General features: G+C 42.3%; 1 protein-coding gene across 2 annotated transcripts; it reads left to right on the forward strand.

The window, feature by feature from the left end:
- The first annotated feature begins 1,525 nt into the window (after nt 1–1,525).
- On the forward strand, nt 1,526–89,862 carry SLC25A42 (solute carrier family 25 member 42). 2 transcript variants are annotated; one of them, XM_075825476.1, is made up of 8 exons: nt 1,526–1,607; nt 12,039–12,162; nt 34,434–34,548; nt 53,209–53,234; nt 63,625–63,791; nt 76,690–76,806; nt 84,939–85,090; nt 85,620–89,862. In XM_075825476.1, the coding sequence occupies exons 2-8, from the start codon at nt 12,079–12,081 to the stop codon at nt 85,943–85,945; spliced, it is 987 nt and encodes a 328-aa protein (XP_075681591.1). In that variant the 5' UTR covers nt 1,526–1,607; nt 12,039–12,078; the 3' UTR covers nt 85,946–89,862. The 2 variants fall into 2 exon arrangements, with proteins under 2 accessions (XP_075681591.1, XP_075681592.1); XM_075825477.1 differs by lacking the exons at nt 1,526–1,607; nt 12,039–12,162 and adding an exon at nt 41,142–41,180 and having other exon boundaries at nt 34,462–34,548.
- Nucleotides 89,863–144,179: the final 54,317 nt, after the last annotated feature.

Genomic DNA, 144,179 nt, shown 5'->3' on the forward strand with positions numbered 1-144,179 from the left:
GCCCAGTCTTTCCTAGTTACGCCCCTGGTTCACACGGCTTATTTTCGGCCGTTTTTCGGCCCGAAAACGTCAGAACGCCTACAAACATCTGCCCATTGATTGCAATGGAAAAATGGCGTTCTGTTCCGACGGGCCGTTTTTTTACCCGGCCGTTTTGAAAAACAGCGGCATAAAGAAACCGCCGCGAAAAAGAAGCGCATGTCACTTCTTCAGCTAATTTTGGAGCCGTTTTTCCATAGACGCTATAGAAAAACAGCTCCAAAAACGCAGTGAAAAACGTGAGTGGCTTAAAAAAATTCTGTAAATCAGGAGCGGTTTTCCCTTGAAAACAGCTTCGTATTTTCAGACGTTTTTGAGTTTGTGTGTGAACATACCCTTACACATCAGCTAGCAGACAATCCACTGCAGAAATTCCACACCATTTCATGCGGTTTTTACTGCAGAATTAGGTGCAGATGTTCATTTTTAGGCTGAGTTCACACATGGCGGATACACTGCATAAAGTTACACTGCGCGTCTGCCTTGACGGCCGCAAGCTGTGGTTTCGTTTTTCGCCCGGAATGTCAACTGCAGAAAACGGCAGCATTTAGCCGTTTCGTCCCAGGAGATCGCTGCAACGGTGGTCACATGGGATGAAACGTCATCCCCGAAGGCCGGCCTGGAGGAAGAAACACAGACTTCTGGGTAAGTATACGAGTTTTTATTTTTTTTCCCCCGAGTTGTGTTTTTTACCTCCCTATTGTATTGAATGGGGAAGACTTGCAACAAATAAGCCATTTTTCCGCAAATACAATTGACGTGCTGCGGAATAAAATTTTGCATTCTGCTTGTGTATTCCAAGTTTTACAAATTAATTCAAAAAAAAGACTGCTAAAAGAAAACTAGGTTCATCCAGGTCTATGTATTGTGGATGTTCACCATATATAAGCAGGGAGATAACATAATGACAGGCTGGAGGGAGGGAATACTCATTCACAGACTAGTGAGGGTGATGGGAGAAACGTGGCTGACTGCAGCTGTCGTGTGAAACCAGCAACAAGTTGCAAAAAACTTTGCTGGTCTCCACCCAGTTCTGTCGAGTATCGCAATATGCAACCAAACGTTATTTTCCTTTATTTCATGACAAATTATGCAAATGAGAACAACGCGCTGAATCGTGGCTAAACGTCCGCTCTTTGCGACTACAACCCATACGATCTGTACATGTGCTCACATAACTCACATACGCCCCCTGCAGCGCTATAGCGTTTATCGCACCACCCACTTCTGTCACCTTTCACCCTGTTTCTTATACCCTCTGTTCACCCTTCTCCCATCCTCCCCCCCAATATCAGCCACATGGGATTAGTAACCCCGCCCCTATTTGGGAATTGGATTCTTTTTACGTCAATCACTTTTTTAATTTCAATCTTTTAGCCCCGCCACGCAGGGTCACGCCCCTTTAGTTTTGATTGGCGTACAGACACGTCACTCATTTTGTAAACCAATTGAGAAGTTTTGTCACCAGGCAACATTGTGAAGGGCGTATACCGGGCTACTCTGCCAGTGGTACGGTAGCCTGGAGTGAACGCTTTTAGAAGCAGGTATTTGAGGAGCAGTTTACAGAGGTGAGTGTGGCACCTGCTGGCGTGTGCATTTACTCCATTAACCCACTGAACGCTGCTCCTTTGGCTAGCGTCATTCCCTATGTGTGACCATTTAGGTCTGCCTGTGCCTGTGTACCACTTTTCTGTTGGCGCTATCAAGAATGTACCACCCTGCTCGTCATGACATTTCTCTCCTTCAACAGTTTACTTGCTGTTATGGAGAGTGGCACTCAATCCATGCCAGGGGAAAGTTATTGTATTTAGTAGCGCTCAATGTATAGGATTTTGGCTTCTATACCCAGTCTGTATGGGTGGGTCTGACAGTGGCATCACATTCTGCCTATTTCCAGATAAACAGGATTATAGGACAAATCCAGAATTATTAACCCCAGAAACTCCCTTGAAATCTTGTGAGATTAGGATTTGACCCATAAAACATAGATTAATGTTCCTGACTTTTTGGAATGCTGACCGTTCTGGATTACACCTAATAGTAGCCATAATAAAGGCAGTTTTATCGCATGTGGATTATGAGCATTATGGGGTAATTCCTCTGCTCCGGTTGTTTTCTGATCTTCCTTTATACGGAAATCCCCATTTATTCTCCTTTAACCCTTTATTGTCTTTCAGTTGGGGGGGGGGGGGGAATAACTCATTCCTGACAATCTAAAGGCTGCAGTGACTTGGAGATTTCCCAATCTCTTTAATCTCGTTGTTGCTTTTTCTATTGTCTCCACTTCGTCCCCCATAAAGAATAAAATCCCGTTTGCTTTCATGCACCATAGAAACGTGCAGCAGTTTATCATTTATCTTTTTGGTAGGAGTTTGATTCATGGACCGTTTCCACTAAAAAAGTATTTATACCGCGGTTATAACCTTATCGGTCATATAAACCATGCCTAAAGGTTTAACGTGCAAATTACTTTTAGCCTAGGCAGGTCTACCACTCGGTTGCCGGTGTGTGTGTGTGTGTATGTATATATATATATATATATATATATATATATATATATACGGGTACACGAACGCCTAGTGACGATGTATCACACCACTCGTTTCTCCCATTTTACGTGGAACAATCATTGAAATGTATGGGGACGAATGATAGTTGTCGTAATTGTTGACACCACATCCACTTTAAATGCCGGGAAATGTGTTGTAGACAAATCAGATTTTTAGGACCACATAGAGGATGTGATCAGCCAACAAACAAGGAATAGTAACAATAGTATTGACAATGCAAATAGTAACAGAGTTGTCAATGCATTCATAAATTTCCAGGAGGAATAACAGAGAAACTGCAAAAATGGCTGATATTTAGCTCGCAGATGATTGTGTAGACTGGATACAATTGTAGCAAACTCCCCGCTTCAATCAGGTCTGTATAGTTTTTAGCCTCTGGATCTAAGGCTTCGTTCACATCTGCGTCGGGACTCCGTTCACGGGTTCTGTCTGAGCTTTTCGTCAGGTGAACCCATGAACGGAACCCTGACTGAAACACACGGAAACCATAGGTTTCAATGGTTTCAGTTTGTCACCGTTGTGTAAGGGTTCCGTTGTTTTGACGGAATGAATACCGTAGTCGACTGCGCTATTCTGGCGTTTTTGTTTTTTTAACTTTTAATATATATATATTTTTTTGACATTAAAAAAACCTTTTATTTTATGGATTTTTACTTTTTTTATTAATTCCCCGTAGGGGACTTCAACCAGTGATCATTGGATCGCTTGCACTGTATACTGCAATACTAATGTATTGCAGTATATCGTCTTTCTGACAGGCTTCTATTAAGGAGCACAAAGATGGCTGACCTGGGGGCCTTCATTAGGCCCCCAGGTTGCCATAGCACTTGAACGCGATCCCGCTTGTTACTGTAAAGTGTAGGCTGTAACATACCGTGAGCCCGCTCCATACTTCCCCCTACCCGGCTATGATGTAGCCATACGTCAAATGTCGGGAAGGGGGTTAAAATAAACGGAAAGCACATGGACCTATGCAGTTCATTGGGGCTATTCACATGTCCGTGAGTTTCACGCAGCATGTGTCAGTTGCATGAAACTCACGTCGCCCATTGAAGTCATGTGTGCTGTCCGTGTTTTTCACGCACCAGTTGCTAAAGAAATTAGGAGGGAAAAAAACTAGGAACACTGATGCCACATGGAAAGCACACTATCACACGGATCTGAAATGCATGAAATACGCTCCGTTTGTTGTGGACGCAAAACTGACACGTTTGTTTGAATCCGGCCTAATATACTGCCTGTCAGTTTTACACTGCCAGGCAATAATGCGTCAGTGGGACAAAAAAAATAATGTGAAATAAAAATAATGTAATAAAACGATTGTTTTCCCATAAAAAGTGTAAAAAAATAAATAAAATACACATATTTGGTATCGCTGCAATCGTAACGACCCGCACAATAAAGTTAACACGTTATTTAAACCACATGGTTAACATCATTGGAAAAAAGACGCAAAAAACGCACAAGTATAGGACATGCAGTGAGTTTCACGCAGCGGACGCGCTGCGTGAAAAACACGGAATGTCTGAACGGCCCCATTGACTTACATAGGTCCGTGCGAAGTGCGTGATTCTCACGCACGTGAAATACGTTCGTGTAAATAAGGCCTTCGAATGCGACGATGCAAAAACAAATTAATTTCTTTTGAAAGTGTTTTTTTTTGTGCAAAAGTAGTAAAACATAAAAAAAAGTACGTATTTAAAACGTTATTTAGGCCGCACGGTGAACGACATAAATCTAAAATGCAAAAAATATTGGCGGAGTTGCTGTTATGTTTTTTTCCGTTCCCCCTAAAAAAATAAATAACTGTAAATCATTAAACTATATGGACCTCAAAAATGTGTCATTGAAAAATTCAACTCATCCTGCAAAAAATAAGTTCTCATACAGCTATGCTAACGGAAAAATACAAGTTTATGGCGACAATGAGAATACGGAAAAAATAGCTTTGTCATAAGGGTCAGAATAATCTGGTCATTAGAGGGTTAATGGAATGTGCATGGTCTTGTTTCCTCCGCTTTCTCAGCACAGTATTGTCAACCAAAAGAGCGGTTATTGGTGTTTCTTGTAGGGTAAGGGTATGTGCACGCACAAAATAAAAAATGGCTGAAAATACGGATCTGTTTTCAAGTCAAAACAGCTTCTGATTTTCAGCCGTTTTTGGAGCCATTTTTCTATAGAGTCAATGAAAAACGGCTCCAAAAACGGCTGAAGAAGTGACATGCACTTCTTTTTCACGGCCGTTTTTAAAACCGGCCGTGTAAAAAAACGACCCGTCGGAACAGTATGCTGTTTTTCCCATTGAAACCAATGGGCAGATGTTTGGAGGCGGTCTGATTCCGATTTTTCGGCCGTTTACGTTCCGAAAATATGCCGTGTGCACATACCCTAAGTATGCATTCCTCTAAAATGCCACATTGCCCTACCAACAGCGATCTGAATATCACCCTGCAGGATTGGTTTCATTCATGGTCTGGAGGAAAGGTAGAGAAATTATGCTGGAAAGGGTTCACATAGATTTAGAAAAGTGGTTTGCTTCTGAATTCTTACTAATCTATAGGTGATGTGTATGTTGTAGAGTTTGCAGGAATTTACAGTTTCCTGTTCTGTAGTCCAATTTCAAGAAAGTGTTCGCATTATTATCAGGACTAGTTGCCAAGTTCACAGACCGTAAGTAGTTATTTTTGAAGATCACAGTCCTAATATTAAAAATGTCTTATACCAGGTGACACCTGGCATAGGACAAGTTTGTAGGTTTCATTTAGAGACTTTAGTAATGTCACTGCAACCTCTTTTGGTCTAAAGACCAGTGGCAAACTGCCCATCATGTTGTGGCAAGGCCGACCAAATGGCATCATGTTCTTGCTGCGAGTTATAATTGTCCTTGTACAGGATGACTGCCAGTTTTGTGCTTTCTATTGATCACATCCACTTGGTAGATTGTGATAAGTTTTATTTGTTTGACTTAGGTCACCAAACGTCATCGCTTTCTCGTGCCTTGAGCACAAGTGCCAATGTATTGTTCTAGGTTGCCTATTTCATGGAGCAGGCACCATATCCTCAGATAAATGTGCTTTTAGGGTCAGTTCACACGTTGTGTAAATACTGCGGATTTCGCAGCATAATACAGTAGCAGCAAAGTGGATGAGAGACAACAAATCTCATCCACACGCTGCGTAAATACGGAGCGGAAAAACTCAGAAATCGACATGCGGTGAGGAATTTTATTCCGCAGCATGTCAATTGTATTTGCGTAAACGCTGCTTATTTGTTGCGGGTTTTCCCCATTGAATTCAATGGGGAGGTAAAACCCGCAACAAATAGCATGTGTTGCATTTAAAAAAAATCTTATACTTACCCGGAAGTCTGTTTCTTCCTCCAGGCCGGCCTTCTGGGATGACGTTTCATCCCATGTGACTGCTGCAGCCAATCACAGGCTGTAACGGCGGTCACATGGGATGAAACATTATACCAGGAGACCGAACTGGATGATGTCAGAGGGCTGGCCTCCTGGGATGATGTCTCATCCCATGTGACCGCCTCTGCAGCCAATCACAGGCTGCAGCGGTCTCCTGGGATAAAACGTCACAGCTAAATCTGCAGTTTTCCGCAGCGGACATTCCGGGCAAAAATCTGCAACACAGTTCGGTGCGTTTTTTCACCCAGAATTCCCTGCAGTGCACAGGGTGGATACGCGGCGTGCTTTTGCCCCGCCAGTATGAACTCAGCCTTATTGCTTATTCAGACGAACGGGATATACGTCCGTGCAACGCGCGTGATTTTCACACGCGTCGCACGGACCTATATTAGTCTATGGGGCCGTGCAGACATGTGCGTGATTTTTACTTACCGTGAGTCAGCTGAAAAAAAGGCACGACATGTCCGTTCTTTGGGCGTTTTTCGCGCATCACGCACCCATTGAAGTCAATGGGTGCGTGAAAACCACGCGCACCACACGGAAGCACTTCCGTGCGGCCAGCGTGATTCGCGCAAGAGCTGTGAAAAGGATGAATGAAAACAGAAAAGCACCACGTGAAAAGCAGGCAGCCGCGCATCATATGCTGAGGCCACACGGAGCTGTTAAGTGCATTTTGCGCACGCAAAACGCAGCGTTTTTTGCATGTGCAAAACGCACACGCTCGTGTGAATCCAGCCTTAAGGCGACAGTACTAAACATATTACCCCTGTCAGATGTATGGGGCTGAGTAATACAACCAGTCAGTTTTCTAACTCGTGGGTGGGCAGTCATACTGCAGCTGCCAAGTCTTTGGCCACATTCACACGAACGTGTTTTTCCGGCCGCAATTCCTCCGAAAATCCACGGGAGAATTGCGGCTCCATTAATTTCTATGGGGCCATGCACACGACCGTAGTTTTTGCAGTCTTTGCATGGCCCGGGAACCTGCACCGCAGAAAGAACGGGCATGTCCTGTTACGGCTGTCTTCTGCGGTCCGGGCTCATTGAAAACAATGACGATGGCCATGTGCATGTCCTACGATTTGCGGACGGCCCGCGGCTGACAGTCCGCAGCCGGCCGACCCGAAAATCACGGCCGTGAAAACGGCTACGGTCGTGTGCATGAGGCCTTTCTCTTTTCTTCGTGTTTACTTTAACAATTATGTTGGAATTGAATGAATCTACATGATACAGTAGGCATAAGCTTTTATTATGCTTTTAGGCCTCCTTCACACACCCTTTTTTTTCTGCCTTTTAAAATGTGTTTTTCAAGCATTTTTTACATGCCTGTTTGGCGTTTTTTTATTTAGTGTCATTTTGTACTTGCGTTCTTCCTGGCGTTTTCGAAGCCCTAGAGAAGCCTATGGGGGGAAAAAACACCACACCTAGAGCATGCTGTGTTTTGATTGAAACAACACTGACCCAAAAAAAGCTGCAAACCAAAATGTTGTGTATGTAGGCTTTCTCGTACTTTTCTATAGACTTTAACCCCTTAGCGCACCATGACACAACTGTACGTTGGGAACCTGTCACCAGCATTTCACCTATTGAACTTTACTTATCCCTCACTGGCCGCTGCTATAAAAAGTTCTTTGCCGTTATCCCCTCTACTAAACTCCTTCTCCGACTGTAAATAATGGTCTGAAAACATTTTGCGCATGTTATCGTAATAATCCAGGGTCCCTTTGTGCGCACACATCAGAAGGGGACATCCATGCACAAGCGCAACATTTTATCTGCAGGGGGAAGGCGAGGAGCTGTCAATCCAAAAGTAAGGAGGCGGGGTAAACTGGGAAAGACCTGAGGAATGAAGATGTGACTCTTTTATGCTCATTTGCATACGGTGCGGGAACACAAAAAAACAGAATACTAAAGCTACAGAGCCGACTAAGAAGACAATTATAGGTTATATAGAAATTATTTTTCACCCACTACCACCAGGTATTGCTGGTTTAATAGGTGAAATGCTGGTGACAGGTTCCCTTTAACCCCTTAGTGACCACCAATACGCCTTTTTACGTCGGTCACTAAGGGGCCTTAGGCTAGGCTGACGCCTTTTTACGTTCGCCTAGCCTAAGTCCTGCACGGGTCTCCCGTGCAGCTAGGAGCCGGGGCTCTGCTGTCTGATATCAGCTGAGCTCCTGCTCCAACGCCCGCGATCGAAGTTTACTTAGATCGCGGCCGTTTAACCCGTTAAATGCCGCCGTAAATAGCTACCGCGGCATTTAACTTTGTTTACAGAGGGAGTGAGCTCCCTCTGTCACCCATCGGCGGCCCGCGAATGCAATCGCGGGTCTCCGATGGGCTGTCATGGCAGCAGAGGTCTTGATAAAAGCCCCTAGGTCTGCCCTGAACATATGCCTGTTCGGACCCGCCGGAGGCACGTCCTAACAGATTGCCTGTCAGATTTACACTGACAGGCAATAATGCTCTGGTATACTAAGTATACCAAAGCATTATAGCAGCGATCGGATGATCGCACAGTAAAGTCCCCTAGTGGGACTAATAAAATAAGTCCTCAAAGTGAAATAAAGATTATTAATAAAAAGTACAGTAAAAAAAAAAAAAAAAAAAAAAAAGTGGTTTTATTTAGTAAAAGTGTAAAAAAAAAAAAAAAAAGTACACATATGTGGTATCGCCGCGACCGTAATGACTCCATTAATAAAGTTAATATGTAATTTAAACCGCAAGGTGAACACCGTAAAAAAAAAACGCAAAAAACAATGGCGAAATTGAAATTTTTTTCCATTGCCCCCCAAAAAAGTCAGAATAAAAATGAATCAATAAGTCCCATGCACCCCAAAACAGTACCATTCAAAACTACGTCTTGTCCCGCAGAAAACAAGCCCAAAAAATCACTACATTGATGGAAAAATAAAAAAATTACGGCTCTTGCAAAGCGATGATGCAAAAACAAGATTATTTTAAGCCACACCCGGTTCAGACCACACAATTCCGCTCCTAGAGGGAAGCCCTGATGTCACTGTCCATATATTGACCATGATTTCAGAGGATACTCCTTGAGCGGAATCCCCGTTGACGACTCTGGCCGGGGATTCCGCTCCAGGAGGAGCCCCTGACGTCAATGTCCATATATGGACAGTGACGTCAAGGGCCTCCCCATGCAGAGCACTTGACGTTGGTCTGTGCCCATGGAAGTACTCGGCGAGCGGAGGAGGTCTCTCTGTTCTGAACTAATTCTGAAGCAGGGAGCTGATGGCTCAACTGTGTCTGCGTCCTGATATATATATATATATATATATATATATATATATATATATATATATATATATAGATAGATAGATAGATAGATAGATACATATATTATTACTATTATATATTTTTGTTAAGGAGATATAATATTTTTTATTTTAAAGAGGCTCTGTCACCAGATTTTGCAGCCCCTATCTGCTATTGCAGCAGATCGGCGCTGCAATGTAGATTACAGTAACGTTTTTATTTTTAAAAAACGAGCATTTTTGGCCAAGTTATGACCATTTTCGTATTTATGCAAATGAGGCTTGCAAAAGTACAACTGGGCGTGTTGAAAAGTAAAAGTACAACTGGGCGTGTATTATGTGCGTACATCGGGGCGTGTTTACTACTTTTACTAGCTGGGCGTTCTGATGAGAAGTATCATCCACTTCTCTTCAGAACGCCCAGCTTCTGGCAGTGCAGATCTGTGACGTCACTCACAGGTCCTGCATCGTGTCGGCACCAGAGGCTACAGTTGATTCTGCAGCAGCATCAGCATTTGCAGGTAAGTAGCTACATCGACTTACCTGCAAACGCCGATGCTGCTGCAGAATCATCTGTAGCCTCTGGTGCCGACATGATACAGGACCTGTGAGTGACGTCACAGCGTGATCTCTGGAGAACACGCTCTGTGTCTGCACTGCCAGAAGCTGGGCGTTGTGAAGAGAAGTGGATGACACTTCTATACACAACGCCCAGCTAGTAAAAGTAGTAAACTCGCCCCGATGTACGCACATAATACACGCCCAGTTGTACTTTTACTTTTCAACACGCCCAGTTGTACTTTTGCAAGCCTCATTTGCATAAATACGAAAATGGTTATAACTTGGCCAAAAATGCTCGTTTTTTAAAAATAAAAACGTTACTGTAATCTACATTGCAGCGCCGATCTGCTGCAATAGCAGATAGGGGTTGCAAAATCTGGTGACAGAGCCTCTTTAAGTTTTTTTTTTATAATACGTCCCTAATTTCACTGTCTAGTTTGATAGAAATCTAATTGTGCTCCCACAATATGAGTAAATTATATAGTTCACTGAAGTAACAATAAAGTAAAAAATACCTTTTAATTAGTAACTAGTTAAAAACAGGGGTAACACACCACTGTGACATAAGCCCCACCGTGATTGTTAAAAAACGTATTAAACAAAAAACACTAAGTCATTGTGATACATCTAACTCGGTGTTTATAACAATATTATGTCTGGAAACAGCATATATCCAGGGCACATCAGTAGTACAATCCCAAAATAAAGCACAGGCGTCCGAATAGATCGGGTCTCCTAGTGCTGGGTGTAACACGATATGACTATCCCCAATGCAAACATTCCATAAACAGTACAACGACCCTACAGTTCAACGACATCAATACGTGCATCTTTGCCGTGACGCACAGCAGAATATCTGCTGTTAAAGGATTCTATCGCTGGTGTGAAGGCCAGAGTTACCATTATACGGACCCCTGAGGATGAGTACCTGAAACGCGTAGGGTCGTTGTACTGTTTATGGAATGTTTGCATTGGGGATAGTCATATCGTGTTACACCCAGCACTAGGAGACCCGATCTATTCGGACGCCTGTGCTTTATTTTGGGATTGTACTACTGATGTGCCCTGGATATATGCTGTTTCCAGACATAATATTGTTATAAACACCGAGTTAGATGTATCACAATGACTTAGTGTTTTTTGTTTAATACGTTTTTTAACAATCACGGTGGGGCTTATGTCACAGTGGTGTGTTACCCCTGTTTTTAACTAGTTACTAATTAAAAGGTATTTTTTACTTTATTGTTACTTCAGTGAACTATATAATACGTCCCTAACAAACATTCAACTAAAAAGAATATAATAATTATATAAAAAAATTCAAATAAAGAGACAGCACTCCAAGGAAATAGGTGAAAAAGGTAATGTGCTTTAATTACCCCACAGACCAATGTCCCAAGTATACAGCAATCGAAGAAATGCCCGTACAACGTTTCAGCTCCGTCCACTGGCTTGAGAAAGTCTCTAGTGGACGGAGTTGAAATGTTGCACGGGCAATAAAGTACCGATCTTTTTCACTTTGGAGTTGCTGCTCATTCTTTTTATTTATTTATATATATCACAGTAAACTGTTCTGTAATTGTGATCTAAGTGAACGTACCTATCTAAACGAATATCTAATCTGTTACAGTTAACTGTACTGTAACAGTTATATAATGTAACAATTTTTTTGATAGATTTTATATATTTGAAGAGCCGTAACGGTTTTATTTTTTCGCCGATGCAATTGTAGGAGAGCTTTTTTTTGCGGGAAGACTTGTAGTTTTTATCGGTACCATTTTGGAGTAGATTGCGACTTTTTGATCACTTTTTATCACATTTTTTTTAAGCCTGGATTAAATGAAAACAGCAATTTTTGCATGTTTTTTTAATTCTATTTTTCACGACGATCTTCCTCTTTTCATTTTTGCCAAACTTAAAGGCATGTTCCGGGTGTGGCTAAGGATTATTGCAAATTAAGGCTAAAATCCATAATTTTGTAATTAGAACATTTTTACTGCAGATTCATCCATTTCTTTCTTCTTTTTTAATGGTTTATATCCATGTTCCCTTAGTACATCTGCTACTACAATGTGGGATTTAGTAGATTCCAACAAGTTGACTGATTTCCTAGTTTACAATGACATTTATACCGTTTTTGTTTTATACAACTTGCTTTTTCTATTTTTGTAGGTGTGGATTAGTTTCAATTTATTTGAGGAACAATCGTGGTATGGAGAATGGTATTAAAGAAAGCCGAGTGGGTCTAAGCAAAAATGGGACACACGCTGTACTCCCTTCTGCTATGGTGTCAGAGGTAAGGAACCCAACAATATATACAGACCCTTTGCCACCTGTAGTTGTTGAGTAATAAGTTATATATCAGAATTAAAGTTATACTATTAGGGAGGATTTACACGAGCGTGTGCGTTTTGTGCGCGCAAAAGGCACTTAACAGCTCCGTATGTCATCACCATATGATGCGCGGCTGCGTGATTTTCGCGCAGCCGCCATTATTATGACACTCTGTTTGTATGTTTGTAAACAGAAAAGCACGTGGTGCTTTTCTGTTTTCAATCACTTCTTACTGCTGTTGCGCGAATCACGCGCGTCACACAGAAGTGCTTCCGTATGGTGCGCGTGATTTTCACGCACCCATTAACTTCAATGGATGCGTGATGCGCGAACAGCGCAGAAATATAGGACATGTCGTGCGTTTCACGCAGCGGACACACGCTGCGTGAAAATCACGGACTGTCTGCACGGCCCCATAGGCTAACATAGGTCCGTGCGACGCGCGTGAAAATCACGCGCGTTGCACGGACGTATTACACGTTCGTGTAAATCCGCCCTTAAAGTGACACTAACCGCATACCTTTAGAAAGGGTTTACAGGAGTGGTTTTGGGCACTGTACGGTTGCCTCGTAATTGTGTCACTTGAAAAATAGAGACACTTATCTTGTCATAGGTGTTCAACAAGCAATTTTTACCCCACAAACCTACATTTAAAGGGATTATATCATTAGAAAATAAGATAATTTTATTCAGGTTTTTATTATAAATATAGTTGTTGTTGTTACATAGTTACATAGTTAGTACGGCTGAAAAAAGACACATGTCCATCAAGTTCAACCAAGGGAAGGGAAAAGGGAAGGAAAAATTTCTACACATAGGAGCTAATATTTTTTTGTTCTAGGAAATTATCTAACCCTTTTTTAAAGCCATCTACTGTCCCTGCTGTGACCAGCTCCTGCGGTAGGCTATTCCATAGATTCACAGTTCTCACGGTAAAGAAGCCTTGTCGCCTCTGCAGGTTGAACCTTTTTTTCTCCAGACGGAGGGAGTGCCCCCTTGTTTTTTGAGGGGGTTTTACAAGGAACAGGATTTCACCATATTTTTTGTATGTGCCATTAATATATTTATATAAGTTTAATCATGTCCCCCCTTAGTCGTCTTTTCTCAAGGCTAAATAGGTTTAGTTCTTTTAATCTTTCCTCATAACTTAAATTCTCCATGCCCCTAATTTGCTTCGTTGCTCTTCTTTGTATTTTTTCCAACTCCAGGGCATCCTTTCTATGAACTGGAGCCCAGAACTGAACTGCATATTCTAGATGAGGCCTCACTAATGCTTTGTAAAGTGGTAATATTACATCCCTGTCCCGCGAGTCCATGCCTCTTTTAATACACGACAATATCCTGCTGGCCTTTAAAGCAGCTGATTGACACTGCATGCTGTTATTGAGTTTATGATTTACAAGTACACCCAGATCCTTCTCAACAAGTGAATCCGCCAGTGTAGCTCCCCCTAGGACATATGATGCATGCAGGTTGTTGGTACCCAGATGCATAACTTTACATTTATCTACATTAAACTTCATCTGCCAAGTGGACGCCCAAACACTTAGTTTGTTTAAATCTGCCTGTAATTCATGAACATCTTCCATAGTCTGAACTATATTACATAGCTTGGTGTCATCTGCAAAAATAGAAATAGTGCTATTAATCCCATCCTCTATATCATTAATAAATAAGTTGAATAATAGTGGTCCCAGCACTGAACCCTGGGGTACTCCACTTATAACCGGGGACCATTCAGAGTAGGAATCATTGACCACAACTCTCTGGATACGGTCCTTGAGCCAATTCTCAATCCAATTACAAACTATATTATCTAAACCTATAGTCCTTAATTTACCCATTAGGCGTCTATGGGGGACAGTGTCAAATGCCTTTGCAAAGTCCAAAAACACTAAAACCACAGCGGCCCCTCTGTCTAGACTTCTGCTCACCTCTTCTTCATAAAAACAGATTAGGTTAGTTTGACAACTTCTGTCCTTAGTAAAACCGTGCTGGCTGTCACTTATAATGCTATTTATTGTCACATAATCCTGTATATAGTCCCTCAATAGCCCCTCAAACATTTTCCCCACGATGGATGTTAAGCTTACTGGTCTATAATTACCTGGGGAAGACCTAGAGCCCTTTTTGAAAATAGGCACCACATTTGCGCTGCGCCAGTCCCTTGGCACTATACCAGTCACTAGAGATTCTCTGAATATTATGAAAAGGGGGACAGAAATAACTGAACTAAGCTCTTTAAGAACTCTAGGGTGTAACCCATCTGGTCCCGGGGCCTTGTGCACATTTATTTTATTTAATTTAGCTTGGACCATCTCTACATTCATCCAATTCAGTATATCAACTGATATATTAATAGCACTGGCAGCGGCTACATCAGCTGCTCTTTCTTCAGTTGTATATACAGAGCTAAAGAACCCATTTAGTAACTCTGCCTTCTCTTGATCCCCTGTGATCAACTCCCCATTACCATTATCTAGGGGTCCTACATGTTCAGACCTGGGCTTTTTTGCATTTATATACTTGAAGAATTTTTTGGGATTTGTTTTACTATCCTTGGCCACCTGCCTTTCATTTTGTATTTTTGCTAATTTTATTACATTTTTACAGATTTTATTAAGCTCTTTATATTTTACAAAGGCTACAGCTGTACCCTCAGATTTGTATTTTTTAAATGCCCTTTTTTTGTCATGTATTGTCCCTTTCACAGAAGGTGTAAGCCATGTGGGGTTTAATTTGAGTCGTTTATACTTGTTACCTGTAGGAATACATTTTGCACTATAATAACTCAAAGTAAATTTGAAAATCTCCCATTTATCATTTGTTCCATTATTTGACATTAGTTCTTCCCAGTCCATATCCTGAATTGCCGCCCTCATCCTGGGGAAATTGGCTTTCTTAAAATTAAATGTTTTTGCCCTCCCAGCCTGCGTTTGTTTTTTACAGTATAGGTAAAATGTAACTATATTATGATCACTGTTACCGAGGTTTTCACGAACATTGACGTTCCCAACAAGATCTGCATTATTAGAAATCACCAGATCCAACAGAGCTTCACCTCTAGTCGGGTCTTCCACAAACTGGCCCATAAAATTTTCCTGCAACAGGTTGAGGAAATGTCTCCCCTTTGCAGTTGAAGCCGAACCATGACACCAATTAATATCCTGGAAATTAAAATCTCCCATTATCACTACAGTACCCGCCTGTGCAGCCTGCTCCATCTGTTTATATAGCTGAACATCTATCTCCTCAGTTATATTGGGGGGTCTATAGATTACACCAAAAGTAATTTTTTCAGTGTTTACCTCCCTTTCTAGTTCCACCGACAAGGTTTCAACCTCCTCACAGTATTCACCCACTATTGTCTCTTTCACACTCGCCTTCATATCACTTCTCACATACAGACATACACCACCACCTTTCCTATTTGTCCTGTCTTTCCGAAAAAGTGTAAAACCCTGTAGATTTACAGCCCAGTCATGTGAAGAGTCCAGCCATGTTTCAGCAACACCAACTATATCTATATTTTCTTCCAGTATCAAGGCCTCCAGCTCCCCCATTTTGCTTGCTAGACTTGTTGTGTTTTTTTTTTGTTTTTTTTTTTTTAACCCCCTTAACCACTTCCCGCAAATTTACATTACTGTACGTCCTTTTTAGCGGGTCGTTCCCGCAAATGGGCGTACAGTTACGACCGGAGGATGAATCGGGCACAGGAGCTGTGCGCGCTTCATATTCTGCGGGTGTCAGCTGTAATATACAGCTGACATCCCGCTGCAGCGGCGGCGATCACAGTTCTCTCCGATCGTTGCCGTTTAACCCCTCAATTGCCGCTGTCAATAGCGACAGCTGCATTTAAGTGATTGACACAGAGGGAGGGGGCTCACTCTGTACCCCATTGGCCCCCCGCGAAAAATCGCGGGGTGCTGATGGTTGCAATGGCAACCAGGAAGCCTAGCAACGGCTTCGTGGCGGCCAGGTATGGGAACCTATTAGGTCCTGCCCGAGGCAGGACCTAATAGGCTCAACTGTCAGTTGTAAAATGACAGTTAGAATACACTGCACTACACAAGTACATACATAAGTAGTGCAGTGTATTGTACAGGGGATCAGAAGATCAGATCTTCCAGTCCCCGAGTATGTGTAAAATAAAAAGTGAAAAAAAAAGTTTTAGATAAATAAAAGTTTTACGTAATAAAAACAATAATCGCCTTTTTTTCCTGATCAAGCCCTAAATAATTAGAAAAAAAAGACAAAAACTAGACATAATAGGTATCGCCGCGTTCGTATCTGCCTGACCTATAAAAATATCATATTATTTATCCCGCACGGTGAACACCGTAGAAAAAATACAATAAACTGGCAGAATTTTTCCTTTTTTGGTCACGTTGTTTCCAAAAAAATGGAATAAAGTGTGATCAAAAAGTCCCACGTACCCCAACATGGTACCAATAAAAACTACGGTTTGTCACGCAAAAAACAAGCCCTAACACAGCTCCGTCAACATAAAAAAGTTATGGCTCTCAGGATATGGTGACACTAAAACACTTTATTTAGAAAAAAGTGTTTTTTATTGTGTAAAAGTAGTAAAACATATAAAAACTATTTAAATTTGGTATTGCCATAATAGTATCGAACCGCAGAATAAAGTAAACATGTTGTTTATATTGCACAGGGAACGCCGTTGAAAATTTATAAAAACAACATTGAGAGAATTTCTGTTTTTTGGTCTCCTCATCTCCCAAAAAATTGAATAAAAACTGATCAAATTATCACATGTAGCCGAAAATTATACTAATAAAAACTACAGCTCGTCCCATGGAAATCAAGCACTCGCACAGCTCGTCAACGGAAAAATAAAAAGTTATGACCCTTGGAACGCAATAATGCAAAACGACGGCCCAGACTAATTTATATGTGCAGTAGTTCTTCACCTAACACTCCAGGTCATCATTTGCCGCCCCCACTGGTAGACCCTGTAAATGCAGCGGAAACTATGACATTTTGGGGTCTGTGCTACATATGGGTCTAGTGAAGAAGTCAAAGATTAGACAATGCTGGAGTGCAGATATTTTGTACAATACCACGGACACCCTTTAGAAGTGCGACTCCTGCACCCAAAAATCCGGCCCGTGCATAAAGGATTGGTTCAAAGCGTACGTCACTATCCATGGATAATTAATTTAATTATTCATTTACTCTATTATTACATCATCCTATTATGACCTGATGCAATCCGCCCAGCTTACATATACCCTGATGTACTCCGCACAGTTTACATATACCCTGATGTACTCCACCCAGCTTACATATACCCTTATGTACTCCACATAGCTTACATATACCCGGATGTACTCCGCACAGCTTACATATACCCTGATACACTCCGCCCAGCTAACATATACCCTGATGTACTCCGCCCATCTTACATATACCCGGATGTACTCCGCCCATCTTACATATACCCGGATGTACTCCGCCCATCTTACATATACCCGAATGTACTCTGCACAGTTTACATATACCCGGATGTACTCTGCACAGTTTACATATACCCTGATGTACTCTGCACAGTTTACATATACCCTGATGTACTCTGCACAGTTTACATATACCCTGATGTACTCTGCACAGTTTACATATACCCTGATGTACTGCGCACAGCTTACATATACCCTGATGTACTCCGCACAGCTTACATATACCCGGATGTACTCCGCACAGCTTACATATACCCTGATGCACTCCGCCCAGATTACATATACCCTGATGTACGCCTCACAGTTTACATATACCCTGATGTACTCCGCCCAGTTTACATATACCCTGATGTACTCTGCACAGATTACATATGTCCCCACATTATAAACTGAAACACAAGTAAAACACTAAACAAAACTACTACCAAGCAAAATCTGTTCTCCAAAAGCCAAATGGCACTCCTTCTGGGCCTGGCAGTGTGCCCAAACAGCAGTTTATGACCACATATGGGGTATTACCGTACTCTGGAGAACCCTCTTAAGAATTTATGGGGTGTGTGTCTACGGTGGTACAAGCTGGGCCCAACACATTGGGCACTGAAATAGCATATCTGTGGAAAATGGCAATTTTCAATCTGCAACATCCACTGTGCACTTATTTCTGCAAAACCTTTGAGGTCAAAATGCTCACTACACTTCTAGATGAATTCCTTAAGGGGTGTAGTTTCCCAAATGGGGTCACTTCTCGGGGGGGGGGGGGGGTTTACTGTACTGGTACCTCAGCGCAATGCAACATGGAGCCAAAAACAAATTTTGTAAAATCTCTACTCCAAAAACGAAACTGCGCCTTTTCTCTTTAGACCCTTGCCGTGTGTCCAAATAGCAGTTTACAACCACATATGGGGTACTTCCCTACTCAGGAGAAATTGTGTAATACATTTTGGGGTGCCTTTTCTCCTGTATTCCTTGTGGAAATGAAAAATTATGAGCTAAATCTACAGGTTATTGGGAAAAAAATTTTTTTTTCATTTTCACGGCCCAATTCTAATAAAATCTATAAAACACCTTAGGGATCAAAATGCTCACTACACCTCTAATTTTAATTCTTTGAGGGTTATAGTCTCCAAAATGGGATCACACCTTGGGAATTTCTACTATACTGGTAGTTCAGGGGATCTGCAAATGCGACGTGGCCCCCAGAAACCAATTCAGCAAAATCTGAGCTGCAAAATCCAAATGGTGCTCCGTCCCTTCTGAGCCCTGCCGTGGGCCCAAACAGCAATTTATTACCATATATGTGGTATTGCCGTAATTAGGAGAAATTGCTTTACAGATTTTGCAGTGCTTTTTCTCCTTTTATTCCTTTAAATTTTATTCCAATAAATTCAGCAAAAAACCTGTGGGGTCAAAATGCTAACTATACCACTAGAAAAATTCCTTGAGGGGTATAGTTTCCAAAATGGGGGTCACTTTCAGGGGGTTTCCAATGTTTAGGTCCCTTCAGGGCGTTGCAAACGCGACACGGCACCGAAAACCAGAATCAGCGCTCCAAAATCCAAATGCCGCTCCTTCCCTTCTGAGCACTGCCGTGGGTCCAAACAGCAGTTTATTACCACATATGGGGTGTTTCCGTAATTGGGAGAAATTGTTTTACAAATTTTGGGGTTCTTTTTCTCCTTTTATTCCTTGCAAAAATTCGAAAATCCTAAGTATTTCCAGAAAAAAAGTAGATTTTCATTTTCACAGACTAATTCGAATAAATTTAGCAAAAAACCTGTGGGGTCAAAATTCTAACTATACCCCTAGGGGTGTAGTTTCAAAAATGGGGTCACTTTTGGGGGTTTCCACTGCTTTGGCACCACAAGACCTCTTCAAAACTGACATGGTGCCTAAAATATATTCTAAAAAAAGGAGGCCCCAAAATCCACTAGGTGCACCTTTGCTTCTGAGGCCTGTGCTTCAGTCCTTTAGCGCCACATGTGGGATCTTTCTAAAAACTGCAGAATCTGGGCAATAAATTTTAAGATGCGTTTCTCGGGTACAACCTTCTGGGTTACAGAAAAAAATGTATTACAAATGAATTTTGTAAAAAAAAAATGAAATTTGAAAATTTCACCTCTACTTTCCTTCAATTCCTGTAAAACGCCTAAAGGGTTGAAACGCTTTCTGAATGCTGTTTTGAATACTTTGATGGGTGCAGTTTTCAAAATGTGGTGTTTTATTGGGGTTTCTAATGTATAGGGCCACTTCAGAACTTAACTCGTCCCTGAAAAAAATAGCCTTTTGAAATTTTCTTAAAAATGTGAGAAATTGATGCTAAAGTTCTAAGCCTTGTAACGTCCTAGAAAAATAAAAGGATGTTCAAAAAACGATGCAAACATAAAGTAGACATATGGTAAATGTTAATTAGTAACTATTTTGTGTGGTATTACTATGTGTTTTACAAGCAGATACATTTAAAATGAGAAAAATCATAATTTCTTACAATTTTCTCAATTTTGGTGTTTTTCACAAATAAGCAATGAATTTATCGACCAAATTTTTTCACTAACATAAAGTACAATATGTCACGAGAAAACAATCACATAATCGATTTGGATAGGTAAAAGCATTCCGAAGTTATTAGCACATAAAGTGATAGATGTCAGATTTGAAAAAATGGGTCTGGTCCTGAAGGCCAAAATGAGCTCGGTCCTGAATGACAAGGATTATTTTTTATTTTCTTACGGTCGCATTCCAACAGTCGTAACTTTTTTTTTTATTCCGTTGACATAGCCGTAAAAGGGCTTGTTTTTTGCGGGGCGATTTGTATTCTGCAATTGCATTTTTGGGTGCATATAATGTATCGATTAAATTTATTTTAGGAGAGAATTGAAAATAAGCAGCTATTCCAGCATTGATTTTCACGTTATAAATTAAGTTTACTTGCCGTATACTATGCAGTGTAAATAACATATTACCTTTATTCTGTGGGTCGGCACGATTACGGGGATACCAAATATGTAAAAGTTTTATACGTTTTTCTAAGTTTGTACAATAAAAACCCTTTTTTTTAAAATTACTTGTTTTTGCACCGCCGCATTCCAAGAGCCGTAACTTTTTTTTTCCGTCAATGTGGCCGTATGTTGGCTTGATTTTTGTGAGGCAAGGTGTCGTTTTCATTAGTACTATTTTGAGGTACATGGGACTTATTGATTAACTTTTTTATGGGGGGGAATGGGAGAAAAAAAAAAATTTTGCCGTTGGTTTTTGCGTTTTTTGGACGCCGTTCATCCGGCAGTTTAATGTGTTCATTTTATTGTTCGAGTCGTTACTTGTTTTGACACTTTTACTAAATAAAACCACTTTTTTTTGGGGGGGGGGGGGGAAGTGGTTTTATTTTTACTGTAATTTTTATTTTATTTTTTCCATAAACTTTATTTACCTATTTTAACTTTTTTTTTTTTTTCCCCCACTAGGTGACTTCACTTTGCGTTCTTCTGATTGCTGATATAATGCTTTGGTATACTTAGTATAACAAAGCATTATTGCCTGTCAGTGTAAAGCTGACAGGTAATCAATTAGGCCCCCAGCTGCCATGGAAATCCAACAGCTCCACGCAATTTCTTTGCGGGGGCGCCAATGGTGTGACAGGAGGAGCTCCCTCCATCTGTCAAACACATTAGATGCCGCTGTCGCTATTGATGGCGGCATCTAATGGCTTAAACTGTCGGAATCTGAGAGCGCTTAGATTCTGGCAGTTGGGGCAGGAGCCAGGCTGTGTGTAACAGCCGTGCTCCTGCCGCTGATAGCGTGGGTACACTAGCAGTACCCACGCGATCAGAGGACGGATATGTCCACCTTATCCGGGAACTAGCCACTGCATAGGGGATATATCTGTCCTTCGTCTTTAAGGAGTTAATGTGACTATCTACATAAAAACGATCTTGAAATATTCCAGTTTTCACACTTGCCACTAGAGCAGTCACAGTCGGCTGACACTTCCAGTTTTCTTTTGCTCACTTTTCAGCTTTGCTGTATAGAGTAGGGTGGAATGAGGAGAGTCATCTCATTATCATTAGAGGGAAAGTGAGTTACTGACAGCTCTATTGTTCTGCCGGAAGACTAAGTAGGGCAGGATACCAACACTATACACTCTACACCCAGATAAGGTTCTCTATGCATCTCCCCTGTCACTTCCTGGTCTCTGTACTCCATCATTTCCTGGAGATAATTCTGTAATAATCTATGACATTTCTCTGTCAATTGACTCCCATTCATTTCAACTTCCATAAAGCACACACACCCTTCTATACTGTATATACACACAATACAGGAAGGAAGTGTGTGTCTTAAATATGGCCGGCCCCAGGTTTATTCAATTAAAATTTAAATAACTAGGACATTAAAAAAGAAGAAACACATGATCTAACTCATGAAAATAAAATGAAATACATGACTCAAGTCCTTAAACAAGAGCACTCTGCTTAGTTGTACATGCTGATTATTTGTATGATGGGAGGAAGAGTAAGTGGCTGCCATACTCTTTCGGTGCTGCTAGTTTCACAAATGCCAACATGACTGATCCTGTTTGTTTTTTTTCTTCCTGAGAATGAACGATCAACAGGGTTTGCTAATTCCTTTAGACGCAAGTTGTCGGCAGAAAAAGAGCAGGATTACGTTTAATGTCTAGCTTTATTATTATTGGTCCTTATTTATATAGCGTCAACATGTTACACAATGCTTTACATTTGATAGTAGAAGAGGGTGCAAATATAGACTCCAATACATACAGAGGCCTGGCCTACACAGTGTTGTCGGCACCCTCCCTCTAGGTCCACCAGCAGAATAACTAATATAGAATAGCCCGCATGCTAGTTATTCTTACAGGCAGTCCCATTAGTGTGTTCAGCATATTCACTGTGAGGCACCCATTTATTTGCTGGGTAATAGGCAATTTGTTGGCAATGAGCCACAGTGGATCCTCTATGATAAATTTGCATCCCTTTACACAGTACATCCTGTCATCTGGCGGCCCTTGGCTTGTTGTCGCAGTATACTAATTCTAATACATATATAATAAATATATATATATATATATATCTTATTTTATACTTATAATGCATTAGCGTACTCCTGTATGCTAATACATTACACTGCATCTCTATGACACAGGCTGCTGTTAGGGTAACCCATAATGTGCCCTAACAGCAGGCTTACAGATCAGACAGCCCTGGGGTCCTTTCTAGGTCATCAGGGCTGACTGCAAAGGGTCAGCCACCACGTTACCGGGTTTCCAGTGATGCGATCGAAGAAAAGAGTCCCTTTTGATCATACCGCGGTCACGGATCAAAGAGTTAAAGGGAATGTAACTAAAAAAAAAAATTTCTAGCGGCAAACAGTTAGTATATAAATGATTAGACATTGTTCTAATTTTTTCACAAGTCAGGAAATATTATAAATTAGATTCTAATTTATAACATTTCCATGTGCTGGTCACTAGAGGGAGCAATTCCCAAAATTGCAGCATTGGCGTGTGGTAAAGCAACCTCCTTGCTTTATGCTGCAAAATTGGAGAAGACACACTCGCTCTAGTGTGCTCAAACCATCCCCCCTCCTTTATCCTGGCTAGTACCAGGAGAAAGGAGGGGGTTGAATGTTCAAACCTCCTACACTGTGTGCCGCCATTTTTTGAGCGAATGCACAGTGTAGGAGGATTAGATACAGTGGTAATCACACAGTATAACACGAACATACACACACAAACATAACTTACCTGCTCCTGCCTCTGGCTCTGCTCCCTGTCCTTGCTTTTGAATATATGGACGCAAGCCGCAACCGGAAGTAGTCATCTTACTGTCCGGCCGCGGCTTCCGGTCCACATGAAAATCGTGCCGGATGTCGCTCTGCCGAAGACCTTCCTTTTGGACTGTGTGGGAGCGGTGCATGCGCCGTTCCCACACAGACGGCGTACGCCATAGTGAATGGAACGGCTCCCGTTCGCATTCTCTATGGGGATGTATGTGCCGTATTCCATCTCTGTATGTGTCGTTAATCGACACATACAGAGATGAAAAAAAAAATGGCAACCCCCATAGAGAAGTAAAAGAAAGAAAAAAGTAAAACATAAATAAAATTTATTTTAATGACATAATAAAAGCAATAACATACATATATATATATATATATATATATATAAAAAATATTTCGTGACCCCTTACCTTTTTAAACAGCTGGGTCTGATTTTTTTTTTTTTCTTAACCTAGCTACATTCAGCAGGCTGCTCTCTTCAGAAGCTGTTAGTTACAGCGCCTGCTTAGAGGATGAGTGCACACTGGAGCTCTAAGAAGCCTCTTCTACAGCGAAGCCAAAATACGTTCGTTGCTGTAGACTGGGGACCTGTACCGCCCGTCATCAAAAGTCAGCGGTCAGTCGCTAAGTTGTTAATGATTTCAATTGAATTTGGCCTAAAGGCCCCTTTACACCAGCCACTTATCTGGCAAACAAGTGTCCACAGAATGCGCGTTCCCGATAATTGCCCTGTGTAAACGGGGAACCATCAGCTGATGAACGAGCAAATGCATAGTTTTAAATGCAGAAAATATTATCGTTGTCGGCAGCGCATCTCCCTGTGTAAACAGGGAGACGCGCTGCCAACATGATAAAAATGTATGGGGACGAGTGATCAGAGTAACGAGCAAGGAGCAAACGAGCGCCGATCAACGAGCTGTCTCGCTGTTCTGCGATCATTTACATGCCCCACGTCGGGCGGTGTGATATCACCTTTAGGCTGGGTTCACACGACCATGTTACGTCCGTAATGTACGGAACGTATTTCGGCCGGAAGACCCGGACCGAACACACTGCAGGGGGCCGGGCTCCTAGCATCATAGTTATGTACGATGCTAGGAGTCCCTGCCTCGCTGCAGGACAACTGTCCCGTACTGTAATCATGTTTTCAGTACTGGACAGTAGTTCCACGCAGAGGCAGGGACTCCTAGCGTCGTACATAAGTATGATGCTAGGAGCCCGGCCCCCTGCAGTGTGTTCGGTCCGGGTCTTCCGGCCGAAATACGTTTCGTACATTACGGATGTAACATGGTCGTGTGAACCCAGCCTTAGAGTTTTACTTAAAGGGGTTTTCCCAAGGTAGTAAGTGACCGCAAATCATTAGGATATGCCATTACTTACTGATCGGTGCGGGTCCACCTGCCAGGACCCCCACCGATCCGCAAAATGGAGGAGCAAAAGTGTCTGCTGCTTCTTCACAAATTTTCCTTGCACAGTGCGCTCCCAGTTACCCGCTGTGCAGGGAACTACAACACAGCCAATCTTATTTAGCCCTGGTCCTTTTGTTCATGTAATCAGAGTGGGTCCCAGAGGTCTGACCTCCACCAATCAGAATTGCATGGTATATTCAAGTAATATGCCATAATAGCAAAATTTCCTGGTAGACGGCTGCGCTGACTCTGGACTTGATATAACGCAGTGGACCAACACTGTTGCTCAGTGGTCCAAAGTCCTTTGCATTTAATTTGGAAAACAAGGTCCTAGAGTCTGGAGGAAGAGTGGAGAGGCGTCAATCCAAGTTGCTTGTGGTCCAGTGTGAAGTTTCCACAGTCAGTGATGGTTTGGGGAGCCATGTCATCTGCTGGTGTTGGTCCACTGTGTTATATCAAGTCCAGAGTCAGCGCAGCCGTCTTCCAGGAAATTTTAGAGCACTTCATGCTTCCCTCTGCTGACAAGCTTTATGGAGATGCTGATTTCATTTTTCAGCAGGACTTGGCACTTGCCCACACTGCCAAAAGTACCAATACCTGGTTTAATAACCACAGTATCACTGCGCTTGATTGGCCAGCAAACTCGCCTGACCTAAACCTCATAGAGAATCTATAGGGTATTGTCAAGAGGAAGATGAGACACCAGACCCGACAATGCAGACGAGCTGAAGGCCGCTATCAAAGCAACCTGGGCTTCCATAACACTGCAGCAGCTGATCGCCTACATACTTCTCAGTAGGACAACATTTATGTATTAAAAAAATGTAAAATCATTTGTGAAATTGGGCTTATGTAATATTCGACATTTCTGAGACACCAAATTTTTGGTTTTCATTAAGGGTATGTTCACACTGCTTATTTTCGGATGTTTTTCGGGCCAAAAACGGCCGGTAAATCGGAAGCAGAACGCCTCCAAACATCTGCCCATTGATTGCAATGGGAAAAACGGCGTTCTGTTCCGACGTGCCGTTTGTTTATGCAGCCTTTTTGAAAGAAGTACTGGTCACTTCTTGGGATGTTTTTGGAGCCGTTTTTCATAGACTCTATTGAAAAAAGCTCCAAAAACGGCCGTGAAAAACGCGAGTGGCTTAAAAAAAGTCTAAAAATCAGGAGCTGTTTTCCCTTGAAAACAGCTCTGTATTTTCAGACGTTTTTGACTCCGCATGTGAACATACTCTAAGGCCCCATGCACACGAACGTGCTTTTCCCCCGAAAATCCAGAATTGCAGCCCCATTCATTCCTATGGGGCCATGCACACGACCGTGGTTTTCACGGCCCGTGCATGGCCCGGGAGCCTGGACCGCAGAAAGAATGGGCATGTCTTATTATGGCCGTGTTCTGCGGTCCAGGCTCATTAAAATAATGACATGTGCATGGCCCGCGACTTCTGCGCGACTGTCAGTCCTCTGCTGGCCGACCCGAAAATCACGGCCGTGCACATGGCTACGGTCGTGTGCATGAGGCCTTACTTTTAGCCATAATCATCAACATTAAAAGCAAAAAATGCTGGAAATAGATCACTCGGTGTGTAATGAATCTTTATAATATGAGTTTCACTTTTTGAATTACTGAAATAAACTTTTTGATGATATTGTAATTCATTGAGAAGGACTAGTAAGTCCCCTTGGGTATGGAGGGATATGCCTGCTGACAGTGAATTTTGAGTCTTCATGCAGATTTTTTTTTTTTTCCAGCAAGTATAAATTAATATATTTGTGCCAATTCCAGAACTGTATTTCTTCACGTGAGAATGAATCACCCAGGTATTCATGGGAGGAGATTCTAGATTCTCAGGGCAAAGGTGGGGAGAGATCTCCACATTTGATATGACTTGAACTATTACTCAACAACAGGAAAAATAAAAGCATATATCAGGGTTTTTTTCCCCTGTTTTTAATTTAAGTCTTTAAAGGTTTATTCACATCTTTAAAGAGGCTCTGTTACCAGATTATAAATTCCCTATATTGTACATGATGTGATCGGCACTGTAATGTAGATTAGAGCAGTGTTTTTTTTATTTAGACCTATATTAGCTTTATGCTAATTAGTTTCTCAATGGACAACTGGGCGTGTTTTATTTTTTGACCAAGTGGGCGTTGTACGGAGGAGTGTATGACGCTGACCAATCAGCGTCATACACTTCTCTCCATTCATTTACTCTGCACATAGCGATATATCTGTATCGCTATGTGCAGCCACATAAACACACTATAACGTTACTGCGGTGTCCGGACAATGAATATACATAACCTCCAGCCAGGACGGGATGTCTATTCAGAGAATCCTGACTATTTCTGGCCAAAAAGTAAAACACGCCCAGTTGTCCATTGAGAAACTCATTAGTCCGGGTGCGGGGGTGATGTGTGGAGCGCGCTCCATATACTGCGGGTGTCGGCTGTATTTTACAGCGGACACCCGGGCCTAACAGCCGAGAGCAGCGATCTCGCTGTTCCTGGCTGTTTAACCCCTCAAATGCTGCAGTTAATCGCGACCGCAGTAGCTCAGGCGTTGAAAAGAGGGGGGTAAGCCCCCTCTGACAGCTCATCTCCCCCCCCCCCCCCCCGCAGTGAGATCGGGGGGTGACGACGGTTGTTATGGCAGCCCGGGGAACGAATGACAGAAGCCTGTAAAAATTACGATGTACTGCAATACGTTAGTATTGCAGTATATTGTACCAGCGATCTAACGATCGCTGGTTCAAGTGCCCTAGGGGGGCTAATGAAATGTGTGGAAAAAAACCTAAAAGTATTAAAAGTTCAAAAAACGCCCCTTTTCCTATTTTCCCCCTAAAGTAATTAAAAAAAAAGCAAACAAAATTGGTATCGCTGCGTCCGTGTAAGTCTGAACTATTACAATATAGCGTACGGTGAACGCCGTAAAAAACGTAAACCGCCAAAATCGCTCTTTTTTTTTTGTCAACTTGGCTCTCAAAAAAATTTCACAAAAAGTTCTTCGTACCAAATTATGGTATCGATTAAAACTATAAACTACAGCTCGTCCCACAAAAAATAAGCCCTCACACCGCTCAATCGGTAAAAAAATAAAGTTATGGCTCTCAGAATGTGGAGACAAAAAACAATTATTTTTTTTTTAAACAAAATTTATTATCAATAAAATATAAAAAAAAAAAACTATATAAATTTGGTATCACCGTGATCGTATTGAGCCACAGCATAAACATAAGTTGACGTTTTTACCGCACGGTGAAAGCCGTAAAAACTAAACCCATAAAAACAATTGAGGAATCTGTTTCTTCTAACTTCAGCCCACAAATAATTTATTTTCAGTTTCCCAGTACATTATATGGATAATGGTACCAAAAGAAACTACAACTCCTGCCACAAAAAAGCCCTCACGCCACTTTATTGATGGAAAAATAAAAAAGTTATCCCTCTTGGAATGCGGGGAGTGAAAAACGAAAATGAAAAATCAAAAAATGACTTTGTCCCAAATGGGTTAAAGAGGCTCTGTCACCAGATTTTGCAACCCCTATCTGCTATTGCAGCAGATAGGCGCTGCAATGTAGATTACAGTAACGTTTTTATTTTTAAAAAACGAGCATTTTTGGCCAAGTTATGACCATTTTTGTAATTATGCAAATGAGGCTTGCAAAAGTCCAAGTGGGTGTGTTTAAAAGTAAAAGTCCAAGTGGGCGTGTATTATGTGCGTACATCGGGGCGTTTTTAATACTTTCACTAGCTGGGCGCTCTGAAGAGAAGTAACATCCTCTTCTCTTCAGAACGCCCAGCTTCTGACAGTGCAGATCTGTGACGTCACTCACAGGTCCTGCATCGTGACGGCCACATCGGCACCAGAGGCTACAGTTGATTCTGCAGCAGCATCAGCGTTTGCAGGTAAGATCGACTTACCTGCAAACGCTGATGCTGCTGCAGAATCAACTGTAGCCTCTGGTGCCGATGTGGCCGTCACGATGCAGGACCTGTGAGTGACGTCACAGATCTGCACTGTCAGAAGCTGGGCGTTCTGAAGAGAAGAGGATGTTACTTCTCTTCAGAGAGCCCAGCTTGTAAAAGTATTAAAAACGCCCTGATGTACGCACATAATACACACCCACTTGGACTTTTACTTTTAAACACACCCACTTGGATTTTTGCAAGCCTCATTTGCATAACTACAAAAATGGTCATAACTTGGCCAAAAATGCTCGTTTTTTAAAAATAAAAACGTTACTGTAATCTACATTGCAGCGCCTATCTGCTGCAATAGCAGATAGGGGTTGCAAAATCTGGTGACAGCCTCTTTAAGTTAGTGGTAGAATTTGGTCGACACATTCAGTGTTTATTTGTGAAAAACACCAAAATGTGGAGAAAATGTGCAAAAATGTGCAGTTTTTTTTTAAATTTTTATTTAAATGTATCTGCTTGTAAGACCGATAGCAATACCACACAAAATAGCTACTATTTAAAATTGCCCATATGTCTACTTTGTTTTCATTGTTTATTTAACGTCCTTTTATTTTTCTAGGACGTTACAAGGCTTAAAACTTTAGCAGCAATTTCTCACACTTTCAAGAAAATTTAAAAAGCCTTATTTTAGGGACCGGTTCCGTTCTGATCCAGTTTTTAGGGCCTTCTATATTATAAAGCCCCTATAAATCACCCCATTTTAAAAACTGAACCCCTCAAAGTATTCAAAACAGCATTTAGAAAGTTTCTTAACCTTTTAGGCGTTTCCCAAGAATTAAAGCAAATTAAAGGTGAAATTTATAAATGTCATTTTTTTTGCAGAAAATCAGATTTAATCCATTTTTTTCTGTAACACAGAACGTTCCACCAGAGAAACGCAACTCAATATTTATTGCCCAGAATCTGCAGTTTTTGGAAATATCCCACATGTGGCCCTAGCGTGCTACTGGGCTGAAGCACAGGCCTCAGAAGCAAAGGAGCACCTACAGGATTTGGGGGCCTCCTTTTTATTAGAATATATCTTCGGCATCATGTCGGGTTTGAGGATGTCTTGTGGGGCCAAAACAAAGCAAACACCCCAAAAAAGACATCATTTGGCAAGCTACACCCCTCAAGGAATCAATCTAGGGTTATAGTGAGTATTTAGACCCTACAGGTATTTTGCTGAATTTAGTGTAATTAGGCTGTGAAAATGAAAATCTAAGTTTTTTCTAATAAAATGACGTTTTAGCTCAGATTGTTCCATTTTCACAATAGATGAAGGAGAAAAATAACCCCAACATTTGTAAAGCAAACTCTTCTGATTACGGGAATACCGCATATGTGTTAATAAACTGCTGTTTGGACCCACGGCAGTGATCAGAAGGGAAGGAGCGCCATATGGCTTTTGGAGCTCAAATTTTGCTTGATTGTTTTTCGGTTCCATGTTTCATTTGCAAAGCCCATGAGAGGCCAAAACAGTGAAAACCCCCCAAATGTGACCCCATTTGGGAAACTACACCCCTCAAGGAATCTATCTAGGGGTATAGTGAGCCTTTAGACTTTTGCAGAATTTATTGGAATTAGGCTGTGAAAATGAAAATCTACATTTTGTTCCACTAAATTGTAGAATGCCTTCATTTTCACAAGGGATACTGGAGAAAAAGCACCCCAGCATTTGTAAAGCAATTTCTCCCGGTTACGGCAATACCCCACATGTGGTCATAAACTGCTGTTTGGACACACGGCAGGGCTCAGAATGGCAGGAGCTCTATTTGGCATGCAGGTTTTGCTGGATTGGTTTTTGGCCACCATGTCGCATATGCAAAACCCCTGAGGTACCAGAGTACAGTGGAAGCCCCAAGAAGTGACCCCATTTTGGAAACGACACCCTTCAAGGCATTTATAATTTGTCTGGACATATGAGAGGGCTCAGAAGTGAAGACCACTATGCACATTTGGGGCGTATTTTGGTGATTTTCACATCATTGGCCCACAAATGCAGGGCTCTGAGGTCAAATAGTAAAGCAAACCACCAAGTAGTGACACCTATACTGGAAACTACACCCCTTAGGGCATTTTAAGGGGTGTACTGAGCATTTTTACCCCACAGGTGATTCTACATTAGAAATTAGTGCCCAGCGAATGGTGCAAAGTGAAAATTGCAATTTTGCAATATAGTGCACAATATGTTGTGCCCAGTTTGTGCCACTGAAGACCAATATCTCATAAACTGTTAAGCCAGTTCTCTTGGGTATGGCAATGCTATTTATGTGGATGTAAACTGCTCTTTGGGCACGCTATAGGGTTCAGAAGGGAGGGAGCGCCATTTGGCTTTTGGATCGCAGATTTTGCTTGGCAGTTGTTCTGTATGGTTTTACTGGTATTTCAGTTTATAATGAGGGGGCATATGTGAACTGTGCGGAGTATATCAGGGCATAATAAGAGGGTATAATAATGGGGTAAACAAATAATTCATAGATTTGTGGCCAGTGTCGCACTGATAAATGGTTCTTGATCTTATCTGCTTTTGGAACGCTTTACACATTTTTTGTCACCATATTCTGGGAGCCAGAACTCTTATTTTTTTTTTTCCACCGGATCTTATTCGTTGCGGGACAATCTGTAGTCTTCATAGTACCATTTTGGGGTACACGCAATTGTTTGATAACTTTTTGTTAAATTTTTTTGGCAAGCAAGGTGACCAAAAACCAGCAATTCTGACAATGTTATTTTTTACAGTGTTCACCCTGAGGTAATAAAATACATTTTACTTTATTCTGCGGGTCGATTACGGCGACACCATATGTATATCGGTTTTTTTACGTTTTGCAGCATTTGCACAAAACCACTTTTTTTTTATAAATAATTTACTTTTGTGTCGCCATATTCTGAGAGCCATAACTTGCGTTGACAAAACTTTGTAAGGGCTTGTTTTTTGCGGGACGGGTTGTAGTTTTTATTAGTACTATTTTGGGGTACGTGCGACTTTTTTAACACTTTTTATTCTACACTTTAGAAGGGATGGTGACCAAAAAATAGCGATTCTGGAATATTTTTTTTTTTTTGCAGTGTTCACCGTGCAGGAAAAATAACATTATAGTTTGCGTTGTTCAAACGTGGTGATACCAAATATGTGTACTTTTTTTAAATTTTTCATTCTTTTCCTATAATAAAAGGCGGGGCCTAAAAGGCTTCCGTACTTGGCAGACCAGGAGGCCACTGTTGGCCTCCGGTTGCCATAGCAACGATCCGCATCCCTGCGACCACATTGCAGCGATGCTGATCTGGAAACCACTAAGATGCCGCGATCGCTTTTTATCGCGGCATCTAAGGGGTTAAAGGCAAGGAGCGGAGCTAGCTCTGTTCCCTGCCGTCACAGTAGGATGTCAGCTGTAACATACGGCTTCTCACCCTTCGGCTGATGGCGCAGGCTCAGCTTCTGAGCCTGCCGCCATCTTTCATCCATGGCTGGAAGCCTTTTAAGCCCCGCATCCGGACGAGGCCTAACACGTCGTACATGGCAAACAGGAGGCCATTGTTAGGCCTCCTGTTGCCAACCGCCGATCGGCTAGCATGGCTACCTACTACTACTACTACTACTTACTGACCTATCACAGTGATCGCAGGCTGCAATTGGTCAGTGATTGCGATTGTTCCCCCTACAAGTCCCAGTGACTATCGGCTGTCTGTGACAGCCGATGTCACTGTTCTGTCGCCATGTCTTTTGACATGGTGACAGAAAAGCACCATGACGTTACTATACCTCATGGTGCCTTAATGCAGGGCAAACCATGGCATACAGTTGCGTCATGGTGCGTTAAGGGTTTAAAGTTATGGCAATCACTTTGTTTGGTGTGACTATGGAAAACCACGTATTTACATGTGCTTTTTATCATAAGTTTAGTGGTGCACTAATGATGTGACATTCTACCACACTATTTCCCCCCCATATTCAGGTACCCTTACACGAAGAGGTTTTCCAGTCCCATAAAATTAATGGCCTATCCTCAGGATAGGCCATCAATAGCTGATTGGTCTGGCTCCGACTCCTGTGACCCTGCCGATCAGCTGTTTTGAAGGGGCTGCAGCGCTCGTACGAACGCAGTTTTCTCTTCATTTCTACTTGCTCACTGTGAATCGTCGACACAGATGTAGCGGCGATTCACAGTATTGCAGCCCTCTCAGATTAAAAAAAATAATAATTCTAGGAGGAATATCCGAAGAATAACACAACATAGAGTCGTAAGAAAAGTTGCTGCAGAATTTTTATTTTATGGGGAATACAAGTATTTACTAAAACTAGACATGTCAGAAGAAATGACAGGTCCTCTTAAAGGGAACCTGGTACCAGCATTTCACCTATTAAATCAGCAATACCAGGTGGTGGTAGGTGAAAAATAATTTCGATATAACCTATAATTATCTTCTTAGTCGGCTCTGTAGCTTTAGTATAATTGTATAAACTCCTAATGCACTGTATTGACGGGCTAGGCAATGTCCCAAAGAAACACCCTCCCTCTCTTAGTACAAAGGCAACTCCATAATTTATATATATATATATATATATATGTATATATATATATATATATATATGCAGAGAAAAAAACGGAGTACGAAGCCGTATATATAAAAATGTAACGCATTTTTATTAATCACAAAAATAAGACAAACATTTAAAAAGGTACGTAATGAATGCAAAGACTCTATAATATTAAATTGTATAACAGGAAAACAGACTATCCATATGTCTGTAGTCCTTACAATGAGGATATATGGAATGGGTGGTATATTATCCTATAGGTGGCTGACCCCTCATGAAAAAATCATCAGGTTATGGACACAGTGGTCCTGGGAAGAGTTAGGGAAAGCCTGAATATCAAAAAAATAAAGGAAACCTTACCCATGTCAGTGACATGGAAGACTGGATGCCGTGTATAGAACTCCAACGTGCGTTTCGCTATGTGTGCTTCCTCGGGGTACAACTGTAGCTTTTAGTATTCAGTTTTTTAGTGTTCCCACACCGTATGCTAATGCGCATAAAAGAGTAAAATCTTTGTTTGAAAAGTCATATCTTCATTCCTCAACTCTTTCCCCCGCCTCCTTACTTTTGATTGACAGCTCCACCCCTTCCCCCAGCACACAAAATCCCTCGCTTGTGCATTGATGTCCACTTCCTGTGTGTACGTACAACGGGACATCGGATTATTACGATAAAAGGCGCAAAATATTTGCAGACCGTTATGTACAGTCGGAGGAGGAGTTTAGGAGAGGGGATAACGGCAATGAACTTTTTATAGCAGCGGCCAGTGAGGGATAAGTAAAGCTCAATAGGTGAAATGCTGGTGACAGGTTCCCTTTAAAGATTATGTATGTGCTTGATAATAACAATGGATAGAGCCAAAACATGGCATGGGTGAATAAAAGATTCATTACGTAAATCAGTGCTGCCATTTTTTTCAGATTTTTAGTAGTGGGGATAATGTCCTGAGTCAGAAAGAGAGATCATATGGATTATATCAAGTTAGCGAATTGAAGAATAGGATTTTGTCATAAATGTAATTATTTTTTATTTTTTTAACATTTAGAAAGGAAATAAAAATGATAAAGACATCCTCAACTCCTTGATGTCTGGAGCTCTGGCTGGTGCTGTTGCCAAGACAGCTGTTGCCCCATTGGATCGAACCAAAATCATCTTCCAAGGTAAATCTTTCCAATGCCCCAGACAATTATGGTAATTTACACATTATGATCTTCCCTCCAAATGTACTGCTCATTTTGTAAGCAACGTTTTTAATTACTAGGTTGGAATGATATTTGTTAGCCAGTGGTTCTAGAAATGAATATAAGAGCCATTTTGTTACATGAACATTTCCTGTAGGATGGTGATCTGCTTGAATATTTTTTATAGCCTTCCTCAATCTTTAAATTAAATTTTTCAAACCGGCAGATCTCTAACTCTGCTATTAAAGAGGTTGCCCACTACCGGACAAGTGATGACCTATCCACCAGATAGGTCATCAGTACATGATCTGTGGGGGTCCAACATCTGCACCCCACACCGTTAAGCCGCTCTGGCTGCCCCCTGGGAGCCGGACGTCCATACGGGAAGCAGATAGCTCCGGTCATGTAATAGCGTGTCATGGCATGTCAATTGAATAGGAGCAGAGTTACACTTCGGCAGCACGGCCGCTATGCAATGGACAGAGCCAAGTGCTTCCGGCTCCGTACATTTCATAATGTGCCATAACATCCGGTGGATAGGTCATCAGTTGTCCGGTAGTGGACAAACCCTTAACCCCTAGGCGCACAAGGACGCAACTGTACGTCCCTGTGGCCAGTGTCTTAGCGCACAGGGACGTACAGTTACTGCGAAGTTCCCAGTGCACACTGTCGGCGACAGTGTGCATCGGGAACCGGGAGGCCAGCTGTCCCTGACAGCTGACACTCCACTATATGCCGATCAGCGGCTTATTTCCGCTGATTCCGGCAATTAACCCCTTGATTGCGGTGATCGATTGCAATCACCGCATTCAGGGGTTTCTAGCTCATCGGCAGACCTCACGATGAAATCGTGAGGTTTGCAGATGGCTAGCATGGCGATCGGAGGCCAAGTAATGGCCTCCGTGTCTGCCATGTACGGAAGCCTATCAGGATCAGTCTCCTGATAGACTTCCTGTCAGAGTGACTGCCGTTCGCGATGCACACTGTCGATGAGAACTGGGAGGTCAGCTGTCCCTGACAGCTGACACTCCACTAGTTGTCGCTGATTTCGTCAATTAACCAATTACATGCGGGGCTCGATTGCGATCTCCGCATGTAGGGGGTTTGTAGCACATCAGCAGCCCCCATGCAATTGTGGGGGCTGCTGATGCCAGACAACGGCCCCCGGGTCTGCCATGGATGCAAGCCTATGAGGGTCAACCTCTGCTGGTCCTCGCAGACTAACTGTCAGAGTGACTGTGACGTCACACTGACAGTTGGAATACGTTACACTACCTAGGTAGTGTAATGTATTCTAGCAGCGATCAGAACTGCAGGTAAAAAAAGAAAGTGTCAAAAGTAAAAGAAAAGTTAATAAACAAAAAATAAAGTGTAAAAAGTAAATAAAAAATTTAAAAAAAAGTTAATAAAAATGTTTTGCAAAAGTGTAAAAAGAAAGATTTTTTTTTCCTATAATAAATCTCTTATTATAGGGAAAAAATGAAACCGTTAAAAAACAGTACACATATTTGGTATCACCGCGTTCGTAACGACCCAATCTATAAAACTATGTTATTTTTACCGCACTGTGAACGCCGCAAAAAAAATAAACTAAAAACAATGCCAGAATCACTATTTTTTTGGTCACCACCCCTCCCAAAATATAGAATAAAAAAGGATCAAAAAGTCGCATGTACCCGAAAATAGTACCAATAAAAACTACAACCCGTCCCGCAAAAAACAAGCCCTTACACCGCTTTTTGGACTGAAAAATAAAAAAAGTTATGGCTCAGAATATGGTGACACAGAAAATAAATAATTTTATAAAGAAGTGATTTTATTGTGCAAACGCTGCAAAACATAAAAAAACTATATACATATGGTATCGCCGTAATCGTACCGACCCGCAGAATTAAGTAAAATTGTCATAGCGCATTATGAACGCCGTAAGAAATAAAGAATTTAAAACGCCAAAATCACTGTTTTTGGCCACCAAAGCTCTAAATAAAATGTAATAAAAAGTGATCAAAAATTAGCATCTACCAAAAAATGGTACCAATAAAAACTACAGCTCGTCCTGCCAAAAATAAGCCCTCACACCGCTCAATTCATGGAAAATTTTTATTGAGCTACGCAGAAGCCGGAAGTCAGAGGTTAGTCATGGAGAACTTCAGGGGACTTTCAGTCCCCCGTTCTACCTATCGCTGCCAGCGATCACACATGTATCCCCTATCCTGTGCATGTTATTTGTAGGACACACTATAGGTCGCATTTTTTTTGTGGGGGGGGCTGTATGGCGTTCCCTACAGGGGGGGGCGCTGTATGGCGTTCCCTGCAGGGGGGGGGGCGCTGTGTGGCGTTCCCTGCAGGGGGGGGCGCTGTATGGCATTCCCTGCAGGGGGGGCGCTGTATGGCGTTCCCTGCAGGGGGGGGGCGCTGTATGGCGTTCCCTACAGGGGGGGGGCGCTGTATGGCGTTCCCTACAGGGGGGGGCGCTGTATGGCGTTCCCTACAGGGGGGGGCGCTATATGGCGTTCCCTACAGGGGGGGGGCGCTATATGGCGTTCCCTACAGGGGGGGCGCTATATGGCGTTCCCTACAGGGGGGGCTGTATGGCGTTCCCTACAGGGGGGGGCTGTATGGCGTTCCCTACAGGGGGGGGAGAGTGTATGGCGTTCCCTACAAGGGGGGGGCTGTATGGCGTTCCCTACAGGGGGGAACTGTATGGCGTTAGCGCCATACAGCCCCCTCTGTAGAGAACGCCACACAGTCCCCCTGTAGATAACGCCACACAGTCCCCCCTCTAGATAACGCCACACAGTCCCCCCTGTAGATAACGCCACACAGTCCCCCCTGTAGATAACGCCACACAGTCCCCCCTGTAGATAACGCCACACAGTCCCCCCTGTAGATAACGCCACACAGTCCCCCCTGTAGATAACGCCACACAGTCCCCCCTTGTAGATAACGCCACACAGTCCCCCCCTGTAGATAACGCCACACAGTCTACAGGGGGGGCTGTATGGCGTTATCTACAGGGGGGACTGTATGGCGTTATCTACAGGGGGAAGTTGTGTGACACCCAGGGGAGGGGGGGCCCCAGTCAAAAGTTTGCTATGGGGCCCAGTCTTTCCTAGTTACGCCCCTGCATGTATGTCATTAACCTGACGTAATTTCCTCACTAAGCCTTATATAGGACACGGTGATAGCTCGGGCACAACAATTGTACTCGTTGGATTAGCAGTGAAAGTGTTGCACACCGCGCTAACCACTGGGATCGTAGAAAACTCAGATCCTTTCCATTTAAACATTTACAGTGTCATTTAAAAGTAATCATCCCCCATTGGTGTATTTCCTGGAATTAAAATGTATTTTAAATTTGCTTTTCTGTAATGGAGCTGGCAAAATACTCCAAATTATCACATTGGAATGAAAAAAAATACCTAGTTTAGAAAAAAAAAATAAAAAAAAGTTGTGAGTTCATATGTGTTTACCCCCCTTTGTGATGAAACCCCTAAATAAGTTCTAGTCAAACCAATTAACTTCAGAAGTCACATAATTAGTTGAATAATATTCCCCCTGTGTGCAATAAAAGTGTAACCTGATGTCTGCAACACCACTAAGCAAGCAACATGAAGACTCTAGGAGCTCTCCGGTCAAAGACAAAGTTGTGCAGAAGTATTGGACAGGGTTGGGTTATACAAAAAAAAAAAAACTCTGAACATCCCAAAGAGCACCATTAAATCAATTTTTAGACGAAAAAACAGAGAAAAAGGAAGGGAGACCTATACGGAAAAGGAAACAAGTGACATGGAAGAAATAGAAGATCGGGAAAACCATTTAAATACTAATATAATAAACCTTACAGATTTAGTTTTGGATAAAGATTGTGTGAGTCTTTTGGAAAAAGGTTTAAATTTCAGTCTAGTAGAAGATTTTGATGTTGTAGATTTTGAAGTAGATCTTTTCAAGGGTATAAGAAAACTAAACTTGCATAAAACCTTAAATTTTGCGACAGATAACAGTGTTAGAAGAGATTGTGAAAAACCTTGCAAAGTAGGACCTCTAGGATTTAGTGTAAGTGGAAATTTTTCAGAGGAAGAATCTGCCTGTTTGCAAACCTTAGTCGATAGTTTTTCGGAAGAGGATATTGATGTATGTGAAGGAAGCGAGGCAGATTATTTTAAAGGTGGAACTGCCTCCACCTTTTCACCCCCTATATTTTCAGGAAGCAATCTAGACCTTTTTTCAAAAGCAGTGAAAAATGAAGTGGAATCACTCCTATACAGCACTGAAAGTAATATCTCGAAAGGGGAGAAAAAAGCTTTAAACCTTTTAAGAAATATGAATAATGTAGTTATAAAAAAAGCGGACAAGGGAGGTAATGTTGTTTTGATGTCAAGAGAATATTACCTCTCTGAAGCTTTGAGACAATTGTCCGATATGGGTACATATTCAGTTTTAGATAGAGATCCTACTCATAAGTTTCAACAAAAACTACAGACCTTTTTGAGAAAAAACGTGGAAAACGGCTGCTTATCACAAAAAATGGCAGAAAAATTGTACCTTGATTTTCCTTCAAAACCATCATGGTATTTTCTTCCTAAAATGCATAAGGATAAAAAATACCCTCCCGGCCGTCCAATAGTTTCGGGGGTAGGCTCCTTAACCGAGCCCCTCTCTAAATATATTGACTGGCTGCTGAGGCCCTTACTAAAAAGTATTCCATCATACATTAAAGATACTAACGAGTTTTTGAATGTTGTTAGGAATTTTTCATGGGAAAAAGATTTCTACCTCACGTCTATAGACGTTGAAAGTCTCTACACCAGAATCCCTCACGACATAGGTGTAGATACAGTGAAAAGAGTTCTCTCCTTAGCTAAGAAGAGTGAAAACTTCATCTCTTTTGTCAGTGAAGGTTTAGATTTTATCCTCACACATAATGCCTTTAAATTTAATGATAAATGGTATATACAAAATAACGGAACAGCCATGGGAACCCCAGTAGCTTGTACGTTGGCTAATATTTTTTTAGGGGTTTTTGAGGATAGATATATCATTACACATTTGAATCCATTCCTAACTAAGATTAAATTATTTGTCAGATTTGTTGACTATATTTTTATGGTTTGGTCCGGTACAAAATCAGAATTCGAACTTTTTGTCACATACTTGAATGATTCTAATAAAATGAACATGAAGTTTACAAGTAAAATTGACCCTGTGGAGTTAGACTTTCTTGACGTAAAATTAATAATCAAGGGGAATATTTTACATACGGAAGGTTTTAGGAAACCAACTGCTACAAATTCTTTACTACGTTACGATAGTTTCCACCCCCTACACGTCAGGAAAGCAATCCCATACGGTCAATTTATAAGGCTAAGACGCATAAATGACACAGATGAATCTTTTCTTAAACAGGCAAACGCCCTAAAAAAACGATTATTAGGAAGAGGTTTCCCGCCTGATATATTAAATAAAGCCATGAATACTGCATTCATGAAAAATCTGAATGATTTGTTAAAACCAAAGAAATATAAAAATAGGAATGAAAAGGAGGGAAAAAGATTCATCTTTACTTTCAAATATACTGGTCAAGCACAAATCATCAAAAATGCGATTTATAAATATTGGCATTTAATCTAAGAAGATTCAAGTCTGAGAAATATAGCCATAAAAAAACCTTTGATCTCGTTCAGACGAAGTACCACACTAAAAGACAATCTAGTACATAGTAGATTTTCTGAAATTAAACATAATTGGCTTGACAAACAAATCCCGAAAGGGAACCATCGATGTGGAAATTGCGCCTTCTGTAGGTTTAACCTCCAGGCAAAAATATTGAATTTTGGGGGTATCACACAAAAAATAGAACAATTTATTAGTTGCAAAACTAAATTCGTAGTCTATATCATTTTTTGTCCTTGTGGACGATTTTATATAGGAAAAACCATCAGATGCCGATATGTTAGATTCAGAGAACACTGTAAATCTATAACAACAAATGAGGGAGCTCCCAGATTAATCCACCATATGAATAAAGCCCATGGTGGAGACTCTAATCTATTGAGGTTCGCAGGTATTGAACATGTCCCAATTCCTGAAAATGGGGGGGATAGACATAGGATATTATTGAGAAAAGAATCAGGATGGATTATCCGTACCAATGCAATGGGACCTGCCGGCCTAAATGATAAAAATGACATGGCAGTCTTTCTATAACAATCTTTATATTTGTGCTTATAATTTTTGTTTTTAATTTGCCACACATATGATGTATGTGTTGCTTTTTATCCTCACTTATGTGTACAAGAGTGTAACTATGCTTTCTGTAAAGGAACAATAAACGGCTTCCTATATCATATCCATTATGGTGTACAAACAAAAAATGGCTATGTAAGGATAAAACTATTTATTTATAGTGTATTTAACTGAATACAGTTCTTTGCTCCATCCCCCGAATAATTCATCAAAAGTTTCCATTCTAATTAATCTACATATATATGTATATATTTTCTTAAAATCGTACTCACCTATCGTTGTCTGATGTGTCCGTGATGGAAGTTTTGCTTCTTTGCGGCCTTCAGGTCAGAATAAGGTGTGAATGGAGCCCTTTTCTTTGAAAGGTAAAAGTGATGCTTGCTTTGTGAAAAGAAATTAACATAAAGGGGTGTGTTCCAGAAGCTGTTCACTGTTGCTACATGCGTTACTATGGAAGCTGCAGCTGTTGGTAGTTTAAAAGAACGCCTCCAGCAGTGACGTACTAGGTCAGAAGAAGCGCAATCTCCAGCGCAAAACAGGCTGTAACCTACAACTAGCTGTCCTCCCTGTAATGCTTTTATCCTCGCCAAGGTGACACAATAAAGTTAAAAAGATTTGCAAACGGGTGAGTGCCGCATTTTCATTTCTTTCATCTATATTATAACCACTGGGATCGTAGAAAACTCAGATCCTTTCCATTTAAACATTTACAGTGTCATTTAAAAGTAATCATCCCCCATTGGTGTATTTCCTGGAATTAAAATGTATTTTAAATTTGCTTTTCTGTAATGGAGCTGGCAAAATACTCCAAATTATCACATTGGAATGAAAAAAAATACCTAGTTTAAAAAAAAAATAAAAAAAAGTTGTGAGTTCATATGTGTTTACCCCCCTTTGTGATGAAACCCCTAAATAAGTTCTAGTCAAACCAATTAACTTCAGAAGTCACATAATTAGTTGAATAATATTCCCCCCTGTGTGCAATAAAAGTGTAACATGATGTCTGCAACACCACTAAGCAAGCAACATGAAGACTCTAGGAGCTCTCCGGTCAAAGACAAAGTTGTGCAGAAGTATTGGACAGGGTTGGGTTATACAAAAAAAAAAAAACTCTGAACATCCCAAAGAGCACCATTAAATAAATTTTTAATAAAATATGGCGCAACTACAAAACTGAGAAGTGCCGTCCACCAGAACTCTCAGACCAGCAAGGAGGGCAACATGTCATGTAACTGTACATGACAGCTGCCAAGGTTGAGGTCAGAAGCAAAGCGCACTCCATACTCAGTGGTTGTTGGCTGTATGTTACAACTGACACCCCACTGCAACGGGTGGAATTGAAGATCACTTCAATTCTTGCTTGTTTAACTACTTAGATACTTTGGTCAATAGCGACGACGGCATCTAAGCCATTAAAATAAGGGGGACGGCCCCCTCCGACATGCCGTCGCACCCGACGTCCGTCCCCGCAACCCGAGCACGGGGTGCCGATGGTTGTTATGGGAGCCTAATGAAGGCCACCAGGTCTGCCATCTTTGTACGTTTATTCAATACATTAATATTGCAGTATAAAATGCAACCATCGCTGGTTCAAGTCTCCTAGGGGGACTTATAAAAAAAAAAAAGTTAAAGTTATCTTTAGTGTACAAAAAAAATATTAAAAGTGAAAAGAAAAACCCTTTCCCATTTTTTTTCCCTAAAGTAATTGTTAAAAAAAATTTCAATGGACATAACTGGTATTGCCGCGTCCGTAAAAGTCCAAACTATTACAATATAACGTTATTTAACCAGCTCGGTGAACACCGTAAAAAAATGAATTGCTGTTTTTGGGTCGCCTTAGCTCTCCAAAAAAATAGAATAAAAAGTGATCATAAAGTTGTAGGTCTCCCAAAATGGTAGTAATAAAGACTACAGCTCTCCCCAAAAAAGTCATCACAACGCTAAATCGACTGAAAAATAAAAAAGTTATTGCTCTCAGAATGTGGTGACAAATTTTTTTTAACAAATCGTTTTTTCTTTATATAAGGGGTAAGGGAAAAAAACATATAAATGTGGTGTCTCCGTAATTGTATTGACCCGTAGAATAAAGTTAACATGTACGAGGTACATTGTAAATATGAAACCCAAAAAACAAAGGTGGATTTTGCCAAAAAATAAAATCTACATTTTTTTCAACACTTTAGGCGATTGTCGATTTGAATCTCGATATTTATTTCTTTATTTCTTTTTTTATTTCTTTTTTCTGTTTATTTAACCGTAATACCAAGAGGATAATTGAATACATTTTCTTTTATATAAATAAATTTTTAACATATATTGCTATAATTATTGTACGTAACTTCACAACTTTTAACCTCTGCAAATATTTTATTTTATCATAAATACAATTGAAAAATGTTTATATAACTGATTATAACTTCTGTGTTCCCCGGCAGCGAACAGGTTATCAGAATCTATAATCAATGATGTTCTGTGTGCACGAACATCCCCCTCTGCCTGTCACCACCTCAGCCGGTCTCCGACATTGCCGGATTCACATGACCGTGATTGGACCGTGAAAAATGTTCTGTGTTTCAGGCGGATTTCGCGGCCTGATCACTGTACATGTGATCGGGACTCCTGGCATCAGTCATTTAGGCTACAATCACACGACAGTGAAAAAAAAATGTCCGTTAAAAACTGATCAATGGTCAGTTTTTCGTGTCCATTTTGCATCAGTGTCTCCAAATTCTCATCCATTTCCGGTCCGTCTTTCATGGCCGTAAAAAAAAGATGGATTTCATTTGTCAGGGTAGATCGTTCCACAGTGCCCACATATAGTGACATAGTGCCACTACATTGCCCACATGTAGTGATAGTGCCACCCCCCCATATAGTGCCACAGTGCCCATGTAGACAGTGCCACACCCCCGTGCAGAAAGCACCCCCATGTAGATCATACCCCATTTTGTAGATCGCAGCACCACCCCTTCCCTTGTAGATAGCACCCCCACATGTAGATCGCAGCGCCCCCCGTCCCTTGTAGATCGCAGCACCCCTACCCCTTGTAACCAGTGCCCTCCCTTGTAGATCGCACCCCCTTCCTTGTAGATCGCGCCGCTATAGCGGTCACTAGTAGCTGAATCCCCGGCCAGAGGTTTCTGACGCTTTGGTCAGAGATTCAGCTCCCAGTGGGAGGTGGTGCGATCTGCAAGTGGGTGCTATCTATCTACAGCGGGGCGGTATCTACAGGGCGATGTGGCTATGTACTAGGAGTCCCTGCTTCCCCACAGAACTGCTGTTCCATACTGTATCATTTTGTTCACTACAGAACAGCAGCTCCATGAGGAAGCAGAGACAGAACGGGGCGGGCGCAGATACAATTGAATACTCCTGGAGAGGAATCCCCGTCCAGAACGTCGCCGACCCTTTGGCCGGGTATTCTGCTCCTAGAGGGAGCCGATGTCCATATATGGACAGTGATGTCAGGGGCTCCTCCTGCAGTGGAATCCCTTTCCAGAGCGTTGGCCGGGTATTCTGCTCCTAGAGAGAGCCCCTGACGTCCCTGTCCATATATGGACAGTGAGGTGAGGGTCTCCTCCTGGAGTGGAATTCCCAGCCAGAGCCGACGCTCTGGCTGGGAATTCCTCTCCTGGAGAAGCCCCTGGCGTCACTATTCATATATGGACAGTGACGTCAGGCGCATCTCTAGGGAGCCCCAAAAGCTCTATGTACAGTGAGGGGGGGTGTGTGTGTCGCTATCTACAAGGGGGAGTTATGGCACTATCTACGGGGGGGGGGGGGGTTGGCATCTACAAGAGGAGGCTGTTCATTATGTCACCATATAGTCTCATTAGCCTCAGTTATAAATTTAAAGAGGTCAGTGCCTGACTAAAACAATTTATTTTCTATTATTTTATTTTGTTAACTACCTTATAGAACTGTATTGCTTGTAAAATGTACAAATGGTTTTATGCTCGAGTTACATAAAAAAAAAAGGTGCAATCAAAAATATTACATCTTATTGATTGGTAGAGAAAGCAAATATAGTGAGGGGGGAAGGAGATATCGGGAAAGAAATTGGGGGAGGGGAGGGCACCAAACTGAGTCTTTGCCCGGATGCTGGAGAACCTAGCTACGCCTCTGTCCAAAGATCCGCAGCGGAGATGGAAGTATCTGTCCATAGGAGCACTATAAGCCGTAGACTTTACGGAGGGGGCTTTATGAAAGAGCGTCCAGAATAAACACATTGCTTAAAGTGTAGCTAAACGTTAGTGACATGCCAGAAGTTTTAATTGGTGGAGGTCCGAGCACAGAGACCCCCACCACTCGCTCGTGTGAGCGCCTCGCCACTTCGTTTCTGTTCGGCTTTTTCCGGAAAACCGATGTATCGGAGTACGGGCTCTTAGACTTTCTATTGAGTCTGTCCTCCCATACATTCATTTCCGGACAGACACAAAGAGGCTGAGCGCTCACACGAGCACTTCTGCCGCTTCGTTTGAGCGATTGGTGGGGGTCTCAGTACTCGCACCCTCACCAATCAAAACTTCTGACATGGCGTTGTTAAACGTTTAGCTACATTTTAATGAAAAACATAAGAAAACATGTTTTGAGTTCGCCAAAAAGCATGTGGCAGACTCCCCATCACATGGAAAAGGTTCTCTGGTCAAATGAGACTAAAATTGAACTTTTGCGATCATGGGATACACTATGTGTGGGGCAAACCCAACCCTTCCCATCACCCCAAAAATGCCATTCCCACAGTGAAGCATGGTGGTGCAGCATCATACTGTGGGGATGCTCTTCATTGGCAGGGATTGGAAAACTGGTCAGGATTGAAGGAAACCTTGATGACCGTAAATACAGGGTAATTCTTGGGGAAAACCTGTTTATCTGCCAGAGTTTTGGGACTGGGATAGAGGTTCATCTTTCAGTAGGACAATGACCCCAAAACTACTGTTAAATCTTCACTGGAGAGATTAAAGGGGAACAATTTAACCCTTTCCCGCTGAGCTCAGTACTGACCTGAGTTAACACGGCGCCATCTTTCCCTGGCGCGTGTTTGAGCTGTGATACCTGCTGTTTCCGACAGCAGGCTATCACAGCTTAGTGTGCAGGGACCGATTGCGGAGGTCCCCGCCGATTAACCCCTTAGAAGCCGCGTTCAATAGTAATCGCGGCTTCTTAGGGGTTAAGCCACAATCGACGGCCCGCTACGTTATAGCGGGCGGCGATGGCTACTATGGCAACCAGAGTCCTAACAATGGACTCCTGCTATGCCATCGACGGAAGCCTAGTGGGTCCTGACAAAGTCAGGACCCACTATGCTAGCTGTGAGCGAGTAGCTGACCGCTCTAATACACTGCACTGCACTCTAATACACAGTGTATTAGAATAGCGTATTAGAATAGCGATCAGGGCCTCCTGCCCTCAAGTTCCCTAGTGGAACAAAGTAAAAAAAAGTTGCGTGAAAATGAAAGTTTTAATAGTGATGAAATTAAAAATCCACATTTTTCCATTGTCAGTCCTTTATTATTAATAAAAATAAACAAACAAACTATACATAATCGGTATCGCCGCGTCCGTAACTGCCTGAACTACTATGTTGTTATTTATCCCGCGCGGTGAACTCCATAAAAGAAAATAACAATCAACCATACCAGAATCACAATTGTTTGGTCACTTCACCTTCCAAAAAATGGAATAAAAAGAGATCAAAAAGTCGCATGTACCTAAAAATGGTACTGATCGAAATTACAAGTCCTCGCACGGCTTACTCGAAAAATAAAAAAACGTTATGGCTCTTAGAATATGGCAACACAAAAAGTAAATGATTTTTTACAAAAAGTATTTTATTGTGCAAACGCCTTAAGACATAAAAAACTATAAACATATGGTATCGCCATAATCGTATCGCCCCGCAGAATAAAGTGAATGTGTCATTTATAGCGCACGGTGAACGCTATAAAAAACAATAGTAGAATTGCTGTTTTTTAGTCACCACGCCTTTTAAAAAGAGAATAAAAACTGATCAAAAAGTCTCATGCACCCCATGAAAACTACAATGAATTCCTCAAGGGGTCTAGTTTCCAAAATAGGGTCACTTTTGGGGGGTTTCCACTGTTTTGGCACCACAAGACCTCTTCAAACCAGAGATGGTGCCTAATAAATTAAATTAATTAAATTTCACCTCTACTTTGCTCTAAATTCCTGTGAAACAACTAAAGGGTTAAGAAACTTTCTAAATGCTGTTGTGAATACTTTGAGGGGTCTAGTTTCTAAAATGGGGTGTTTGATAGGGGTTTCTAATATATAGGCCCCTCAAAGCAACTTCAGAACTGAACTGGAACCTAAAAATGAAGCAATACTTCGCTTCTTACATTATACTGATAATGAGCCGTGCCCACCCCAAGATGACCCCAGTTTTGACCGTTTGTATAAATGGAGACCCCTATTAGACCGTTTCAGTGCCCGGTTTTCCCAAGCATACACCCCCGAGAATTGTATTTCTATTGATGAGTCCATGGTACATTTTAAAGGGAGGCTTCAATTCCGCCAGTACCTGCCGAGTAAGAGGGCAAGGTATGGCGTGAAGATGTGTAAGCTGTGCGAGAGTGCATCAAGGTATACCTACAAATTTAGGATGTATGAAGGGAAGGACACCAGTATTCAGCCCCCAGAATGCCCCCCCTTACTGGGAGGTAATGCAAAAATTGTGTGGGATTTGGTGCACCCACTGCTGGACTAGGGTTCCTACCTCTACCTGGATAATTTTTATACCAGCATCCCACTCTTCAAGTGCCTCGCTTCCAGAAGTCCTGCGGCATGCGGCACTGCTAAAAGAAATCTGAGAGGCCTCCCTACGACACTGCTTGGGCAAACACTCAGAAGGGGTGAGAGCAGGGCAAATTCTAGCAGCAACATATTGTGTGTCAAGTACAAGGACAAGAGAGATGTCCTTGTATTGACACACAATACATGGCCACACCAGTACCCATGTACCTGTACGAGGTACCAGTACAGGGACCCCCAATACAAACTACATCCTGGACTACAATAGGTACATGGGAGGGGTGGACTTGTCAGATCAAGTCCTGAAGCCCTACAGCGCCATGCGATGTGGTGTGGTATAAGAAGCTGGCCGTGCACATCATACAGATGGCATTGTACAATGTGTACGTGCTATGTCGATGTACAGGCCAGACGGGAACTTTCCTGGAATTTCAAGAGGTGGTTATCAAGAACCTAATCTTTAGGGACCAAGAAGGGGGACACCCAGTACTTCTGGAAGCGAGGCCATACGCATCGTACCAGGGCAACACTTTCCAGGAGAAGTTCCCCAAACTGGCAAGAAGGGAAAAAGCAAGAGGTGGAAAGGCTGCTATAAGAGGGGGATAAGGAAGGACACAATATATCAATGTGACACGTGTCCCGAAAAACCAGGGCTCTGTATGAAAGTGTTTTAAAATTTATCATGCATCCCTTTATTTTTAATTTACCCCAGTTTTACTTACCCTGATGCACTCCGCACAGCTTATCCCCCTCATCTTTCCCTTCTGCGCCCTGCTGTGTGCCCAGGCAGCTGATAACAGCCACATGTAGGGTATTGCCGTACCCAGGAGAACCCACATTACAGTTTATGGGGTGTATGTCTCTGGTCAAAATGCTCACTACACCTCTAGATGAATGCCTTAAGGGTGTTGTTTTTAAAACGGGGTCACTTTTTGGGGGTTTCAACTGTACTGGTACCCCAGGGGCTTCTGCATACATGACTTCGCACCAGAAAATCCCCAGTAGATCAGATGGTGGTCCTTTCCTTCTGAGCCCTCCCATGGGCCCAAACAGCAATTTATCACCACATATGGGGTAATGCCACACTCAGGACAAATTGGGCAACAAAATGGGGTATTTTATTTCTTGTGAAAATAAGAAATTTTGAGCCAAAACTACTACATCTTGGAAAAAATTAATTTTTTTTAAATTCACAGCCCAATTCAAATAAATTCTGTGAAAAAACTGTGGGGTCTAAATGGTCACAACACCCATAAATGAATTCCTTGAGGGGTGTAGTTTCCAAAATGGGGTCACTTTTGGGGGATTCCTACTGTTTTGGCACTTCAACACCTCTTCAAACCTGGCATGCTGCCTAAAATATATTCTAATAAAAAAAGAGGCCCCAAAATGCACTAGGTGCTTCTTTGCTTAGCAAAGAGCAAGAAGAATTGGGTCCAGCGCTAGTGTGGATAAAATGGAAACTGTTTCCAAGTTTTATTAAGTCATTTTAAAAGGATCAATAGGCTGAAATCCTGGTGTGCAGGGAGGGATATCGATCCAAAGGGGAGCCTACGCGTTTCTGACGCCTCATGCGTCCTTAGTCATGGCTATTGCTATTGCTTCTTTGCTTCTTTAGCTTTTGTTTTAGTCCACGAGCGCACTAGAGCCACATGTGGGACATTTCTAAAAACTGCAGAATCTGGGCCATAAATATTTAATAGTGTTTCTCTGGTAAAACCTTGTGTGTTACATAAAAAAAATTGAATAAAATTGAAATTCAGCAAGAAAAATTAAATTTGCAAATTTCACCTCCACTTTGCTTTAATTCCTGTAAAATGCATAAAGGGTTAAAAAAAACTTTCTAAATGCTGTTTTGAATACTTTGAGGGGTCTAGTTTTAAAATGGGGTGTTTATAGTGGTTTCTAATACATAGGCCCTTCAAAGCCACTTCAGAACTGAACAGGTACCTTTAAAAAAAATGGCTTTTGAAATTTTCTTAAAAATATGAGAAATTGCTGTTTATGTTCTAAGCCTTGTAACGTCCAAGAAAAATAAAATAATGTTCAAAAAACTATGCCAATCTAAAGTAGACATATGGGAAATGTGAACTAGTAACTATTTTGGGTGGTATAACCATCTGTTTTACAAGCAGATGCATTTAAATTCAGAAAAATTCTATTTTTTCTAAATGTACTCCAAAATTTTGCAATTTTACACAAATAAACGCTGAATATATCGACCAAATTTTACAACTAACATAAAGCCCAATGTCTCATGAGAAAACGATCTCAAAATCGCTTGGATAGGTTTAAGCATTCCGAAGTTATTACCACATAAAGTTAAATATGTCGGATTTCAAAAATGGGCTCTGAACAAGGCTGCGTCCTTAAGGGGTTAATGACCGCCTGCTGTCTTTTTGACGGTTCTTCGTGTACAGCAACGTCTTTAACGTTGCTGCAGAAAAAGCTTCTAAGCACTCCAGTGAGTGCTTATTCTCTAAGCAGGAGCTGTTACTAACCGCTCCTGAACTTCTAGAAGCCTAGCACATACAGCTAGGGTCAGAATAAACTCAGACACCAACTTTTTGACCCTTGATCAAGGGGGACTCTCTCTTTGATCACGTCACCAGAAACACTATTCCTGAAAATCGTTTTTCCTATATTCACGTGGCAAAAATGAATTACGTAAATTACACAGTACATTTTTTGTACCCTCAAACTCCGCAGAAAAAAATAAAATTTCTAACAAGGGCTCATATAGACTCGTCAATGAAAGAATAGAAAAAGTTCTGGCAAAAATGAAAAAAATTATTAGCTGGTCATTAAAGAGGTCCGTCACCACATTATGAGTGCCCTATCTTGTACATAATGTGATCGGCGCCATAATGTAGATTACAGCAGTGTTTTTTTATTTAGAAAAACCATCTATTTTCAAGTTATGACCTATTTTAGCTTCATGCTAATGACTTTCTTAATAGACAACTGGGCGTTTTTTTACTTTTGACCAAGTGGGCGTTGTGGAGAGAAGTGTATGACGCTGACTAATCAGCGTCATACACTTCTCTCCATTAATTTACTCTGCACATAGTGATCCTGCGTTGTTCACTATGTGCAGCCACATACACACACACATTAACATTACTGAAGTGTCTTGACAGTGAATAGACATCTCTTCCAGCCAGGACGTGATGTCTATTCACAATCCCGACACTTCGGTAACGTTTGTGTGCGACTTACTCACACAGCACATCGAGATCACGCTGTGCTGTCATTTACAGCGAGATCTCGCGAGATTACGCTTGCTGTGCTGTTAATCCCACACAAACGTTACCGAAGTGTCGGGATTGTGAATACAGGGTTAATGGCAGGGATTGGAGCTAGCGCCGGTTCCTGCCATTACAGGTGGATGTCAGCTGTAACATACAGCTGACATCCACCGCTGATGTCGACGGCTCAGCTCCTGAGCCGGCTTTATCTTGCCATCAGCTACGTAAGCCTTTCATGCCCCGCCTCCGGATGGGGCTTAATCTGCTTCCGTGCTAGGCAGACCGGGAGGCCAGTATTAGGCCTCCGATTGCAGTGCAGCCACCGGAGCCCAGGCAATTTCCTTGCTGGGGTGTCGATGAGCTGCAGACACCTTAAATGCAGCGATTTCTTTTGACCACTGCATTTAAGGGGTTAATGGCGGGGATCAACGCTAATTATAGTCCCCGCCATTACAGCCGGATGTCAGCTGTAATACACCGCTGGCATCCGACGATGATGGCACCGACTCCGCTTCTGAGCCGGTGCCATCCATTTCTCGTATGGATACGCCAAAATGCGGGAAGCACTAGCCTTCCATGACGTATCCATACGACAAATGTTGGGAAGGGGTTAAAGGCGTTTTCCCACAAACACATGTATCCCCTATTCCCAGGTGTGATGAGGAAAACGGGGGACCGAAAGTCCCCCGAAGTGCTCCATGTTCTATGGAGCTTCGGGAGATGGCGGTCCTGGAAGTCCCATAGAAATGATTGGAGTGCTGGCTGAGCATGCACACTAGTGCTCAATTCTCAGGGAGCACGTCATGGGACTTTTGGTTGCCCGTTCTCTTCACTGGGGGTCCCAGTGGTCGGACCCCCAGCGATCACACATGTTGCCTGATGCTTTCGATAGGGGATATATGTGTTTTGTGGCAAAACCCCTTCAAGGCTAAAACTGACTGCGTCATTAAGGCCTCATGCACACGACCGTATTTTTGCCCACCCGTAAATACTGGCGTAAATACGGGTCCTTGATCACACGTATTCGACCCGTATTGCACCAGTATTTACAGACCCGTGCCCGTAAATACGGGTCCAGTGTCACCCGTATTCCACCCGTATTTACGGGCACGTTTTTGGCTGCAAAATTACACTGCAGTAATCGGCAGCCCTTCTCTCTATCAGTGCAGGATAGAGAGAAGGGACAGCCCTTTCCGTAATAAAAGTTAAAGAAATTCATACTTACCCGGCCGTTGTCTTGGTAACGCGTCCCTCTCTTCATATCCAGCCCGACCTCCCTGGATGACGCGGCAGTCCATGTGACCGCTGCAGCCAGTGATTGGCCTGTGATTGGCTGCAGCGGTCACATGGGCTGTAACGTCATCCCAGGAGGCCGGACTGGAGGAAGAAGCAGGGAGTTCTGGTAAGTATGAACTTTTTCTTTTTTTTTTTTTACAGCTTTATCTATATTGTGATCGGCAGCCACTGTCCAGGGTGCTGAAACAATTACTGACGGTCGTTTAACTCTTTCAGCACCCTGGACAGTAACTATTTACTGACGTCGCCTAGCAACGCTCCCGTAATTACGGGTGCACACACGTAGTCACCCGTAATTACGGGAGCCCCATAGACTTCTATGTGCTGCCCGTGCCGTAGTTACGGCCTGAAATAGGACATGTTCTATCTTTTTCAACGGCACGGGCACCTTCCCGTAAGCATACGGGGAGGTACCCGTGGCCAATAGAAGTCTATGGGGCCGTAATTACGGCCCGTAATTACGGGACTTTTTACTGTCGTGTGCATGGGGCCTAAAGCTGACCATATTTTCGGGATTAGTGATCCTTTCTATATATACGTATTGGACACTGCCCCTTTATATATTCTGCATGTGATCGGTTGTTTTGCGCACATAGAGGTTAAAAGTAAAATAAATGTTATCTTGTTTTTTTTTTAAAGCTTTTATTCTGTGATCTTTTTTTATACATGTCATCAGTCAGGGGTGTTAGTTTTCTTAAACCTTAGGTATGATCTACAGCTGCTTTCTGGATCATGCAGTGCGTGTTGTTTCATACAGCACCCACTAATCTGTATTGTAATACATGGCTTAAAGGGTAAGTAAAGGCTATAGACTTTCTATTGAGCCTGTACACCAATTGCTCAGCTTTCCGAGAAAAGCCGATCAGAAACTAAGTGGCTCAGCGCTCACCCGAGTGCTTCTGCCTTCTTCGTTTTAGCGATCAGTGGGGGTCCCGGTTCTCAGACCCCCACCGATCAAAAGTTATGACATGTCACAATTTTTTGAAAGTTTAGTTGCCCTTTAATAAAATGTACAGCATACTTTGCTAATCACAGTGCTCAGCCACTAATGCACTGTTCTTTTATCTCATATATATAGTGTCTTCAAACAGATTCTCTGCTAAGGTAAGAACGGTTTGTGCACAAGCATTTCTATGTCCAGGCAGTACCGGATTTACATGTCAGTCTATAGAAACAGAATGTTTGAAGTTTTAAAGGGGTTGTCTGTTTTCAGCAAATTAATGTTATTTTTTGTATAATGAAATGTTATACAATTCTCCAATATACTCTCCTCAGCATTCAAACAAAGTAAAGGAGCTGCACAGTAATGTAGGGTATAACGGGTGCTAAGCCAAAGGAAATCTTGACCAAATCCCCATCAGTGAAACAAAAATACAGATCCAAGGTTGGTGAATCCAAGTAAGAAAGGCAGCACTCCAGAATGATATACAAAAATGGTGTCTTTTCACCCAGTCTATAGGCAACGTTTCACCTTCCCATTGATGATATTTTCTTGAAAATGCCTTCAATGGGAAGATGAAGTGTTGCCTATACACTGGGTGAATAAACACCTTTTTTGTATATCATTCTAGACTGCTGCCTTTCTTCCTTGGATTCACCACCCTTGGATCTGTATTTTGGTCTCACTGCTCAACATTGAAATTGCAACACCAAGAAGTAAAAGTTTTGGAATTGTGGAAATCACAGGATCGATAGACATGTTAATGATATACAATTGATAAAAAAATGGAAACAAAATATTCCAAAAATCTTGATTTATTCAGTAACTAGTATGAATGCCACGCGCAAAAATACACACACTTACACGCCTTGGCATGCTATCAATGAGGTTACTAATGGTTATCTGCGGATTGTTATGCCACACTGAATGCACTTGGGCACGCAAATCATCAAGATTGGCTGCTGGCAGCTCCATTTACTATTGTCGACCAATGACGTCCCAGATGTGCTCGATGGGAGACCGTTCCAGAGATGCTGCAGGACATGGTAGCACGTTTAGGCCACGCATGCTGCTCACAGTAGCAAGGGCAACAAGCGGCCTGGCGTTGTCCTGTTGAAAAACGGCTTTTGGGACACCTTGGAGAAATAGATGTACCACTGGTTCCAACTAAGTCAATGTAACGCCGAGCTGTTAGTTTACCTGAAATGAAGACTAGAGGGGTCGGGCTACCATACATTATGCCACCCCACATCATAATCCTGGGAGTAGGACCGGTGTGACGTTCCCTTGTGAAGGCCTCTTCATGGTGTTGCCCACGTGGTCTCCAGACCAATATCTGGCTATCATTGCGTCCGAGACAAAAGCGGGACTTCTCGCTGAAGAGAATAGACCGCCACTCCAGCCTCCATTGCCTTCTAGCTGTGCACCATGATAGCCTTTGAAAACGGTGGAGTTTGGTCAATGGAACACCTGTAGCTGGATGTCTGGTTCGTAGCCCAATATCGTGCAAACACCTTCTGATGGTTTGTGTCAGAACTTTTTGAGGCTCTAGGCTTGGGATTTAACTTCCAATTTCACTGGCAGTACAGAATGGATCGCTACACACCATTCTTCCAATCAGATGATTTGTCCGTGCAGAGGTTCGCCTCCACACAACTCTTGCTGTCATTCTCGTTCATTTTTGTTCTACCAACCTCCGCGAAACGCAACGTTAATCTCAGCCTAGGCACGTAGCGATCTGCCAGAGTGATAGACCAAGGTCTCTCCACTCAAAAATTCTGTCCCTCTCAGTTTGCGACAAGTGGCGATAACTGGCATTTCAACGAACAGGAGACATACCACACAGCTTGATCTGATTTTTGAGGTTTCATGTGGCTAAAAAACTTTGCTTTCAATCTGGCTTTTATGCCCTTCCACATGCCACAGATCGGAGCTAGGTGCTTGAAAATGTGATCATTTGCAGATCTTAGCGACACCTACTACCTTCTCTATTTGCATAACCTGACGGCTTGCCCTTCTTGGTGTTGCAATTTAAATGTTGAGGAGTGTACTTTCAGTATTAATTCCTTATGGGTTTCAAGACCTCTGCTTGTTGTTATTCAGTAGGAACCTTCATTGTATACTTCCAGTGGACAAAATTCTGTCCATGGTCATGTGATGACACACAGGTGCACAGCTCGTTACACTGACAGTATGTGTAAAAATCACAGCACCTCTTTGATCAACACATGATCATGGACAGAATTTTTATTAACTGAAGGTAAACCATGAATGTTTCTACTGAATAACAACAAGCAGAGATCTTAAAAACTATGAGGCATTAATGCAGAAAATATATTGGCAAATAGTATCACTTTTAATTGATACAAAAATTAACATTGATTTGCTGAAACCGGACAACCCCCTTTAAGCCACACTACAAAACATTAGTGGCCTACCTGTAGTTTTTGGTATGAACTGTTCTATTTTGTTTTGAAAAGTTTGGTTTTTGACAAATTGAATATAGTTGTCTGAGATGAGAAAAAGGTTCTGTTTTTCTTGTTAATATCATTGGGGGACACGGCACCATGAGTATAGGCCCATGCCACAAGAAGGCTGACACTAGGTATTAAAAGTCTTGGCTTCGCCCAGGCAGGCCCTTCCCTCAGTATCTGGCTAATTCAGTTTTAGCCCAGTGTCTGTAGGAGGCAAACGTGACCTGATTCTCAGGTCCGCTGCTATTTTCATTTCATTTGCTTATTTATTTTTTCTCCTCAGATGCAGGTGGGTTGTCAGCCTGGTCACCATCCTAGCCAAACCCCTGTGGCTGCTGGGAAATCAGGCATTTCTCTGCACTGAATTTCCCTCACCACAGGTCACCTAACCTATTTTTCTACAGCTGAAGATGGAGTGCCAGTAAGGCCGGTATATATGTGAGGTTATTGATGAGGTAACCCCTGCGCATTCCCGAAGACTCCGGAGGGTGAGTGTGAAAATATCTACATCCACCATCCGTGCAATAAGCTCTTAGTCTCAGTAGTCCCTATCTAAGCATGGGCTATAATGTTAAGTAGTGAGGTACCTATCTTGGTCTCTGGGGACATCCCTGTGCACCAGCTCTTTCTGGGGCTGTTTTTTCTTACCCGGACTCTTGGGGCACATTTTCTGGATTTCTCTGGCAGCTTAGCCCGTCAGGGCTGCGTCCTGGATATTCTAATTTAGCCCTTGGCTTCTTCCCGCCCTAGGCTATGCTTTCTGGCATGGACTTGCCACATGCCTGTCACAGCCGTGTCAATGCTCTATTTTACTGAGGGGACTGGCTTGGTAGCGGGATGGACATTCTAAATTACGGACTTTCTGGAAGTGTGGTCTTTCCCCTCCCGTGGCTTTTCTTCAGGGTGCTGGTGCCATTTTTACGTGGGAGAAAAAGCAGCTTGTACTACAGGAGCATCTTCTCCTGCTTTCTTCAGTTTTATCCGGTCTTTTGAGGGTGGCACACAACACAAAGGTTCTGGTAGGTCACACTTAGGGCTGAATTTTCTCTCTCTTTTTTTTTTTTATCCGGGGTTTATCTTTTCTTAGACATTGTTGCTTTCTTTTTCCTTCCTCCCTGTTGACATGTCTTTATACTGGGAGTATGCCACCTGGCAACAGGTAGAGAGGGCATTACTACATTCTTTGCCTTCGGCAGGTGTGATATAGAGTTTTCATGTGACCAGCCTACACCATTCTGCCCACAGTATCTGCAATCCAAGATCCACCAGAATGCACTCTCCTTTCCAGAGTGCTCCAAAATTATGGTTGAGTCATTGGAGGCTTTGCCTTCCCAAATAGTGGCCAAACTTAGGACTCCTTTTTACCTTCCCTTGGACAATACACCGTACCTCTCGCGGTAGTTCTCGCAAAAGGCATAAAAGTGCCGGCGACAGGTATCAATCCTTGTTAGGCTCTTTCCAAGGGTCTCCCCATTAGAATCCTTAATGGAGATGCTGCTTCCAATATGGATCAGTCTCTCTCCTCTGTCAGTGTATCCTCTGATTTAGAGTCAGAACAGGAATCAATTGATCGCTGCCATGCATGCATTAATACGTGACAGAGGCACCTTTCATGTAAAGAATGATTCCATCTCCCTTTTTTAGGAAGAGGCCTCCCTTACAGCTTTCCAAACCATAACGAGTTTGAGAAAATTTTATCCAAGGTGTGGAAACCTCCTGTTTCAAAGCACATTAATACGGTTTCCTTTCCAGGAGGACTTGATCTCAAAATGGTTTGTTTCTCCTTCTGTGGAAACCACCACCACCATCCCACTGTCAGATGTGGCTTCACTCAGTAACCCTCTTGAGAAGAAGTTGGATTTCCAAGCAAAGTCTGCATTTATGGCCGCAGTTGACACTTTGCGCCCGGTTTTTTTCATCCGCTTGGGTGAGTAAGGCCGGGTTCCCACGTAGTGTAACTGCTACGGAATTCTATGCGGAAATTCTGCAGCATTTACAGTAGCAGCAAAGTGAATGAGATTTAGCAAATCTCATCCACATGCTGCAGAAATAAACTCCATGAAAACTTTCATAAATTGACCTGCAGTGCGGAATTCAAATCCGCAGCATGTCAACTTATGCTGCGTATTCATTGCTTTTCTGTTACGGGTATTCCCATTGAATTCAATGAGGATGTAAAACCCACAACAAATAGCCAAGCATTGCGACTTTTGCAATGAAAACCCTGTGATCCTGCCGCAAAAAAAAATTTTTTACATGACATTTTTTAAATAGGCTATACTTGCATCCCTGCTGTTGTCATAGCGACACTTTCTTCTGTTGTTTCTCCAAACTGGCCTGGGATGACATTTCTTCCCATGTGACTGCTGCAGCCAATAATAGGCTGCAGCGTCATCCCAGGAGACTGGACTACACGAACAACAGAGGAATGTGTCGCCATGACAACCGCCCGGGATAAGCAAAGACTTATGTTTTTTTTTTTTTACCCCCCCAAACCCTGGTTTCTGCCCGAAAACCTGCATAACTATTTGAACTTTGACTATTCGAACCCAACTTATGGCCTGGGGAAAGCAGCTGCACCACAGTATCCTGGAAGGCATGCCGAAGCAGAATTTGGCTGATCATGCCTTTCGGGTGATCCACGCTTTAAAGTTTTTGTTTATTTGAGGCTTCCCTTGAGTCAGCCCGCTTCATTGCCCATGCATTGGTTAATTCCATTGCTATTCAGCGTCATATTTGGCTGATGGCTTCTAAAAAAAATCGATGACCTTCCTTTTGTTGATGGTATACTTTTTGGTAAACATCTGGATGAAAGATATATATATTTTTTTAAATCAGATATTTTATATTGGTATTTCAAAAAGTAACAAATTACAACATTACCACCCCCCCTCCTGTATATAGAACTACTTGTCGCCGCCTTACTTTGCCCCATATAAATCCCCCCCCCCCCCCAAATAGCTTTTTTTCCAGGTTCCTTTCCTTTCCAGGTTTTTTTCATGTTCTTCCTCTCACATTATGTTTACCTCGCTTCTTTCCACTGCATGGCCGCTCCCAATTCTGCTCCCATCATGCACTTCTCACTGTGCTGAGCATGTGTAGATCAAAGAGAAATTCTTTGAGCCGCGCATGTGCCTGGATGATGCCTGGTTACCTGGGACAACTTACTGAATGAACATCATTCAGCTGGCCAGAAGAGCCAATAGTCTGGAAGAAGAGAAGAGCGCTGAACGGTCGGGACGTCATCGGAAGTCCTGAATTCCGATGGAAATGGCGTCATGTGCCTGCAGTGCAGAGGAGAAAACAAAATCTCTCAAAGTGTAAGTTAATGAGAAAGTTAGTTTACTAGCCTATTTATATAGAATAGTTAACACTTATTTAAAACCGGAAAACCCCTTTAAGGAGCCATTACAATAGTTGAGAATGTGACAGTACAGATTTCATATAAATTTCAAATTGTGAAAGAACATTTACTGGTCTCACAGTACAAGTTATGAGTGCCATACGCTATTATCCCAACACTGTTTCCGAAATTCATGGTCGGAAATCACACTTTTCAGCTGCAAGACATAGCAGTAGAACGGGGTTTAGGTGCCCCCCGTTCTAGAGAGAGGTGCGGGTCCCAGAGGGGGGACCCACATCTATCTGACATTTGACATATCCTGTGGATATGTCATAAATGTCTCATGGGAAAACCCCTTTAAGAGTCCTAATACCCGATCTCTAGTCATAGTTAATGGGCTAATCCAATCATATCAAGGTATGGCCTGAAAATATAATTAAACTTCTTAATCGTTCTCCTTTTAGAATATGCAATTTTTTCCAAAGGAAGATACAAATTTATCCTAGCAGTAAAAGGGGCTGGTGTAATAGTGGGGTTCACTGGCTAGTGTCACCCACTCTTACTATCTCCTTTATATTAGGGTCACTAGGGTTATGCCTAATTTCCCCTACCTTTTTCTTGTACTAAAGTCAATCTAATCACTTTGCTGCTAATTAAGTGGATACGACTGTATAGTAGATATAAAGGTAATATTTATTAATACACACAGTAAATAATACTTAGATAAAATACACCAAACACAGTAAATAATCACGGTATAGTATCAATGTATCCCAATACACATAACAACTTAGTATGTATTGAATACACTGACACTACACGTGGCACAGTATAAACAAGGTATCACAATCCTAATATATACCACCACCCACTTACCTAAACATACATATTTACGTTGCAATACACACACGCTCACTGTTTCTGTCCGGCTCCCTCCTAACTATAACTGTCCCTGTACACTAAGGGTTAACAAGGGAGGTGGAGGATAAAGGGTTAACAATGGGAACGGGATATGCAGGTAACGTGCAGGCAGGTGGGAAAGTGTTAACTAGGGATGTACCAGGGGATATGCAGGTAGGTCAGACCAGAGGATGTTCAGGTAATGAGGGTTGGAAGGTTTAAACCAGGGGAAGGTAAGGGTTAACTCAGGGGAAATGCTAAGAGAAGGTAAGGTTTAACTCGGCGAAAAAGAGGTGACAGGGAGAGGGTTAAGTGTAGCTGGTGGAGCCGGGGAGCAGGAATGATGAGGAACAGGAGAGCTGGAGTGAAGAGGAGCTGGCGGTCCGCAGGGCAGTTGAGGTGAGCCGGTCTGTTGGTGAGGGCAGGTCCCAGCTCCTGAGCGTACCGACGCAGGGCTATTTATATTTAAACCCTGCCGGTACGCTCGTAACTGGGGGCGAGTGGCGCACGTCCCCGGCTAACATGGGTCGGCGCAGTGATATGACATCAGCGGCCGACTCATGAGCGAGAACACGCGCGCGGAAAGTTTAATGTGGAGACTAGATCAAAAGCAGTATCTCCTGTGTCCATCGTTTTTAACACAAAGCAGGACAATGACTAATTGTTTTTGCTTTGTTGTAAGGTTGGTACTCATGGGCTGTGTCTTTACAGATAGATATAATGAGATATTACATAGATTTATATAGATTTTATATATATATATATATATATATATATATATAAATAAATAGGGGACACTTCCCTTTACGCTATCAATATAGGCTGTCCTTGTGGGTGCATTTGTCGATTTCCAGTTTACACGAAGGATAGCTAGCCTATGGCTCTCCATCACAGGAATCTCAGAAACATATCACAATAGACAAATTAATGGATCCCTATTTAGATGCACTGCAAAAATATTATTAATCAGTTCTATTACCTCTGACCAGTATCTCCATAAACGCAGACAGTGCCACATGAAATGGATTAGTCCTGCTGCTGAAGCCTGACCTCTGGCACACAAGTCATTCGTTCTTATGCCCATTCGCTCTTATTCCCATTTTGAAAAAGTTATGCTGGCGTCCTATATACTCTGTGAATTAGGAATATTTGGGAAAGAGTCTGAGCCTCACTAACCCCAACTTTTGGAACATTTTGAATAATATCATTCCATTGGTCCTCTGTAATGGTACCTATGTCACGTTTCTACTTAGTATGTACTAACATAGGGGCCTCCAAAAAGCAATGATAGTGTAAGAAAATTACTCCCCCCGTACTCCCTAGACTAACCACCAGGGCCAAATTAGAATTACTTGAGGCCGGAGTTACAGGAGAAACTTTAACCTGCGCATCAACTGTGTGCCTAAGTTGTCAATACTGGTCAACTGGTCAAAGCAATTTTGATGTAGCTCAAACTCCTGCTAGAGTTGTGCAAATAATTTTAATCCCAGATCTAGGAACAGATTAAATTATTTCTGAGGCTACTGGTGGTAAGAGCTCTCTTCTGCCTCAAAACCACCCATGCCGTCCACAGCCTTCTCTCCGGTCCCAGCGATTTTAGTCCTTTCCCAATTCTTCCTTCCAGAGATTGTTTTCTTCACACAGGCCAGACTGGAGGACAAACCGCCCCACAGACTCCAGATGTCCATCTATTAAGCCTAGACCTCCTTTGCCAAGACTTCTTCAGCCTGAAGGTGTATCCCCACTCATGTCCAATGTCCGAGTAGGCGGACGACTACTTTTTTTTCAGGAGAAATGTGGACAACGCCTGGACTCAGGAGGTGGTGTCAAGAGTTTTTCTTTCTGTCGAAACCACCTCACACACTTCTGCTTTTTCCCAGGCTGTTCATTCTTTTCTCCTAAAGAAAGTTATCGTCCCAGTTCCTCGGAAAGTTTTCAGGTGTTCTACTAGAATCTCTTCAAGGTTCCCAAAAAGGACGGATCTCTTCGTTCAATTCTGGATTTGAAGAGGTTGATCTGCTTCTTTCATGTTGGCTTATCTTCCCTTAATGACCAGGCTTCTGCTGGTTCCATCCTTTTAGAGAAGTTTGACTTTTTTGCAAGGGGTCCCTCCCTTCAAGCATTCAATTGAGCCTTAAGATCTTAATTTGGTCTATTGGCGGACCCTTGAGGGACATTTCGCAACATCTTTTTTCAAGGAGAGGTGCTTTTCTGGTGGTCGTCACCTCTATCAGGTGGGTTTCAGAACTGGCTACCTTGTCCTTCAAGTCCCCCTTTTTGGTCATCCATAGAGATAAGGTGGTGTTTCGACATGATTTACCTTCCTTCTGAAGGTAGTCTCCCTTTTTTTTGCCTTTCCCCCATCTCATCCAAGGAAGCGGGCTTTGAACTCTTGATGTGGTAAGAGAAGTCAGTCTATCTGGCTGTGACTGAGATCTTTCTGCGATCGGAGTATTTTTGTTGTTCTTCCAAAAGACCAGGCAAGTGATTGGCAGGGTAAAGTTCTTCTACTTCGGGTAACTGCCCATTCTACAAGGGCTGTTGGTGCCTCCTGGGTGATCAGGTATCAAGCTTTAGTTGCTCAGGTCTGCGAGGCTTCTACCTGGGCTTCGGTGAACACCTTTTTACCAGATTCGTTCTTTGGTCTCCTCTGATGATAGCCTTGGTTGCAAGGTGCTGCAGGCAGATGTGTGTTAGGCTGTCTTGTCGCTGTACTTTTTACTTTATTTTTCTTCCCACCCTATAGTACTGTTTTAGGGCATTCCATGGTGCGGTGTACCCAATGATATTAATGAGAAAATATAATTTTTGTACTCACCGTAATATTGTTTTCTCGTTGAATTCATTGGGGGGACATAGATTCTGCCCTCTTGTTTGGTCTCTTCATGGTCTGGAACCTGTTGTTCTGACTGTTTTGGTTAAGTTTTCTACCGGAATGGCGTGGACATGTTTGTTTTTTGTCCTATCCTACTGCTTCTGTACAAGTTGAATTAGCTACTGTCTGTGGAAAGGGTATTTTATTTGAATTATTTTATTTTTTTGGTTTCAAAAAGAGTAATGACTAGAGGTGAGCAAATTGTATTACCTGACTCACATATTCACCAGTAAATAGAATACTAAAGGAAAACCAATTTGTCTTTTCTTTTTAAGTCTCTCTATATTCTACTCTCTGTTGTGCTATAATTAGAGGTTCTTTTCTATTTATATCCATTTAAATATTTTCGAAATTTAATATTATTCCCATTGACTTATTTGATAGTATGATGTGATGTAGATACTGTCTTATCCTAGTAAACACATCTGCACTTTGACTTTATGTCTGCCGTATGGTCTATGATGCTCTGCATTTTAATTTTACACAGTGAAATAATAAAAGATTGTTTTTTTGTTACACCTTGCCTATCCAGTTTTTTGTAGGATTATATTCTCTTAAATTCGTCAAAATGGAATCTCAAACCTGGAAAAACTATTTTCCAATGTATCATAAGGGTCGATAAATTGCCAACTGCTTTGAAAAAATCAAACTGAAAAATGTTCTAATTTCTAATCATGACAGAGCTTATCGAAGATTCATCAGTGTTCATCATTTCCTTCTTTTTTTAAGAGGACTTGAGTTGACGCACCCCAAATGATGCATTATTTCCATAGATCTGTGTATGTCATTGCAAACATGAGTCACTTCCCATGTATTCATTTTATAAAAAGGCAAAAACATGAATTTAAAGTTGGTGTTTTTTTTTTTTTTTTTTGCTGAGGCATAATATTCGCCATATTTGCGTGTGGATCACCTCTTAAATGTTTATATATATGTAGAAATAACTGTTTGTTCTTTTACAGGAAGCCTACAGGTTGATATATCGCACTTACCTGAATGAGGGATTCCTGAGTCTCTGGAGAGGCAATTCTGCCACTATGGTGCGAGTCATCCCTTATGCTGCCATACAGTTCTGTGCTCATGAACAATATAAAATAGTGCTTGGCAGCTATTACGGCTTTCAAGGAGCGTAAGTATGTAGATCCGCCTGTTCTAATAAGTCGTCATCCCTATTGTGTAAAAGTAGTTGTGTTTTAGGGTGAAGAAATAAGCTTAAGGCTTTTAAGTAATACGAGGGAAAAATTAAAATCGGGATACAAGTCATATTAAACACAAGCTACTAGTATATCCGGAACAAGGGCTCATAACTACAAGCTAGCACGTAAGGCCACTAACAATATGAAAAAGCCTCACACTTCAAAAACTAGTGAATATGGATGAGAACAAGCTACAAAGTTAATTAAAGTAACAATTAAATTATCAGTATCTATACAGTATACAAAATTCTATATTGAATGCTGGGTTTTTGAATATTTTTTTTATTACTATGCTGTAAAAATGATCATAGCTGTGTTTTTTTTTGTTTTTTTTTTTTTGCTACAATGCTCCTATTTCCCAGATCTCTGCAATATAATTTCTGCAGCACACTAAAGACCACTTTATGAAAGCGCTCATTGAATGCCATCCCCTTTTACAACATCATTATATACAAATCAGCCATTGATTTATGAAATACAAGAAGGAAAGGTAGTCTTTATTCAGAAAATCAGAAATATGGCAAAGAATGGTAATAAATGTAGAACAGGTGGTGTTATTTTATGTAGTAAATCTCCAGATACTTTCTACACTATGGCTGCCTTTCCATTCTCATTCAGGTAACTGTATCTTCCTGTTTAGTAGTCCTCAGGGACACTTGCTGGCATTCTTTGTAAAAAGTCATTTGCTCTCCGGCTTGTTAAATATTACATGGTCACATTGCTGATCCTTAATTGCTTACAGATTAGTTCACTCATCACAACACACAACAATGTCATTTAGATTCAGTGATCCGACCTAAACACACAATTGATTTTAACATAATGCGATTCCTACCACTTTTGTATTTCCAGTTTTAATAGATATCACTGCTTGGTCTGAATCTAAAATTGTGTCTATATTTGACGTTTATTATTTGTAGACTGTATATCTATTAATAATGATTGTGGTTAAGATGTATTTTAGAAATTCCGAGGGGCTCTTAACAATGTGTCTCATGTACTGTGCATGTAGATTTATGCGGATTGCACGGCATTATTGGTGATAACGGTACCTCTCTTGCACAGAGCAGACTTCCCCTGCCTACACTGAGCCTGGGCATACTATTTTTCTTCTCCGTTATGCAGCGGAAAGGAGGTCAAAATCCCCGGGCGCACTGCCGACTTTCAAGATGGCGCTGAGCGGGAACGGAGATCAGGGAACCCGGCGCAGAGAGGGGTGGATGTAGCCGACCGCCTGAGGAAATATGGCAGTATGGTGGAGGAGGGATCGTCTGCCTGGCCCCAGAGCGACCGACAGGAGGGCTCAGACTCGGCGGAACGGTCTTCTGAGGAGGAAATGCTGCCTCTGCAACGATCATCCCCTGAGACACGGGTGAGCCCTGGCGTGGTTGCGGGTGAGCCCACGCTGCTAGATGTGCTTAGAGCCATTTATAAATGTAATACTGCCATCAGCTCCCTGTCACTACAGGTGGGGGGAATGAGGCAAGAATTATCCATCCTCTGACAGGACGTTCACAAGATTTCTGAACGGACCACTGAGGTAGAAGCTAGAACCTCGACCCTGCTTAAAGTTAAAAAATCTTCTCGGTGGGCCGTGCAAGACTCCATGGCTTTGTGGTCCAAGGTGGATGACCTGAAAAACAGATCTAGGCGCAACAACGTCCGCATTATTGGGGTCCCTGAGAAGGCCGAGGGATCTAATCCTACAGATTTTATTTGGGAAGGATGTCTTGTCACCCTTATTTGCCATTGAGAAGGCACATCGTGTTCCCACCAGGCCGCTGCCGCCTGGGCATCCACCGCGTCCCATTCTGGCCAAAGTGCTTCATTTTAAGGATCGGGACACTTTGCTTCGTAGAGCTCGGAATATGCCGGAGCTCGGCATTAATGGATGTAAAATATCTCTCTTTCCGGATTACTCGGCTGAGGTCCAGAAACAAAGGGGCCGCTTTCTGGATATGAAAAGGCGACAGAGAGCTGAAGGTGGTTTATTCGATGTTGTTTCCCGCCAAACTTCGAGTGGCGGCCCTAGGCAGTACTCATTTTTTTTATGATCCCAACAACGCATTGCACTGGCTAGACCAACATGAAGGACAACTTCGCTTGGAGCCGGCACCTCCTAACATGTGAGATGTATCCCTGGGGTGATTTTTCCTATCGGACATCTGGTGACTCCTGGCCTGTCTGACTGCCTCAATTTGATTTGTTTTCAGTGCAACGTACTATGGCTGTGTTTTCCCTTTTGTTCCACTGGGGCTTTATTCCTAGGAGAGACAAGGGGTGGGAGTTGCTGCTCACTGTTTTTGCATAGGTTGGGTAATGTGCTACGTTTACGCCAAATTCTTGGAATGTATATTTCTATTGTCATGATTGCAGCAGAAAGGTTTAGTTATGGGAGGAAGGGTTTAGGGAGGGATGGGGGAAAGGCGCTCGACCATACTGTATTAACTTAACTGAGATGTGGAAGGGAAGGAAAATGACGTTGTACATGCTTCATATTTCTGTTACATGTGTGAAATATGTCTGTATCACTGATAATTAGCAGGAATGTCAGAGGATTATCTGATGCTACTAAGAGACATAGGGTGTTTAGATTTATGTTAAAATGTCGCCCTGCTATTTATTGGCTGCAGGAATCGCACCTCACTACTGACAGGGTTGATTTAATGCAGAGACCATGGATAAGTTCTGCATATCATGCTAATTACTCTAATAATTCTAGAGGAGTGCGCATCCTGGTGCATAGGGACATGCCATTCCAGTGTCTTGCGCAGCACATTAATGAGGAAGGTCGCTATGTACGTCTCCTCTAAAATTGATCAGCAACTCCTTGTGCTTGTCTCATTGTATATTCCCCCTCCTTTTTCTTCTGTCCTGTTTGAAAGAGGTATTGGAATTTGTGGCCCTACATCCTGGGACTCCATGTCTGCTGGTGGGGGACTTTAACAATGTCCCTTACTCGGCCTGGGATAGATGTTGTATTGCTGCCCAACCTGTAGTGTCGGAGCGTACCCCTTTTATTGTCATTATTGCAGAAGTTGGCCTTATAGATGTGTGGAGGGACAAACACCCACTGGATAGGCAGTTTTCTTGCTGCTCATCGACGTACGCATCGTTATCTCGTATAGAACTGGCCCTTTGTAGTCCTGTGTTGCTCCCTAGGATAAAGGAGGTTGATTATCTGCCTAGGTCTTTGTCGGACCACTCTCGGATAGTTGTCGGATAGTTGTGGAACTAAGGGAAGGATATAGTGGCTCCTGCACGTGGAAACTTAACCCCTTCTAGTTGTCTATTATGCATGATAGAAAACCGGTCCCGCGATTGTTAGGGGAATACTTTGAATTTATTGCGGGATCGGCATCGGTGCATTCGGTATGGGAGGCTATGAAGGCATACTTGAGAGGGGTGGTGATTAAGTCCATCAATATTACTAAGTCTAAGGCTTTGGATAACACTGCATGCAGATGTGACGTCTGCGGAAGTGGCTTTTATTGCCAACCTGGCACCAGCTACCAGCGCATGCTTGAAACAAGCCCAGTCTTGCCTGAAAACTCACTTCCTAGAGGTGGCTGATCGAAAGAGATAGTTTGGCAAACAGAGATTTTACGTGGAGGGGGAGCGGGTTGGTCGCATGCTATCTATGATCTCTAGGGCCCAGCTAGGTTCCGCACACAGTGCTTTGAAAGACCGTTCGGGTAGCTTGATCTCTGATGCTCCGGGTATTCTGGGAATATTGTAGTCCTTTTATACTTCTTTATATTCCTCCAAGGTAACTCCTACTACTGCAGACATCACGAGCATCTTGGAAATTGCTCGAATGCCTAAATTAACTGGGGATGCCAGAGACCAGTTAGATGCCCCTCCTAGCCTTCAAGAATTGCAGGAGGCTGTGCGATGTATGGCTAATGAGAGAGCCCCAGGAGTAGACCGCTTACCCACAGAGGTAGATAAAAGTTATGGGGAAGTACTGTTACCTCGACTCCTAGAGGTGCTCCAAGAGTCTCTAGCGCTGGGATTTCTACCGGCGTCTATGCAGGTAGCCACTATTGTAGTGTTACCCAAGGAGGGTAAAGACCCATCGCTCCCTGAGTCATATCGCCCTATGTCCTTACTGTCTACAGATGTTAAAATCCCTGCGAAAGCTCTAGCCAATAGGTTAATTAAGGTTATTACTTCTATTATTCCCCCTGATCAAACCGGATTTATGCCTGGGAAAGCAACGTCTATAAATATTAGACGGCTGTTTCTTAGCTTACAGATCCCGCCTGATAATGATGGTAATCGGGCCATCCTCTCGCTTGATGCTGCTAAGGCATTTGACAGTGTTGAAGTGTTATGGCACATGCTTGCTAATATGGGGATATGTACGGTTTTCATCTCCTGGGTCAAAGTTTTATATTCTAGTCCCAAGGCCAGAATTAGAGCGAATGGGAGCTTATCGGGGAGGTCTCAACTTTATAGGGGTACGCGACAGGGGTGTTGACTTTTGCCCCTTCTGTTTGCGAACCCCTAGCTGCTGCGGTTAGACTTTCCTCCACGATTAAAGGGTTTACATACGGTAGCTACGAAAACAAAATTGCCTTGTACGCAGATGATGCGTTGCTCTTTTTGGGAGATACTGGTCCTTCCCTAACCGTGGCTATGACTCTTGATTAGTTTGCATGCCTCTCCGGTCTCACTATTAACTGGCAAAAGTCGGCATTGATCCCTTACCCGAGCCTCTGGCGAGAACGGGGACTTTGGTCCAATGTGTTGAGCAGATACGTTACTTGGGTATTGAGGTAACCGGGTGACTGTCTGATTTTGAAGCTTTTAATCTGACTCCTTTTACTACAGAACTTTAAACGTAAGATCGGTGCGTGGTGCAAGCTGTCTCTTTCTATCGTGGGCTGGGTGAACCCTATAAAAATTTATACTGATGCCACAATTGCTCTACCTGTTTCACAATGCAACGGTGTGGATCCCGCTCACTAGGATTCACAGGATAAATGCCCTTTTCTTTGGTGTAGGGACCACCCTAGACTGCGGTTAGAAATTTTGCAGAGGCCCAAAGATTCAGGAGGTCTTGCCCTCCCTAACCCCTGGACATATTTTCTGGCTGTGCAGTGTCAACACCTCAAGGGGTGGGGTACACACATGAGAGGAGGCTTCAGAATTAATACTGTAATACCATTTGAAATGTGATGTTTTGTTAGAGGCAGTTGAGGGTGGTTGTCCATCGGGCAGACGTTCTGTGTTTCCAACGTTAGACCTTGTCCACAAAACGTGGGGGAAAGTTAAACAATTGAGAAGGGTGCAGGGTTACACGGAATATACCCCCTTATGGGGGAATGGGTCGATCCCAGAATTTCTCTCACTAGATGGTTTGGCGTACTGGGAAACTGCGGGGCTTACGAGGGTTTCCCAATTGGTTAGCGGATCTGACTTTAAATCCTTTCAGCAGTTTCAGGACGAATTGCATATCCCCCATAGTAGGTTCTACAGGTATCTACAACTACGGCATGCGTTTCAGACACAATTCTCCCAGTCACAAGTGAATATACAACAGGACACTATTATCCAAACACTTGGTCCTTCTGGTAACACAAAAGGAGTTCTATCATGGGTGTATCAGTTACTATTTTCTAAATTCTTAGATAGATATCCTTTTAGTTGCTATGCATAAATGGGAAAGGGATATACCTGGGATTGACGATGACCAGTGTTCTATTATAATGGCGGCTGTTCTCAATGTTTCGCTGAGCGAGGGTAGTAGGCTCTCACAGCTATATATAAAACGCCTGTGGTGTTGCACCGTATTGGAGTCCGTCCTGATGCTACTTGCCCGAGATGTGGTCTAGAGCCTGCTGAACTCCTACATATGCTGTGGGACTGCCCGCAACTAGATATGTTCTTGTCCCGTCTCCTGACAATTGTGGGGAATGTGTTCTCTATGTCGGTGCCCAGAGACCCTAAGGTTTGTTTATTGGGCTTCTTAGATGGTTTGCCTCCAGACTCCAACGGGAAGGTGGCAGTGGGGAGATTGCTATATGTGGCTCAGAAACTGATTGCGCAGCATTGGATACAGCCCTCTCCTCCGACCGAGCAAGAGTTTATAGCGAAGGTGAATCTGTTGCTTATCAATGAAAAGGCTGTTTTTCTTAAACGTGGAGCGTCTGCCAAATTCGGCAAATTATGGGCATCTTGGCTAGACACTGATAGCTTGGCCTGTGCCTCACTGCTCAGGGATAGAGGAGGGAGGAGCTAGATATCTATGTTTCCTATTGCATAGGGTTTGGGATTCTGGGTGTCTGCTGTAGATGTGTAAGGGGGTTGGGTAGTAACTCACATAGATGTTTGAAGGAATTTCTGGGGTAAGGTATATCTGTGTTTACATACACTAAGTTACCCTCTGACAAATTGGGAGCTAATGATTTTATGACGGTTAATGTAACTGTTTATGTGTCTGCCCTGCATGGCGAGAACTTCCTGTGCCATTGCTATGGTCTTTTCCTTGTTTTCTCTGGCTGCTTGGTTGAGTGGAAAGGGTGGGGGGGGGGAGTTATGGGTGGGGGGGGTGTTTATTTTAGTGTATGTTTCTGTATTTGTTGAAAATGCACAATAAAAGTATTTTATTTAAAAAAAATACTTTTATGGAGAAGGAAGGGAGTAGGCTAATTATGTGCAAAAATTAAGTTATGCGTTTTTGCTCTGACTTTACAATTTTTTTACAACAGCAGAGCCAATAGCTGGGATATCCACCAATCCTGAGACCTAGGGGGTCCTGCTTTGAGTTCTCCATGTCTGTGCTTGTGAATAGGGGATAAGGAAACTGCTGAGTGCTCGCATTCCCATCCCCTCATTCTCCTGTATGATGGTTCATTAGTTGGGACCTCACCGATCACTCAATTATGGCATGTCTGAATGACTTGTCATGTGTTGACCAGGTTTTTTTTCACCTTGTTATACTGTTTTTAACCCCTTCCTGCTGCAGCCACTTTTGACCTTCTTGACAGAGCTTTATTTTTCAAATCCGACATGTCACTTTACGTGGTAATAACTTTGGAATGCTTTTACCTATCCAAGCGATTCTGAAATGGTTTTCTTATGACACCTTGGACTTTAAGTTAGTGGTAAAATTTGGTTGATACGTTCAGTATTTAGTTGTGAAAAACAGCAAAAAAGCATGTCTACTTGAGATTGGCATCATTTTTTGAAAATCCTATATTTAGCAAAAACTTCTCATATTTTCAAGAATATTTCAAATGGCTATTTTTGCAGGGATCCAGTTCAGTTGTATAGGCCCCTCAATGCCACTTGACAATACAAACCCCAAGTCACCCAATTTTAAAAACTGCACCCCTCGAAGTATTCAAAACAGCATTTAGAAAGTTTCTTAACCCTTTAGGCGTTTCATAAGAATGAAAGCAATGTGGAGGTGAAATGTTTGAATTTTTTTTGCAGAAATGTTATTATATTTAATAAAAAATAATAATCTGTAACCGGAAGGTTTTATCAGAGAAACACAACTCAATATGTATTGCCAAGATTCTGCAGATTTTAGAAATATCCCACATGTGGCCCTAGTGTGCTAATATACTGAAGCACAGGCCTCAGAAAGAAAGGAGCGCCTGGAGGATTTTGGGGCCTTCTTTTTATTAGAATATATTTTAACCACCATGTCCGGTTTGAAGAGGTCTTGTGATGCCAAAACAAAAGAAACACTACAAAAAGACCCCATTTTGGAAACTACACCCCACAAGGAATTGATCTAGGGGTGCAGTGAGCATTTTGACCCCACAGGTGTTTCATAGATTTTATTAGAATTTGGACGTGATTTTTTCCAATAAGATGTCGTTTTAGCAAAAAAAAACAAACAATGTCCACAAGGAATAAAGAAGAAAAAGCCCCCTAACATTTGTAAAGCAACTTCTCTGGAGTACAGAAATGCCCCTTCTGTGGTCATAAACTGCTGTTTGGGCAATAAGGACTCAGAAGGGAAGGAGTGCCATCTGGCTTTTGCTGCATTGGTTTCTGGGCGCTATGCCGCATTTGCAATGCCCATGTGGAACCAAAACTGTGGAAAACATCTATAAGTGACCCTATTTTGGAAACTACACCCCTCAAGGTATTCACCTAGGGGTGTAGTGAGCATGTTAACCCCGCAGGTGTTTTTCAGAAATTAGTGTGCACTCGATGTTGCAGAGTGAAAATGGGAATTTTTCCATAGATATGCCAATGTATGTTGCCCAGCTTGTGCCACCATAACAAGACAGCTCTCTAAATATTATGCTGAGTTTCCCAGTTTTAGAATCACCCTACATGTGGCACTAATCTTTTGCCTGGACATTCGACCAGGCTCAGGAGTGCAAGAACACCATGTGAATTTGAGGCCTAATTTGGCGATTTACAAAGTATTAGTTCACAATTGCAGGGTTCTGATGTGAAATAATAAAAGAAGCCCCTGAGAAGTGACCCATTTTGGAAACTCTACCCCTCAAGGCATTTATTAAGGGGTGTAGTGAGCATTTTCACCTCACAGGTCTTTTCCATAAATGATTGCGCTGCGGATGGTGCAAAGTAAAAATTAAAATCTTTCCCTAGATATTCCACTTTAGTGGCAAATATGTCGTGCCCAGCTTGTGGCACTGGAGACACACACCCCAAAAATTGTTAAAAGGGTTCTCCCGGATATGGCGATGCCATATATGTGGAAGTAAACAGCTGTTTGGGCACACTGTAGGGCTCAGAAGGGAGGGAGCGCCATTTGGCTGTTGGATCATGGATTTTTCTTGGTAGTAGTTTTGTTTGGAGTTTCACTGGTATTTTCATTTATAATGTGGGGGTACATGTTAACTGGGAAGAGTACATCAGGGGCATAGTCAGGTTGTATAATAATGGGGTAAAAAAAACAAATAAAATTATCCATAGATGTGTGTTACGCTGTGAAGCAATCCTTTATGCACAGGCCGGTGTCGCACTGATAAATTATGTCCTTTCTTATGCCCTTTTTGGTCCACACACCGCACCTTTGCGGTTTGGGGAATTTTGCTGGGAAAGTGCTGTCCTGCAGATATGTTTGGGTCGTACCCTTCTTAGTTACCTAATTTTAGGGCCTTGATAATTCGCCTCTTGAAACAGAAGTAATGTTTCCCTCAGGGCTGTGCAACTGCACATTTTTTATTTCCTGACTTATTGGAGCCTTAAAATAAAATACGTTTTCATGGATGTAGCAGTATGAGGGCTATTTTTTTGCGGGACGAGCTGTAGTTATTATTTGTACCATTTTGGGGTACATGCAAATTTTTGATCAGATTTTATCCTGGTTTTTTTGGGAGGCAAGTTGACCAAGTTTTTTTTTATATATACAGCGTTCACATGCGTTATAATCGACATGTTAACTTTATTCTGCGGGTCAGTCCGAATCCGGCGATACCTAATTTATACCACTTTTTTATGTTTTACATCTTTATGTACCATAAAATTACTATTGTAAAAAGAATGTATTTTTTCTTTCGCCATGTTGTAAGAACCATAACTTTTTAATCTTTTTGTCGACTAGCTGTATGAGGGCTTGTTTTTTGCGAGACAAGCTATAGTTTTTAGGGTATTTTTGGACACATGCGACTTTTTGATCACTTTTTCTTCCAATTTTTGTAGGGCAAAGTGATCAAAAAACAGAAGTTCTGGCATTGCTTTTTAAGTTTTTTTTTATGCTGTTAACCGCGTGGAATAAATATCATAATATTTTTATAGTTCAGGCCGTATGGTCGCGGCGATACCAAATATGTATGGTTTATTTTCTTTTTTCAATAATAAAGGACTTGATGAGGGGAAAAGGGCGATTTGTTTTTTATTTTATTTCTTTAAACTTTTATTATATTTTTTACACAGTTTTTTTAGTCCCACTAGGGGACTTGAAGATCCAACTGTCAGATTTTTTTTCTAATACATTGCGCTACCTATGTAGTGCAGTGTATTAGATCTGTCAGTCATTCACTGACAGCAAGCCGATTAGGCTTGTTTCAGGTTTTCCCCATTGAATTCAATTGTGAGGTAAAACCAACAACAAATAGCAGTTGCTTTTTTTTTGCGGCGGGTTCGCAGCGATTCTGCTGCAAAAAAACACAACTCAGAAAAAAGAAAATCTTATACTTACCCAGGATTCTGTGTTTCTTCCTCCTGGCCGGCCTCCTGTGATGACGTTTCCTCCCATGTGACCGCTGCAGCCAATCACAGGCTGTAGCGGGGGGTCACATGGGATGAAACATCATCCCAAGAGGTCGGCCTGGATGACGTCAGAGGGCCGGCCTCCTGGGATTACGCTTCATCCCATGTGGCTGCCGCTGCAGCCAATCACAGGATGGAATCACAGGAAGCCAGTCTCCTGGGATGAAACGGTGCGCACAGGGAGTATACGCGGCTTGCTTTTACGCAGTGTATCTGCCCCGTGTGAAATCCGCCTAAAAGTGTATACTTACAAGTATAAGTGTATTAGATGAAACCCCCTTGAAATTGGCGAAATAAGACATCAGATGTTTAATACAAAACCATAATAGGAGTTATTAGGTAACTATGAATAGAGTACTCTTTGTGCCCTTGATAAAATACCCGTATCACACAGCCTGCCCTTGGTCACATTGCTGACTTCTTGTTATTGGGATGTCATGTGTCTGATTTGACTCACATACTCATTTACACGAAATAACTTGATAACTTGCTGGAATGCTCTGTAGCAGAATTGTTTGGAAATTTCCATGTTTTTATTTTTAAGTTTTGCGTATTACGCTGTAATTTAAGTCATCCATCTAGATACAGTAATTACATTTTCTCAAAATGTTATTCTTCAAGTAAAAACAAAAATGGATTTTTGACCAATTCCTAAAATGTGTGAAAGAACAAATTATTTTAATTTGTTTAAACAGAGAGTCAGGGTATACTGTATGTTAAAACAATGGACATTTTCATGCACTATAATCAACTATTCAGGATAAGCAAGTTCTAAATATACCAGCTATACTGAAATTCTCTGAAGATTATAAGATGTAGCCATCTATGTGATTTCCAAACACCTTGGTGTATGCATCAGTCGTGTCATTTGTACGCAGGTCCTTCTTCCTTTTATAATCTTGCGGTGTTTGGAAAATATTTTACAGAAATGTTACACAATAGGTCATAAAATTGGTGCATCATTAACTATTGTTCAGATGTCACTTTAATAATATACGTGGTTTAGTATGACAATCCCTGACCATTTCATACAGATAATGGGAGCCTATAAGACAGGCATGTTGTAGGTGTGCACCTTCTTTTTCTTTGTTAAAAAATAACCAAATGTTGACATATGATATAAGAGCTGAGCCAAGCCTTTCTGAGAATCTAATTAGTGCCTCAGGGATAGAGAATAATGCAGATTCAAAATAGCCAGGGTGTCTTTTCTTTTTTCTGCTGTCAGCACACTGCCAGTCTACCTTTCAATTGATTCACTGAGGTATTTGAGATTGACCGGTTTCTTAGAGATATCCTGGGCCATGTAAACGAGCGCCGATCAACGAGACAGCTTGTTGACCTGCGCTCGTTTGCTCCTGTCACAAGGAGCTTGTTACTCCGATCCCTCGTCCCCATACATCATTATCATGTCGGCAGCGTGTCTCTGTTTACACAAGGAGATGTGCTGCCGACAACTATAATATTTTTCATTTTTAAAACTATACGATAAGCAGATGATCAAGCAGTTTGTTCGTTCATCTGCTGATCGCTGCCCTGTTTACACAGGGCAATTATCGTCAACGAGTGTTCTATGAACAAGCGTTTGCCCGATAATTGGCCCGTGTAAAAGGGCCTTAAACAATGTCTTTTTTTCAATTGGATCGTCAGGCAGTATGTCCTTAGCAACCAATTTATCTCGCATCTCTCTGCAGTACTAGGTACAGCCACGCCAAATCTGTGACTGTATTCTGCTGATCGGCAGTGGTTCAGTGAGTTGGACCCCCACAATCAAACATTGATGGATATCCTAAACAGGCCATCAATATTTAAAGAGGTATTTGATTCTTACAATATAATTGCTTCGTATGCATAACATTATGATTGGTGGAGGTCCAACCTCTGGTACAAACTACGGGAATGAAGGGAACGAGGTCCCTTCCACTTATTCCGTGCACATTTGTGCCCCGGGCCACCAGCTGTACAGGGAACTGCAATACAGCTACATTCAGGTGAATAGAGCTATGTTGTAGGTCCCTACACTTATCTGCTGCTCCTCCATTCTGAAGATCAGTGGGAGTCTCTTACCATTCTGGGAACATCCCTTCAAAGGGGTTTTCCCATGAAGGACATTTATGACATATCCACAGATAGATGCGGGTCCCACCTTTTGGGATCTTCACCTATCTCTAGAACGGTGCCCCCTAAACCCCGTTCTAGCTTTTGGCGCTAATGCTGTCTCCCGGCCACTTCCTGACTTTATGGTCGGAAGTTACTCAAACAGCGTAGCTCGCATGCTAAGCTGCTTCCGTAACTGCCATTCACTAGTATAGGAGTTAAGAAAACTGCGTAGCTCAGCAAGCTACACTGTTTCCGTAACTCCGGACCATGTCCCGACCATAAAGTCAGGAAGTGGCCAGGAGACAGCGTTTGCACCAAAAGCTAGAACGGGATTTAGGGGGCCCCGTTCTAGAGATAGGTGCGGGTCCCAGAGGTGGAACCCGCATCTATCTAACATTTGACATATCCTGTGGATATGTCATAAATGTCCTTCATGGTAAAGCCCCCTTAAGTCCAGAGAAATCTACACACATATAAAATTTCTTTAAAAATAAAATATAATCTGCGTTTCTTTTTTTCTACCAGTGTTTTGACACCCATCCCCCGCCTTCTGGCAGGATCTCTCGCAGGTACAACAGCTGCAATGTTGACTTATCCACTGGATCTTGTTCGTGCACGTATGGCTGTCACGCCAAAGGAGATGTAAGTTTACGACTGTCTAGCAACAATATTTCTATTTTTTTATTTTTTGTTTTGCCTGTAGCTTTTTTACTTGCAGCAACATACTGTCATGCAGTTAGAGATTTATCACAGTTTCCAAAAAGGTGTTGGTCTTTATTCACCAAGCAATAAAACTTGCAACGTTTCAACCCCTGTTGGGTCTTTATCAAGCATAACAACAGTGAATCAGTGTACACTTTATATAGCATATATCATATGACATCACTTCCTGAACAAATTTTGTATCAACAACATGTGTATATCCATAAAAAATACGTAACAAGACAAATAAGTATCCCCATACTATCAATATGTTACACAATACCCAAATATATATAGATCGCCAAGAAAATACCTGTATATCCGTACATTTAAGCTCATTGTGCTGACAACATCCACGGTTCTCTATTGCGCATGACAGGTCCTCCCTGTTATCGACATCCGGCGTTTGCCATCTCCAAGGTTGCACATCGCAATCTTGGTACGGACTGCGCATGCGCGCCAAGATTACTTAATGGCGCCTACTCAAAGATGTTACACTTAACAGCAGAGAACTGGTTGCGTAGGCAACCAAAAGACGCTAACATATCTTCAACGGAGCACATAGTCTCCGTTAAGTGCCTACCGAAGTTTCTGCGTGCCTCATCTAAAGAACATACATATTGATCTCATCAAATACTTGGCGTTAACATTTTAAACATGCCATAGGGGAACAATTATATTAACCACAGATGTCCCATATATGGGATCAAAGGTGTAAATTATAACAGCATTATATACTGATATTCATCCCCAAATTTCAGACGATAATAAGGCTTATTAAAATTCAGCACCCATAATCTTCGATGAGGCAGGCAGAAAATCCCAGGACGTACAGCATTCCAAGAGCAGAACTGATCAGAACTTTTCAAGGCTTCCTTCACAATAAATTCCAAAGTGATCTCCCAAATAATATGAATTACCTAAAAAATATAAAAACAAGTAAGTAATTATTCTATAGATATCCAATAACTACCCACAAACGGTCAGGCACTCGATCATAAATCTACTACCAATGATGATATGGCCAAAACCCTGCCAAAGGGCACATGGTTAACAAATGCCCGTAGTCCTGAACTTCCTATTCAACCCTTTTGGTTCCAGGGTGTCCAATTCATAAATCCACTTTAATTCAAGTTTCTTTAGGGCCTTTTACCTATCTTTTCCCTATGTTTTGGCTATATCATCATTGGTAGTAGATTTATGATCGAGTGCCTGACGGTTTGGTCATGTTATTGTGGGTAGTTATTGGATATCTTTGCAATAATTACTTACTTGTTTGAATATTTTTTAGGTAATTCACATTATTTGGGAGATTACTTTGAAATTTATTGTGAAGGAAGCCTTGAAAAATTCTGATCAGTTCTGGTCTTGGAATGCTGTATGTCCTGGGATTTTCTTATAAGTTACAAAAAATGCTTTTTTTCCTATAAGCCTTTTATTATAGGAAAAAAATGAACACGTTAAAAAAAGTACACATATTTGGTATCACCACGTTCGTAACGACCCAAACTATAAAACTATAATATTATTTTTCCCGCACGGTGAACACCGCAAAAAAAAAAAGTAAAAAGACAATGCCAGAATCACTTTTTTGGTCACCACCCCTCCCAAAATATAGACTAAAAAGTGATCAAAAAGTCACATCTACCCCAAAATAGTACCAATAAAAACTACAACCCATTCCGCAAAAAACAAGCCCTTACAAAAAGTTATGGCTCTCAGAATATGGTGACACAAAAAATTTATTATTTTATCTGAAAGTGATTTTATTGCGCAAACGCTGAAAAACATAAAAAAAAACTATAATACGTATGGTATCGCCGTAATCGTATCAACCCGCAGAATAAAGTAAAATTGACATTTATAGCTCGGGGTGAACGCTGTAAAAAAAAAAAAAAAGAAAACATTGTCAGAATTGATGGTTTTTGGTCACCTTGCTTGCCAAAAAATGGAATAAAAAGTGCTAAAATTTTTTTGCATGTACCCCAAAAAGGTACTAATGAGAACTACAGATTGCCCACAACAAATAATCCCTCACACAGCTCCGGTAAAGAAAAAAGTTCTGGCTCTCAGAATATGGCAACGCAAAATTTGCAGTGTTCCAAAAGCTAATAAGATCGGGCACCATTTATCAATGCGACACCGGCCACACATCTATGAATTATTATTTATTTTATTTATGCCCTGATGTACTCCGCACAGCTTACATATACCCTGATGTACTCCGCACAGTTTACATTAACCCTGATGTACTCCGCACAGTTTACATATACCCTGATGTACTCCGTACAGTTTACATTAACCCTGATGTACTTCGCACAGTTTACATATACCCTGATGTACTCAGCACAGCTTACTTATACCCTGATGTACTCCACACAGATTACATATACCCTGATGTACTCCGCACAACTTGCATATACCCGGATGTACTCCGCACATCTTATATATATACCCTGATGTACTCAGCACAGCTTACATATGGCCCCACATTATAAATTTAAATACCAGCAATACCCTAAACAGAACTCCTACCAAGCAAAATATGCGCTCCAAAAGCCAAATGGCGCTCCCTTCCTTCTGAGCCCTACAGCGTGCCCAAACAGCAGTTTACGTCTTCACTGGCACAAACTGGGCACAACATATTGTGCACTAAAATGGCATATTAGTGGAGAATTGTAATTTTCACTCTGCACCATCCGCAGCGGATTAAGCATTAACCCCTTCACGCACCCTGACTTAATAGCATGTCGTGGTGTGGGTGGTTATACATGGAGCGGACTCACGCACTGAGCCCGCTCCATTTGTTGCAGGTGTCAGCTGTGTATTACAGCTAACACTTGGGACTAACAGACCGGAACAGCGATCGCGCTGGTACAGGAGCCTGTAAAAATTACAATACACTGCAATACATTGTACCAGCGATCTAATGATCGCTGGTTCAAGTCCCCTAGGGGAACTAATAAAATGTGTAAACAGAAAAAAAGTTTATATTTATTTTATTTTTTTTCACTAGTAATTTTATTTAAAGTAAAAAAAAAACTTTTCCCATTTTTTCCTCTAAAATAATGTAAAAAATAAAATACACAAAGTTTGATATCGCGGCGTCCGTAAAAGTCCAAACTACTACAATATACTACTATTTAACTCGCACGTTGAATGGCGTAAAAAAATAAAGAATTTAAAACTCCAACATTTGCTGTTTTTTGGTCACCTTAGCTCTCGAAAAAAAAATATTTTTTTTACCAAATAGTTTTTACTTTGTAAAATTAGTAAAATATAAAAAGATACTATATCAATTTTGTATCGCTGTAATCGTATTGAGTCGCAGAAAAAAATTAAGTTGTCATTCTTCCTGCATGGTGAAAGCCGTAAAAACTAAACCCAAAAAACAATGGAGGAAATCAGTTTTTTCCAATTTTAGCCTGCAAAGAATTTTATTTTCAGTCTCCCAGTACATTAAATTGTACTTTAAATGGTGTCAATAGAAACTACAACTCCTCCCGCAAGAAAAAAAGCCCTCACACCACTCTACCGACGGAAAAAAAGTTATGGCTCTTGGAAAGCGGGGAGGGAAAAATGAAAAATAAAAAATGGATCAGTCCGAAAAGGGTTAATTAATTTCTAATAATAAAAAAAACCATTTATGACCTGTGAGACAGTGACAGGTAAAGTCATTGAGGGAAGGTATATTTCCCCTAGAATCCTGTCATATGTATCCTAAGCTCCAGGGAATGAGTAGTTCTTGCAATAGAAAGCTCTAGTTTTCCAATCTCGGCTTAAGGAAAAGCCGGAAAAAAGGGCCTGGAGTTGGATTGGGGAAGAGCAGTGCGGGTTCCCCAATCCCTAGTCCATCTCTGTTTGTAGGACAAGGCTGCTGCTCAATTAGCTGCACCTGTAGCCTGTGTATAAAAAGGTGCAGACACAGTGTGTGGGAGTCTCACCCCTGACTCAGACTGGAGACTACTAAGGCTGGAGTAGCCTGTATGCTATGTGAGTAAAGACCTGTGTTACTTTGTGTCCAGTGCCTGGTAGGAAGGCACTTGGTATAGTTAGATAATATCTTGTTTAGTTAGTGCTCAGACGAGCAGGATTTATTTTGTATTTTGCCTTGTTGTACAAGAGGCTGTTTCTTTGACGAGAATAAAAACACAGGCAAAGCCCTGTTATGACTTTTAATGCACGGTGTCCCTGTCTCTGGCTACAAAGAAACCGCTGTACCAACCTCTCCTGATGCTAAACCCTCACAGACCACATGTGTGGTTTTACCATAGTTGGGAGAAATTTTAATTTTTCTCCTTTTATCTCTTCACCATTTTCACGGCCTAATTCTTATGAATTCTGCAAAAGATCTGTGGGGTCTAAATGCTAACTATACCCCTAGATAGATCCCTTAAGTGGTGCAGTTTCAAATGGGGTCACTTTTGGGGTGTTTCCACTGTTTTGGTCTCTTAGGGTCTTTGCAAATGCGACATGACACCCGAAAACCATTTCAGCTAAATTTGAGCTCCAAAATCCAAATAGCCCACCTTCCCTTCTAAGCCCCGCTGTGGGTCCAAACAGCAGTTTATTACCACATATGACTATTGCCATAATCGGGAGAAATTGCTTTACAAATGTTGGGGTGTTTTTTCTCCTTTATTCCTTGTAAACATTTCTAAGTTTTTTCAGGAAAAAAAAGTCAATTTTCATCTTCACAGACTAAGGCCTCATGCACACGACCGTAAAAACACCCGTTATTGCGGGTCGTAATTACGACCCGCAATAACGGGCCCATAGACTTCTGTTAGCCACGGGTACCTTCCCGTTTTCTCACGGGAAGGTGCCTGTGCCGTTAAAAAAATAGAACATGTTCTATTTTTTTATTTTACGGGCCGTGCTTCACGGTCGTGTGCATGAGGCCTTACGCCAATGAATTCAGCAAATCTGTGGGGTCAAAATGCTAACTCTAGATTATTCCTTGAGGGGTGTAGTTTCCAAAATGGGGTCCCTTTTATTTTTTTTTATTTTTTTTACTGTTTTGGCACAACAAGACCTCACATGGTGTCTAAAATATATTCTAAAAATTCTTTCTTTGCTTCTGAGGCCTGTGTTTCACTCCATTACCACACTAGGGCCACATGTGGGATATTTCTAAAAACTGCAGAATCTGGGCAACAAATATTGAGTTGCGTTTCTCTCGCAAAACCTTCTGTGTTACAGAAAAAAATGTATTACACATTAATTTTTTTGGCAAAAAAAATTAAATTTGTACATTTCACCTCTATTTTGCTTTAATTCCTGCAGTTTTCAAAATGGGGTGACTTATGGGGACTTTCTAATATAGAAGGCCCTCAAAGCCACATCAGAACTGAACTAGTTCCTGAAAAAATATCCCTTTGAAATTTTATTGAAAATGCGAGTAATTGCTTCTAAAGTTCTAAGCCTTGTAACGTCGTAGAAAAATAAAGGGACGTTCAAAAAATGATGCAAACAAATTTTTTCACGAACATAAAGTACAATATTTTCCGAGAAAACGATTACAGAATCACTTGGATAGGTAAAAGCATTCCCAAGTTATTACGACATAAATTAACATGTCGGATTTGAAAAAATTGTCTTCGTCCTGAAGGCCAAAACAGGCTCAGTCCTGAAAGGATTAATCAAGCATTTTTTTGCATGTTTTTATATACATTTTGTGTGCGCTTTTTGCAAGTTTTTGGCACATAATTAGGATTCCGATTGACTAAGGGAACATTTGGTGTGTTTTACGTGCCCAAAAATTTACTCGACACGTCTCTCTTTTTATGCAGCGTGTTATTTTTATTTTTTTTTAAAAACGCTCGTGTAAAACAGTGCATTGTATGTACTAACTTTCCCATTGATGTAAATGGGGAGCTTAATCAAGCGTTTTTTTAATGAGTTTTTTTGGCTCGTAAAATGCGCCAAAAAACGCATCACATACACGCCGTGTGAACCTGTCAACTGAAAAGTCATTCACCACAGGGTCTTCCCTCTTGACTTTCATTGGTGTGGCCTATAGCTGCTATGATCAGCACGTCCTACCATTGTAGAATCACTCCCAAATTGGACACCGCTTAGCAATTTGAAGACACCTCTTCCTGGCTTATAGCCCAAAATAGGGAGGGAGGGTGAGTCTCCCTACCACATTTACAGCAGCTGTAAGTCCGATTGCTTTGCCTTATTCACCTTGCTGTAATTCTGGGAAGTGCTCCCTCTGGTGGCCAACATAGGAAAACATGTCAAATTATTATTTAATCTTTAATACTTCCCACCTTGTGGAAGAAAAAAAAAATACCCCAGAAGACTATAAAAACAGAATAAAAATAAGTAACTTACTAAAAAAGAAAAATTGTAATTTGCGACACATTCCTTTTAATAAGTGTGTAGCATTTTACCGCCTGGCCGTGCCTCACGACCATGGCTATGCGCCATCCTTTCCTTCACATCGGCAATAAAATAAACACATCCCTCTCCTCTTCTTCCCTCCAGTCTCCCTCATTATTCCAGCGCGGGTCATACAAGGTCCTGACACCAAGCAGTGTCAGGGCCTTATATGTGATGCATCACTTGAAAGTCATCTGTGCTGCATCTAATTCAACGTCCTGACATGGCCCGGCGCAACATGCTGAGGGAGCCTGAGGGAAGAAAAGATGAGGAATACCTTGCTAGGCGCCGTAGATTTCCATTATAATTTACGCTAGTTTTCAGGTGGGAGAGCGAGTGGCAGAAGGCACGGCCGTCGTTCGGATCACATCCAAGTGACGGCCGTGTTTTACATATGGGAGCCGTGTGGCCGTGGGAACGGCCCAAAATAGGGCATGTCTCACTTTTTGATGACCCATTTGGGGTCTTTATTTTTTACTGCGGCCGTTTGACTGTCATTAAATAGACGGCTGTCACACTGCCGAATATCCCTGCCGTGTAAATAGCGCCTTACACAGGATCCACCATTGACAATAGGTGATGGACACAGTTTCCTTCCTATCCCTTCCTGCACAATGACCTTTTCACAGGTCACAGAGCATGCCTAGAACACTCTCCTATAGAAGTCAATGGGTTGTCTCCAGATTATTGTTTCCTATGGTCTATGTGACTGCAGCTCAGGCCAAGAGGGCTATCCCCATAATCATTTACAGAAAATACAACAACAAAAATCTACAATCAAAAATTAAAAACTGTGACGTATTCTTTTTTTTTTCTAATCTATATGTGATACATTCCCTTTAAAATCCCATTCACTTACATTGTACTGTACTTTGTTACAGAAGTTCAGTGTAAATTCTTCAACTTCTGTAACAAAATAGCCTGAAAGGCGTAACGCTCTTTAATAGAGTGTCATTTGCATTGGTTTCTGTAAAGGTTGTTACATGTAGCTACAGTGGCGGATTAAGTAGACCATAGGCCCTGGGCTGTTACCCAAACTTGGGCCCCCCTTCCGCACCGCCGCCCTGCCACGCCGTAACTATTTTTAACACTACCTTTTTGGTCAAGCATTAAGAAATGGGTGTTACGATTCCCCTTGTCACATGGCTGTGTCACATCCTCCTGACAAGGGGAATTGTCTATGAGTTCTGGACTGCAGAAAGACTTTTTGTGAAATACAAGGATTTCCTATAATAAACATGTCAGGAGAGGTGACAGATTCTCTATAAACCTGGTGACTCACATGTGATGACGTCTCAGATTCTAGTCGTTTTTTTCCTCTTTTCTTCTCCATCTGGTCCAGAGCTCATGACGACTTCTCCCGACCCATTTCTGCAGAATTTGCCACTCCGATGTCTTCGGCTCCTCACTTTTCCAACTTTTCCACACCTATAAACGAAAATAAAATTATCATGGTGCCACATACTGTGCCCCTAAATATAATAGCACCAAACATGCGCGCCTGAATATAATAATACTATACACTCCGACGCCACCAGGCATGAGGGGTTTCGGGCGGCCGCCCGAACCGCCCTAATGATGATGATTCGCCACTGTGTAGCTATTGCTATTGTATCATTGTGATTATTTTTAGAAAGGCTCTTTGTTATATTCTAGTTAATGATACAATACTGTGTATATTACAGGTACAGTAACATTTTCCAAGTCTTTATACGTATGTCCAAAGAAGAAGGTTTGAAAACTTTGTACCGTGGATTCAATCCTACTATTTTAGGAGTCATTCCCTATGCTGGAATCAGCTTTTTCACATATGAGACACTAAAGAAGCTACATGCGGGTGAGTAGACATTAAAAGAATCCACGGCAAGCGTTACTGTAATGTTTACTTGTTGCTGTCTTCCACCATTAGGCTACCCTATATTATGACCTCACATTCTTTTAAGGAATTACTGATGAACATTTGCTCTGTATAGGATCATCTGTTTTTTATCTGGTACCCAGTGGTCCACAGTACCCACTAGTTCAGCATCCCTCAAAATAGTCCCAAACTATTTTATGTTTTATAGGTTTTTACTAGAGGAGGTGCAGCAGAGCAGGCAATGGGATCCCTTTTGGCCAGTCACCTGAGGGAGAAGCCCTGAATAGAGTGCATTTAAGTGGGTGCAATAGCAGCGGATAGCTTGTTTATATGTGGGCATCTAATAGATATCCTAATATGATGACCGTAAATTATTACCCAGTATAATGTTTGTTCTAATACATGACAAAAACACAATTCTTGCTTAATTTCTGTACTAGGTAAATACAATATTGGTTGTAACTTTATATGCTTGGTAAAATATTGGCACTTTTCTTTGTCACTTTAGAGCAGAGTGGCAGGCCACAACCGTACCCTTTTGAACGGCTGCTATTTGGGGCCTGCGCTGGACTCCTTGGTCAGTCGGCATCTTACCCACTGGATGTGGTGAGGAGACGCATGCAGACTGCTGGCGTAACTGGACATACATACAGCTCCATACTTGGAACCATGCAGGAGGTGGTGGCAGAAGAAGGTTTTATCCGGGGCTTGTATAAAGGCCTTAGCATGAACTGGGTAAAGGGTCCAGTAGCAGTTGGTATAAGCTTTACCACCTTTGATCTAACACAGATTCTTCTGAAGAAGCTCCAGCGAGTGTCTGACGTTCAGCGGTAGAGTGGATAGTCATTTGATGGTACTTTTAACCTGTTTGCAGTTTCAGGAGGTTTCATTTGACAGTAAAGATGTTAGAATAGCAAATTTCTACTTCCCAGTGTGAAGGAAAATGTTTTCTTAGCATTTTTAAAGAAACTGAATGGTGCTAGTTTAGTTAGCTTAAACAATATGGCTACATATGAAAGTTGTTGCCAAAAAGAAGAGTTAACAATGTTGTTTTTTGGAATAGGGGGTATAGTTCAAATCTGATGGGGAAAGTAAGTGGAGCTCATTAGACGAGCACAGTCTTCTTTCTGTGTCACTCTTAATACATCTCTGTATCGTCATCCCGGCATTCCCTTGTGTGCCAGAGTTGCCTCATAACAGGCATAAGGCTGGCCATACACTTTAGATAGCTGTAGGCTGAACGATCGTTTGGTCGACAGCTATTCCTCTTGACTCTCCTGTGCACATGCACGCTCTGCTCAGCCGACCATGCATGTGTTTTCTATGGGGAGAAAGGATAAAACTGCTGTCGGACACCTCTGGCAGCAGCTTATCTACTAAAGAACACCATAATCTGGCATGTTGAAATTCAACATGCCTTACTTACCCTTCTCTGCCCCGACATCTGCCATCGGGAGAGAGTCCGAGTGCTACTATACACAAAAGATGGTCAGCTGGTCCCGCAAAATTGACGAATTCGGCCGATATACATCTAATGTGTATGGACAGCCTAACAGTGATTTGCTTATCGCTTCAAGACAGTTGAATACCAGTGATGCAGGAGGTAAATTTAAAACTCCTGTTCGTGGCCTCAAGGGTTGCAAGGTAGATTCCATAAACAGGATAGCTCAAGCCAAATATACAGCAGTTTCCTTTTTTTTTTTTTTCTTTTTTTTTGGTCCTTGTAAGGCCAATGAGTGAATGTTGCGTAGTCTTTCTTTTTTTTTTCTCTTATAATTTGTAGAATACGATTGCTGCATTGCCTTTCAAAATATTACCCTTTCAGCAGCAGAATAATGTAATGTTCCATTGGTGAAAATATATTATGTGTGTGTATATATATATATATATATATATATATATATATATATAATTTGCACATAGTTGTGCACTTTTTGTCCACACTACTATGTATGCTGTTTTTATGCTATGTGTTTGTGGACTATATTTCACGTGAATAAGATTTCCTGTGTTAGCAGCCTGTTAGGGATTAATAATCCCTATTTACTAATTGTTTTATACCAAAATATCCTGCAAGGTTAGTGAGATCGCAACAGCTTTCTCTACTTTATATTGAAATAAATGGCAATTGTATTCTGTTGATGGCACTGGGCAGAGCAGCTATAGGAATTTTTTTTTTTCTTTTGACTAGTCTTCCATATTCACTAAATCCCTCTTTAAAGAGGACCTGTCACCAGGGGCGTGGCTAATGGCTCATGGGCCCTGGTGCAAGAATTCAGCTTGTGGCCCCCTACCCCTCCACAACACCACCAGACCCCTGCGTGCGAATGTGCACAGCCGCCTTGCACAACAGCCCCATGGATGCCCCCACAGTATAATGCCCCCCATAGCTGCTTCCTCAGTATAATGCCCCAACACAGTATAATGCTCCCCGTAGCTGCCCCCACTCAGTATAATGCCCCCCATAGCTGCCCCCACAGTATAATGCCCACCCATAGCTGCCCCCAAAGTATAATGCCCCTACACAGTATAATGCTCCCCAAAGCTGCCCCATACAGTATAATTCTCCCCATTACTGCCATCCACACTGTATGATGCCCCCCTATAGTAAAATTGCCCCCACAGTAAAATTGCCCCCATAGCTGCCCCCACAGTAAAATGGCCCCCATAGCTGCCCTATACAGTATAATGCCCCCATAGCTGCCCCCATACACTATAATGCCCCCCATACAGTATAATGCTCCTATAGCTGCCACCATATCAGCCACCCTCCCATACCCAGTATAATGCCCCCATATGTGCCTAATAGAAAAATAATAAAATAATTACTTACCTGTCCCCGTTCCCACAATGAGTAGAGGAGATCCTTCTCCTCCTTTGGCCTGTGCTATGAGTGACTCGGCGCAGACACGTGCGATGATGTCACTACATCGCGCCTGTCTGCACCAAGCCGCTCACAGCACAGTGAATGCTGGAGCAACGAGCTGTCAGCTCCTTGCTCCAGCATTGAATTCAACTATCTGTGTCCTGAGGACGCAGATACAGTTGGAACCGGGACCAAGGTGGGCAGTGCTGTGTGGCAACTGTGGGCCCCCCAGTCACTAGGTAATTTACGTTAAACTGGTTAACTGACCTGAATAGTGCTGCTAATTTTGCTATAGTTAGCCAATGGGGTGGAGCTAGCTTCCCTGCCTCTGATGCTGACCAATCAGCGTGAGGCAGCATGAGGGTAGTTCACTCCCTGTTTGCTAACTACAGTAAATTAACATAGAGGGAGCCAACACAATAGTGGGCCATATCTCTGGAACGGGGGGGAGGGGGTCCAAGAAAAAAGACAACACACTGGAGTCAGGAAGACCGCGCTATTCAGATCAGTAAACCAGTTCAACTTATATGACCTAGTGACAGGTCCTCTTTAACTATTATCCAAGGGCTCTTTTAGGCCAGGTTCGCACTGTGCAATTTGCTGCTGTTTTTCGAAATCTAGCCTTAAATGTATGTAGTTTCTAAATGTGAGTGATAGACGGATTTTGAAATTGTTACAACTGTAAGATGGATGTTTACACCTTTACTACTGTTGTGGGTACGATGAGCAATTTGCTTCGAAGTTACTAATCCAGTACAGTAGTTGACCATACAAACAGCAGGAATAGGTCATGGCTGCATTTGAGAAAAAAACAAAACACATGCCCCATAAAACACACTCTTGGCCGTAGTGTGTGAACAAGATACATGAAAATTGCATTCACTACATTATGACATCTAAACACAGGATTACAAGGCGTCCTAGCATATGTTTTAGGAGATGTACTCCGTAATTCCTAAACATATTGCGGGAGTATCAATGTATCAAGGCTGCGCTTTTTCCTATGTACCAGTTTTGATACATCTCCCCGTTTTAAGTGTAGTCTACCAAAAGGGATGTGGTTTAATACTCTCCCTTCACGCCTGTCATATGGTTCCCTACATGTATATTTAGTAATAAAAATGGCATTCGGTTTTTCATGGAGAAGCAGGAAATCCTTTCTGAAGGGTTTCCCCTTCTTTCCATGATGGGATCTATTCTATTTTGGCACTAAATAATATACAGCTTCCACATGGAGCCATATTACAGAGGTGTGAATAAGCCCATAATGTGCATTTATCAATATCTTACAAAAGTGGAGCTTAGTTACAGCAAATCTGTCACCATACTATGCTGTCATGGGCAGTATATTATAGAGACAGGTATGCTCTATTAGTCAAAATAGCCAAAATAAAGCAGATTCATAGATATGGGTCCCCTGTATTCATGAGGGGAGCGCTCCCCGCCTCCTCCCGCAACCCTCACCAGTGACTAACAACTGCTCTGTATCTGCTCTGTTTAATAATAGGAAATGTCACAATAGAGATATATTTATTGTGAGTCCAGCAACTTTTCAAAAAAGCCTCCTGTTCACGTTAATATTGGCTTTTACATAGTGTAACTATTGAGAAGTCTGCCCTAGTATTTGTTCTCTGGATATGAGTGGAAAAACTCAATAGAGCCTGTATACAAATGACTACCTATAAGAAAGCACATTGCACAATGACGCACAACTACAGTGTTGCACAAAACCGGCAACTTTGCTGCTGAAAGTGTTTTTCTGTTCTAATATCTAACTTGTTAGAGAAGTTGATGCTTTTTGCCCTGTTCTGCTGTGTTGCAGTGCCTGCACTTTTGGAAAGAGTTTATATATATTTTAAATGTTGCAAAAGATTGTATATTTAATAAAACATAATATAAATTGTGTGTATTATTTTACACATTGCATGGTTGTGTTTGTTTTAGAGGTGGTACTCTGATGTCCATTACTTTGGATATTATACTGTATATATGTCTGATCACTGTTGATCAAAGCCCTTGAATTCTTCTGGGTTTCCCTCTGTTGGGGACCCTAGCGATCAAACCTTAGATTGATACATATTGTATCAATCTATTATTATGTAGGACGACACCTGAAATACCTGGAATAATTTGGGGTTTCTGTTCATCTATTCCGTCAGAGGAAGAGATGAACGGAAAGCCAAACAGAAACTATAGCCTTCATTTGCATTACCATTGATTTCAATGGTAATGTTTTCATTTCAGTTGGTTTCTGTTTGTTTCCGTTCCGTAAAGTTTCAGTTTTTTCATGGAAACAATATCGGTCGACTAAGCTATTGTTTCCGTTAAAAAAACCTGAAACTTTACGGAATCCAAACTGAAACAGAAGCATTACTATTGAAATCAATGGTAATGCAAACAGAAGCTTTGGAATAGGTGAAGGGAAACCCCAATTGGAATCCAATGCTGATGTGAACAGGCCCTAAACCCACACAAACAGAGGAAGAACATACAAACTGTATCAGATGTTGTCGAGGCAGATTTGAATCCAAGATCGCAGTACTGCAAGGTAACAGTGCTAACCACTGAGCAACCAGGGTTTTCTTTACCAGATACATATGCCAATGCTTTTGGTGGGAAAAAAAAAAACTTTAAAGCGTACCTCCGATGACACTGCCTAAAAAATTTTTTTTGCACAGCTAAATAGAGCCTTTCACTACAATTACAACAATACCTATATCATACACGAGAAAAAGGGAGTCGAAACTATTGAACAAAAAGCGCCAATTATAGAAAATTACAAATTTTATTGGACAATACAAAAATACATGGTTAAAAAAACAGACTACAAACCAAATCACTGTATATCTCCACAGTAGGAGACAATATGGAGCCACAAAACTATTTTAAATATTACAGTATTTGTATATACGTACATCGGGAAAGTTCCCCAGAAAAAAAGCTGTCATGAATATGCTCTAAAACAAGTCCCTAGAACAATGTAAGGCTAGCAAAACACTTGTGTCCAAAATATTTTCTAAAACTTCCCAATATAATGCGTCTCTGTAAAGAGTAATGGGGGATGACAAGGTAGTGATTTATTTATAATAGTAAATGAAGTTTAATCCAATCAATACCAGTTTAGTAATTAATTCAAAAGGACCAGATAGTGAGAATAGCCTATCTAAGACATTGTCTAAGTATGCGGATAGCCCGGTAACAGCATGACAAAAAGTAGTAGTTTAGTGGAAAAAAACAGCAAGTACTAACCCATGTGGCTCCTCAGTTGTAACAGCTCCCAAGTATGGAGAAAAACCCCAACGCGCGTTTCGCGTAGATTGCTTTTTCAAGGGGTGTTCTGAGTTGTACAGATTAGACCTCTTAAATACGATAGGTCGGGAAGTCAGCTGACTTATCAGGCCAATGAGAGCCTGAACTTCTGCTCCCATCGCGCGTGCCGAGATGAGTCACCACACAATCCCAGCTCCGAGCCGCCGGAACCCGACCACGCACGCGCGGCTCTGGAAACCGCGCACGCGCAGACAGGCACAGCCAGCCACAAAAACAGAGACCGGGAGCGACACACTCGACACGCACAGATAGGAACCAAAGTAAGTGATAGAGAACAATGGCAAGACTCAAAAAATTATTATGTGGAGAAAAGTTTACAAACGATCCATTAATTTTCCCTTGGAATATAGGCTGATTTCAGAAAGAAAATAAGAGTATCATCCACCACATATATACAAAGACGCATTACAGTGAGAAAAGAGATTCCTCATAGTTGTAACAAAAAGTGCCAGCGCGTATAGATGTAGGGTAATCTAACAAAAACAAATAATGTGTAAAAAAGTGACAAATTATAAGTCATAATAGACACAATATATTATCAAAAAATGATAAGAAGTGACAAAAAAAATAAATAATAATAAATAAGATGCTGAAAAAACAGCAATAATAAGATGCTGAAAACACAGCAATAATAAAGTGAAGCAATAATACATAAATATTGTTGGATGTTCGAGGAGAACACAGACAAGGAAAAAATGTCCACGTATGCGTTCCACCCGGACATCCATACATAAAATTGTGAATTTACGTAATTATATAAAATGGATATAAAACTCAGGAAAGTAAACATCCACATGGATGAATATCAAACCCATACTACAGTTTAAGCATAGATTCTTAAATACAAATTCAATAGTATACAGAAGCAGCATGTGAATATGTTCCAATGAAATCCCATCATATTCCAGGATATAAAGAAGTAAAAGAATTTCTCCAGACGAGTCCAGCTCATGATGTTGTATCCCAACGACCACAAATAACTCAGAAATACTCTGGTATGGAGGAATAAGGTAGCAAACTAAACAGAACAAAAACATATATTAATAGATATACAGAATAAAAAAGTTTAAAATAAATGGCAAATAGAGAATTTTAAAGGAAAGGGGCAAAACTTAATGTTTCGTTCAGTCCAACAGGGGCCATAGTACCAAGGGTGATAATCCACTTACATTACCTCTGAGCCAGCAATTTTTTAGAATCCCCACCTCTAATACCACAGAACACTCTATCAATACCCCATGCCTTGAAGGATTTTGGGTCACAGGCATGGTGTATCTTGAAGTGTCTGGGAATGGTCTTAAGGAGTGTAATATCCTCAATATCCTTGGCGGCAGCTATATCACGCACATGTTCTATTATCCTGATCCTCAGTTGTCTTGAGGTCAGGCCAACATATACTTTCTGACAGCCACAGGTTGCGTAATAAATTACGTTCACTGTGCTGCAGGAGATATAGTGTCGTATTTCAAAGACCCTATTCTCTATCATTGACGCAAAATTTGTTGTCCGAACCATATTCGCACATGATAAGCAGTCACCACAAGGGTAACAGCCCAATCTGGGACTACTTGATGAAAGAAGATTTTGCTGCTTCGGTATATAATGGCTCTTTACTAACATGTCTTTAATATTCATGCTCCTCCGAGCTGTTATCTGGGGTCTTATAGATAAATTCCCCGCAAAAGCGGGCTCCAGGTGCAGAATTGGCCAATGCTTGTCCAAAATAGATCTCATCATGTGCCATTGGTTGTTATATGTAGTAATATATCGAGTATTATTTTGATCAAATTTTTTTGTATTTAATCCCACAGGATGCAAAATTGAATTCCGACTCGTCAGTTGTGCCCGTCTGTATCCCTTTTTAATACTTCTATGGCTGTACCCCCTATCCAGAAATCTTTCTCGTAAGTCGCTAGATTGTTTCTCAAAGTTCACATTTGATGAACAAATGCGTCTCATTCTCAGGAATTGCCCAGTAGGGACGGCACCAATCGTCGACTGGCTGTGGGCAGAAGTTGCATGAAGTAAGGCGTTCACAGAGGTCTTCTTCCTGAAGACATCAGTTTGAAGGCGACCCATATCATCCGCCTCTATTATAATATCCAAAAACTCAACTCTGTGCTTATCAAACACATAGGTGAGCTTTATATTTAAATCATTGTTGTTAAGATACTGCTCATCCCCAAGAAAAGGCGCACAGCTTGCAGACCATCATTATGTCGTATATTGGTGTACAGTGACTCAATGCCAGCTGTCACCAGAATCATGTCAGCATCAAGGCTGACACCATCAATCCTTTTCAGGACATCTGTGGTGTCCTTAACGTAGGACGGTAGACATTCTACCGATGATTTTAAATAGTGGTCAATGAACCTGCAGATGGGGTCGCAGAGTCCGCCTATCCCAGATACTATCGGCCGTCCCGGGGGGTCTATCATGTTTTTGTGAACCTTGGGAAGAAAATATAGTCCAGATATAGACCAGACAGAACGTTTTTTGGGATTATGCCTTTATCATGGGCCAGAGTTAGAATCTTGAATAATTCAGCTGAAAAAATGCCAACTGGGTTAATTTTTGATAGGTCTTTTTATCTCTCAACTGCCTAAAGGCCTCCTTTTCATACTTATCGGTTGGCCAGATCACGATATTCCCACCCTTGTCCGCCGCTTTATATACTACGTCTTCATAGCTTTTCAGTTCTTTCAGTGCATCACGTTGTTTTTTAGTTAGATTATCATTTTTTCTATTTGACGAAATGGTTTTGAAGTCCTTTATTACCATCTTGGTAAAAATCTCCACTTGCGGACAAATGGACAATGGATCGTGATCTGGCCAACCGATAAGTATGAAAAGGAGGCCTTTAGGCAGTTGAGAGATAAAAAGACCTATCAAAAATTAACCCACAACCCAGTTGGCATTTTTTCAGCTGAATTATTCAAGATTCTAACTCTGGCCCATGATAAAGGCATAATCCCAAAAAACGTTCTGTCTGGTCTAATGACTCAGTATCCAAGAATACCAACACTATATTTTCTTCCCAAGGTTCACAAAAACATGATAGACCCCCTGGGACGCCCGATAGTATCTGGGATAGGCGGACTCTGCGACCCCATCTGCAGGTTCATTGACCACTATTTAAAATCATCGGTAGAATGCCTACCGTCCTACGTTAAGGACACCACAGATGTCCTGAAAAGGATTGATGGTGTCAGCCTTGATGCTGACATGATTCTGGTGACAGCTGACATTGAGTCACTGTACACCAGTATACGACATAATGATGGTCTGCAAGCTGTGCGCCTTTTCTTGGGGATGAGCAGTTGGGACGACTGGTTGTGGAACTTTTGGAATACATCCTGACACATAATTTTTTGGTTTTTAAGGATGTGTTCTACCTGCAAAAGCAAGGCACTGCCATGGGGGCGGCGTGTGCGCCGTCATATGCAAACCTGTTTCTCGGTCTTTGGGAGAGGCAGGTTTTTCATGGTGGCGGCGCTCTCGCCGTCGACCATGTGCAGTGCTGGATGAGATACATTGATGAAGTTTTGTTTATCTGGCAGGGGACTGAAATACAGCTGACACAATTTATGCAGGATCTTAACAACAATGATTTAAATATAAAGCTCACCTATGTGTTTGATAAGCACAGAGTTGAGTTTTTGGATTTTATAATAGAGGCGGATGATATGGGTCGCCTTCAAACTGATGTCTTCAGGAAGAAGACCTCTGTGAACGCCTTACTTCATGCAACTTCTGTCCACAGCCAGTCGACGATTGGCGCCGTCCCTACTGGGCAATTCCTGAGAATGAGACGCATTTGTTCATCAAATGTGAACTTTGAGAAACAATCTAGCGACTTACGAGAAAGATTTCTGGATAGGGGGTACAGCCATAGAAGTATTAAAAAGGGATACAGACGGGCACAACTGACGAGTCGGAATTCAATTTTGCATCCTGTGGGATTAAATACAAAAAAATGTGATCAAAATAATACTCGATATATTACTACATATAACAACCAATGGCACATGATGAGATCTATTTTGGACAAGCATTGGCCAATTCTGCACCTGGAGCCCGCTTTTGCGGGGAATTTATCTATAAGACCCCAGATGACAGCTCGGAGGAGCATGAATATTAAAGACATGTTAGTAAAGAGCCATTATATACCGAAGCAGCAAAATCTTCTTTCATCAAGTAGTCCCAGATTGGGCTGTTACCCTTGTGGTGACTGCTTATCATGTGCGAATATAGTTCGGACAACAAATTTTACGTCAATGATAGAGAATAGGGTCTTTGAAATACGACACTATATCTCCTGCAGCACAGTGAACGTAATTTATTACGCAACCTGTGGCTGTCAGAAAGTATATGTTGGCCTGACCTCAAGACAACTGAGGATCAGGATAAGAGAACATATGCATGATATAGCTGCCGCCAAGGATATTGAGGATATTACACTCCTTAAGACCATTCCCAGACACTTCAAGATACCCCATGCCTGTGACCCAAAATCCTTCAAGGCATGGGGTATTGATAGAGTGTTCTGTGGTATTAGAGGTGGGGATTCTAAAAAATTGCTGGCTCAGAGGTAATGTAAGTGGATTATCACCCTTGGTACTATGGCCCCTGTTGGACTGAACGAAACATTAAGTTTTGCCCCTTTCCTTTAAAATTCTCTATTTGCCATTTATTTTAAACTTTTTTATTCTGTATATCTATTAATATATGTTTTTGTTCTGTTTAGTTTGCTACCTTATTCCTCCATACCAGAGTATTTCTGAGTTATTTGTGGTCGTTGGGATACAACATCATGAGCTGGACTCGTCTGGAGAAATTATTTTACTTCTTTATATCCTGGAATATGATGGGATTTCATTGGAACATATTCACATGCTGCTTCTGTATACTATTGAATTTGTATTTAAGAATCTATGCTTAAACTGTAGTATGGGTTTGATATTCATCCATGTGGATGTTTACTTTCCTGAGTTTTATATCCATTTTATATAATTACGTAAATTCACAATTTTATGTATGGATGTCCGGGTGGAACGCATACGTGGATATTTTTTCCTTGTCTGTGTTCTCCTCGAACATCCAACAATATTTATGTATTATTGCTTCACTTTATTATTGCTGTGTTTTCAGCATCTTATTAGTGCTGTTTTTTCAGCATCTTATTTATTATTATTTTTTTTTTTTTGTCACTTCTTATCATTTTTTGATAATATATTGTGTCTATTATGACTTATAATTTGTCACTTTTTTACACATTATTTGTTTTTGTTAGATTACCCTACATCTATACGCGCTGGCACTTTTTGTTACAACTATGAGGAATCTCTTTTCTCACTGTAATGCGTCTGTGTATATATGTGGTGGATGATACTCTTATTTTCTTTCTGAAATCAGCCTATATTCCAAGGGAAAATTAATGGATCGTTTGTAAACTTTTCTCCACATAATAATTTTTTGAGTCTTGCCATTGTTCTCTATCACTTACTTTGGTTCCTATCTGTGCGTGTCGAGTGTGTCGCTCCCGGTCTCTGTTTTTGTGGCTGGCTGTGCCTGTCTGCGCGTGCGCGGTTTCCAGAGCCGCACGTGCGTGGTCGGGTTCCGGCGGCTCGGAGCTGGGATTGTGTGGTGACTCATCTCGGCACGCGCGATGGTAGCAGAAGTTCAGGCTCTCATTGGCCTGATAAGTCAGCTGACTTCCCGACCTATCGTATTTAAGAGGTCTAATCTGTACAACTCAGAACACCCCTTGAAAAAGCAATCTACGCGAAACGCGCGTTGGGGTTTTTCTCCATGCTTGGGAGCTGTTACAACTGAGGAGCCACATGGGTTAGTACTTGCTGGTTTTTTCCACTAAACTACTACTTTTTGTCATGCTGTTACCGGCCTATCCGCATACTTAGACAATGTCTTAGATAGGCTATTCTCACTATCTGGTCCTTTTGAATTAATTACTAAACTGGTATTGATTGGATTAAACTTCATTTACTATTATAAATAAATCACTACCTTGTCATCCCCCATTACTCTTTACAGAGACGCATTATATTGGGAAGTTTTAGAAAATATTTTGGACACAAGTGTTTTGCTAGCCTTTATTACATTGTTCTAGGGACTTGTTTTAGAGCATATTCATGACAGCTTTTTTTCTGGGGAACTTTCCCGATGTACGTATATACAAATACTGTAATATTTAAAATAGTTTTGTGGCTCCATATTGTCTCCTACTGTGGAGATATGCAGTGATTTGGTTTGTAGTCTGTTTTTTTAACCATGTATTTTTGTATTGTCCAATAAAATTTGTAATTTTCTATAATTGGCGCTTTTTGTTCAATAGTTTTGACTCCCTTTTTCTTGTGTATTTAGTATATGATATTTGGAGTTTCTATTTCAATATTGGGGAGCTGGGAATTTTTGCACTTGCTGGTAGCTCAACCCACATGACATTATAGTCCCATGAGACATTTGTTTATAATACCTATATCATGCAGATAGCTACTTCCTAGCCTGAGATTCATCCGTTATACATGTCAGAGAGTAAATGTAAAATCTTCTCTTGCTGCATATTGAAATGGGCGGGCACTTTCTGATTGTAACATCAACTAAGGGAATTGAATCCAGAGCTTTTGCCCTTATATCCCAGTATGCTTTGCTTTTAACTCGTGCACGAGCAAATCAGCTCATCCAATCGGGTCACAATCTCCTGCTGCAATCTCTCCCCAGCATATAGTCTCTATACAGACATCTTCTGCAAGGCAAGAGTAAAGACAGACAAGTGCTGCAATCACTGGATCACTGCATCATGCTAATATATAGCATGTTGCTATATATTAGCATCGTGTGTGTGTGTGTGTGTGTGTATATATATATATATATATATATATATATATATATATATATATACATACATACACACACATTTTTCCATCAATATTGCAGTATGAGGGCTTGTTTTTTGTGGGACAAGTTGTAGATTTTCATGGCACCATTTATTGTACCATATAATGTAGTGGGTACCTGGAATAAAAATATTTGTGTGGTGAAATGGAAAAAAACTGCGATTCCTCAATCTTTTGGTTGGTTTTGCGTTTACGGCGTTCACTGTGCGGTAAAAACAGTGCATTAACTCCAGTCAGGCATAACTTTTATATTTTTCCACCGATTGAGCGGTGTGAGGGCTTATTTTTTGCGGGGCGAGATGTATTTCTATTGGTAGCATTTTGGGGTACCAATAGACTTTTTGATCACATTTTATGAAGTTTTTTGTGGGAGATGAAGTGACCAAAAAACAGCGATTCTGGCGTTTTGTATGTTTTTTTCTTTTTTACTGCGTTCACCGTGCGGACTAAATAATGATATATTGTAATAGTTCAGACTTTTACGGACGCATCAATACGCGTTATGCTCATTTTTTTTATACATTGTGCTTGAGGGGAATATGGGAAAACGTTTTGTACTTTTAATTGTGTTTTTATTTTATTTTCTATTAAAAAAGTTATTTTTCTGTTTTTTACTTGTCCCCCATGGGACTTGAACCAGTGATCGTTAGATCGCTTGCACGATATACTGCAATACTAATGTATTGCAGTATATCGTGATACTGACCGTCTCCTATGAAGCCCTGCCTCCAGCAGGGCTTCATAAGAGTGCAAAGATGGCGGCCCCCAGGCTACCGTGCCAACCAACGGCACCCCAAAATCGTGTCACGGGGGGGGGCATTGGTAAGTTACAGGGGGTCGCCCCATCTTTCTATTTCTAGTTATTTAAATGCCGCGGTCGCTATTTACCTCTGCGTTTAAGGCTGGGTTCACATGAGCATGTTACGTCCGTAATGGACGGAACGTATTTTGGCCGGAAGTCCCGGACCGAACACACTGCAGGGAGCCGGGCTCCTAGCATCATAGTTATGTACGATGCTAGGAGTCCCTTCTCCGTGGAACTACTGTCCCGTACTGAAAACATGATTACAGTACGGGACAGTTGTCCTGCAGCGAGGCAGGGACTCCTAACATCGTACATAAGTATGATGCTAGGAGCCCTGCTCCCTGCAGTGCAGTGCCGATACGCTCTTCCCATGGAGCGGGTTCACGTTATGGCGGGTGTCTGTAAGGGGATATATATATTTCTTTCGTTTATATATATATATTGTGAGACAGTGACAGGTAAAGGCTCCAGGGAATGAGTATTTTTTGCAATAGAAAGCTCTAGATTTCCAATCTCGGCTTAAGGAAAAGCCGGAAAAAGGGCCTGGAGTTGGATTGGGGAAGAGCAGGGCGGGTTCCCCAATCCCTAGTCCATCTCTGTTTGTAGGACAAGGCTGCTGCTCAATTAGCTGCACCTGCAGCCTGTATATAAAAAGGTGCAGACACAGTGTGTGTTAGTCTCACCCCGGACTCAGACTGGAGACTACTAAGTCTGGAGTAGCCTGTATTCTATGTGAGTAAAGACCTGTGTTACTTTGTGTCCAGTGCCTGGTAGGAAGGCACTTGGTATAGTTAGATAATCTCTTGTTTAGTTAGTGCTCAGACGAGCAGGATTTATTTTTGTATTTTGCCTTGTACAAGAGGCTATTTCTTTGACAAGAATAAAACACAGGCAAAGCCCTGTTATGAACTTTAATGCACGGTGTCCCTGTCTCTGGCTACTAAGAAACCGCTGTACCAACCTCTCCTGATGCTAAACCCTCACATATGGTGGCCGATGCGGGCACGGTCTTAAAGAGACATACACCTATTTAAAAGGACTTTTGCAGCTCCAAGCTGAAAATCGTTGCTAGGGGCAACAACACAATTTTTTTTTTCTCCCCGAGAGTGCTTGGAAGTGTATGTCTTGGGTGAAGGCGGCAACAGGGCTAGAAAAAGAGACTGTTAAAATGGATGAAATACTTAAACAGCTGATTCAGGCTAATATCAACAAGGGGAAGATAAGCACAGCTCTGCAAGAAGCCAGCGCGACTCAGCGAATGGTGCATGAGGAAGCCATGCGTGCACAGGCTGAAACCAATATTCTGCTGGTTGAAGCCCAAAGACTGGCCTTAAAAGAACAGCAGCAAATTAATCGCCATTTGCAAGACCAAATTCAGGCCTCAGTTGAGAGGTCAGCGGGGCCTCATGATTTCGCCAAACCACTCGTGCAGCGGTACAGACATCTCTGCAGAAGATGACACCCACCGACGTCGTTGAGGCCTATCTCATGGTGTTTGAGCGAGTGGCAGAACGAGAGAAGTTATCTTCAGATCAGTGGGCAGCAGTGGTGGCACCTTTCCTAACCGGAGAGCCGCAAAAGGCGTACTTTGATCTCAATGAGCAGGATACCAAGGATTACTCCAAGCTGAAGGGTGAGATCCTTGCCCGTCTGGGTGTTAATATGAATGTGCGTGCTCGACGGGTGCACAACTGGACTTTTGTGGAACACCTACCTGCGCGATCACAAATGTATGATCTTGTCCATCTTGCAAGGAAATGGCTACAGCTAGAGGAATCAACCCCTGCGCAGATCGTGGACAGAGTGGTGCTTGACAAATACATCCGCTCCTCACCACCGAAGGTTCAGCGTTGGGTCGGTCAAGGAGATCCTACAGATGCGGAACAGCTGGTGAACCTGATTGAAAGGTACAGAGCTACTCAGGATCTACTCCAAGAAGTACCGCCTGGATGTTCTAATCCCAGGAACAGCAAATCGTGCGGAGCACCCGGTAAGGCTGTTCCATTTACTAGAGGGGTGAGAAATTTCTTTAAGGGAGGTGGCTCAGAAGGGGAGCAGACGGAGGGAAGAAATCCCAGAGAGACACTGAAGGCCAGACCAGGGTCTCAACTTGGGGACTGGGGCCGCATACAGTGCTGGCGGTGTTATGGACCTGGGCATATTGCTGCCAATTGTCCCCTGACTACTGAGCCAATGGAGTGTGATGCAGCAAGGCGAATATCCTTGTTTTCACGTCCTGTTTGTTCTGCTGAGACGGTTTACGAGACTGAACAACAAATGTGTGTCGTAAAAGTGGAAGGGTGTACTGTGAGTGCCTTGCTGGATTCTGGGAGTCTGGTTACCCTGGTGCATGCCAGCCTGATAGACCCTGGAACATTCAGCGGACATAGTATAGGGGTCCTGTGCATTCATGGGGACACTAAAGAATACCCCACCGCTTTGGTCACTCTAGAGACTTCCTGTGGAACCGCTCGCCATGAAGTGGGTGTGGTTAAGTCCCTGATGCACAGTGTGATCCTGGGGAGAGACTTCCCAGTGTTCTGGGACTTGTGGAGGAAGAAAAATGTAACCTCCACTGTAAATGTTAATGATGGTATTAATGTGTGCGCTGTGATTAGCCCAGAACCCTTTAACAAGGATGCCGAGGTGCCAGCAGTAGGGGTGACCACTGAGCCTGATAAATTTCCTCTGGCTGTTTTTGCTGGTGAAACAGATGAGCAGGAGGAAATTTCTGAGATACCAGAGTTAAATGTATCACGTAACAATTTTGGGACTGCTCAACTTAGCGATCCCACATTGGTAAAAGCCAGGGAAAATACTAAGGTATTAAATGGAGTGCCTCAACATCCAGGGGCTGATGAGGTGTTTCCACACATGGCGGTTAACCAGGATTTGCTGTATCGGATAGATAACATACGTGGGGAGGTTGTTGAACAGCTGGTGATACCCCAACCGTATCGTAGAACGGTGTTGGACCTGGCTCATAAACACGTGCTGGGTGGACATCTAGGTTGCGAAAAGACCAGAGCGCGTATCTTACAACGATTCTTCTGGCCGGGGGTATATACGGAAGTTCAGAGGTATTGCGAGTCCTGCCCGGAGTGTCAGATAACGGCTCCTATGCCACATTTTAGGAGTCCGCTGGTGCCTTTGCCTATCATTGGGATCCCTTTTGAAAGAATTGCCATGGATCTGGTCGGCCCATTAGTCAAATCCTCTAGAGGACATCAATATATCCTAGTGGTGTTGGACTATGCCACACGCTACCCTGAGGCAGTCCCTTTGTGAAATTCCTCTTCAAAAGCCATTGCAAGAGAGTTGTTTTACATGTTTTCCCGTACTGGTTTACCTAAGGAAATCCTTACCGATCAGGAAACTCCCTTTATGTCCAAAATCACGAAGGAATTATGTAAACTGCTGAAAATTAAACACCTGCGTACCTCCTATATATCACCCTCAAACTGATGGTCTTGTCGAAAGATTCAATAAGATATTAAAAGGCATGTTGAGGAAGGTGGTTAGTAAGGATGGTAAGGATTGGGACTGTCTTCTGCCCTATTTGATGTTCGCTGTACGTGAAGTTCCTCAATCATCCACAGGGTTTTCTCCTTTTGAACTTGTATACGGCAGACAACCCCGTGGTCTCCTGGACATAGCCAAGGAAACCTGGGAGCAAGAGTCCACACCTTATAGGAGTGTAATTGAGCATGTCACGTTGATGCAAGACCGAATCGCTGCGGTCATGCCGATAGTTAAGGAACACTTGGAGCAAGCTCAGGATGCTCAGAGCAGGGTGTATAACCGAACTGCTAAAGTTAGAAATTTTAAAGAGAGACCCTCGTGGCAGTAAGTACCCCCTATAGTCTAAACCCAGATGTGTATGTGTCAGAATCCCTCGCAAAGCCACAGAAACAGGAGACAAAAGAGTTTGTGCAGAGAAACACAGACGTGTTTTCAGAACTGCCAGGACAGACTAGTACAATAAAACATGACATTGTGACCGAGCCTCAGGTTCGGGTCCACTTGAAACCCTACAGAGTCCCTGAAGCTCGTAGACAAGCCATATCTGAGGAGGTCAAGAAAATGCTAGACCTTGGGATTATTGAAGAGTCAAAAAGTGAATGGTCAAGTCCCATTGTATTGATTCCGAAATCAGATGGGTCATTACGTTTCTGTAACGACTTCCGCAAGTTAAATGAGATGTCAAAGTTTGACGCATACCCAATGCCAAGAGTTGACGAGTTAATAGAGAGACTGGGCCATTGAAGGTATTTTTCAACACTTGATTTAACCAAAGGCTATTGGCAAGTACCCCTCACGGAGGGTGCCAAAGAGAAAACTGTGTTCATCACCCCGGATGGTCTGTTTCAATATATTTGTTTACCATTTGGGCTACATGGGGCTCCAGCGACCTTTCAAAGGTTAATGGACATAGTCCTCAAGCCCCATCATCGGTATGCTTCGGCATATCTGGACGACATTATAATCTTTAGTGATGACTGGGAAAGCCACATACCAAAAGTACAAGCAGTACTAAACTCCCTCAGAGCTGCGGGGGTTAACAGCAAACCCAAAGAAATGTTCCTTAGGCTTGGAGGAAGCACGGTATCTGGGGTACATAATTGGGAGAGGGGTGATAAAGCCACAGGTCAACAAAGTTGAGGCTATCCAAAACTGGCCCCAGCCCTCAACCAAAAAGCAGGTCAGAGCTTTTCTAGGAATTGTAGGTTATTACCGCAGGTTCATTCCAAACTTTGCCAGCACAGCAGCGCCCCTGACAGATCTTACCAAGGGAAGTAAGTCTGTCATGGTCAAGTGGGACACGAAGGCTGAAAGCGCCTTTCAAGAGTTGAAACTGGCCCTGTGTAACCAACCAGTCTTAGTCACTCCTGACTTCAAAAAGGAGTTTGTTGTCCAAACTGATGCTTCTGATGTGGGGCTCGGAGCAGTTCTGTCACAAGAGGTGGGTGGTGAGGAACATCCTGTGACCTATTTGAGCAGAAAACTTACCCCGGCTGAGAAAAACTATAGCATAGTTGAACGGGAGTGCTTGGCAATTAAGTGGGCACTTGAGTCCCTGAGATATTATTTATTGGGTCGTCGGTTTAGGTTGGTTACAGAACACTCTCCTCTTACGTGGATGTGTCAAGCTAAAGAGAGAAATTCAAGAGTTACACGGTGGTTTCTTACTTTGCAGAACTTCAAATATCTTCCCAGCCCGATCACGGTACATGTGAACGGGACTCCTGTCATCATATGCATTTAAGCTACAGTCGCAAGACAGTGAAAAAAAAATAGCTATCAAAAACAGATCAATAGTCAGTGTCCATTTTGCATCAGTGTCTCCAAATGGATTTACTTTGTCAGGGTTTTTTCTGTCCCAATCCCCTGAAAACACTGCAGTGCCCATGTAGATAGTGCCGCAATGTCCCTGTAGATAGTGCCGCTATGCTCCCGTAAAGTAAAAGTTCCATCCACCTTGCAGATCGCACCTCCACCCCCCCCTTGCAGATCGCTGCACCACCACCCCCTTCATGTAGATCGCAGCACCACTTGTAGATCGCCCTCCCCTTGTAGATTGCACCCCCACTTGTAGATCGCAGCACCACCACCCCTCCTTATAGATCGAACCCCCCTCCCTTGTAGATCATACCTTCCACCCCCCCTCCTTGTAGATCGCATTACACCACCCCATTTTTCTTGTAGCTAGCGGCCACTGTAGCTGCCACTAGGGGCTGAATACCCGGCCAGAGGTTGCCGATTCTTTGACCAGGGCTACAGCTCCTAGTGGGAGTTGCAGTGGCGCTGTCTACAAGAGGGGGGGTTTGCGATCTGCAAGGGAGGGTGGTTTTGCAATCTACAAGAGGGGTGGTGGTGTGATCTGCAAGGGGGGTTCTATCTACAAGGAGGGGTGGTATCTACAGGGCAATGTGTGGCTATATGTACTAGGAGTCTCTGCTTCACCACGGAACTGCTGTTCCATACTGTATCATTGTGTTTACTACAGAACAGCAGTTCCATGGGAAAGCAGACAGAACGGGGCGCAGCTTGTCAGACAAGGCAGTGATGAGGCAGCAGGGCGAAGCTTCCTCCTGCAGGACGGCACCACTAACTAATCGATTCTGTTAAAAACAGAATCGTCCGAGGCCTTGAGGGCGAATTAATTGAATTCATTTGATTTATCGCCCAGCCCTAGTGGAAAGGCTAATGCTCCATGCACACGACAGTAAAAACGCCCGTAATTCTGGCCTGTAATTAAGGGGCCATAGACTTCTATTGGCCACGGCTACTTTCCCGTTTGCATACGGGAAGGTGCCCGGGCCGTTGAAAAATATAGAACATGTCCTGTTTCAGGCCGTAATTACAGCACGGACAGGCCCATAGAAGTGTATGGGGCACCCGTAATTACGGGTGGCTACGTGTGTGCACCCGTGATTAAGGGAGCGTTGCTAGGTGACGTCAGGGGATTTCAACTTTTGAATAAAGAGAAGCCGAGAAAATGGCGTCTGAGCGATCATGTGACATCATTTCCAGCCCTCCTTTTTTACAGGTCCGTAAATACGGGTGGAATACGGATGACAACAGCCCGTATTTACGGCCAGTATTTACGGGAGGGAAAAAATACGGTCGTGTGCATGGGGCCTAACACTAACCCCTCCGTTATTACCCCAGTACCTACCGCCACCAGGGGTATCGGGAAGAGCCAGGTACGACCCAGTGGGGCGGCTGCAGGCTGGTAGTATTTAGGCTGGGAAAGCCCAAAAAATGTGGGCCTTCCCACCCTGGTAATGCTAGCCTGCTTCTGCTATGTTGTATTTGGCAGGTTATGAAAAATGGGGGGGATCCCACGTAGTTTTAAAAAAATAAAAATAAATACATTTCTGTAAAATAAACGACGTGGGGTCCCCCCCATTTTTCATAACCAGCCAGATACAACATAGCAGCTGTAAAGCTTCTGTGTCTACGCCCGTAGGTAATCAGTCTGCACCTGCTCCTAAGTGTCAGAGAGTGACACGATCTTCTACCAGTCAGGCTTCTCCGAAATTGCGGCTGATCAAGGTTCAGCTCCCGGGAACCTTCCTGAGAACAAGCTGTTTGTTCCCCTGCAATTCCGGCTAAGGGTACTCAGGGAAAATCATGACTCTGCACTATCTGGCCATTCAGGCATCCTGGGTACCAAGCATCTCATTGCCAGAAACTATTGGTGGCCTGGGTTGCTTAACCCCCTTAATGACCAGCCTATTTTAAACCTTAATGACCAAGCCATTTTTTACGTTTTTCCATCGTCGCATTCCAAGAGCTATAACCTTTTTATTTTTGCGTCGACATAGCTGTATAAGGTCTTGTTTTTTGCGGGACAAGTTGTATTTTTTAATAGCACCATTTTGGGGGACATATTATTTATTGATTAACTTTTATTAACTTTTTTTTGGGGGGAATTAGAAAAAAACCTGAAATTTCGCTACTCTTTTTCGCGTCTTAAATCTACGCCGTTTACCGTGTGATATAAATAACACAATAACTTTATTTTATATGTTTTACTACTTTTACACAGTAAAAACGCTTTTTTTTCGAAATTATTTGTTTTTGTGTCTCCATATTTGAAGAGCCGTAACGTTTTTATTTTTTCGCCGATGCGGTTGTGTGAGGGCTTTTATTTTGCGGCAAGACTTGTAGTTTTTATTGGTACCATTTTGAAGTAGATGCGACTTTTTGATCACTTTTTATCACATTTTTTTTAATTCCGGATTCACTGAAAACCGCAATTTTTGCATAGTTTTTGATTACATTTTTTACGGCGTTCACCGTGCGGTTTAAATAATGTAATAGATTTAAAGTCGGGGTCATTACGGACACGGCGATACCAAATATGTGTAACTTTTTTACTTTATTTTGGTTTTTTTAATAGTAAAGCATTTTGTAAGGGGAAAAGCTGGGTTTTTCATTTTTTCTCACATTTTTTTTAAATTAACTTTATGAAACTTTTTTTTTTTACTTTTTTACTAGTCCCACAAGGGGACTTTAATATGCGATTCTCCGATCGCTATTATAATACACTGCAATACTTTTGTATTGCAGTGTATTACTGCCTGTCCGTTTAAAACGGACAGGCATCTGCTAGGTCATGCCTCCGGCATGATCTAGCAGGCATTCGCTCCAGGCAGACCTGGGGGCCTTTATTAGGCCCCCGGCTGCCATTGGAGACACAGACACTCGGCGATCGTATCGCCGGGTGTCGGTGGGAGAGAGAGGGAGCTCCCTCCCTCTCTCCAAAACCACTCAGATGCGGTGCACGCTATTGTGCACCGCATCGGAGGGGTTAAACGGGTGAGATCGATACTTATATCGATCTCACACGGCAGAGCAGGGACGCTCCCAGCCCTCAGCTGCCTCTATCAGCTGAGAGCAGGGAGATTTGACGCTCCCTGCTCTGTTTACTTTATCCTGATGCAGTGCCGTAAAAAGGCATATGCATCAGAATAAAGCCCGTTAGTGGCCGCCGTTAAAAGGCATATTGGCGGTCACTAACGGGTTAAAGACGTTAAGGCCTACGTCGCCGCTTGTGAAATTTGTGCTAGGTCCAAGACTCCCAGGTCCCGACCAGCGGGCTTACTATGTTCTTTGCCCATTCCCCAGAGACCTTGGACCCATATCTCCATGGATTTTATCACCGATTTGCCTCCATCTCAAGGCAAGTCGGTGGTGTGGGTTGTAGTAGACAGTTTCAGTAAGATGTGCCCCTCAAGAAACTACCCAATGCTAAGATGTTAGCTACCTTGTTTGTCAAACACATTCTGCGTCTCCATGGGGTTCCTGTCAATATTGTTTCTGACAGAGGGGTAAAATTTGTTTCATTGTTTTGGAGAGCCTTCTGTAAAAAGTTGGAGATTGATCTGTCCTCCTCGGCCTTCTATCCTGAAACTAATGGCCAAGCTGAGAGGAGTACTCAGTCTCTAAAACAATATTTAAGGTGTTTTATCTCTGACTGTCAATATGATTGGGTCTCCATCATTCCCCTCGCCGAATTTTCCCTTAATAACCGGGTCAGTAACTCGTCAGGGGTCTCCCCCTTTTACTGTAATTTTGGGTTTAATCCACGGTTCTCCTCCGCTTCACCTGGTAGTTCCAACAATCCCGAGGTAGATGTCGTTCATCAGGAACTGTGCACAGTCTGGGCCCAGGTTCAGAAGAACCTAGAGGCGTCCCAGAGCATACAAAAGACTCAGGCAGATAGAAGACGTTCTGCTAACCCCTTGTTTGTGGTCGGAGATCTGGTGTGGCTATCTTCTAAAAATTTGCGCCTTAAAGTCCCGTCCAAAAAATTTGCTCCCCGATATATAGGGCCGTACAAGGTCATTGAAGTCCTTAACCCTGTCTCCTCCCGACTGGAGTTACCCCCGTATTTTCTAGTACACGACGTGTTTCATGCCTCCCTCCTTAAATGCTGCTCCCTGTCCTTGGCTCCCTCGAGGAAACCTCTGGTCCCTGTTCTCACACCTGAAGGGGTAGAATTCGAGGTGGCCAAGATTGTGGACAGCAGGATGGTCCAAGGCTCCCTCCAGTACCTGGTCCATTGTAGAGGATACGGGCCTGAGGAGAGGACTTTGGTACCCGCCCGGGATGTTAACGCTGGGGTATTGCTCAGGAGGTTCCATCTTCGCTTCCCCAATAAGCCAGGTCCACCTATAAAGGGTCCAGTGGCCCCTCTTAAAAGGGGGGGGGGTACTGTAAAGGATCTGCCAGACACAGCTCCTGTGTCGACGCCCGTGGGTAATCAGTCTGCACCTGCTCCTAAGTCTGAGAGAGTGACACGATCTTCTACCAGTCAGGCTGGGAGGCTGAGGAGTGGGAGAGCCTATCACAGCCTGGCCAGATGGAGCTAGCTCCCGCCCTCTGTCTATTTATACCTGCATTTCCTGCTCCTCCTTTGCCTGTGATTCTTTTCTGTTTCCTGGCTCTGCTGCTCCTTCTATGATTATTGACCTTGCTTAATTTTTTACCCTGGCATTACTGACTACGCTCCTGCTCTGCGATTTGTACCTTGTGCACTCCTGGTTTGACTCGGCTCGTTCACTACTCTTGCTGCTCACTGTGTTGCCGTGGGCAACTGCCCCATTTCCCTTAGCTTCTGTGTACCCTTGTCTGTTTGTCTGTCGTGCACTTATTGTGCGTAGGGACCGTCGCCCAGTTGTACGCCGTCTCCTAGGACGGGCCGTTGCCACTAGGCAGGGACTGAGTGGCGGGTAGATTAGGGCTCACCTGTCTGTCTCCCTACCCCATCATTACAGCAGCAGCCTAGCTTTACCAGAGTGGGAAGAACCACAGTGTTTGAACCTTTCCAGCCAAATAATACCAGCCCGTGGCCGCCCCAGTGCCCGACCATCACTTCAGATTGTACCCGACTCTTACCGTTACTCCTGGTGGCGGTGGGTACTGGGGTAATAATGGGGGGTTAGTGTTAGCATTTTCACCGGCTAACACAAAGTCCTGTCTTAGTAATGGACGCAGTCAGACAGAGGGCAGTGGTAATAAAGTTAAAAAAATAAATACAGACAAACAGAAAAAATATTTTATTGAAATAAAAGACCCTTGTTAACCACACGATAAACACTCTCAACCCTCGTTAACCATTTTATTTGGAAAAAAAAAAAGCTGTCGTCGAAGGAGTCTCCGAATTAGTCCAACAACCGAACCTGTAAAAAAAACACAAATATAAAAAGGATGGAATAGCTTCGTAGACTATGCTAAATAATCCTGAGGGATCCGATTTTAAAAAAAAGTATACCACATGGTATACGTGTTTTTTTTTAACATGAGCGGCTTTTGGTGACGGATGCCACTGTATGGCATCCATCAAAGGTATACATTAAACGTTTGCTCTGGGAGCTCCCGACCTCATTGTCTATATAAGGACAGTCATGTCAGGGGCTTCCTCAGTCGGAATCCCTAGGCATTCCGCTAGTAGAGACTCTGCACCAGGACTCCGGCCCTGGGATATCTCCTGGCGTCACTGTCCATATATAGACATTGATGTCAGGGGCTTCCCCAGAGCAGGAGCTAATGGTGCTCTAGCCGGGACTCCTGCTCTGGGGTTGCCCCTGACATCACTGTCCATATATGGACAGTGATGTCAGGAGGAGAGGAGTCCCAGGCAGTGCGCTTGAAGCGGCTCTGTTTCGGAACTCCGGCAATGGGGAAGTCCCTGACATCACTGTCCATATATTAAAAATACACCTTCCGCACCATATTTTCTTTCATCGGTTGTATAAATCGAATGTGATTTATGAATGGTCATAGCCAAGTCCCCTTTCTCTGACCATTTTATAAAATGTTGAATGTGTCGTTCTAGAGATATTTTCTGGTGTGAACGCCTTCATGACTTTTGGTACTACAAATCTGGGCATCATTTAGGGCATGCCCCCACGTGGCGGATTTCCTCCGCAACTGTCCGCATCAATGCCGCACCTAATCCAGGTTGCGGATTACGGCTGCGGATCTGCCCAAAATGTGCAGTAAATTGATGCGGACTAGCTGCTGTGGACTGCGGAAAAAGTCCTTCCCTTCTCTCTATCAGTGCAGGATAGAGAGAAGGGACAGCACTTTCCCTAGTGAAAGTAAACGAATTTCATACTTACCGGCCGTTGTCTTGGTGACGCGTCCCTCTTTCGGCATCCAGCCCTACCTCCCTGGATTACGCGGCAGTCCATGTGACCGCTGCAGCCTGTGATTGGCTGCAGCCGTCACTTAGACTGAAACGTCATCCTGGGAAGCTGGACTGGAGACAGAAGCAGGGAGTTCTCGGTAAGTATGAACTTCTATTTTTTTACAGGTTGCTGTATATTGGGATCGGTAGTCACTATCCAGGGTGCAGAAACAGTTACTGCCGATCGCTTAACTCTTTCAGCACCCTGGACAGTGACTATTTACTGACGTCTCCTAGCAACGCTCCCGTAATTCCGGGAGCCCCATTGACTTCCTCAGTCTGGCTGTAGACCTAGAAATACATAGGTCCAGCCAGAATGAAGAAATGTCATGTTAAAAAAGCAAGACGCATCCGCAGCACACATAACATGTGCATGACAGCTGCGGACTTCATTGCGGAATTTAGAATCTCCATTGAAGTCGATGGAGAAATTCCGCCATGAGTCCGCAACCAGTCCGCCACTGCTCCGCAACAGACAGAGCATGCTGCGGACACCAAATTCCGCTCCGCAGCCTATGCTCCGCAGCGGAATTTTACGCATCGTCTAAACGAACACTTCTAAATTTAAGTGGAAGTCAATGGAGAAACGGCTCCGCTGCGGATTAACGCTGCGGAGTGTCCGCAGCGGAATTCAAGTGAAATTCCGCCACATGTGAACCCAGCCTTATAATAATCCTTTTTTAACCCCTAGGCGCACCACGACGCAGCTGTACGTCCGGGTGGCCAGTGTCTTAGCGCACCAGGACGTACAGATACTGTGCGGTTCCCGGTGCACACTGTCGGCGACAGCTGACACTCCACTGTTGCCGATCAGCAGCTCATTTTTGCTGATTTCGGCAATTAACCCCTTAAATGCGGCAATCAATTGCAATCGCCGCATTTTAGGGGTTTCTAGCACATCAGCAGACCACACAATGAAATCATGAGGTTTGCAGATGGCTAGCATGGCGACCGGAGGCCAAGTAATGGCCTCCGTGTCTTCCATGTATGGAAGCCTATCAGGACCAGGAAGTCACTGTGTCGTTCCCGATGACAGTGTGCATCGGAAACCGGGAGGTCAGCTGTCCCCGACAGCTGACACTCCACTGTGCCGATCACCGGCTCATCAGCGCTGATTTTGGCAATTTAACCCGTTAAATGCAGGGCTCGATTGGGATCACCGCATTTAGGGGGTTTGTAGCACATCAGCAGCCCCTATGCAATTGTGGGGGCTGCTGATGCTTGTGATGGCACCCGGAGGCCAGACAACGGCCTCCGGGTCTGCCATGTATGGAAGCCTATGTGACGTCACACTGACCGTTGGAATACGTTACACTACATAGGTAGTGTAATGTATTCTAGCAGCGATCAGAGCTTCAAGTAAAAAAGAAAGTGAAAAAAGTTAAGAAAAATGTTTTACAAAAGTAAAAAAAAAAGATTTTTTTTCCTATAATAAGTCCCTTCTTATAGGAAAAAAATGAAAACTTTAAACAACAGTACACATATTTGGTATCACCGCGTTCGTAACGACCCAATCTATAATGCTATTTTTCCCACATGACGAATGCCGCAAAAAAAATTAAAATAAAAAAGAATATATTATTTTACCCGCACGGTGAACATGGCAACATTTTTTTAAAAACTATGCCAGAATCACTATTTTGTGGGTCACCACCCCTCCCAAAATATAGAATAAAAAGTGATCAAAAAGTCGCATGTACCCCAAAATAGTACCAATAAAAACTACAGCCCGTCCCGCAAAAAACAATCCCTTACACAGCTTTTTTGACTGAAAAATAAAAGTTGCGGCTCTCAGAATATGGTAACACAAAAAATTAATTATTTTATAAACAAGTGATTTTATTGTGCAAACGATGCAAAACATAAACTATATACATATGGTATCGCCGTAATCGTACCGACCCGCAGAATAAAGTAAAATTGTCATTTATAGTGCATTATGAACGCCGTAAGAAATAAAGAATTTAAAACGCCAAAATCACTGTTTTTTGGTCACCAAAGCTCTAAATAAAATGTAATAAGTGATCAAAACGTTGTATGTACCAAAAAATGGTACCAATAAAAACTACAGCTCGTCCCGCCAAAAATAAGCCCTCACAAAAGTTATGGCTCTCAGAATGTGTTGATACAAAACAATTATTTTTTTTTAACAAATAGTTATTTCTTTGTAGAAGTAGTAAAATATATAAAAAATACATATGCATTTGGTATCACCGTAATCGTATTGACCCGCAGAATAAAGTTAAGTTGTCATTTTTACTTCACGGTGAAAGAGGTAAACTTTTTTCCAATTTCACCCCAAAAAGAATTTTATTTTCAGTTTCCCAGTACATCATATGGTACTTTAAATGGACTTATATGGTACTTTCAATAGAAACTACAACCCTTCCCGCAAAAAATAAGCCCTCACACCGCTCTATTGATGGAAAAATAAAAAAGTTATGCCGTTTGGAAGGCGGGGAGTGAAAAACTAAAATGGAAAAGCAAAAAAGCATCAGTCCTGCAAAGGTTAATTAATTTCTATTAAAAAAGTCAATTACTACCACATGTGGGGTATGGTTATACTCAGGAGAGATTGCGTTACAAATTTAGGGCAACTTTTTCTCCTTTATCCCTTGTCAAAATGAAAAAATGCAACATTTTAGTGGACAAAAATGTTGATATTAAAATTCTGCAAAAAAACCTGTGTGGTATAAATGCTCACTATACCCCTAGAAAAATTCCTTAAGGGGTGTAGTTTCCCAAATGGTGTCACTTTTGGGGGTGTTTCCACTGTTTTGGTCCCTTCAGGGCGTTGCAAACACGACATGGCACTGAAAACCAATCCAGCCAAATCTGCGCTCCAAAATCCAAATGGCGCTCCTTCCCTTCTGAGTCCTGCTGTGGGTCCAAACAGCAGTTTATTACCACATATGGGGTTGCAGCCAACACTTCACTGTAACGAGCGGGATCCCCCTCTAACAGCCTATCGGCCTCTTCGCTGTGTTCCGATGGTTGGCATGGCAGCCTGGGGGCCTAATGAAGGCCCCCAGGTCTGCCATCTTTGTACTCCTATTAACCCCTACCTCTGGCATGGCTTAATAGGAGCCTGTCAGAAACACAATATACTGCAATACATTAGTATTGCAGTATATAGTGCAAGCGATCCAACTATCGCTGGTTCAAGTCCCCTAGCGGGTCTAGTAAAAATCAGTTTAATAAAGTCTGTTTTTTTATGTGTCACACGCAGTACTTTCAGGCATATACGCCTTGGAAAAACGCCAGTGAAACACCAACAAACAGCTTCCCATTGAAATCAATGGGAAAACTGGCGTTTAGTTCAGACAAAGCATTTTATTACACCGCTGTTTAAAAAACGGGGCGTAGACATCTGTACCAGACCTACGCATAGGAGGCCAGGATTCACTCAGAATATTCCCCTAGATGGGAATGATTACATAATATCATTGTATATGTACATGTATGCCGCATTTACATTCTCTGTTTGTTTCTGTATTCTTTTTTCTGTAATCTGTAACCCATATGTTATAAAATGGACCTCATCGGTCATCAAAATAAAGAATTAAAAAAAAAACAAAAAAAACGGGTCGTAAAAAACGGCACTTAAAAAAAAAAGTGTCACTTATTCAGCCGTTTTTGGAGCTGATTTTTCATAGGGTCATTTGAAAGGCAGCTCCTAAAACGGCTTTAAAAAAAAATGTTTTCTGCTTCAAAAACGGCTTAAAATCAGAGACTGTTTTCCCTTGAAAACACCTCCGTAATTTTTTGCTGTTTTTAATTCTGTTTGTGAACAGACCCTAAAAGTTAAAAAAAAAAAAAAAAAAAAAAAGCTTTTCCCCCCCTAAAGCATCGTAAAAAAAAAAAAAGAAATAAACATAATTGGTATTGCTGTGTCAGTAAAAGTTTGAACTATCACAATATAACATTATTTAACACGCACGGTAAAATGCCAGAGTCTCTGTTTTTTGGTCACCTCATCTCCCATAAAAATGTTTATAAAAAGTGATCAAAGACCCGCGTGTACCCCAAAATGGTACCATTAAAAAACGACAGCTTGTCCTGCAAAAGATAACCCCTCATACCGCTGAATCGACATAAAAAAAAAAAGTTATGGCTCTCAGAATTTGTCGACATAAATTTTATTTTTTACAGTTTTTCCTTGTAAAAGTAGTAACATTTTAAACAAACTATATAAATTTGGTATCGCCATAATCGTATTGACACGCAGAATAAAGTTAACATGTAGTTTTAATTGCACGGTGAATGTCGTAAAAATGAGGTGCAACAAAACAATAGCAGAATCGCTGTTTTTTGTTTTTTTTTCCTTTTCCACCCCACAAATAACTTTTTTTTCAGTTCCCTAGTACATTATATGATGCCATGAAAAACTACAACGCGTCCTGCAAAAATCAAGCCTAATAGGGCTATATCAATGGAAAAATAAAAAAGGTAATGCTTTTGGATGGTGGGGAGGAAAAGTTTTAAATGAAAATCCGAAAATAATGCGGCGGGAAGGGGTTAACCGTGCCAGTGCATGCAACTTAGTACACCGTTCCTTGGAGTATACCAGTATGTAACTACAGTGTAGCCATATTCTCCAACATCGTGACTAGTCATTTGCTTGGAGTATGACTTGAAAGCTGTGCTCCCTTTTTTCCCACATATATGAAAATGTAGGTGGTGGATAAAAATTTTGGATGCTTAATAAATATGCCATCATTATTTTCAATGTAATTATGCCGGAAAACTAGTGTGTAGATAAGCACACACGTAACTATACTGACTAGGGAACCAAACCCTAAATGAAACACTTCCAGCTAAATGTGCTGAAGCTAATTTATTTTTATAATGTGCTGTGTGAATTTCTGCTGGCAGTGTAAAGTGCTATATGAGATTGCTTTTATGTACAATCTCCACAAGAGGGCGATAGTAGACTAAACTTGGCAGATTCTACCAATTTTTTATGTATAGCTTATTGTTCCTCATCCTGTTAGATACAATAAACTTCTATATTGTGATTAAGGCATCATACACACGAGAAGTGGAGCATATGGACTGCAATTCAGATCACAATATGATGTGTGAGGCAGCTTGCCATGGAGCATGCTGCATTTTTCCCATGTGCTTCCATTTGAAAATACAAGTCACGTGGAGGACATTATTGGCTGTATATTCATGATCCGTACAACCGTCATCCTGAATACTCTTGTGTGCACGATTCATATAAACTGCTGTATGGGCGTACATCCACAGATACAGTTTCCCTTCCCAATCTTCAGTTGTGGTCCACGAGATCATGTTCAATCCGAGACGTGTGAAAATAGTCCTATGTTTAATTCACACCGCAGAAATTTCTCGCTGATTCCGCACTAAAGGTGTGTGGCAATGAGGGTATGTGCACACAGGTTGAATTGGCTGCGGAAAAGCACATAGCGTATCTGACCTAAAATTCCAGGGTATTCAATCCGAAATTGTGGTGCAAATTGAATTGCCACTTTGGAAAAGTAGAGTAGGAAAAAAATAATCACTACTTACATTCCATAGCGACACGTCCCTGCTCCCCACCTCTGGTCTCCATGCAGCCCGTCCTTTTATGATGATGCTGCAGATCATGTGATTGGCTGCAGTCACATGGGATAAAAACTCATGCCAGAACGTAAACAGCGCGGGGGGGGGGGGGGACGGGACTAGAAGCCGTCGCTATGGCAGTGCCAGGGAAGTAAGTATGGAGTTTTTTTTATTAAATTTAAATAGGAAAATGTTTTTGTTTGTGGGGGTTTTTTTTTTGTTTTCTTTCAGGTTTGCTGCGGATTTGCAGCTTTTCAGCCACAAAAATCGTAACGTTTGCTATTTGTTTCAGCTTTTACCTCCCCAATGAACTCAATGGGAAACACAGCAACATAAAGGCAACAATAATTTAGCAGGAAATAGACATGCCGCGGATTAAAAATCTGCACCACTGGTCAATTCATGCTCGTTTTCTCAGCGGATTTGTTTAAATCTCATCCACTTTGCTGCTACTGTAATATGTTGAGAATTTTCCGCAATAAAATCTGTTGCTGAAAATCCGTAGCTAATCCATCTTGTATGCACATACACTTACTGTACAATTCATGTTTTTCAAAACCCCATCCACATGTAGCAGAAAAAATCAGTGCGGAATTCAGAAAATGCATTTTCAAGTTTGCAGCATGTCTATTCTGTCTCAGATTTTCACAGCAGATTTCAACCTCCATAGGGTAAATTCTGCAACAAAATCTGCAAGTAACGCATGTAGATTTTGCAGCGGATTCGTTAGGGTATTGTGGCAAAAGGCATGCTGGAAAATATCCGCCACGTCTGAACTCACCCTAATGCTTGAGTCCACATGCTGTGTTTTTTTTCCATTGCAGATTTCAAAGCCAATCCGCATGTGCTTCGTGCGGGTTTTGGTGCAGATTTCACCCTATGAGGGCAAAGGGTCAAATCTGTGTTGAAAATCCGCAACAGAATTGACATTTACATCCACATTTATTGTACTGTAAATCACTGCAGATTTTCAGTGTGGAACCAGCTCTTCAAATCTGCAGTGTGTGACTTTATCCTTAGGCCTTGTCCAGGCGCAGATTTTTTTTCGACACAATCCTACAGGTATATTCCAAAATAACTTCAGCACGTGTGAATTTACCCTATCCGCTACGGGTTTTGCAACAGATACGCGACGAAATCCGCAATGAACACATTTTGACACAGATTGCACCTTATGCGTTGCACACGGTGAAATACGCAGTGAAAATCCACAACAGAATTAACATGCTGCAGATGATCAAATTCGTCTTTAATTCCACGCTGATTTTTTTTTTTAGGGTAGGAACAGACAGCGTAAACACTGCGTGTTTTCCGCAACGGTTTTCATTGCGGAAAATCTGCAGCGTAATACAGTAGCAGCAGTGTGGGTGAGATTTGAAAAAATCTCATCCCCCACACAGCGCAAAATATCTGCCGGAAAAAACTTTAATAAATTGACCTGCGTTGCGGTTTTTGACGCCGCAAAATGTCAATTTATGCCTGTGGAATCGCTGCTCTTCTGTTGCGGGGTTTCCCCATTGAATTTAATGGGAAGGTAATACCCGTAACAAAGTGCTATGTGTTGCGACTTTTGCAGCGGAAACGCTACGATTCCGACTCAAAAATCGCAAATAATTATATATATATTTTTTTAATTCATAAATAAAGCTCATACCCCCTGCAGTAGTCCTAGCGATGCTATCTTCTCTTCTGAGCGCAGCCCGGCCTCCTGGGATGACTTTTCATCCCATGTGACTGCTGCAGCCAATCAAATACTGCAGCGGTCACATGGACTACTACGTCATCACAGGAGGCCGAGCTACGCTAGGAAGAGAGACAGACGCATCGCCATGACTACTGGCGGGTAAGTTTTAAATGAAATTTTTTTCATTGCTGCAGGATTTCCGCAGCGGACATGCCGTCCGAAAAACTGCACCACAATTTGGTGCGGTTTTTCAGACAGAATTCCCTGCGGCAACCAGGAGAGATATGCTGTGTACTTTTACGCAGCTTATTCGTCCTGATTCCGTTTAGTGTGTTGCTATCCTTAGGCCTTATTCACACGAACGTGTCAGTTTTGCAGGCGTAAGAAACGCAACATTTTTCTTGTGTTGCAGATCCGTGTGACATCCGTGTACGGTTCGCATCTGCGTTTTTTACGCGCGTATGTCTTCCGTATGTCACACGTTTTCTACATCAGCAAAACTGAAGGAGGTGTTTGGTTTTTTCCTCATCATTTCTTTAGCAACTGTTGCTTGAATCACGGACAGGACACGGATGACGTCCGTGTTCTTCACGCATCCATTGACTTCAACGGGCTGCGTGGTGCGCAAAAGCACACCAAAATAGGACATGCATTGAGTTTCACGCACCGTACATGTCTGAATAGCCCCATTGATTTTATAGGTCCGTGTGGTGTCCGTGAAAAATCAGTGTGAATATCCGCATACAGATTTTGTTGCAATTTTTCTGCGAAATTCGTGGCAGAAATATTCTGCAGCTTGTGGCCTAAAGTGGTTTTATCAGTGCAGAAAAACATGGCTACTTTCTTATAGATACAGCACCACTCTTGTCCATGGGCCGAGTCCGATACTGCAGCTCAGTCGTATTAAAAAGAATAAGGCTCAGCTGCAAAACCACACACAACCCATAGACAAGTGTGGCGCTGTTTCTGGAAGAAAGTAGCCATGTTTTAAAAAACAGCCGCGTAAAAAACGGCCACGAAAAAGAAGTGCAGGTCACTTCTTGGGACGTTTTTGGAGCCGTTTTTCATTGACTCTATTGAAAACAGCTCCAAAAACGCGAGTTGAACAGCTCCGTATTTTCCGAAGTTTTTGAGTTTGCGTGTGAACATACCCTTAGTGGTCCGATAACTAAGCCATATTTGCATTTAAAAACGTAAGAAACCTGTTAAATCTGAAAACGGCCTTATCGTTCCTTAAAGGTAATGTGTCGCTAGAAAAAAATATATATATTTTTTTAGTTAAACAGTGTATAAATGATTAAACATTGTTCTAATTTTTTCACGAGTCAGGAAATATTATAAATTAGATTCTAATTTATAACATTTCCCAGTGCTGGTCACTAGATGGAGCAATTCCCAAAATTGCAGCATTGGCATGTGGTAGAGCAACCTCATTGATTTTATGCTGCAAAATTTGAGAAGACGCACTCGCTCTAGTGAGCTCACAGAATCCCCCCTCCCTTATCCTGGCTAGTGCCGGGAGAAATGAGGGGATTGAACGTTCAAACCTCCTACACTGTGTGTCGCCATTTTTTGAGCGAACACACAGTGTAGTAGGTTTACATACAGCAGTAATCACACACTAAAACACATACATACACAGAAATAACTTAGCTGCTCCTGCCGCCGCCGCTCCCTCCGGTCCGTCTGCTCCCTCCGCTCCAAGTGCTTGCATTAGAACACAAGTCCGGAAGCTGCGACCGGAAGTAGTAATCTTATTGTCCGGCCGCGGCTTTCGGTCCACAAGAAAATGGCGCTGGACGTCGCTCGGCCGAAGACCTTCCATTTGGACTGTGTGGGATCGGCGCATGCGCCGTTCCCACACAGACGGCGTACAGCATAGTGAATGGAACGGCTCCCGTTCGCATTCACTATGGGGCTGTATGCCGTATTCCATGTCTGTATGTGTCGTTAATCGACACATACAGAGATGAAAAAAAAGATGGCAGCCCCCATAGAGAAGAAAAAGTTCAAAAATAAAAAAAAGTAAAACACAAACACACAAATAAATAAAACATTTTTTAATAAAACACTAAAAGCAAATGGATATAAAAAAAAAATTTTTTCACGACACCCTTCCTTTAATGTATTGGTGTTTACTTTCTGCTTTGCTACAAATTTGTTCTCCGTCGTAGTAAATGACTTCAGAACAATTACATTGTCCTTAATAGACATGGATAAAAATGACCTCTTACAAATGATCATTGGTGTCAGAATCCCAGGGCTGTTAATACTTGCTGTGACATCTATGATGCTCAGACGTCCCGCCTTGTGTCCCCTTCCCCCTCTCATTAGTTAGCCTCTATTAAGACTGCGTGTGAACATGACTGAGCTGTGTCCTACACGCTCTGTCCCAGCATAGTGGGTCACGTCTGGGTGAGACCCCCTGAGAGCAGTCGTCCTGCGGCCCTGAATATATTAGCACCTGAAATATTCTGCTGATGATTAGTCATTGTCACCGGACACTTCCCAGATATCCAGCCCCGTTATTAGATCATGCCTTCTTAAACCTTGGAGCAGACCATTATGGGAATCCTCTCCCACATTAGAATTACATATTTTGAGGTTTTGTTTTAAAGCAGAACAATATTCATTCTTTTTTCTCTATATAAATATCTAAATATAAGAAATAGCGTATATGTAGCTTTAAGTAACTGCAATGTACTAATATACTGTGTTTAATCCCTCACCGGTTTCTAGTTCTCCTTGCTGTCAGTGAATGAAAACATTGTACATACCTAATATATCTCAAATGACCGTTTGCTACAAATGTATGTATCCAATCTAGGCAATCCAGCCTGGAGTACAGATTGATAGGTCTACTAACACTGATGCGTTTAAGGGTCTGTTCACATCACGTTTGCCTTCCGTTTGGGCTTTCCGTTCAGCTGTTACATCAGAGGAACAGATGAACGGAAAGCCATGCGGAAAGCATCGCTTCCGTTTGCATCATCATTGATTTCAATGGTAATTTTTTGTTTCAGTTGGTTTGTTTGCCTACGTTCCACTAGATTTCCGTTTTTTTCACGAAAACAATAGCGTAGTCGGCAGCACTATTGCTTCTGTGAAGAAGAAAACCTAGCGGAACGTAGGCAAACAAACCAACTGAAACCAAAAAATACCATTGAAATCAATTGTGATGCAAACAGAAGCGATGCTTTCCATTTGGCTTTCCATTCATCTGTTCCTCTGACGGAAGAGATGAACGGAAATCCTAAACGGAAGCCAGCGCTGATTTGTGCTATTGATGTATTCAGCTTAAAAAGGATTTCCTAGACTGGATACAATTGTAACACTCAGTATTTTGTTCAAATTGTATTGTAAAGTATAAGGTCTGTTCTGGTTGTCATCCTTTCGCTATAAACAAGAATATTTTCATTCATTACTAGCAAGCAGTGATGCTGAAAATGCCCCAGAATAAATGAGAAAGTTTAGACTTTTTTTATTATACAATGATTTGGCTTTATTTATATCACCTTTAGGGGTACACATAACATAAGTAACACACGCACACACACATCTTTTCGTTCTTTGATTGTGACAGCTATTTTCATGGATTATTGATCTTGATAGAATAACGGCTTGGCTTTTGTAAAGTAGCTACTTAAACGTGCCAGAGGAGGATGGAGGGATAGTGGAGTATGTTCAGCATTTCCTTTCACATCCATCTTCTTTAGTTCCCATGTGACTGGGTGTTCCATTGCTCCATAGAGATCAATAATCTCTATTCGAGTATCTGCCCCCCTATCAGATAGAAAGAAGAGATATGGATTAGGAAGCACCCATGTGCAGGAGCCTTAAATTATATCCACTAACTCAAACAAAAACCCCATTATCTTTGATTTCGGAACTATATTTAATATTACACCACCTGAAAATAAGTCGATCCCATTGCTGAGACAACGGATTCTGCCAATTTATGGACCCCCTTGAAGTTCTCATAAATGGAATCCAGCTGTCTCTGGCTATTTCTCAATTCTACACACATTAAGGTCATTTTCACGTGGCAGTATTTTGCATCAGTATTTATAAGCCAAAACCAGTTATGGAACCACTGGCGTAGCTAAAGACTCATGGGCCCCGGTCCAAAAGTCGTCGTCCCCAAAACTTTTCTTCATGGCTGACGGCCTGCAGCTTTCAGCTGCATCGCTGGGTCTCCTAGGTGAACCAACAATGCAGCACTAGCAGCCAGAGGCGTAGCGAAGGTCTTAAACCGTCAGGTGCAGTAGCCCCAATACATACATTTTGGGGGGACGGGTGTGTGGGTGTATGTGTGTATATAATATATATATATACACACACACACACACACACACACACACACATTTCATAAAATCGGCAAACACAGCACTTCTCAAAATACAGTAAATCAGGGCATGTGCACGTTACCCACAAGGGTTGAATCAGATCCTTGACTTGAAATTTATAAGGCAAAAAATGGAAGAAGTAACAGCAGCAGGACTTACGGATGAATCAAAATAATGCTGGTTTAACTTGTTGCCTACATATGACGTCTATGCTCGTCCTGAGCGGTTGGACGTTGCCGCATTATGACGATCATAGACGTCATGCTGATTGCGCGGGCATAAGGAACGGGGCAACGGCTGTAATACACAGCCGCAGCCCCGCTCTAACGGCGGAGATCAGAGAAACCCCTTCTCTCCGTCATTAACCCTTTGAATGCCGTGATCAAAGCTGATCGCGGCATTCAAAGGGAAAATAGGAAGGGGGGCCACTCTTTGATCGCACCACAAGGAATCCCTGTGACACGATCGATGGCTTTACCTTGTATGGCCAGACAGCCAAGGGTCCATTGAAGCACCCCAGGGCTTTCTGACCCTATTTCCTGTTGTTAGGGAATACTTATGTATGTCCTAACAACTACCTGTGTACTATCAGAATCTTTCGAAGTCGCAGGTCTTCTGTTGCGGGTTTTCTCAATTGAATTCAATAGGGTGCTTAAACCTGCAACATAGTGGTGTGTGTTGCGACGTTTGCTGATTCCGCCGCAAATATCGCAAGTAAGAAAAAAAAAATTATACTTACCCAGAGTTCCCTGCTTCTTCTCCAGTCCGGCCTCCTGGGTTGACGTTTCATCCCATGTGACCGCTGCACCCATTTACAGGCTGCAGCGGTAGCATAACCTACAACGTCAACCCAGGAGGCCGGACTACGCGCAGAGAAGAGGGAGGGGGTAAGTATGAACGTTATTTTGTAAAATTTTCTGGCACTGCATTACTCAGCGGAAATTCTTCCGGAAAAACGCACCACAATGTGGTGCAATTTTTCTGATGGCATTCCTTGCAATATTCAGGGCGGATATGCTGCGCAGCTCGACGCAGCGTATCCGCCCTGAACATGCTGTGTGTGTTCGTACCCTAACGATAACAAATCTAAATTAAAAATTCCAATATGGGATAAAAAAAAAACCTTTAAATTAATAACAAAAAAGTAATGTTAAATAAAGAAAAAAACTGCAAAAAACGATACACATAAATGCAATTTTTTTTTTACTATTAACCCTTTCACGACTGAGCTAATTTTGGCCTTCAGGACCAGCCCCATTTTTTCAAATATGACGTGTCATTTTTTATGGTAATAACTCTGGAATGCTTTTGCCTATCCAAGCGATTCTAAGATTGTTTTCTCATGACATATTGTACATTATGTTAGTGGAAAAATTTGGTCACTAAATTTATTGTTTATTTGTAAAAACACCAAAATTGTAAGAAAATTTGCAAAAATTATGTTTTTTCTCATTTTAAATGTATCTGCTTGTAAAACAGATAGTAACTATTTTGTGTTGTATTACTATTTCACATATTCAATATGTCTACTTTATATTTGCATCGTTTTTTGAACATGCTTTTATTTTTCTAGGACGTTACAAGGCTTTCAACTTTAGCAGCAATTTCTCACATTTTCAATAGAATTTCAAAAGGCTATTTTTTCAAGGACCAGTTCAGTTGTGAAGTGGCTTTGAGGGCCATATATATTAGAAAGTCCCCATAAATCACCCCATTTTGAAAACTGCACCACTCAAAGTATTCAAAACAGCATTCAGAAAGTTTCAGAATTAAAGGAACAGTGTCATCACAATTTTTTTTTAAATATCTTAAAGATGTTAGTGCTTTATTAAAAACGTTTATATTTATTTGTGTGTTTGTGTTTTACTTTTTCTTATTTTTACACTTTTTCTTCCCTATGGGGGCTGCCATTTTTTTTTCCATTTCTGTATGTGTCGATTAACGACACATACAGACATGGAATACGGCAGCCACAGTCCCATAGGGACTGCGAACGGGGCCCGTTCCATCCACTAACATGTACGCCGTCTGTGTGGGAACTGCGCATGCGCCGCTCCCACACAGTCCAATTTGAAATGCGCGCCGTCCGGCGCCATTTTCCTGTGGACCGGAAGTCGCGGCCGGACAGTAAGATTACTACTTCCGGTCGCGGCTTCCGGACTTGTGCACTTGGACCAGCGGCAGCAGATGGAGCGGACGGGCTGGAGGGAGCCGCGGCGGCAGGAGCAGGTAAGAGATTTCTATGTATGTTCGTGTTTGTGTACGTTTACTACTGTATGTAAACCTACTACACTGTGTGTTAGCTCAAAAAATGGAGACACACAGTGTAGGAGGTTAGACCGTTCAAACCCCTCGTTTATCCCGGCACTAGCCAGGATAAAGGAGGGGGGGGGATGCTGAGAGCTCACTAGAGCGAGGGCTTTTTACCCAATTTTGCAATGCTGCAATTTTGGGAATAGCTCCATCTAGTGACCAGCAATGGGAAATATTATAAATTAGAATTAATTTATAATATTTCCTGACTCGTGAAAAAAATAAAAAAAATTTGAACAATGTTTAATCCCCTACACACTAAATGTTTAATTAAAAAAACAAAAACATGTTTCTCTGGCAACACATTCCCTTTAAAGAAAAGTAGAAGGGAAATTTACAAATTAAATTTTTTTGCTGAATTTCATTTGTAATACATTTTCTTCTGTAACACAGAAGGTTTTTCCAGAGAAACGCAACTCAATATTTATTGCCCAGATTCTGCAGTTTTTAGAAATATCCCACATGTGGCCCTAGTGCGGTAATGGACTGAAACACCAGCCTCAGAAGCAAAGGAGCACCTAGAGATTTTGGGGCCTCCTTTTTTTAGAATATATTTTAGGCACCATGTCAGGTTTGAAGAGGTGTTATGGGGCCAAAACAGTGGAAACCCCCCAAAAGTGACACGGTTTTGGAAACTAGACCCCCTCAAGGAATTTATCTAGGGGTATAGTTAGCATCTTGACCTCACAGGTCTTTTGCTATATTTATTGGAGTTTGTCTGTAAAAATGAAAATCTACTTTTTTTCTGAAAAAAATATAAAAAATTAACATTTTTACAAGGATTAAAGAATAAAAAGCACCCCAAAACTTGTAAGACTATTTCTCCCGATTATGAAAATACCCCATATGTGGTAATAAACTGCTGTTTTGACCCACGGCAAAGCTCAGAAGGGAAGGAGCGCCATTTGGATTTTGGAGCGCAGATTTAGCTGGATTGGTTTTCAGTGCCATGCCGTGTTTGCAGCAGCCTGGAGGGACAAAAACATCGGAAACCCCCAAAAAGTGACCCCATTTTGGAAACTACACCCCTCAAGGAATTTTTCTAGGTGTATAGTTAGCATTTTGATCCCACAGGTTTTTTGCTGAATTTTTAGTGAAATTAGACCGTGAAAATGAAGATCTACTTTTTTTCTGAAAAAATATAGAAATGTTTAATTTTTACAATGAATAAATGTTTGTTTTCAATCTTTTTTTATTGGTAAAAGCATATTGGAAAGGGATACATTACAATATGAGAACATTGGCTATGCAAAGCCAATACCAATTATCCAAATAAAAGAGCAATAACAACAGTAGGGTTAAATAAAGGGGGGGGGGAGAGGGAAGGGAAAAATAAGGGGTTAGGGTAGGACAATAGAGGAATGAAGACAAACAAAGTAAATAAGAGTATTGTGTAATGCCGGGGTAGGGAGACAGACAGGTGTGCCCTAATCTACCTGCCACTCAGTCCCTGCCTACTTGCAACGGCCCGTCCTAGGCAACGGCGTACAACTGGGCGACGGTCCCTACGCTCACTATGTGCACGACAGACAAACAGACAAGGGTACACAGAAGCTAGGGGAAAGGGGCAGTTGCCCACGGCAACACCGTGAGCAACAAGAGAAGTGAACGAGCCGAGTCAAACCAGGAGTGTACGAGGGACCAAACGCAGAGCAGGAGAGTAGTGAACGAGTCGAGTCAAACCAGGAATGTACGAGGTACCAAACGCAGAGCAGGAGAGTAGTCCGTAAGCCAGAGTCTATATGGAGCAGAGGACAAAAGTACAAGCAGCAGCAGCAGAGCCAGGAAACCGACAGAATCACAGGCAAAGGAGAAGCAGGAAGTAAAGGTATAAATAGACAGAGGGCGGGAGCTAGCTCCTTCTGGCCAGGCTGTGATAGGCTCTCCCACTCCTCAGCCTCCCAGCCTGATTGGTAGAAGGAGGGGTCACTCGATCAGGTGCAGACTGACTAACCACGGGCGTCGACACAGATGCTGTGTCTGGCAGATCCTTTACAGTACCCCCCCCCCCCCATTTATGAGGGGCTACTGGACCCTTTCTAGGTGGACCTGGCTTATTGGGGAACCGAAGATGGAACCTCCTGAGCAATACTGCAGCGTGAACATCCCGGGCGGGTACCCAAGTCCTCTCCTCAGGCCCGTATCCTCTCCAATGGACCAGGTACTGGAGAGAGCCTTGGACCATCCTGCTGTCCACAATCTTGGCCACCTCGAATTCTACCCCTTCGGGGGTGAGAACGGGGTCCGGAGGTTTCCTCGAGGGAGCCAAGGATGGGGAGCAGCGTTTCAGGAGGGAGGCATGAAACACGTCGTGTATTCGAAAAGACGGGGGTAACTCCAGTCGGAAGGAGACAGGGTTAAGGACTTCAATGACCTTGTACAGACCTATATACCAGGGAGCAAACTTTTTGGACGGGACTTTAAGGAGCAAATTCTTTGAAGACAGCCACACCAGATCCCCAACCACAAACAGGTAAGCAGAATGTCTTCTATCTGCCTGAGTCTTTTGTATGCTCTGGGACGCCTCTAGGTTCTTCTGAACCTGGGCCCAGACTGTGCACAGTTCCCGATGAACGACATCTACCTCAGGATTGTTGGAACCACCAGGTGAAACGGAGGAGAACCGTGGATTAAACCCAAAATTACAGAAAAAGGGGGAGACCCCTGACGAGTTGCTGACCCAGTTATTAAGGGAAAATTCAGCGAGGTAAATGAAGGAGACCCAATCATATTGACAGTCAGAGATAAAACACCTTAAATATTGTTCTAGAGACTGAGTAGTCCTCTCTGTTTGGCCATTAGTTTCAGGATGGAAGGCCGAGGAGAAGGACAGATCAATCTCCAACTTTTTACAGAAGGCTCTCCAAAACAATGAAACAAATTGTACCCCTCTGTCAGAAACACTATTGACAGGAACCCCATGGAGACGCAGGATGTGTTTGACAAACAAGGTAGCTAACGTCTTAGCATTGGGTAGTTTCTTGAGGGGCACAAAGTGGCACATCTTACTGAAGCAGTCCACTACAACCCACACCACCGACTTGCCTTGAGATGGAGGCAGATCGGTGATAAAATCCATGGAGATGTGGGTCCAAGGCCTCTGGGGAATGGGCAAAGAACATAGTAAGCACGCTGGTCGGGACCTGGGAGTCTTGGATCTAGCACAAATTTCACAAGCGGCGACGTAGGCCTTAACGTCTTTATGCAGCCCAGGCCACCAATAGTTTCTGGCAATGAGGTGCTTGGTACCCAGGATGCCTGGATGGCCAGATAGTGCAGAGTTATGATTTTCCCTGAGTACCCTTAGCCGGAATTGCAGGGGAACAAACAACTTGTTCTCAGGAAGGTTCCTGGGAGCTGAACCTTGATCAGCCGCAATTTCGGAGACTAAGTCAGAATCAACAGAAGAAACGATTATACCTGGGGGCAAAACACAAGCAGGATCTTCCTCCGCAGGAGGGCTGGCCATGAAGCTACACGACAGTGCATCAGCTTTAATATTTTTAGACCCAGCCCTATAGGTGACCAAAAAGTTGAATCTAGTAAAAAATAACGCCCATCGAGCTTGTCTCGGGTTTAGCCTCCGGGCAGATTCTAGGAAAACCAGACTCTTGTGGTCGGTAAGGACAGTAACCTGGTGCCTAGCCCCCTCCAGGAAGTGGCGCCACTCTTCAAATGCCCATTTAATGGCTAAGAGTTCGCGGTTGCCAATGTCATAGTTACTCTCAGTGGGTGAGAACTTCCTGGAGAAGTAGGGACGGAGATGGGTGAGGGACCTGGTACCCTGGGGCAAGACAGCTTCCACTCCCACCTCGGAGGCGTCAACCTCCACGATGAATGGTTCCATTTGGTTAGGCTGAATCAGCACTGGGGTCGAGATAAAGCACTTCTTAAGGACCTCAAAAGCCTGGACCGCCTCAGGAGGCCAGTGGAGGAGATCAGCACCTTTGCGAGTGAGATCCGTAAGAGGCTTAGCGATGACCGAGAAGTTAACAATAAATCTCCTGTAATAATTAGCAAACCCCAGGAAGCACTGTAACCCCTTCAGGGAGGCAGGTTGGACCCATTCAGCCACAGCCTGAACCTTGGCAGGGTCCATGCGGAATTCATGAGGAGTGAGGATTTGACCCAAAAATGGTATCTCCTGCACCCCAAACACATATTTTTCGGTTTTAGCAAACAGTTTGTTTTCCCAAAGGGCCTGGAGCACCTTCCTGACATGCTCAATGTGGGAGGACTAGTCCTTGGAAAACACAAGTATGTCATCAAGGTACACTACACTTGGTAGAAGGAGGGGTCACTCGATCAGACTTAGGAGCAGGTGCAGACTGACTAACCACGGGTGTCGACACAGAAGCTGTGTCTGGCAGATCCTTTACAATTGTGTGACAATAATGTCTGTACGGTGCTTCCATGTCCTTTGTATACAGGGGTAAACAAACAAAGGTCAACAAAACCATTGTATAGAAATGATAAGCATAACAACATATACAATAATATGTAAAACAATACATCATAGTAACGTTTATAGTTTAGAAAAGTCAGGGAATTCAAGCCAGGGAGACCAGGTGGACAAAAATTTCCCACGCACCCTAGTTTCCTGATGGGCTAGTTCTTCAAATCGCTGAATTTCAAACGCCTTATCTAACCATTGAGTAAAAGTTGGAGGGGAAGTGTCTTTCCACAACATGGGAATCAGCAGTTTAGCTGCAGTTATCATATGAGTTGGTAAATTGTGTTTCTTAGGCATAAATCCAGCTATAGGTTTCCATAATAATATTAATTCCGGAGTTAGTTGATATTGAGAGAGCAAATGGTATTCACAATTTTTTCTATGCGAAGCCAGTACGGTTGAATAAGGGGGCAATGCCACCAGATATGCGACAGTGAACCAATAGCTCCTCTGCACCTCCAACATTGATCCGAGATTGAGCTATTTATAGCGTGAAGCACCAGCGGTGTTTTATACCATCGTGTGGTTAATTTAAATGAGTTCTCGTACACCGAGAGAAGCCATGTGTATATGCCAGTATGAAACGTGTTTCAGGTTCAGTGAATTGCACTCCCAACTCCTCCTCCCAATATAACATGGTTTGTACTCAGTTTGCATCGTTAAAGCATGGTGGTACATCTGGGATAGTTTAGGGGCAGTGTATGGGTCTAAAGCAAACAGATCCTCCAACCAAGTATTAGTACGAGGCACAACAAGGGATTTCCTTAATTTTTGGCATTCAGTAATAATTTGGTGTGTCAATAAAAACTTCCCATGTAGAACATTGGTTTTCTCAATAAGATGCATTATCTCGGCATCTCCCGAAATCCCTTGAACATCAGATATGGTCAGGGTGTTCGAAATATCCCAAGGAACTGGCAAGGAGGAGTCAGAATTATGTTGGAGACATGGAAGTAAACATAAAGGCATTAAGGAGGAGGGAGAGGATAATAAGTTGGAAAATTTGTTCATCTCTTGCCACACCGAGATAGTGCGCTTGAGGAGAGTATTATTGCAGAGCTTGCGTGAAGTAGCCGGACGTAAACCCCAGAAGGCTTGTCTTTCCCCTACTGACATAAGAGAGCAATCCATAGAGGCATAGATGTTCCCCGGGTCACGATGTGCTAAAATGGCCCATCTACGAAGATGGTTAGCCCTATAATAGGACAAGAGATCAGAGAGACCGAAGCCTCCCAAACGGGAATTTGTAATAAGATATTTATAAGAAAGTTTAGGGAGTTTGTTGTTCTAAATAAATGCAGGGAAAGTTTTTTTAACTAATAGAAAAAAGGACTTAGGAAGCCAGATCGGTACAGTTTGGAGAACATATAATAATTTGGGGACAATAAAGGTTTTAAGTAGATTCCTCCTACCCATCCATGACATAAAGGGTATATGTAAGGAGTGCAAGTAAGTTTTAATGTCAGCTAGTAAGGTTAGATAATTGAGCTTATAAAGTAAGGAGGGGTCTTTAGGGATGCAAATGCCCAAATATTTAATAGACGTATCCGGCCACATATAAGGAAAGCTGGTTTTTAAGTGTGCTATAATAGGTTGAGGGACCGAAATATTAAGGGCCTCTCACTTACTGAAGTTAATTTTAAAGTTGGAAATCTTCCCGAATTCAGAAAAAATGTGAGTAATCTGAGGAAAAGAACGCTCAGGGTTAGTGGTGAGTATTAGAAGATCATCGGCAAATGCTGCTGTTTTGTGTGTAAATGCACCTATGGATAAACCTTGAATAATGGGATCTTGACGGATCTTCTGCACAAGCGTCTCCATGACCAACACAAATAACGTCGGTGATAAAGGACAGACTTTTCTCGTACCATTGGTAATGGCAAAAGAATCCGACAGTACCCCATTGACTCTCACCTTTGCACTAGGACCACTGTATAAGGAAAGAATCGCCTGAATAAAAGAAGAAGGTATACCAAATTTCTCAAGGGAAGCAATCATATAATGCCAATCCACTCTATCAAATGCCTTTTCTGCATCCGTACTACGAAGAACTAAGGGTATTCGAGATTTTAAGGCATATTGCACCAATCTCAAAACTCTTGAGGAATTATCTGACCCTTGTCTTCCCTTGACAAATCCGGTCTGTTCAGGACCAATAATGCTAGATAACAGAGGGCTGAGACTGGCTGCTAGAGCTTTCGCCCACCACTTTATGTCAGTATTAAGTATTGAAATGGGTCTGTAACTTCCACATTGTGATGCATCTTTCCCTTCCTTAGGGATAAGAGTAATATGTGCCTCTAGAGCTTGATATGGAAGTTTCGAGCCTGCCAGAAGGGAATTACAGAGAGAGGTGAATGGAGCTATTAGTAAGTCTTTAAATTGTTTATAATAATTTATAGTGTAACCATCTGGGCCCGGACTTTTACCTGAGGGGATAGAGTGAAGGACTTGTAGAAGTTCTGATGGGGAAAAAGGGGCAAGCAGTTCCTGGGCATCATTGTTGGATATACGCGGAATGTCAATTGAATCTAAGAAGGAGTGGATAGCTTGATTGGTGGAGGTTGGAGAGGAAATGAAGGTGTTAGAGTCTGCAAGATTATAGAGATTCAAGTAAAGTTTTTGAAAGGCATTAGCGATCAATTTTGTATCTGCGACAAAATGGCCCAGGGAGTGTGCGATACGGTGAATAAACGCTTTATCCTGTTGGGTTTTAAGGAGGGCGGACATAGTCTTGTTACCCTTGTCTCCATGTGCGTATAATTTAAAGCGTGAAATTTGAAGCAGTTTGGCAGATTTAATGTTGAGAAGATCTTTGACTTTATTACGTAAGCAATATAATTAATCTTTAGTAGATACTGCTTGGGTACGTTTATGAAAGTTTTCTAGTAACTAGATTTGAAAGAAAAGGGAATTTAAATGTGCCGATCTCTGCTTTTTAACGTGGGTACATAGAGAAATAAATTCTCCCCGTAAAACCGCTTTATGGGCCTCCCAGGTGATAGCAAGTGAGACATCTGGTATAGTATTAGTGTCAAAGTAGTTCTGTATGTGCGTCTGTATACAAGAGTGGTGAGAGGGATCCGCAAGCAGGGTGTCGTTGATCCTCCAACACCATTGGCCTTTAGGAACATCCGCTAGTGTTAAGGTAACATGGGTGGGTACATGATCCGAGAGGAGAATGCTTCCAATTCTAGATTGGAGTAAAAATGGGATATGAGATTGAGATATAAAAATATAATCCAATCTGTGGTAGGTGCGGTGCGTGTGAGAATAATAGGTGTAGTCCCTATCAGAGGGATGCAATATTCTCCAAGCATCTGTCAGGTATAAGGCGTTAAAAACTCTACGAAGTTTTGCAGTGGGTCTATATAATTGAGGATTTCCCAGTAGTATCCAATAAGGGGTCTAAAGGAATATTGAGGTCACCTCCAACCACCAAAATACCTTCAGCAAATTGTTGGAACAATTGTAAGGTCTGAACTATCCACGTAGTCTGCTTTGAGTTAGGTGCATATAGATTTGCAATCGTATATAGAGTATTGTCTAAGAGACATTTGATAAATAAATAGCGACCCTCCGGATCAACTATGTCAGCTATCCATTTGAAAGGTACACTTTTTTGAAAAAGTATACTTGCTCCTCTACGTGAGGACGAATAAGTGCTATGGTAAGCATTCGGAAAAACATTCTTCCGTAAATTTGGAATTTTGTTGTGTCTAATATGCGTCTCTTGTAATAGAGCGATTGTCGTTTTATCTGTAAGAATTTGTTGTAAAATTTGGCTTCTTTTCTGTGGAGAACTCCGACCTCTGACATTAAATGAAGTAATTTTTAGGTCTGCCATAGGTATAGGTTATAAGTAGGAGTGAATCGACACACATAACTACAAGTAAAATGGCGGAGCCAACCTATTGTCCGTGGAAAGGAGAAAGGGGTCGGGAAGGTGGGAAGTAAAAGCATGGGGATGGAAGGGTATAAACACAGAAAAAGAAAGGTTGCTAGCAACCATAAGGACTGCAACATCTCATAAGATCGATATGTCAAATAATTATGCAAACATGTCCTTACCCACAGGAGGAAATCTTGAATTACAGAAAATTCCTGCAGGACTGAATACACACAAGACATATATCTACAAGTAATCCTTACACTGCAGAACTTACCAGAACATATGGTAAAAAAGGTTACATATCAAAAATATAAACTCAGATCACAGTAATAGAGAAACACTATCTCCTCACAAATGTAAAATGGTAAATTAGTAAGAGACATTATGGGAGATCTTTATGTTACTCACAACGCTTCTTCCACAGACCTAGTGGAGAAGCGGGTAGGTCAGTGACCCATCAGGTAATCTTCGAGAAGACAAACAAGTGTCCAACTGTCTATCACGAGCAGAAGCTTTCTTGGCTTTAGGTGAAACGGTTCTCGAGGTTTGATTCCAAAATGAGGGACCAGGTAAAGGTGGTAAGTCTATCATGTCAGACGGAAGCTACGACGGAATGTCTATAGGCGGAATGTCCAATTTCTCCCAAGCAACTTCAAGATCGATAGGTTTTTTTAATGATGATTTGGCGGCCGTCTTTAGATATAGCAATACCAAACGGAAAAAGCCATCTAAATTGCAATTTTTTCTCACGTAATGCATCAAGTAAGGGTTTAAGCACTCTTCTCTTTGCTAAAGTTGAAGGAGCGATATCCTGAAAAATTTGAATTGTAGAAGTTTCATAGGTCAAAGTATTTCTATTTCTAGCAACTTTCAAGATGGCAGCTGTGTCTGTGTAACTAAGCAAGCCGCATACTATATCCCTTGGAGGATCGTTGGGGCGAGGTTTGGCCCGCAATGCTCTATGGATACGTTCAATCGTAATGGATTTGGCCACATCAGGGCCTATGAGGTCAGAGAAAATATCCATGGCTAGTTGAGGCAGACTGTCATGCATAATTGATTCTGGAAGGCCCCTGAGCCGGAGGTTGTTCCTTCGACTCCGGTTTTCTTGGTCTTCGATACGTAATAGGGTCTCATTAATACAATCTTGAGTCGAGAGCACATTTAACCTTTGCACTATGATGCAGCAAATCATTTTGTGTATCTTCGACGGATTGAACCCGTGCTCCAAGTCCACGGAGATCAGATTTAATATCTGTGAGTTCCTTCACTAGCGGGGTGAGAGCCTGGTTCAGTGTCCGTTTAATAAAACCTCTTGATACTGGACCCATCTGAGAGTCATCCCCAGCATCAGAATTACCGCCTGCACTATCCATATCCGAATCATCCTCCAAAAGGTTGTCATCAGATAGGATCTGTGCTTGCTTGGATTTACAGGCTGGTGAGGCTGCCAATTTTTTCCTCAAAAACTTATCAAGATCCGCTTGTGTTTTGGAAGCTTTAGGAGTAGGTACTGCCTCTTTAAGTTTGTCTTTAGACGTTTTGACCATGATGGCAATATACAATCTGAGTGAGCAAATGTTCTGGAAGTTTCAGCGACAGGTAAGTAGTCAAGCTACCATCGACACGGAGGAGTGTGTAAAATTAAACACACAGAGAGGAACAATATAGCTGCGTGTAAACCGGAGACTATTACAGTGCCTTTCAATCAGCAAAGAAGGGCTGCTTTGCAACAAGAGCGAGGAAAAAGGTCACAATCCCGTCCCCCACTCACCGGAAAGTTCCTGTTATACGAATCGGTAAGTCTCTGTGGTCAGAAGCTGTTTAAGCGATCCAAGGAACTGCAGGTGATTGGATGGTCTGAGAGTTCAGTAAGCAGGACGTCTGCGGGAATCCACTACCATGGCCGCGTGGTGGGATAGGCCGCCCTCTCATGTTGTTGTGCTAAGTCTAAAACTTGCTCCCGTCAGCCCAGCAACGATGGTAAATGGTGGTAGGAAGGTGTCGAGATGTATACAGAACACCGGGGGTAAATTCCGTGGATGGATGAGATGCGATTCAGACCGGGGAATCAGAGCTCTCACTCAGCACGTCTTTCCACCATCAGCACTAGGCCACGCCCCAATGAATAAATATGAAGGAGAAAAAGAACCCCAAAATTTGTAAAGCAATTTCTCCTGATTTCGGCAATACTGCTGTTTGGACCCATGGCAGGACTCCGAAGGGAAGGAGCAATATTTGACTTTTGGTGCTCAAATTTAGCTGGAATGGTTTTCGGGTGTCGTGTCGCATTTGCAAAGCCCCTGAGGTACCAAAATAGTAGAAACACCCCAAAACCAACCCCATTGGGCAGGGGCGTAGCTAGGGGGCGCAGGCGGGGCACAGGTACAATTAGAAGCAATGAATGACTGGGCACGTTCCTTCCCCGGCCATTCAGCGCCTTTCCACGAATGAAGCGACTGGTACCTTTTGTACCAGTGACTCTTCCGTCGATGAAAGGCGCTGACTGACTGATAGGGAAAGTCATCCTGCCCAGCCAATCAGCGCCTTTCATAGACGCTGCGGTCAACCCCCTGGAGACCTGCGCAGAAGAGAGCAGGTCTCCATGGCTGCCGGACGGCGTGGGAGCGGGAATAAGGTGAGTTTGAATTATTATTTTTTTTAAATTGTAATAGAAGTGTGGCTGTATCTGCGGGGGGGACGACTTTGTCTACACGGGGGACTTTATCTACGGGGGGTGTCTATCTACAGGGAGACTATATCTACAGGGCTGGGCTATATACAGGGGGACTATATCTACAGGGCTGGGCTATATACAGGGGGACTATATCTACAGGGCTGGGCTATATACAGGGGGCTATATCTACAGGGCTGGGCTATATACAGGGGGACTATATCTACAGGGCTGGGCTATATACAGGGGGACTATATCTACAGGGCTGGGCTATATACAGGGGGACTATACAGGGGGACTATATCTACAGGGCTGGGCTATATACAGGGGGACTATATTTACAGGGGGGCTATATACAAGGGGACTATATCTGCTGGGCTATATACAGGGGGACTATCTACAGGGCTGGGCTATATACAGGGGGACTATATCTACAGGGGGGCTATATACAGGGGGACTATATCTACAGGGGGGCTATATACTGGAGTGGGCTGTCTATAGAGCACCATATACAGGGGTGGGCTATATAGTATATAGCCCCCTGTAGATATAGCCCACCCCTGTATATGGTGCTCCATAGATAGCCCACCCCAGTATATAGCCCCCCCTGTAGATATAGTCGCCCTGTATATAGCCCAGCCCTGTAGATATAGCCCCCTGTAGATATATTCCCCAGTATATAGCCCACCCCTGTAGATATAGCCCCCCTGTGTATAGCCCACCCCTGTATATAGCCCCCTCTGTAGATATAGCCCACCCCTGTAGATATAGCCCCCCTGTGTATATCCCAGCCCTGTGTATATCCCAGCCCTGTGTATATCCCAGCCCTGTGTATATCCCAGCCCTGTAGATATCCCAGCCCTGTAGATATGGTCCCCCTGTAGATAGTCCCCCTGTAGATATAGTCCCCCTGTAGATATAGTCCCCCTGTAGATATAGCCCACCCCTGTATATAGTATCCCACAAATAGCTCCCCCTATAGTGCTCCACAGAAAGCCCACCCCTGTATATAGCCCCCTTGTACATATAGTTCACCCCTGTATATAGTGCTCCACAGATAGCCCACCCTTGTATATAGTATATACAGGGGTGGGCTATCTGTGGAGCACTATATACAGGGGTGGACTATCTAGTGGAGCACTATATACAGGGGTGGACTATATGTACAAGGGGGGGCTATATACAGGGGTGGGCTATCTGTAGAGCTCTATATAGAGGGGTGGGCTATATCTACAGGGGGCTATATACAGGGGTGGGCTATCTGTAGAGCACTATAGGGGGAGTTATTTGTGGGACACTATATACAGGGGTGGTCTATATGGGGGCACTATCTACAAGGGGCTCTATGGCAGGCACCATCTACAGGGGGCTCTATGGCAGGCACTATCTACAGGGGGCACAGTGTGTGTGTGGGGGACATGGTGTATGGTGCTATTATAATTAGAGGTGCAGTGTTTGGCGCTATTATATTTAGGGGCGTAGTGTGTGGTATAATGATAACTTTATATTTATTTATAGGTGCAGAAATGTTGGAAAAGTGAGAAGCTGAAGACATCTGAGCGGCAAACTGCAGAAATGGGCTGTGACCGGGAGAAGTCATCATAGAGGTCTGGACCGGATGGAGAGCAAGAACTAGAATCTGAGACGTCACCGGTGAGTCACTTAATGTAAATGTTTATTCTGCCTCTAATCAGCATTGTAGTCACTGTACGATCTGCAGCGAGATGATGGGTGGTGTGATTATAATATGATTTATTTTTTGTGAAACGTCATCTCCCAGCATATCCTTACCATTGTTCGGGCCATGCTGGGAGCTGTAGTTTTACGCCGTACACACCTATACAGCAGGGGTTGCACTAAATTGAGCTGTATTTGTGCTGGTGTAGTATATATGTAGTGAGCTTGGTTCTGGTGTTGTGGATAGAACCATATTGCTTGTGAAATTTACAAATAATTTTATGCTCGCGTTACATAAAAAGAAATGACACGTCGATTGGTAGAGAAAACAAACACGGCGAGGGGGAAGGAGATGTCGGGAAAGAGGTTGGGGGGGGGGCGCCAAACGGAATCTTTGCCCCGGGTGCTGGAGAACCTAGCTACGCCTCTGCATTGGGGAAACTACACCACTTCTTTTGCAGAATTTATTAGAATTAGGCCGTGAAAATTAATATCAACATTTTTTTCACAAAAATGTTGCATTTTTTTCATTTTCATAAAGATAAAGGAGGAAAAGCCTCCCAACATTTGTAAAGCAATTTCTCGGAAGTACGGCAATACCCCACGTGGTCATAAATGTTTTTTCATTAGAAAGTAATTAACCCTTTCAGGACTGATACATTTTTTGCTTTTTCATTTTAGTTTTTCCCTCCCCGCTTTCCAAGAGCCATAACTTTTTTTTATTTTCCGTCAGTAGAGTGGGAGGGAGGGCTTATTTTTTGCGGGAGAAGTTGTAGTTTCTAGTGACACCATTTAAAGTACAATTGCATACTGAAATTGGAAAAAGCTGTGATTCCTCCATTGTTATTTGGGTTTTGTTTTTACGGCTTTCACCGTGCGGTAAAAAGGACAACTTAAATTTTTTCTGAAACTTAATACGATTACGGTGTTACCAAATATATAAAAAATTTTTTATATATTTTACTACTTTTACAAAGTAAAAACTATTTGTTAAAAAAAAAAAACTTTTTGTTTCACCACATTCCGAGAGCCATAACTTTTTTTATTATTTTGTCGATTGAGCGTGTAAGGGCTTTTTTTTGCGGGACGAGCTGTAGTTTCTATTGTTACCATTTTTTGGTACATACAACCTTTTGATCACTTTTTATAAAAAAAAATGTAAAAGCGAAGGTGACCAAAAAAACAGCAATTTTGGCGTTTTAAATTCTTTATTTTTTACTGCGTTCACCGTGCGAGTTAAATAATGGTATATTGTAATAGTTCGGACTTTTACGGATGCAGCAATAGCAATTTTGTGTATTTTTTTTACATTACTTTAGAGGAAAAATGGGAAAGGGTTTTTTTTTTACTTTTAAATATATTATATATTTTTTTCACTAATAATAACTTAATTATTATTATTTACACATTTTATTAGTCCCCCTAGGGGACTTGAACCAGCAATCATTGGATTGCTGGTACAATACACTGCAATACTAATGTATTGCAGTATAAAGTCATTTTTACAGGCTCCTATAACCGTGCCATTGCTGTTCCTGTCCGTTAGTCCCAGGTGTCAGCTGTAATATACAGCTGACACCTGCAGCAAACACCTATTGGTACATTCAGGAAAGTTAATGTCAACCTTAAAGTATGGTTTAGAAAATTGTAACCCAGAAAGGGACAAAAACATGTATAAACCAAGTAAATCTTGGTGTATTGACCCCAAAATTTAAACAAGATAAACCTACAGAGTATGGGGTGCAATTAACACACAGTAATCATGAATAGAGAAACAAATAATCTTTATTAAGCAAAGTACAGACAATAAAAAGCATAAAAGCGAGTCATGCTGAGCATGAGCAGGACGTCCCTCTGTGCTAAGAGCAAGATGTAAACACTAAATAGCAACCATGGGTGAAGCCATGCAATCCAAACCACAATGTCTGGATAGTAAATATACATATCAACTTACAATCAGTTAATAAGCATGTAGCTGACAATGCAGCAATAATGTGAACATTCCTCAAAATGGTAGTAACATAACATGGATATGGACAAAAACGAGGTCAAAGAGGAAATTAACAAATTACCTACCCATGGAGTTCACTCAGCACACCGAGAGACATCACACCCGACGCGCGTTTCGGCGAAATGCCTTCGTCCGGGGGTGGCGTCTCTCCAGCGGATCCCTCCATTTACACGCCCTGTATCCAATCAGGTATAAGGGCGTTACTCATCCAAGCAGTGCACAAGCTCATCCTGGCGTCAGACCCCAGGTCCAAAGATGGCCAACAGCATATCCCTGGCCACGCGTCATCAAGGCGGGCGGGGAGTCGGCGACGTCTGACGTCGCAGAGCCCCGTCCACCCGGATGTAGACACATGAACCAGGAGACAGCCCGGCCACTCCCCCTGGCGTGAGCGCACAGCTATGCAAGCCTGGATATATAGGTATGTGAACATTGGAGTCAGCCTGATTGGATAGTATCACTGCGTGGGGTATAACATGGAATTATACATGGAATGAGGTTAAAAGATATATATATATATAGCTTTAGCGTTATAAATAAAAATGTCAACGGCCATAATCACATATCCAGCGCATAATTATAAAACTGATATATATAAAAATAAATATATAAGAATGTATGACCATATTGATAGTGGTAACATTGTGAACTTAAATGACCATAAATTAGAAGATCGTGTTGTACGTGCATACCTGAAAGTAACAAATGATGAATAAATAATTAATGAATATTACCTGCAGCATATGAAGCGGGCTCAGCGCATGAACCTGCTCCATATATAACCCAATGCACCACGACAAAGGGGTTAATGCGTAGCGGATGGTGCAAAGTGAAAATTAAAATTTTCCACTGATATGCCATTTTAATGCACAATACGTTGTTCCTAGTTTGTGCTACTGAAGACAAATACTTCATACAATGTTGAGCGGGTTCTCCCAGATATAAAATGTCATATATGTGGACATAAGATGGTGTTTTGGCACGCTGTAGGGCTCAGAAGAAAGGGAGCGCCATTTGGCTTTTAGAGCGCAGATTTTGCTTGGTAATAGTTCTGTTTGGGGTTTTGCTGGTATTTCAGTTTATAATGTGGGGGTACATGTAAGCTGGGCAGAGTACATCAGGGCATAATAAGAGGGTATAATAATGCGGTAAATAAATAATAATTCATAGATATGTGGTCTGTGTCGCACTTTTTTTTTTTCTCCACCGGAGATGTGTGAGGGCTTATTTGTTGCGGGACAATCTGTAGTTTTCATTGGTATAATTTAAGGTACATGTGATTTTTTTTATCACTTTTTATTTGATTTTTTGGCAAGCAAGGTAACCAAGAACCATAAATTCTGACAATGTTTTTTGTCAATTTTTTTTTATTACAGTGTTCATCGTGCGTTATAAACGACATTTTACTTTATTCTGCGGGTCAATACGACTATGGCGATACCATATGTACATAGTTTTTTTTTTCATGTTTTGTGGCGTTTGTGCAATAAAATCACTTTTCTATAAAATAAATTTATTTTTTGTGTCGCCATATTCTGAGAGCCATAACTTTTTTATTTTTCAGTCAAAAAAGGGGTGAAAGGGCTTGTTTTTTGCGGGACGGGTTGTAGTTTTTATTGGTACTGCTTTGGGGTACATGCAACTTTTTGATTACTTTTTATTCTATATTATTCTATATTTTGGGAGGGGTGGTGACCCACAAAATAGTGATTCTTAAAAGTGATTTTTAAAAAATCTTGCCGTGTTCACCATGCGGTTAAAATAATATAATATTTGTATCGTTTGGGTCGTTACGAATGCGGTGATACCAAATATGTGTACTTTAAAGTTTTTATTTTTTTCCTATAATAAAAGACTTGTAGGAAAAAAAGCATTTTTTGTTTTTGGAAATCATAGCTTATTTTTACATTTTTATAAAACATTTTTATTACCTTTTTTTTAATTTTATTTTATTTTTTACTTGGCACTGATAGCTGCTATAATATATTACACTAGCTAGGTAGTGTAATGTATTATAAACAGTCAGTGTGACGCTGGGAGTCACACTGACAGGAAGCCTATGAGGACCAGCCTCTGGCTGGTTCTTATAGGGCAGACCCAGAGGCCATTGTATGGCCTCCGGTTTTGCCATGTCAAGCGACGGCAGCACCCGCAATCGGTCTCCAGGAAAGTTTGTTGTAGCAACAAATTTCCAGTTTGTTGCTACAACAAACTTTCCCTGCGATCACATGATCGAGACCTGAACGAATCAGGTCCCGATCATGTCTCCGGGACCAGAGGCAGGGGTTAACAGCGCGATCCGGGTGTCAGCACTACTCTCACGATCGCGAGACACCCGATCGCGCTTTTAACACCCACCATGAATTCACATCGGCGCTGCACAGAGCCCAGCAAGCGCCGACATGTATTTACTGTGGGCGTTCGGGCAGCGGTTAATAAACTTTACAGAATATAGCTCCCCAAACCTAAAATAATATACACATATTTGGTATCACCACGACCGTACAACAAATTTGTAGTGTCATTTATGATCAGTGTATTCTGTAAAAAAAAAAAACTGCACCCGAACTGCTTTTTTCTGCATTTTTGCTAAAATAAAAAATGTACGGTATATAAATTAAATGATAACGTAAATGTACCAAAAAATGGCACCGACATAAAGTTTAACTCGTGCCGAAAAAAACAGTCTCATACAGCTAAGTTATGAGCTCCGGGTTGCAAAGAGGATAAAAAAAATGTATTGTTTTGTTCTCACTGCCAAAATGTACTCACTTTGTGATCATCTACCTGTTAGTGACTGCCAATACGGCTTTTTAACGGCGGTCACTAACGGGCTTTATTCTGATGCTTGTGCCTTTTTACGGCACTGCATCACAATAAATCTGAGCTCGGTTAGTGTTAGCCTCTTCACCTGCTAATATTAACCCCTTCCCGACATCCGCCGTATATATACAGCACTGTCTGGAAGGGCTTCCCGCAAAGCACAGTACCATTACGTCGTGGTGATAGTGCGGGCTCAGGAGCTGAGCCCGCACCATCACCGCCGGGTGGCAGCTGTATGTTACAGCTGGCACCCTGAGGTATCGGCCAGGACTGGAGCTAGCATCCGATCCGGCCAATTAACCCCTCAGATGCTGTGTTCAATAGAGATCACAGCATGTGAGGAGTTTTTAGCCACCGGTACCTCAGCAACGTGATCGCTGGGTTGCCGGTGACTGCAAAGGCGATCGGAGGCTTAATACTTACCTCCCAGTCTGCCAGCAACGGAAGCCTCCTATGTCCCGCTCGGCGACGGGGCCTAAAAGGCTTCCGGTACGATCAGCAAGATGGCACCGGCTCAACTTCGGCTCAGAAGCTTAACCGGCGTCATCAGCAGTGGGTGTCCGCTGTATGTTACAGCGGACACCCGATGTATCGGCAGGAACCGGAGCTATCTCCAATATCAATGGTGACAGAAACATCGCTAATGGTTTCCGTTCGTCACCATTCCGTCACCATTCCGTTTCGTCACCATTCGTCACCACTCCGCTATTGATTCCGTCGGAAAACCGGAGACCTGCCGAAATGATGACGAACGGAAACCATTAGCGATGTTTCCGTCACCATTGATATCAATGGTGACTGAAACGGAAGCTGTGGTTTCACTTTCACCTTAGTTGAACAACGGAGACAACTAGCGCCCGACTCCAATCATTGACTTTAATGGGTTCCATCGGATTTCTGCCTGATTGTCCATGGATCACATCTTGTGTGATACGGTCAGCTGGGCCCTGTATCTAAGCCTACCACATGCTAGGCTTAGATACAGGACCCATGTGTGATTACTATCAGACAGTAACCTCATACTTATACTCCTATCTTCTTACCCTCCTATTCAGTTTATGAAAGGCGTCCGCACCAGCGCTGCACCTGGTACGGGTAAGTATACTGTTACTATAGTAACAGGGGGCCTGTGTAGTTTATTACATAGGCCACAGTTACTATAGTATCTGTGAATAGACTTTGTGCGTGGGGCCCGGTTGCAATTGCAATTGCGACCCCTATAGCTACGCCACTGTGTGGAACCTACATAGAGAAAAAGTATAATAGAAAGCTTTTCACCTTTCGTGTTTTGGACCCTTTTCTGGTTTTGGTTTACAAATACTTAGGAACAATACTGTCTAAAATACTGCCGTGTGAAAAAGGCTTAAATCTGCAACGTGCTGAGACTTTAGGCTGAGTCAACACGCTGCAGACTTTTTTAGTTGCGAATTTCATAGCAAATCCTCTACAATGCCGCGTGTATTACATGCAGATTTTAGTGCAGATTTCACCCTATGCATTGTAAAGGATGAAAATCTGCAACAGAATTAGGGTATGTTCACACGGCCTATTTACGGACGTAATTCGGGCGTTTTTGCCCCGAATTACGTCTGAAAATAGCGGCTCAATAGCGCTGACAAACATCTGCCCATTGAAAGCAATGGGCAGACGTTTGTCTGTTCACACGAGGCGTATATTTACGCGCCGCTGTCAAATGACGGTGCGTAAATAGACGCCCGCGTAGAAGAAGTGACCTGTCACTTCTTTGGCCGTATTTGGAGCCGCTATTCATTGACTCCAATGAATAGCAGCGCTAATTACGGCCGTAATTGGCGCGGCGTTCAAGCGCCTGCACATGCCGGTACGGCTGAATTTACGGGGATGTTTTCAGGCTGAAACATCCCCGTATTTCAGCCGTTACGGACCCCCGCCGTGTGAACATACCCTAAGTCATGCTGCAGATTAAAAAATCCACAGCATGCGCCTAATTTCACGATGAATATTTTCACTACATGTGGATGGAGTT

Source organism: Rhinoderma darwinii, chromosome 1 (assembly GCF_050947455.1).
Source record: "Rhinoderma darwinii isolate aRhiDar2 chromosome 1, aRhiDar2.hap1, whole genome shotgun sequence".
Taxonomy (NCBI): Eukaryota; Metazoa; Chordata; class Amphibia; order Anura; family Rhinodermatidae; genus Rhinoderma; species Rhinoderma darwinii.

Bases quoted from the DNA above. Each gene is read 5' to 3' on its own strand.
- SLC25A42 (XM_075825476.1), top strand. From the start codon at position 12,079: ATGGAGAATGGTATTAAAGAAAGCCGAGTGGGTCTAAGCAAAAATGGG. The intron at 34,549-53,208 runs GTAAATCTTTCC...TCATATATATAG, and splicing joins AACCAAAATCATCTTCCAAG to TGTCTTCAAACAGATTCTCT. The intron at 85,091-85,619 runs GTGAGTAGACAT...TTGTCACTTTAG, and splicing joins ACTAAAGAAGCTACATGCGG to AGCAGAGTGGCAGGCCACAA.